This window comes from Lepidochelys olivacea (assembly GCF_965140295.1).
Source record: "Lepidochelys olivacea isolate rLepOli2 genome assembly, chromosome: 3".
Taxonomy (NCBI): Eukaryota; Metazoa; Chordata; order Testudines; family Cheloniidae; genus Lepidochelys; species Lepidochelys olivacea.
The window spans coordinates 45,848,128-45,992,306 of NC_140413.1; the positions used below are offsets into that span (position 1 = coordinate 45,848,128).

General features: G+C 42.2%; 3 protein-coding genes across 8 annotated transcripts; 1 reads left to right on the forward strand and 2 right to left on the reverse strand.

Annotated features, from left to right (window-relative positions):
* Nucleotides 1-11,348: 11,348 nt before the first annotated feature.
* On the reverse strand, nt 11,349-72,144 carry CILK1 (ciliogenesis associated kinase 1). Of its 5 annotated transcripts, none has more exons than XM_084623164.1 (15): nt 72,008-72,144; nt 67,982-68,031; nt 59,497-59,756; nt 54,713-54,767; nt 53,068-53,189; nt 50,693-50,772; nt 45,659-45,791; nt 44,301-44,472; nt 43,517-43,684; nt 41,258-41,572; nt 40,080-40,270; nt 35,983-36,134; nt 33,617-33,745; nt 17,503-17,616; nt 11,349-15,069 (listed from the first exon to the last, which is right to left on the reverse strand). In XM_084623164.1, the coding sequence occupies exons 3-15, from the start codon at nt 59,595-59,597 to the stop codon at nt 14,915-14,917; spliced, it is 1,887 nt and encodes a 628-aa protein (XP_084479290.1). In that variant the 5' UTR covers nt 59,598-59,756; nt 67,982-68,031; nt 72,008-72,144; the 3' UTR covers nt 11,349-14,914. The 5 variants fall into 5 exon arrangements, with proteins under 5 accessions (XP_084479290.1, XP_084479289.1, XP_084479291.1 ...); XM_084623163.1 differs by lacking the exon at nt 72,008-72,144 and adding an exon at nt 68,779-68,951; XM_084623165.1 differs by lacking the exon at nt 72,008-72,144 and adding an exon at nt 68,890-68,914.
* Nucleotides 72,145-72,190: 46 nt separating this feature from the next.
* On the forward strand, nt 72,191-111,228 carry FBXO9 (F-box protein 9). Of its 2 annotated transcripts, none has more exons than XM_084623173.1 (13): nt 72,191-72,354; nt 74,861-74,938; nt 77,397-77,546; nt 80,153-80,210; nt 96,585-96,684; nt 99,644-99,774; nt 103,665-103,779; nt 104,998-105,116; nt 105,418-105,508; nt 106,541-106,636; nt 107,714-107,807; nt 108,959-109,113; nt 110,639-111,228. In XM_084623173.1, exons 1-13 carry the CDS (start codon nt 72,352-72,354, stop codon nt 110,745-110,747), a joined length of 1,299 nt encoding a protein of 432 aa, XP_084479299.1. In that variant the 5' UTR covers nt 72,191-72,351; the 3' UTR covers nt 110,748-111,228. The 2 variants fall into 2 exon arrangements, with proteins under 2 accessions (XP_084479299.1, XP_084479300.1); XM_084623174.1 differs by lacking the exon at nt 72,191-72,354 and adding an exon at nt 72,722-72,741.
* Nucleotides 111,229-130,941: 19,713 nt separating this feature from the next.
* GCM1 (glial cells missing transcription factor 1) lies at nt 130,942-141,817 on the reverse strand (the record flags this gene model as incomplete). The annotated part of the gene is made up of 5 exons (XM_084624692.1): nt 130,942-131,694; nt 133,793-133,921; nt 135,257-135,369; nt 137,528-137,780; nt 141,734-141,817. 5 exons carry the CDS (start codon nt 141,815-141,817, stop codon nt 130,942-130,944), a joined length of 1,332 nt encoding a protein of 443 aa, XP_084480818.1.
* Between the last annotated feature and the right edge of the window lie 2,362 nt (nt 141,818-144,179).

The window sequence follows — 144,179 nt, forward strand, 5'->3', positions numbered from 1 at the left end:
GTTTTTAAAGTTGCTTAAGGGGTTACACAAATTTGTTTTTCCTAAAGTGAACTATGACACATGACCAAATGCGGAGTAATTAATAATCTTTATAAAAAAGGTTTTAACTTTCACATGCCCAGGCCTACAAGGCTGTGCAGTAGAGAACACAAACCTTTTCAAAGTGATGGATGCTAGCCCCTTAAAATACAAACAGCCTCACAGTTTGATCCAAGGCCCAATGAAGTCAGTGGAAAGAGTCACATTGACTTCAACAGATTTTGGATCAGGTGCCTAGCACTCATATAACAACAATGGGTACAAAATGGGCATCAAAGCACATCTGTTGTATAAAATTAAGTTATAGGCCTTATTTAGATTAGGGGGGGAAAGGTGCCTTTTTCCCAGCTGTTAACCTGATTGAAAGCTCTACTTACCACCAACACAGACACAGTATAACCCAGGGATTGGCAACCTTCAGCACACAGCCCATCAGGGTAATCCGCAGGTGGACCGTGAGACATTTCGCTTATATTGACCATCCTCAGGCATGGCCCTGGTTCACCGTTCCTGGTCAATGGGAACTGCAGAAAGCAGCGGTCAGCACACGCCCAGTATAACTATGAGCTTCTCTGAGGAAGCTCATAGTAAGAAGGTGATATGGAAGGGAGGGGTTCAGCTGTTGTGACCTGCACTGGATGTGCCATGTTTGTCTTTCTTCCACAGGACAGAAGCGACTTTGTGTGTACAAAGTGCAAGCTGGTCTCCATACTGGAAGAGAAGATCGAAGGTCTGGAGCACCAGATAACAATCCTGCGTTGCATACGAGAAACGGAGGATTTTCTGGACAAAAGTCAGGATATGCTTCTATGGGCACAAAACTCTAAAGATTTATAGCAGGTTGCACAGCGGAGCCAAGAGGCCAGTGAAGAAGCTTGGCAACATGTGACCTCCAGAAGAAGAAGGGGGAATGTCCGGGTTCCAGCAACGCGGACACCGGTAACTAACCGCTTTCATGTTCTCTCCACAGGTACCGTTGCGGAGAGTGGACCAGATGATATGTCTTGGGGGAGAAAGCAGAAGGAGACTCCGCTGGTTGGAAGGCATGAGATGCACTGTCCTGAGATGGGGGGTTCCACGACCACCACTCCCAAGAGAAGGAGGCGGGTGGTGGTGGTCGGGGACTCTCTACTCCGGGGGACTGAGTCATCTATCTGCTGCCCTGACCGGGAAAACTGAGAAGTGTGCTGCTTGCCGGGGGCTAAGATTCGCGATGTGACGGAGAGACTGCCAAGACTCATCAAGCCCTCGGATCGCTACCCCTTCCTGCTTCTCCACGTGGGCACCAATGATACTGCCAAGAATGACCTTGAGCGGATCACTGCAGACTACGTGGCTCTGGGAAGAAGGATAAAGGAGTTTGAGGCGCAAGTGGTGTTCTCGTCCATCCTCCCCGTGGAAGGGAAAGGCCTGGGTAGGGACCGTCGAATAGTGGAAGTCAACGAATGGCTACGCAGGTGGTGTCGGAGAGAAGGCTTTGGATTCTTTGACCATGGGATGGTGTTCCATGAAGGAGGAGTGCTGGGCAGAGACGGGCTCCACCTTACGAAGAGAGGGAAGAGCATCTTTGCGAGCAGGCTGGATAACCTAGTGAGGAGGGCTTTAAACTAGGTTCACGGGGGAAGGAGACCAAAGCCCTGAGGTAAGTGGGAAAGCGGGATACCGGGAGGAAGCACAGGCAGGAATTTCTGTGAGGGGAGGGCTCCTGCCTCATACTGAGAATGAGGGGCGATCAGCAGGTTATCTCAAGTGCTTATATACGAATGCACAAAGCCTTGGAAACAAGCAGGGAGAACTGGAGGTCCTGGTGATGTCAAGGAACTATGATGTGATTGGAATAGCAGAGACTTGGTGGGATAACTCACATGACTGGAGTACTGTCATGGATTGTTATAAACTGTTCAGGAAGGACAGGCAGGGCAGAAAAGGTGGGGGAGTAGCACTGTATGTAAGGGAGCAGTATGACTGCTCAGAGCTCCGGTACGAAACTGCAGAAAAACCTGAGTGTCTCTGGATTAAGTTTAGAAGAGTGAGCAACAGGAGTGATGTAGTGGTGGGAGTCTGCTATAGACCACCGGACCAGGGGATGAGGTGGATGAGGCTTTCTTCCGGCAGCTCGCGGAAGCTACTAGATCGCATGCCCTGGTTCTCATGGGTGACTTTAATTTTCCTGATATCTGCTGGGAGAGCAATACAGCGGTGCATAGACAATCCAGGAAGTTTTTGGAAAGAGTAGGGGACAATTTCCTGGTGCAAGTGCTAGAGGAGCCAACTAGGGGGGGAGCTTTTCTTGACCTGCTGCTCACAAACTGGGAAGAATTAGTAGGGGAAGCAAATGTGGATGGGAATCTGGGAGGCAGTGACCATGAGTTGGTTGAGTTCAGGATCCTGACACAGGGAAGAAAGGTAAGCAGCAGGATACGGACCCTGGACTTCAGGAAAGCAGACTTCGACTCCCTCAGGGAACGGATGGGTAGGATCCCCTGGGGGACTAACATGAAGGGGAAAAGAGTCCAGGAGAGCTGGCTGTATTTCAAGAAATCCCTGTTGAGGTTACAGGGACAAACCATCCCGATGTGTCGAAAGAATAGTAAATATGGCAGGCGACCAGCTTGGCTTAACGGTGAAATCCTAGCAGATCTTAAGCATAAAAAAGAAGCTTACAAGAAGTGGAACATTGGACATATGACCAGGGAAGAGTATAAAAATATTGCTCGGGCATGTAGGAATGAAATTAGGAGGGGCAAATCGCACCTGGAGCTGCAGCTAGCGAGAGATGTTAAGAGTAACAAGAAGGGTTTCTTCAGGTATGTTGGCAACAAGAAGAAAGCCAAGGAAAGTGTGGGCCCCTTAATGAATGAGGGAGGCAACCTAGTGACAGAGGATGTGGAAAAAGCTAATGTACTCAATGCTTTTTTTGCCTCTGTCTTCACGAACAAGGTCAGCTCCCAGACTGCTGCGCTGGGCATCACAACATGGGGAATAGATGACCAGCCCTCTGTGGAGAAAGAGGTGGTTAGGGACTATTTAGAAAAGCTGGACGTGCACAAGTCCATGGGGCCGGACGAGTTGCATCCGAGAGTGCTAAAGGAACTGGTGGCTGTGGTTGCAGAGCCATTGGCCATTATCTTTGAAAACTCGTGGCGAACGGGGGAAGTCCCAGATGACTGGAAAAAGGCTAATGTAGTGCCAATCTTTAAAAAAGGGAAGAAGGAGGATCCTGGGAACTATAGGCCAGTCAGCCTCACTTCAGTCCCTGGAAAAATCATGGAGCAGGTCCTCAAAGAATCAATCCTGAAGCACTTACATGAGAGGAAAGTGATCAGGAACAGTCAGCATGGATTCACCAAGGGAAGGTCATGCCTGACTAATCTAATCGCCTTCTATGATGAGATTACTGGTTCTGTGGATGAAGGGAAAGCAGTGGATGTATTGTATCTTGACTTTAGCAAAGCTTTTGACACGGTCTCCCACAGTATTCTTGTCAGCAAGTTAAGGAAGTATGGGCTGGATGAATGCACCATAAGGTGGGTAGAAAGTTGGCTAGATTGTCGGGCTCAACGGGTAGTGATCAATGGCTCCATGTCTAGTTGGCAGCCGGTGTCAAGTGGAGTGCCCCAGGGGTCGGTCCTGGGGCCGGTTTTGTTCAATATCTTCATAAATGATCTGGAGGATGGTGTGGATTGCACTCTCAGCAAATTTGCGGATCATACTAGACTGGGAGGAGTGGTAGATACGCTGGAGGGCAGGGACAGGATACAGAGGGAGCTAGACAAATTGGAGGATTGGGCCAAAAGAAATCTGATGAGGTTCAATAAGGATAAGTGCAGGGTCCTGCACTTAGGACGGAAGAACCCAATGCACAGCTACAGACTAGGGACCGAATGGGTAGGCAGCAGTTCTGCGGAAAAGGACCTAGGGGTGACAGTGGACGAGAAGCTGGATATGAGTCAGCAGTGTGCCCTTGTTGCCAAGAAGGCCAATGGCATTTTGGGATGTATAAGTAGGGGCATAGCAAGTAGATCGAGGGACGTGATCGTCCCCCTCTATTAGACATTGGTGAGGCCTCATCTGGAGTACTGTGTCCAGTTTTGGGCCCCACACTACAAGAAGGATGTGGATAAATTGGAGAGAGTCCAGCGAAGGGCAACAAAAATGATTAGGGGTCTGGAACACATGACTTATGAGGAGAGGCTGAGGGAACTGGGATTGTTTAGTCTGCGGAAGAGAAGAATGAGGGGGGATTTGATAGCTGCTTTCAACTACCTGAGAGGTAGTTCCAGAGAGGATGGTTCTAGACTATTCTCAGTGGTGGAAGAGGACAGGACAAGGAGTAATGGTCTCAAGTTGCAGTGGGGGAGGTTTAGGTTGGATATTAGGAAAAACTTTTTCACTAGGAGGGTGGTGAAACACTGGAATGCGTTGCCTAGGGAGGTGGTGGAATCTCCTTCCTTAGAAGTTTTTAAGGTCAGGCTTGACAAAGCCCTGGCTGGGATGATTTAATTGGGGATGGGTCCTGCTTTTGAGCAGGGGGTTGGACTAGATGACCTCCTGAGGTCCCTTCCAGCCCTGATATTTTATGATTCTATGATAACCTCTTAGCCTGAGTTTAGCAGGGTTTTGTATCTTCTTACGTTGATTGTAAGATGTGATGTCAGGACACTAACAGGGGTTAAGTGGGGTTTTCAACTGAGTTAGTCTAGCTGGTTTGAGTTAACTTGGTTGAAAAAAACCCAACCCCCACCCCCATAAACAAGGCCATAGATGGGGCAGCTCTTCCCTTTTCCTTCCCCCCCGGCCCACCCCCAGCCCTAACTGTTCAGTAGGAAGAGCAGCTAAATTGCAGAAGCGGAGAGGAACCTGAAGGGAAGGTAGAGGTGGGCAGGAAAGAGCCAGGTAAACAGTTCTGTACATCTCCCCTGTTGCCATCTATGGAGACCAGATAGCAAGTGTGAAAAATCAGGACTTTTTTTGGAGGGGGAGGAGGGTAATAATTGCATATATAAGACAAAGCCACTTTTTTTGGAGGGGGAGGAGGGTAATAATTGCATATATAAGACAAAGCCCCTAATATCAGGACATCTGGTCATGCTATTGCCATCACAGATTACAAGCAGCGAAAAAGAAAAAGAAGGTAGGTTAGGGGGAAGAGGCTTAGTTACTGCTTCTTGTATTCAAAAGCCCAAAATCAAAAGCATTTTGAGCTGTGCCCAACAAATGGCAGCACAACTAGGAGCCAGCAGAGCTAGAACTGCATGGGAGAATGGCCCACAGCAACAGCACAAAATAAAAGAGGCCTTCAGGTTAGAGATCAGCAGGGTTGGGGCAAGGATTTCTCATCTAGGATATCCAAAATACCTAATCAGTGTGATTTCTAAATGCCGTTCCCTGCTCAAGGGCACAAGAGTTCCAGACCACTGAAGCCACAGGGATTTGGGATTTTGTTTATGTGGGAGAAGGAACAAAGGCCATATGTGTTTGTGAGGGAGAGTGAACACCAGATGCTAGGACTACTCAGAGAAAGGGGTGGGGGAGAGAGATAGTGTACATATAAATGAATAAAGCTTAGATTCAACATTCTGTCCTCTGAGCCTGGAGTCACATAGCAATCTTGATTCTGCTTCTGCTCTTCCTAATGTCACTAGGAAGAAAGCACATAGGGAGTACCAAATATCAGACACTAACTCCAGAGAAGGGAGCCTTAAAATGCCTATCCTCTGACCTACAACAAAAGGAAACACTTCCAAGTAGCATTTCAGCATCATTCTTTGTAAGCTGGATACGCCTCTGACCTTCCACTCCTACCTGCCATTTTTCTGATTTTATTCTTTCCCTTTGTGATGCTATATGATTGACTATGGCTCTTTATATAACTGATATTACCTGTTGTATACAATTGTAACAAATCATGTACAAAGTATGTCGTAAGGTTATCAATGGAAAAGTTATGATTTGCTAAGTATGATTATCCTGTTTATATGCATGTATCATCTTTGTATCTAAAGTTATGAACATTGGCCATAGACTTGTATCTTATACATATGTTGTATTACTGGGTAACACCCACCAGATAAGATTTCCATCAAGGCCAGATAGCTGTATGTTAATTACCCATTAAGGGCACTTCGCTCTAACAATGGGCCACAGAGGAAACTCATCCCACCCAAAAAGAAAAGGAGGACTTGTGGCACCTTAGAGACTAACCAATTTATTAGAGCATAAGCTTTCGTGAGCTACAGCTCACTTCCTCAGATGCATATCGTGGAAACTGTTTCCACGATATGCATCTGAGGAAGTGAGCTGTAGCTCACGAAAGCTTATGCTCTAATAAATTGGTTAGTCTCTAAGGTGCCACAAGTCCTCCTTTTCTTTTTGCGAATACAGACTAACACGGCTGCTACTCTGAAACCTGTCATCCCACCCAGTAAGCTTTCCTGTGGATGCCTCAACAAGAATGGACAATGCAATGACTGCACCTGTGAATCAAAGCACATAAGGACATGTGATATGCTCATGTGACCCTGGACTCCATCTTGGGCCAGAAATTTTCCACAAACAAAGGCTGTGAGCTTTGAAACAGTAAATTTTCAGGCACACTGTGTAGGCCAAAAGAAACTGTCTCAAGTAAAAGTGTATTCCATTTTGCTAGCTTTAAATTAGTACAATAGACGTGGTGTATTGCCTTATCCCCTTTTAAAAGATTCTGTGAGCTTCTTATAAGCATAACAATGGCAAATGATATAAAAGACCACTGAGATACCTCCATTTTGCCTCTTTCCTGCCCTGATTCTCAGGTCTGTGGATTTACATCAAAAAGGAACATTTTGAACTATGGACTTTGGACCTTCCAATCTTTTGGAAGTTACCAGAGAGACTTTATAATCTGGAAGTCTATTTCATTACTGCTACAAACCTGATATAAGGACTTTGCAATGATTTGTATGTATATGATCTAGTAACCATTATTAACTCATTCTTTTATTTTATTATTAAACCTTAAGTTATTAAAGGATTGGCATCAGTGTGATTATTGGGTAAGATTGGGGTTATATATTGACCTGGCTAAGTGGCTGATCTCTTGAGATTAGAAGGAACTCTTTGATTAAATTAGGTTTCAGTACCCAGTCATCAGAGAGTCTAGTATCTGGGTAGTGAGCGAAGAGCTGGAATGCCTAAGGAAATTGTTTTTTGTCTTCTTAACGGGGTGCTTGAACAATTTGTATAGTGGGGGTGCTGAGAGCCACTGAATCAAAATGTAAACACTGTACATAATCGAAACTACTTCAAACCAGGGGGCAGGGGGGTGAGTGCAGCAGAACCCTCTCCCCCAACACTCCTAGTTCCAGCACTTATGCTTGTTAACCGGTGTGGTGAGACAGATGTTCACTTTTGTGACTGGTATAATCTAATGATAGAATAATCACCAGTTTAGGGTGAGTCTGCCCTATTTCTCAGCAGTTTGTCCTGAGTTTGGCACTCTCAGCTGTGACCCACTGAGGCACAGCAACCCCCCTCCAGGAATGCAGTTCTCAGGTGGATGGAAACAGCACATCCCAAGGAGGCTGCTACAGATTTAAATAAGGAACCCCAGTTGTACATAAGATTGCCAGCTGTTACGGCAGGTGGTCCCTATGCACATATGGCCAACAGCAGGACCATTCAGCACTGAGCAGAGCTCTATCCTGCAGTCTGTTCCCTGCTAGGTTGCTTTCTAGCTCAGGACACCAAACAGGCAGTTTCCCTTGTACAGGAGCCCACAGGGCCAGCTCCAGGCACCAGCTTTCCCAGGGTCAGTGTTATATCAGGATTTACAGAGCCAGAAGTAACAGCTGTTGGGCCTTTTCTTGAAATATGTAACAGCTGGAGATGTTCTCAGAGGTGGGGTGGGAGTCACACCCGTGATGCTCTGTGCCTTCTCTCCTCCCGTTGTCTCATAAAACAAGGATAAAACTACACTTGACACACCCCCAAAATAGTTCTTGCAGCCTCAAAGCTACAGGCGGAGCCTGATTTGCTTTTATATGGAGAAAGGTAGATCTTCCCCCCCCCCCCCAACTGCATTTAAACACCCCCTCTCCCCGACACGGAAAGTTGCATTAATCCAACTCCTATTAAAACGAAAGGGATTTGCAACACAACCCTTTTAAATCACTGCCCCCGGGCAGCTACTTCTGCCCCGGGGGGGCAAAAGGGGCAGCGACACTAAAGCGCCGCCGCGGGCCGGTAGGCCGTTCGGGCCCGTACCCCCTTACTCCCGAACCAAGCCCAGCCCCCACGCAAGCCACAGGGGGTTACACCTGAAAGCAGAACTAGCCCCGCCCGGGGTGGGGGCGAGGCGGCAAAACCCCGCCTGCGGCGCGCGCCCCAACGCAGCTCCCGCCCACCGACCCCGCCCCCCTCCCGCCTCGCGACACCAGTGGGCGGGGGCAAGCGGGGAGAACCGCCAGTAGAGAGGCTGGTAATTTGCAAATGCTGCAGAGGCTTTTGGGAGAGAAATACAGTGCAAAACATTTGGGGCTCTCTTTGGGGTAGGATCGCTTTCCACCAGTCCTGGTGCCTACTACACAGTAAAGTCCACTAGCTGTAGTCAATTGGTCCCATAGCGCCCCGCTTAGGTAGTCACCCTAAGGGTAAAATCATCGAATCGATGAAGCTTTATATAGCGCACTAGCCCCATGTAGCTTTGGATGTGAGGGCGATCTGGCTGCGACATCTGTCACCCCATTGATCGCCAGGGTTGATTCGGCTGATCTGGCTGGCTAGGCGGGTGTCCCCTTCCTCCCTCACCGCTCCATGTGCGTCCCTCCCGAAGCTGCGCGCTCGGTCGAAGAGGACGACCTCCCAGATAGAGGAGTACCGTTCTTCGGTCAAGGGTTTACGGTAGCTGCGCTCCCCTGCTAGAACCTCCAAACAAGCTCAAGGTCCATTTGTAGGAGAACGTAGGGTAGTCAAGCTTCCAAGACTCCAGACACATCCAAGTGAGGCGCTGCATGTGGCAGTCTGCCTTTCTTTTTCTAAAATCTGATTTTCAAATTGGAAAGCAATGCTGCTGCTGGGCCCGTGTTCAAACAAGGTTTTGCTCAGGATTGGCTTTTAGTTGTATCATGGTACTGCCGCTCTAGGTACCAAAAAAAGTTTTCTTATGGTGGTCTTACACAAATCACACAAAAAGCATGAGTAACAGAAACACAAATTTCAGAGTTCAGAGTAAAAGCCGTGTTAGTCTGTATTTGCAAAAAGAAAAGGCGTACTTGTGGCACCTTAGAGACTAACCAATTTATTTGAGCATAAGCTTTCGTGAGCTACAGCTCACTTCATCAGATGCATACTGTGGAAGTACAGAAGACTTTTTATACACACAAACCATGAAAAAATGGGTGATTATCACGACAAATTTTTTCATGGTTTGTGTGTATAAAAACGTCTTCTACACTTTCCACAGTATGCATCCGATGAAGTGAGCTGTAGCTCAGGAAACCTTATGCTCAAATAAATTGGTTAGTCTCTAAGGTGCCACAAGTACGCCTTTTCTTTTTGCAAATTCAGAATGGCAGCCATGTTAGTTTGTATCAGCAAAAAAGAACAAGGAGTCCTTGTGGCACCTTACAGACTAACCAATGTATTTGAGCATAAGCTTTCATCCGCTAAAACCCCCTTCATCGGATGCTTGCAGTGGAAAATACAGTAGGGAGATATATATAATATACATATACATAGACACACACACACACAACATGAAAAAATGGTTGTTGCCATACCAACTGAAACAAGAGTAATCAGTTAAGGTGGGCTATTAGCAGCAGCAGAAAAAAAAACTTTTGTAGTGATAATCAGGATGGCCCATTTCCAACAGTTGACAAGAAGGTGTGAGTAACAGTGAGGGGGGGGGGAAATAAGCATGGGGAAATAGTTTTACTTTGTGTAATGACCCATCCACCCCCAGTCTTTATTCAAGCCTAATTTAATGGTGTCCAGTTTGCAAATTAATTCCAATTCAGAAACAATACAGCACAGAGAAATATTGAAAGTCTGCTACATTTACCTTGTAGGTCTATAGATGGCTGTTTAAAATGTATATGAAGATAGGTGTTGTTAAAGATACATGGACAACTTTAGGTGTCATTTCCTGGCTTGAGTGTTTAATCAGGACACAGGAACATGCTGCTGCTGTATTTTTTTCCCCTCGATGGAACAGTAATAATCTCTATTAGTAAAATATTTCTAGGATGTTTTATTTCACTATACTGCAAAACAGGTTTTTGCATTATTAAAAATATTTTGCATTAGGCAATTTTAGATGTAAAAACATTAGAAACAAAAAAAAGGGGGGGGGGGACCATTCAGACAGCTCTAGGTGTCCTAAAAAATAACCAAACTTGCAGTAACAATGACCACCAGCAGCACTGAATACTCAACATTAATTGTGTGGATGAGCAACTCAAAACCAGAAAAGCCCTTTTTCCTCTCCCCCAGGAACAAGCCTTTCAACCTTTCTCACAATCTCTCTCAACTACATGGCTTTGGCAGCATACTTAGAAGGAAATTAGATTCAGGCTATGAACCAAAAGGGTGGAAGGAGGTGGGAAACAAGTTCCAGCACCCGGTGGCTCTTCGAGTATCCCCCATCAGCAGTCTCCTTTGCTTTTATAAGGCAGATCCAATTGGAGCATCTCCATTGACCACAGCTGTGGCAGCATGTCACAGGAAGAGAGGTGATCTCCTATAGGCAGGTCTCGGGTCATTTAGAGCTTTATAAGTCATGATGAACATCTTAGAAACTCTATCTAGGCAGGCACACTGGTACCTTATACTGCCAACAGTATACCTCACTGAATAACGGTTCTGCACCAGCTTCAGTCTTAGAATAGTTTTAAGGCAAAGTCTCACGCTACATGCTCAAGGAGGCCATGGGGTGGGAGAGCAAGCTCACCCCACACACAAGTCACAGCAGTGGCTCCAGAGCCCACTTCCATACTCTGGGCATTGCTGCTGGGTGATTGGGGTTGCAGAGACACTCAGGTTTGGCTCAGCCATCAAGCTCTAACTCTCCAACACCGTTAGTGGCCTTAATGGAGAGGATCTCAGTGTTTAACTGTAAGGGACAGAAGCTGACAAAATGTCACATATTTGGATGAAGATCATAACCCGGAACTTGCAGACAAAAAGATCTTTGTTAGAAGCAAAATTCAAAAGGGATTAAATGCAAGGGTTATTATTTAAAAATATAATTAACTATCCCTAGATATTAGCATCTGAATGAAAAACAACACTTAAGTCAACATCTCTTCAAGAGTAACTTTATTCTGGGCAGCAGGCTCTTTACACAGAAGGAATTAAACAGTTTAAACATCCACCCCCAATAACACACACACTGAAAAAAAAAAAACAAATAGAAAATCTTCTGGGTTTTCATTTCTTTCAATAAATATTTTTCTCCCCATCTTAGGGTAAGTACTTTCGCTAAAGCATTTTTAATGAATCTGTAAACAGTGTGGGGAGGGTTTCTGTACTAATTTCATTTTATTTCTCTGCACATAATTTAAGAAGAATCAAGATAATACAGATTAATATGTCAACCCAAGGTCTGACTCCTTCATATTAAGGTCATTATTACATATTACACATGAGTATGAGAAACTGTAAATGGTAAAATCATTCTAAAAATCAAAATCGTATACTTAGCATAAAAATGCTGCAGAACCTGCTAAGAGATAGGTAATATTTTGCATGTGATATGTTTTCTTACAAATATATTGCTTTTGGTCAGGTTTTCAATGCAATGTACATTCTCTACTTTTTCCCATCTAAACAGAACAAATCAAAGAAAACATTAAATAAAAATAAAAATAAAAATGATATAGCCCAACCCTGCAGTCCCTATTCAAGCAAAAACTCTCAATGAGCTCAGTGTGAGTTTGCCTGAGTAAAGACTGCAGGATTGTGCCCACGATACACTTGCTACTGAGTGAATCTATGCATTACATCTGTTTAATTTAAAACTTGAGTAGACAATTTTTGAATGTGAGCTGTTTAGGTTTGACAAATAAAGGCCCCCACATTTGCAAAGGGGTTTGAATGCAGATCCTTATTCCTGCACCGAATAACCTTATGACCCTTCTTGTGGATCCCTTTGCAGGACTAGCTATGATTCTGAACCCCTTACTCCAGCAAATTACTTGCTTGCCTGAGTAAGGGTTGCAGGATTGGGCTCTAAATACTCTATTCTGACAATGATAGGCACTACGACCATTTATGAGAATTAGGGGCATACGGTCACAGCAGAATAGACTATTTACAAACACCTAGCTAGATATTGTATAGGTCCAAACATCTCCCTTGTTAGTGTCAGTTCATTCATTATAAATAAATTAAAACGATCTCTAAATATAAATGAAGATTTTGATTTCCAGACAGGAAACAGTCAGTTCTTATTCTATATGTTTTAAAAAATGTAAATACACAATTTTTTCCCTTTCCACTTGGCAAACACTCCTCCCACCCCACCCCACCCCTTCCCCCAGTACATGCATCTAGTGCTGCATAATTCAAAATGGCTCTGTTTTACTTCCTTGTGTGTACACCAACATCACAGCTCTGTTAGCAAGTACCTATAGGTTTGAAAATGAGTGTTTGCTAGTTAACTGGTAACAAAGCCTGGGTGGTGAGGATTAGAGAGCCATGATGCGATTCTGTGAAGATCCTATGTACATATTAATTTTTAAATAATGCATAGACCATTTTGCTCCTTCATTGCATTGTGTGGAGAGCAGCATATGCTGCCCACCTGTTGTCACAGTGCATAGAACAAAGGCACTCGCCACTATCCATCCCGCTCTCTCCTACAGCTGAGCCAGCAGCTGCTCCTCTCTCTCTACATAAGCAAATCATATTTGGTGCTCTGCTGATTTCAGAACGGGACTGGCAGAGAAATTGCCCTAGGGCATATTCTCCACCCAAAATGAAGTGGTTTTTGTAGGGAAGTCCAGCAGAAATTAGTCCACAGAATTACTTTCCAATCCAGCTTCTGCCCTTTGGAAGGGGAGGCAGTGTGCAGATAGATTGGGGAAACTCAAGAGCAATGTAGCCACTAGGCTAGCTCAGGGGAAGAGGGTCTTGGAAAGAGTGCAAAGAAAGAGGCACTCTGCACGGATACGCTGGGGTTGGGCCCAGGCCTGCCTGTGAATTATCAGGCTCCATATGAATACAAGGCCATTCCCAAGCCTTTATCCTCGAGAGATCAGGGAGGGTTTTCTGTGTGGTGAAATACACAGATTATTTTCTTTCCTTTTTGCACATTTTTGCTAGAAAGGGGAGGTGGCCTTTTCCAGTGCACTTTGATAAGCTAAACATTTAGAATGGAGAGGGCAATCCCCACTCAGTTTTGTACCTGCCTATTTGGCTGCTTTTCTCTGTCAGTAACCCTTGTAACTTCTCTACCATGTTACTTTTTCCCCACTGCATAAGTCAAATCCTGGTCTCAATGAAATCAACTGAGATTTTTGCCATGGACATCACGGGGACCAGAATTTGATCCTAAATGCTTCCTATAACAAAATAGCCAATAAGACTATGTTTATGGAAACTGATCTATATTTAACAACATGGGAAGGTAAGCTAAATCAGCACTGTAACTGTTGATTGAAATTTACTTGTTTATGAAAACTGCATCTGATACACTAAGGGAATCAGGCTGGAAAACAAAGCCATAGAAATTACGTCAGCTGCATATATGGTTTCTTAAACTTCGCTGCTGGTGCATCACTAATACTATGTTAGTCTGCCTGTGAGCCAGCTTTGTCATATTCAATAGTGCCTCAAATATTTCTCCAGCTCCTACTTGCCCTACAAAAACATGGTCTGACTTTGCTCCGTGGAAGTCTTTAGGAATGTTATAATTGACTAATAGGAGCAGCCCCCTATGCAGCATGTTTTATTTTCACTCTGAAAGACGACAACAACAGTTAAGTCTGAAGCGGCACTTCAGGACAGATGAGCAAAATCCACAGAATACTTACTGAATGGAGACAGCATTAGAAACAGGCTGAATGTAGTCAAACTAGCAGCCTAATCCTGCTGGCCTCATTCAGACCAAACTCCCAGTGTAGTTAGCAGGGATTTGGCTTCGGGATTACAGGATCAGCCCCAGAACTGTAAAACTGACAGGCAGCAAAAACAGCATGAAGACAAATTTACGAACACCAGCCAAAGCTAAAAACCACCCTTCAATAAGCCTGTGATTGACTTAGGGCCCAATCCACCTGCCATTGACCTCAAGGAGAGCAAGTTCAGGCCCTTAGTCTTTCATGTTAAGTCAGCCCAAAGCAGGTGAAAGGCTGACAATCGCATCCAGCTCGCGCAGCATGGTGCTGAAATAAGGCTGGGTTAATCAGTTTGATTGACCGCCTTGCCTCATACGTCCCATTCAGAACATCAAACTCCACCACAAAACAATATTTGGCAAATGCCCCTTTTTCACAATTGTATCTCCTTTGCAATACTGCCTCAGTCTGCTACATTCTATTTACTTGTATAAAATATTTGGACCTGACAAAGGAAATATTAAATTTTTATCGAGTTCATTACAAAGTTTATCGTATAAAATGCCCAAAACCTCAAGCCATATATACAAAATGTATTGGTTTTAAGAAAATAATTGAACCTGATCATATAACAAAACAATTTTATACAAAAAGGTATAAGATTGAATTCAAATCAATACAAATAAAACTAAAAAAAAAAGTCTTGAAATGTCTTGCTCAAAGAAGATAAGGTTTCTTTCAAATCACAGGCTTACAAAGTCATGGCAAATGGTATAGCACTGGTCAACATTTCATGAGAAATGTGCAGTGCTTCAACAGAAAGTGCTTTCTGCAAGTCATCGGTGAGCTCCGTACTTTGAAGACCAGTCAGTGCGTCCATGGATTGGCTGAATTGGCGGTGGACGCGGCATTAATGCTGGTGTGCTTTTTGAAGGTGTATTAAATGATGGCCGCCCAATATGAGGTCTGACAGACTTCAGAGAAGCGATATCTACAAATGAGAAGAAGAAAAGCCATTAGATAAAGTTTCAGTGACTGTATGACAGGGTGCTGGGCTGAACCCCGGAGCCTGCCCTCTGTCTCTCCAGCCCCAATCCAGTTAAATTGGAGCTGGCTAGAGAAATGTATGCCTCATTGGCAAAGGGGAAAACAGTTTCCAGCCTAATTAGCCGTGGCTATATACAGGCCCCAGAGGGCGGGGAGATAGAGAGTGGAAGGACAGGAGTAACTCTTCCCTCCTGGCTGCAGAAACTGAGACGCTCTTAAGGCTGAAACCTGTAAGCTGTATGTGGTGAGAAGGTGGTGGGATAGCACCCTGTAAATAAACTGCACTGGTGAGCTAGAAGGTCTCTGAGTGGTTTTTGGAACACAGCAGAGGCAGGAACAAAGGAGGCCCTGCTAAACCCTGTTACAGACTGGTTCAGCTGGAGGAATTGCTCCTTTAAAAAAGCCACTGTATACTTTCTCTGTTAGATGCTGCAACTGTAGAGCCAAGTTGTATTTAAAGAAATAAAATAAAAAGATCAGGATACGTGAAATAATAATATGATGAGCCATATGCCAAGATCCCTCCTCAGACCAGATTCTCTACTGTGCCCAGTATCTGCTGGATGCAGCAAGAGATGGGGTGCAAAAGAACCAATTTGCAGCTTGCTGATTTTGGGGCCAGTTCTGTGCTTGGCCCCAGCATACTTTAAAGCAGCCTCAAGGCTGCACTAAAATATCCTCACTAGATAGGACCACAAAGGGCTACGTGCTAGCAGAGAATATCTGGAGCATAATAGCCCTTTGACTGGGGGCTGCAAGTGGGGGGTGGCACAGAAGTGGACTACTCGGGCTTTGTACCAGCAGTAGAATCCCCCCCAATGAGGGAATCCCAGGCTGAGGAGATGTGGTTATTCTCCAGCCCCTTTGAGTTGCCAAAAGGGGTACAGAAGGGATGGAGCAGAGTGTGAATCTGTGCTCCAGTGTTTACTCTGTCCTTACTCAAGCTGCAAATAAACTCTGTTTTTTTATAATGAATAGACAATTTAGTGTGGGGTTTTTGAGACTTGTGCTCCTAAATCACTAAGGTGCTTCTGAAAATCCCACTCTGATGAGGTGTTTACCCCATGCTGGCAGAGAAAGGGTTAGGAGCAGCCAATCTGGGCCTAGCAGTCCCACATTAAAAAAGCTGCAGAGCGTGTCAGCCTCTGCCTGGAGCTCAAGGAGTGAAGTCTGTCTCTCTAACAGGCTGAGAGACCTGCGGCACCTTGGACAGAGCAACTGCTGGGAGGGACTGAGGGAGCAAGAGGAGCTCCTGGCTGGCTACTGAAACTGGGTAGTTGCAGGCCCTGATGGACGGTGAAGAAGATGCTAGGGCTATGGAGAAGTGCCCCGGGGAGATACAGTGGTGAGTGTTGTGCACGGTGACACCCACCTTTGGTGGTAATAGCAGCTGTGCATTCTGGGATGGCTGTGTTGCGGAGTACAGGCTATACTTTTGTTTAATTGGTAAAACTGATGTTTTAGAACAGTTTAAAGAAGTCAGAATAGACTTAATCCTGCAACCCTTGTAACATGAGTAAGAGTTGCAAGATCAGGACCTATAGCTCTAATGACTCACTTCTTTACAATAAAGTCAAATATAAAAACTGAAGATTAATGCTGCAGACACTGTGTTGTCTAATATGCTGGTTAGCATATATCATAATATGCACTATCCTCACCATATATTAGTATACATTAAGCACAAATATTGTAACCGTGATACAGCCTAAACTGGCCTATTCCACAATCTTGTTCACCTATGCTAAGTATCCCATAACATTAGCTTGCATTAGCTGAAGTAAACTTTGGCTTAAGTAGATAGGAAAACTGTCAGTATCAGGACATATAATTGTTTCCTCACAGCCACAGAAAGGGAGTTACCCTCACAAACCTATTTATCCTGGTACAGACCTAGGAGGGGTCTTCACACTTCTTAGTACCTGGAAGGCATGCACCCAGAACAAAGATAAGGATGCATCCTGACCTGGAATGTGTGGGTTCAGAATAAAAGATAAAGGGGTACATCATGGTACCAGAAACAAGGTAAAAAAAGCTGATTAATTGACTCTAGTTTCAGGTGATATACGTAGTACCTTTTTATTGGCAAACAAGCAGGGTCTAAGAAGATGGCTTTTGGAATGTAATTTTGAGGAGCACACCTTCTGTGCAAGGTGAATGTAACACTGCTGCACAGGACTGCTCCTTGGAGACTGGTATCGTACAGAACCTCTCTCCTGTATCATATTAATAAACCTGACTGACATTGGTTATTTGGTCTCTTGAGTATATTTCATAATGAAATAAAGTGTGGTCAAGCACTTTTGACTAGACAGTTTATCAACAGACAGCATTATTGCCCAAACAAGCAAACAACCAAACTCAGAGTTATACTTACTAGAAGATGGATCTGCAACTGGTGCTAACTGAACCCTCTGCCCAGCAGAGCCTATTTCCTTCTTCAGAAATGAAGAGACATAACCACCCGTCAACCTGCTTGATCCTGAGTGCCCTGAAAGAATTTGTTAAGTGATCAGAAACACGAAGTCAGTGTGCAATGAAACACATACACACACACACCCTACTTTCCTGTAGCTCTTGTGAAGGTATTTCAAAAATGGTGTACTGGTGGGGCACACTGAAGACAGGACAAAATATTTACCTGGTGTAAGTCAGTCAATGGAGCTACGCTGATTCACACCAGCTGCGGATCTGGCCTGGTACGTACTTATCTGGAAGGCTGGCACCCTCACACTGCATGAAACACTAAGGCCTGGTCTGCACTTGGACATGAGGTTGAGACAACTACGGCTGAGTGCTGCAGCTATACCGATCTAACTGCCGGCATAGACACAGCTAGCTACCACTGCTTGGGGAGGTGGCGTTCCTATAGCAATAGAAAACCCTCCTCCTCTGTCACTGTAGGAAGTGTCTACACTATGGCACTTGTCATAAATATAAAGGGAAGGGTAAACCCCTTTGAAATCCCTCCTGGCCAGGGGAAAGCTCCTCTCACCTGTAAAGGGTTAAGAAGCTAAAGGTAACCTCGCTGGCACCTGACCAAAATGACCAATGAGGAGACAAGATACTTTTAAAAGCTGGGAGGAGGGAGAGAAACAAAGGGTCTGTGTCTGTCTGTAGTCGTCTTGGCCAGGGACAGAACAGGAATGGAGCCTTAGAACTTTTAGTAAGTAATCTAGCTAGGTATGCGTTAGATTATGATTTCTTTAAATGGCTGAGAAAAGAATTGTGCTGAATAGAATAACTATTTCTGTCTGTGTATCTTTTTTGTAACTTAAGGTTTTGCCTAGAGGGGTTCTCTATGTTTTTGAATCTAATTACCCTGTAAGATATCTACCATCCTGATTTTACAGGAGGAATTTCTTTATTTCTATTTACTTCTATTTTTTATTAAAAGTCTTCTTGTAAAACACTGAATGCTTTTTCATTGTTCTCAGATCCAAGGGTTTGGGTCTGTGGTCACCTATGCAAATTGGTGAGGCTTTTTATCCAACATTTCCCAGGAAAGGGGGGGTGCAAGTGTTGGGAGGATTGTTCATTATTCTTAAGATCCAAGGGTCTGGGTCTGTAGTCACCTAGGCAAATTGGTGAGGCTTTTTACCAAACCTTGTCCAGGAAGTGGGGTGCAAGGTTTTGGGAAGTATTTTGGGGGGAAGGACGCGTCCAAACAGCTCTTCCCCAGTAACCAGTATTAGTTTGGTGGTGGTAGCGGCCAGTCCAAGGTGTAATATTTTGTACCTTGGGGAAGTTTTGACCTAAGCTGGTAAAGATAAGCTTAGGAGGTTTTTCATGCAGGTCCCCACATCTGTACCCTAGAGTTCAGAGTGGGGGAGGAACCGTGACATGGTGGCACAGTGGTGGGATTAACCTGAAATCATTTTGAGATCCAGTTGAGATTTTTTGAACTAGAAATACAGATTTTAAAAAGGAATTTTTAGGAAGTCCAGGAAGCAGCTTTGAAACTGAAAGCAGCTTGGTTTCTCTCTGCTTTGTGGCCAAGCAGAGACAAAAGGGGATTATCTTGTGAATTGCAGGTTTTCTTTGCCTGGAGGCAGGGTACTTAACTCCTGCAGGGAAATTCACAGTCTTCCAACCCAGAGGTTTTTTTGTTTTTTTTTTCTTTTCTTCCTAAAAGTAAATAGGGGGTGTGTGCTCTACCCATTTGCCTGGAGACAAAAGTGGCAGGGTTTTTTTTAGGATTTTGATTTTTTTTTTGTTTTACAAGGAGCACAGGTTTGAAAAGAAATTTTTTTTTTCTTTGGGCTGGGTAAGCAGGTTTCCAAGTAGTTGGAGGTTTTTTGCTTTAATTTGGGCCCAGAGCAGAGACAAGGGAATTGTCTTTTTCTGTAGGCTGACAATCACTATCAGAGAATAGGTATTCTATTCCAGCACAGCAAAATTTTACAGCCAAGTTTTGTTTGTTTATTTCTAAACCTCGGTTGTAAAGTTAGTTAAAAACAGAGAGGTTAGAATGGCCAAATCCTCGGCTCGACTACAGCTGGAATTAGCCAAATTTCAGGCTGAGGAAAAACAAAGGGAACATGAAAGACAGATAGAACTCATGCGGCTGGAGAAGGAGGTACAGGAGGCTGCCCACAAGAGGGAAATGGAGGCAAGGAAGCATGTGGAGGAGATGGAGAGGATAAAGGCCCAGCAGAATATACCAACAAACCCTAGCAATCCTTCTCCAGGTACCACTTCCCATCCCAGAAAGTTCCCCACCTACAAGGCAGGTGATGATACTGAGGCCTTCTTAGAAAACTTCGAAAGGGCCTGCCTTGGGTACAACATCTCTACTGACCAATACATGGTAGAGCTGAAGCCGCAGCTCAGTGGACCCTTAGCTGAGGTGGCAGCTGAAATGCCTAAAGAACATATGAACAAGTATGAACTGTTTAAATCCAAGGCGAGAGTCAGAATGGGGATAACACCCGAGCGGTCTCGTCGGAGGTTCCGAGCCCTAAGGTGGAAACCAGACATGTCATTTACCCGACATGCCTACCACATTGTGAAACATTGGGATGCCTGGATATCAGGAGCAAGTGTTGAATCTCCAGTAAATTTGCCCTTCCTAATGCAAATGGAACAATTCTTAGAGGGAGCTCCTGAGGAAATAGAAAGATACATCCTAGATGGGAAACCCAAAACTGTAATCGAGGCAGGAGAGATTGGAGCCAGATGGGTGGAGGTGGCAGAGAAGAAGAAAACTGGTCGCAGTTGGAGCGGAGACCAGAAGGGACCACCCCAGACCACACCCTATTACCGGGGGCCGCCCAAAGCCCCACCTACCTCCCAAAGAACCCTCCAGACCCCTTATCGTCCCACCACCCCGTTCTCCAGCAACCCACCTCGCCCCGGTGACCCGTCAGCTGGACGATGTTTTAAATGTAACGAGCTGGGGCATGTAAAGGCCAACTGCCCCAAGAACCCCAACAGATTACAGTTCATTGCACCGGAATCACACCAGAGGTCCACAGGCCCAGATACCTCCCAGATACCCTTGGAGCGGAGGGAAACTGTGAGTGTGGGCGGGAAGAAGGTCACCGCGTGGAGGGACACCGGAGCACAAGTGTCAGCTATCCATGCTTCCTTAGTGGACCCCAATTTAATCAACCCAGAGATCCAAGTGACGATTCAACCCTTCAAGTCCAACTCTTTCAATTTGCCTACAGCCAAGTTGCCTGTCCAGTACAAGGGCTGGTCAGGAATGTGGACTTTTGCAGTCTATGATGATTATCCCATCCCCATGCTGTTGGGGGAAGACTTGGCCAATCACGTGAAGAAGGCCAAGAGGGTGGGAACGGTCACCCGCAGCCAGGCTAAACAAGCCGTGAGGCCTAGCTCTGTTCCGGAAACTTCTATCAGGGCCCGGTCAGAGGTGATGGACCCGGACCCCAGGCCAATGTCTGCAACAGCAGTAGTGGATCCAGTCCCAGAGACCCAGACGGAACCAGTCCCAGAACCGGAACCAGCCAAACAGCCAACACCAGACCCCGTGCCAGCACTGAATCCAGTACTTGCAACCTCAACACCAGAGGGCCCCACCGAACCTGAACTGGCAGCAGCCGATAACCCTACACAAGAGGCTCAGCCGGAGCCTGAATCCCAACATAGTGCACCAGCGGAGAGCGGTTCACAGTCAACAGAAACAGCTCCATCCCCTATATCGCTTCCAGAGGGACCAAGCCTATGTCCCCAATCCAATGAGGAACTGATGTCTCCAGCATCAAGGGAACAGTTCCAGACCGAACAGGAAGCAGATGAAAGCCTCCAGAGAGCTTGGACGGCGGCACGGAGCAACCCACCGCCTCTCAGCTCTTCTAATCGATCCAGGTTTGTTGTAGAAAGAGGACTTTTATACAAGGAAACTCTTTCTGGTGGACACCAGGAAGACTGGCATCCTCAGAGACAGTTGGTAGTTCCAACTAAATACCGGGCCAAGCTCTTGAGCTTAGCCCATGATCACCCTAGTGGCCATGCTGGGGTGAACAGGACCAAAGACCGTTTGGGGGGGTCATTCCACTGGGAGGGAATGGGCAAGGATGTTTCTACCTATGTCCAGTCTTGTGAGGTGTGCCAAAGAGTGGGAAAACCCCAAGACCAGGTCAAAGCTCCTCTCCAGCCACTCCCCATCATTGAAGTTCCATTTCAGCGAGTAGCTGTGGATATTCTGGGTCCTTTTCCGAAAAAGACACCCAGAGGAAAGCAGTACATACTGACTTTCATGGATTTTGCCACCCGATGGCCGGAAGCAGTAGCTCTAAGCAACACCAGGGCTAAAAGTGTGTGCCAGGCACTAGCAGACATTTTTGCCAGGGTAGGTTGGCCCTCCGACATCCTCACAGATGCAGGGACTAATTTCCTGGCAGGAACTATGAAAAACCTTTGGGAAGCTCATGGGGTAAATCACTTGGTTGCCACTCCTTACCATCATCAAACAAATGGCATGGTGGAGAAGTTTAATGGAACTTTGGGGGCCATGATACGTAAATTCGTAAATGAGCACTCCAATGATTGGGACCTAGTATTGCAGCAGTTGCTCTTTGCCTACAGAGCTGTACCACATCCCAGTTTAGGGTTTTCCCCATTTGAACTTGTATATGGCCGTGAGGTTAAGGGGCCATTGCAGTTGGTGAAGCAGCAATGGGAGGGATTTACACCTTCTCCAGGAACTAACATTCTGGACTTTGTGACCAACCTACAAAACACCCTCCGAACCTCTTTAGCCCTTGCTAGAGAAAACTTACAGGATGCTCAAAAAGAGCAAAAAGCCTGGTATGATAAACATGCCAGAGAGCGTTCCTTCAAAGTAGGAGACCAGGTCATGGTCTTAAAGGCGCTCCAGGCCTATAAAATGGAAGCATCGTGGGAAGGGCCATTCGTGGTCCAGGAGCGCCTGGGAGCTGTTAATTATCTCATAGCATTCCCCACCTCCAACCGAAAGCCTAAGGTGTATCATATTAATTCTCTAAAGCCCTTTTATTCCAGAGAATTAAAGGTTTGTCAGTTTACAGCCCAGGGAGGAGACGACGCTGAGTGGCCTGAAGGTGTCTATTACGAAGGGAAATGTGCTGGTGGTGTGGAAGAGGTGAACCTCTCCATGACCCTTGGGCGTATGCAGCGACAGCAGATCCAGGAGCTGTGCACTAGCTACGCGCCAACGTTCTCAGCCACCCCAGGACTGACTGAACGGGCATACCACTCCATTGACACAGGTAATGCTCACCCAATTAGGGTCCAACCTTACCGGGTGTCTCCTCAAGCTAAAACTGCTATAGAACGGGAGATCCAGGATATGTTACAGATGGGTGTAATCCGCCCCTCTGAAAGTGCATGGGCGTCTCCAGTGGTTCTAGTTCCCAAACCAGATGGGGAAATACGTTTTTGCGTGGACTACCGTAAGCTAAATGCTGTAACTCGCCCAGACAACTATCCCATGCCACGCACTGATGAACTATTAGAGAAACTGGGACGGGCCCAGTTCATCTCTACCTTGGACTTAACCAAGGGGTACTGGCAGGTACCGCTAGATGAATCTGCCAAGGAAAGGTCAGCCTTCATCACACATCTCGGGCTGTATGAATTTAATGTACTCCCTTTCGGGCTGCGAAATGCACCCGCCACTTTCCAAAGACTTGTAGATGGTCTCCTAGCGGGATTAGGAGAATATGCAGTCGCCTACCTTGACGATGTGGCCATATTTTCGGATTCCTGGGCAGACCACCTGGAACATCTACAAAAAGTCCTTGAGCGCATAAGGGAGGCAGGACTAACTGTTAAGGCTAAGAAGTGTCAAATAGGCCTAAACAGAGTGACTTACCTTGGACACCAGGTGGGTCAAGGAACTATCAGCCCCCTACAGGCCAAAGTGGATGCTATCCAAAAGTGGCCTGTCCCAAAGTCAAAGAAACGGGTTCAATCCTTCTTAGGCTTGGCCGGTTATTACAGACGATTTGTACCGCACTACAGCCAAATCGCTGCCCCACTGACAGACCTAACCAAAAAGAAACAGCCAAATGCTGTTCAGTGGACCGGAAAGTGTCAGAAGGCCTTTAACAAGCTTAAAGCGACACTCATGTCTGACCCTGTACTAAGGGCCCCAGACTTTGACAAACCGTTCCTAGTAACCACAGATGCATCCGAGCGTGGTGTGGGAGCAGTTTTAATGCAGAAAGGACCTGATCAAGAATTCCACCCTGTAGTGTTTCTCAGCAAAAAACTGTCTGAGAGGGAAAGCAACTGGTCAGTCACTGAAAAAGAATGTTATGCCATTGTCTACGCTCTGGAAAAGCTACGCCCATATGTTTGGGGACGGCGTTTCCACCTGCAAACCGACCATGCTGCACTAAAGTGGCTTCACACCGTCAAGGAAACTAACAAAAAACTTCTTCGGTGGAGTTTAGCTCTCCAAGATTTTGATTTCAACATCCAACACATCTCAGGAGCTTCTAACAAAGTGGCTGATGCACTCTCCCGTGAAAGTTTCCCAGAATCAACTGGTTAAAATCGTCCTTGAGATGTGGAAAATACTGTTAGTCTTTATGTACTTGGTAGTATATTTAGAGATGCATGTGTCTTATTAACTCTGTTTTTCCTAGAGCTCCAGGAAGAAATCCCAGCCAGTGTTTCACCCTAGCTGAGATTTGGGGGGCGTGTCATAAATATAAAGGGAAGGGTAAACCCCTTTGAAATCCCTCCTGGCCAGGGGAAAGCTCCTCTCACCTGTAAAGGGTTAAGAAGCTAAAGGTAACCTCGCTGGCACCTGACCAAAATGACCAATGAGGAGACAAGATACTTTTAAAAGCTGGGAGGAGGGAGAGAAACAAAGGGTCTGTGTCTGTCTGTAGTCGTCTTGGCCAGGGACAGAACAGGAATGGAGCCTTAGAACTTTTAGTAAGTAATCTAGCTAGGTATGCGTTAGATTATGATTTCTTTAAATGGCTGAGAAAAGAATTGTGCTGAATAGAATAACTATTTCTGTCTGTGTATCTTTTTTGTAACTTAAGGTTTTGCCTAGAGGGGTTCTCTATGTTTTTGAATCTAATTACCCTGTAAGATATCTACCATCCTGATTTTACAGGGGGAATTTCTTTATTTCTATTTACTTCTATTTTTTATTAAAAGTCTTCTTGTAAAACACTGAATGCTTTTTCATTGTTCTCAGATCCAAGGGTTTGGGTCTGTGGTCACCTATGCAAATTGGTGAGGCTTTTTATCCAACATTTCCCAGGAAAGGGGGGGTGCAAGTGTTGGGAGGATTGTTCATTATTCTTAAGATCCAAGGGTCTGGGTCTGTAGTCACCTAGGCAAATTGGTGAGGCTTTTTACCAAACCTTGTCCAGGAAGTGGGGTGCAAGGTTTTGGGAAGTATTTTGGGGGGAAGGACGCGTCCAAACAGCTCTTCCCCAGTAACCAGTATTAGTTTGGTGGTGGTAGCGGCCAGTCCAAGGTGTAATATTTTGTACCTTGGGGAAGTTTTGACCTAAGCTGGTAAAGATAAGCTTAGGAGGTTTTTCATGCAGGTCCCCACATCTGTACCCTAGAATTCAGAGTGGGGGAGGAACCGTGACAGCACTAGTACAGTACAGCACTATAGTTATGCTGCCGTAGTGTAGACATGGCCTCCCAGAGAAGAGAGACCCAGCTGAGGGGGCCCAATTCCTGCAGTCTTTCCTTTAGAGCTGAGCTTAAATGCGCTGAGCATCTACATTAGGGGCCTTCTATTACCTTGCAAGATTAGGCCCTTTGCTGCCCGGCAAAATTCTCATAGAAATCAGTGAGTTACACCAAATTAAGGGGAGCAGAAGCGTGTCCCAAAACAGAGTTGGGCAACAGATTTTTTTGGTTTGCTGTTTAAGAATAAAAACGATGTATGTTTCAACCTGAAATGGGTTTGATCATTTTTCAGCAAATCAAAGTTAAAAAAAAAAAAAAAATCTGTGTGTGAAATGTTACGGTAATATAATCACCAACTTTTTCAGGCATTCAGACACAAGCAGGCGGAGGATTTGTTGCAGTGACAGCTCCTGGATAAGCTTTGGCCTAGGGCACTCACCTCAGATGTGGGGCACCCGGCTTCAATTTCTCCTTCTGCTCGATGTGGAGAAAAAAAGATTTGAACCTGGTTCTCTCGCATTGCGGGAGAGTGCCCTTGCCAGTGGGCCATGGGATATTTTAGTGTGGTCCCTTTTCAGCCTCTCCTCTTGAAACTATTCCACTTTTTATAAATAGTAATTGGAGCAGGAACTTGAATGGTAGTGAGTGCCCTGTCTATCAAAGTGCAGAGTCATTCTCATTCTCTTTCCCTGGCCCACAGACTATCATTTAGAGTGGTAATTCACAGTAATTGTTTACATTTAAAAAAATATTAAGAACTCCCTCATTATTTACTACAAATAAAGTAACAGGGATTGAAAGGGAAAAAATAAAACCATGAAGAATTATTTTTAAGATTTTTTTTTTAAAAAGGGACACTGGATTTATTGCTTATTACAACAATCTATAACCCACTAACAGCTTCCCCACCTGCTTCTTTCACCTCTATGACTGGAGGGGTGTTAACAGGCCACTTCTCCTTGAATAGTCCCTTGAAATATGTGCCAGCTACTTATGCTAACAATCTCTTCCAGTTTGTATTTAGCAGCCATACTCTGAGGGCTTGTCTACACTTACCGCGCTGCAGCTGTGCCACTCTAGCACTTAGAATAAGCTACTTAGAGGGGTGGGAGGTTGGTATAATGTTTGGTGATGCCCAGAATGGGTCCAAGTCCGGCCCTCCGTACTTGCCTTGTAAGCAGATATATATTTTTTAAAATAATGTAAAAATGGACTGGAAACAGTAAGCGTTTAACAGTTTCCCTATATTGCACAATATCACTATCGTAAGAAAAACGTATTTAACTAAGCCTATGAACTTTAATAATACTCTTTTGAATACAGAAACAACCAAGCACTCTTGGATCAATAACCCTCAAAAGCAAATACTTTCTAAAATTAAAACAAAATGTAGCCCCTTCTTTTGTGATATTCTTCAGGAGGTAGCAAACACTTTTCGTCATCATTTGGTTCTTGAAATGAAGTCATCCAGGAGACTTGCAACATCCAGTTCAGAGGTAGAATTCTTATGACTGTGTAGAAATGCCAAGTGATTTAGACATTCTTGGCTCACTGCGTTCGCAAATAATTTTTCAGTCTGCGCAGGCAACTGAATGATCACTCAGCGGTGCAGGTTGGAGTTGGAATTGTGTAGAATAATTTCAGGAGAACAACATGTCAATCAAGCCTTCGTTTTGTTTCAGAAATTGCTTCACTTCGCTCACCGAATTAAGCTGGCAATTTCTCAATCTGCAAATATCACTTAACATTTCTAAATGAAGAGACAGCCTCTCCGTTTTAATGTTACTATGGAAAGCTTCACTTATTGGGACAACGTCCTGGTTTTAGCCATTTGCTGCATCACTTATATGCTCATCCAATTTTACTGCGAATGTAAAGCTTTCTGCTGAAAACCTCTGTTCAATGGCAACTTTGCAAGCATCAATGAGAACCTCTCCCGTTGGCATAGGTGGCATCTTCAGAAAGTGCTATAGTGCAGTCAGTGTAGACAAACCCTAACTGTTTCCCAGACTGAAGAAGAGCTCTGTGTAAGCTTGTCTCTCGCCACAAAAGATATTACCTCACCCACCTCTCTCTAACCACAAACTTAAAATCATGCTTCCCTCTGGATTTTTCTTTTTAGCTACAATTGAACAATAGCATCTAATGTACTGAAAGAAGATTAATGAGAAAATGTGTTTGATTACTTTATGTATTTGACATCACTTTGTATAGTCAGTTTAATCCATTCTTCTATACAGTCAGCTCTCCCCATTTGTGTGATTTGTTTATACAGAAAGAAAAGGAGTACTTGTGGCACCTTAGAGACTAACCAATTTATTTGAGCATAAGCTCACGAAAGCTTATGCGCAAATAAATTGGTTAGTCTCTAAGGTGCCACAAGTACTCCTTTTCTTTTTGCGAATACAGACTAACACGGCTGTTACTCTGAAACTTGTTTATACAGGTGAGTCACATCATAGCGCATTTAACTTACGCAAATTCAACTATACGTGCTCGGTAAAAAAAAAGAAAAACAAGATACCTGTAAATAGTGCAGGCGATTCCGCCCACCATTCCACTCAATGAGCATATGCCCTGGAGTGAGTGTGAGATGGGAGACATGAATCTGCTGTTCCCTCAGTCGGTCTCAGTTCCCGCGTGACGCTCATAGTGTGAGCATCTCGCCGTGCTGAGTGTGATTCTAGTGTTTAAAGATACTGTATGTATTTTTCGTACAACATGGCCCCTAAACGCAAGCCAACTACTTCGTCTGGTGCTCAACCGAAGAAACAGCGATCTGTTCCAATGCTGGAGGAAAAACTGGCTGTGTTGGACTTATTGAGAGACGGTAAGTCAGTCTCCAACGTGGAGCGTAAATATGGCCTCAATGAATCTAGCATCCATGCCCTCAAGATTCGAAAGAGAGAAATTCGTCAAGCCGTAGCATCAAGTGCTTCAATAACTGCTAAGGTGATGAACCAGGTGCGTGATAAGACTTTAGTGAAGACTGAAAAGGGATTAAACTTATGGCTGGAAGACATGAACCGTAAACATGTGCCTACTGATGGCAACACGTTGCAAGAAAAGGCTCTTAGCCTCTATGCGCTGTTCAAACCTTCTGCCGTAGGGGGACAGCCTTCTGATGAGAAAGAATTCAAAGCCAGCTAAGGTTGGCTTAACAGTTTTAGGAACTGCTTCAACCTCAAAAACATGAAGACTGTGTACTCATTATATACTGTATATTACTATATACATATTACTGTACAGGGTTGTATACACAAAACCATGTACAGTATACTGTACAGTAGACTTTATGGGCGATTTAAGGGATTTTCAAGGGTAATTTTGACTATACAGAATTTTTGCCTTACGCGCTGACTTTAGAATCTAACTCCCACGTAAGATGCGACTCCACTGTATGGCAACAGGGAGAGGGAAAAAAATTGGAAATAAGAAAATGATGATTTCACAAAAACTGGCTAGGGAACTCAGGGATTGGTGTAGTATGTGAAAAGATCTTAAACTGATTAGATTTCGAGCTGTCAGTCAAGCTAAACATTGGATAGATCAACTTGCCTTTGGTAGCCTAAGATCCAAAAAGTGGTTTGGAGTAACTGGGAGGCCATTACAAAAATTCTCACCCTGCCCCATTCGCAATTCTCTTAGCCCTGGTCTACACTAGGAGTTGAGATTGAATTTAGCAACATTAAATCGATTTAACCCTGCATCCGTCCACACAATGAAGCCCTTTTTTTCGACTTAAAGGGCTCTTAAAATCGATTTCCTTACTCCACCCCCGACAAGGGGATTAGCGCTGAAATTGGCCTTGCCAGGTCAAATTTGGGGTACTGTGGACAGTATTGGCCTCCGGGAGCTATCCCAGAGTGCTCCATTGTGACCGCTCTGGACAGCACTCAGATGCACTGGCCAGGTAGACAGGAAAAGGCCTGCGAACTTTTGAATTTCAATTTCCTGTTTGGCCAGCGTGGCAAGCTGCAGGTGACCATGCAGAGCTCATCAGCAGAGGTGACCATGATGGAGTCCCAGAATCGCAAAAGAGCTCCAGCATGGACTGAACAGGAGGTATGGGATCTGATTGCTGTATGGGGAGAGGAATCCGTGCTATCAGAACTCCGTTCCAGTTTTCGAAATGCCAAAACATTTGTCAAAATCTCCCAGGGCATGAAGGACAGAGGCCATAACAGGGACCCGAAGCAGTGCCATGTGAAACTTAATGAGCTGAGGCAGGCCTACCAGAAAACCAAAAAGGCAAACGGCCACTCCGGGTCAGAGCCTCAAACATGCTGCTTCTATGATGAGCTGCATGCCATTTTAGGGGGTTCAGCCACCACTACCCCAGCCATGTTGTTTGACTCCTTCAATGGACATGGGGGCAACACAGAAGCAGGTTTTGGGGACGAGGAAGATGATGATGATGATGAGGTTGTAGATAGCTCACAGCAAGCAAGCGGAGAAACTGGTTTTCCCGACAGCCAGGAACTGTTTCTCACCCTGGACCTGGAGCTAGTACCCCTCGAATCCACCCAAGGCTGCCTCCTGGACCCGCCAGGTGGAGAAGGGACCTCTGGTGAGTGTACCTTTTAAAATAGTATACATGGTTTAAAAGCAAGCATGCTTAATGATTAAGTTGCCCGGGCATTCGCGGCTCTCCTGGATGTACTCCAAAAGCCTTTGCAAAAGATTTCTGGGGAAGGCAGCCTTATTCCGTCCACCATGGTAGGACACTTTACCACTCTGGGCCAATAGTACGCACTTGGGAATCATTGTAGAACAAAGTATTGCAGTGTATGTTTGCTGGCGTTCAAACTACATCTGTTCTTTATCTCTCTGTGTTATCCTCCGGAGAGTGATATCATTCATGGTCACCTGGTTGAAATAGGGTGCTTTTCTTAAGGGGACATTCAGAGGTGCCGTTTCCTGCTGGGCTGTTTGCCTGTGGCTGAACAGAAATGTTCCCCGCTCTTAGCCACGGGGATCAGGGAGGGGCTAGCCATGCGGTGGAGGGGAGGGGGCGGAGGCAAAATGCGACCTTGGAACGAAAGCACATGTGCTATGTATGTAATGTTAACAGCAAGGTTTACCGTGAAAGAGTGTAGCCATTGTTCTAGAAAATGTGTCTTTTTAAATACCACTGTCCCTTTTTTCCCCCTCCACCAACTGCATATGTTTCAAGGATCACAGGATCTTCTCCTTCCCAGAGGCTAGTGAAGATTAGAAGGAGAAAAAAAATGCACTCGCGATGAAATGTTCTCTGAGCTCATGCTGTCCTCCCACACTGGCAGAGCACAGATGAATGCGTGGAGGCAGACAATGTCAGAGTGCAGGAAAGCACAAAATGACCGGGAGGAGAGGTGGCGGGCTGAAGAGAGTAAGTGGCAGGCTGAAGGGAGGGCTGAAGCTGAAAGGTGGTGGCAGTGTGATGAGAGGAGACAGGATTCAATGCTGAGGCTGCTGGAGGATCAAACTAATATGCTCCAGTGTATGGATGAGCTGCAGGAAAGGCAGCTGGAGCACAGACCGCCGCTACAGCCCCGCTGTAACCAACCACCCTCCTCCCCAAGTTCCATAGCCTCCTCACCCAGACGCCCAAGAATGCAGTGTGGGGGCCTCCGGCCACCCAGCCACTCCACCCCAGAGGATTGCCCAAGCAACAGAAGGCTGGCATTCAATAAGTTTTAAACTTTTAAAGTGCTGTGTGGCCTTGTCCTTCCCTCCTCCACCACCCCTCCTGGTGCTTCATTCCTCCACCACCCCTCCTGGGCTACCTGGGTAGCTATCCCCCTATTTGTGTGATGAATGAATAAAGAATGCATGAATGTGAAGCAACAATGACTTTATTCCCTCTGCAAGCGGTGATTGAAGGGAGGAGGGGAGGTTGGTTAGCTTACAGGGAAGTAGAGTGAACCAAGGGGCGGGGGGTTTCATCAAGGAGAAACAAATAGAACTGTCACACCATAGCCTGGTCAGCCATGAAACTGGTTTTCAAAGTTTCTCTGATGCGCAGCGCGCCCTCCTGTGCTCTTCTAACTGCCAGTGCCTGGCTGCGCGTAACCAGCAGCCAGGCGATTTGCCTCAACCTCCCACCCCACCATAAACGTCTCCCCCTTACTCTCACAGAGATTGTGGAGCGCACAGCAAGCAGTAATCACAGCAGGAATATTGGTTTAGCTGAGGTCTAACCGAGTCAGTAAACTGCGCCAGCGCACCTTTAAACGTCCAAATGCACATTCTACCACCATTCTGCACTTGCTCAGCCTGTAGTTGAACAGCTCCCGACTACTGTCCAGGCTGCCTGTGTTTGGCTTCATGAGCCCTGGCATTAAGAGGTAGGCTGGGTCCCCAAGGATAACTATAGGCATTTCAACATCCCCAATGGTTATTTTCTGGTCTGGGAATAAAGTCCCTTCCTGCAGCTTTTGAAACAGACCAGAGTTCCTGAAGATGCGAGCGTCATGTACCTTTTCCGGCCATCCCATGTTGATGTTGGTGAAACGTCCCTTGTGATCCACCAGTGCTTGCAGCACTATTGAAAAGTACCCCTTGCAGTTTATGTACTCGCTGGCTTGGTGCTCCGGTGCCAAAATAGGGATATGGGTTCCGTCTATGGCCCCACCACAGTTAGGGAATCCCATTGCAGCAAAGCCATCCACTATGACCTGCACATTTCCCAGGGTCACTACCCTTGATATCAGCAGATCTTTGATTGCTTTGGCTACTTGCATCACAGCAGCCCCCACAGTAGATTTGCCCACTCCAAATTGATTCCCGACTGATCGGTAGCTGTCTGGCATTGCAAGCTTCCACAGGGCTATTGCCACTCGCTTCTCAACTGCTCTTTTCTTGGTATTCATGCACTTCAGGGCAGGGGAAAGCAAGTCACAAAGTTCCATGAAAGTGCCCTTACGCATGCAAAAGTTTCGCAGCCACTGGGAATCGTCCCAGACATACAACACTATGCGGTCCCACCACTCTGTGCTTGTTTCCTGGGCCCAGAGTCGGCGTTCCACCGGATGAACCTGCCCCATTAGCACCATGATGCCCACATTGCCAAGGCCCGTGCTTTGAGAGAAGTCTGTGTCCATGTCCTCATCACTCTTGTCACCGCGCTGACGTCGCCTACTCGCCCAGTTTCGCTTTGCCAGGTTCTGGTGCTGCATATACTGCTGGATAATGCACGTGGTGTTTAATGTGCTCCTAATTGCCAAAGTGATCTGAGCGGGCTCCATGCTTGCCGTGGTATAGCTTCTGCACAGAAAAAAGGCGCAGAACAATTGTCTGCCATTGCTCTGACGGAAGGAGGGGCGACTGACGACATGGCTTACAGGGTTGGATTACAGGGAATTAAAATCAACAAAGGGGGTGACTTTAAATCAAGAAGAAACAAAAACAACCGTCACACAGAATGGCCCCCTCAAGGATTGAACTCAAAACCCTGGGTTTAGCAGGCCAATGCTCAACCCACTAAGCTATCCCTGCCTCTAGTATTTCAGGCACGATTGAATCTCCATTAAAGTTTTCAAGGTGCCCCTGACAGACCTCACCAAAACGATTGTTGGCCGTTGATTTCACGGAGGGAGGGAGTGGGGAGCAAATGAATACAAAACAAATCTGGTCTATTTCTTGTTTTGATCCACTCCATCTATCTTTTAGATCTTTGGCTGGCAGCAGATGGCGCAGGAGGACGGCAAGCCATCCTCATCTCCTGCCTGCTCACCATAAAATGGTATAATAGGACTGCCTGCAGAACTAAAAGAATGACGTGGTCAAGTCACTCCTAATTTAGTCCCAGCGCCCATGTCTGCCCAGGCGCTCCTGACCGACCTTACCAAGGCGGCCAGGAGCACCTCGGACACAATGACAATGGCACCGTCTGCTGCCACAAGGCAATGGGTTGCTGCTGCTGTGTAGCAATGCAGTACCGCGTCTGCCAGCACCCAGGAGACATACGGTGACAGTGAGCTGAGCGGGCTCCATGCTTACCCTGGTATGGCGTCTGCACAGGTAACTCAGGAAAAAAGGCGCGAAACGATTGTCTGCTGTTGCTTTCACAGAGGGAGAGAGGGCCTGATGACATGTACACAGAACCACCCACGACAATGGGTTTTGCCCCATCAGGCATTGGGATCTCAACCCAGAATTCCAATGGGCGGCAGAGACTGCGGGAAAGCTACCCACAGTGCAACACTCCTGAAGTCGACACTAGCACCGGTACTGTGGAAGCACTCTGCCGAGTTAATGCACTTAGAGCATTTTGTGTGGGGGGACACACAATTGACTATATAAAAACGATTTTTAAAAAACCGACTTCTATAAATTCAACCTAATTTCGTAGTGTAGACATACCCTTAGAATGTGTGAACACCGCTTCTTACCTGAATTCGTTCCATTAACCCCTCCTCCCACACCTGAAGCTTTTCCAGGCAAACTAGAAGTGGGCCATGGCTTAGACATAATAGAATCCTTGCTTGAACTGGAGACTATGCTATTCCTTGTGCTTATCCCTGTTGGGGAAAGAAAGAGATAATTAACCATTAAGAAATCCTTGTCATACACAATTATTATGCAGCTTTGCCCTTGTATCTAAATGGAGCAGGTGTTTGCCCCAGTGACCTTAGCCAAAAATCTCTCCATATTCTAGTATTCAGCATCTACTATACGTGGGATACTTCCTATCCTCTCACACCAGTTGCTTATCACTGGTGTTACATGGGCCCTGTTCCTGCAAAGATAACCACATGTTTAGGCCCTCGCTACTGTACTGAGTCCCACTGAAGTCAGTGAGAGTCCATTTCAGAATAAGGATCCAGATATTTACATACTTGTCCTAATCATACAAGGAGATCTAGAGTGCTTTGGTATCCTGGTGGGTGAACAATGCTACATAAATGTAAATTATTCTTATTAAATACAGCATTTTATGCTAATATCTGGTTACCATTTTAAGCACTCAAATTAGGAAAGGCAATTTAAGGTTTTCACAATACCCTATTCTACTTTGCTATCTGTGTAGTTTACACTGAAGTCAGTGAGAGTTGTGCGCCCCTTTAGGGTCTTTGGGACAGGGTCTGTTTGTGTATATATAATTTTATGTGGGGTGCCTAATGCACATTTGGGCACGATACAATAAATTCTACGCAATAAAAGGTTAGGGCTGATTGTGTTAAGATCTACATTTGGCATCATAACTAGTACTCCCAAAAATTCCATTAAAACACAGAGTTCAAAATTGTAACCTTTATCTTACAATTACACGCACATTTGTATTTAAGGGAAGAAAAAAATAATTAAGACCCAGTCTGCTACCATCAAAATTAGAGCTGCACAAAGTTTCAGCTTTTTTTTTTTTTTTTTTTAAAAAGAACACCGAAACAATTCACAAATTTGGCAAATAGTTTCAACCACAAAACCAAAGTTTTCTGAAACGTAGAAGTGATTTGTTTAGAATAAAAATGGAAATGACATGCCATGTCAAAAATAAAGTCCTACCAATTCAACATTCAAAACATTCCATTTCGACCCAAACAAGTTTTGTTGAGAAAAAACTGAATCAGTTGTGGTTTGAAACAAACTGAATTTTTTTCGTTTGGCCTCCAAACTGAAAAATCAATTACTCAGCTCAAAGCCTAATACAGTAGCTTTGCCCCCAACATTCTCATGGAGTCCCACTGACTACCGGGTACGCTGATCTTGCTACTTGTTGCACTGTGTTCTGCCAGAGATGCATAGCTGAAATCTTATAACTGTGGAATTCCACAGTGAAACTCAGTCAAAATAAATTCAGTAAAAACAGGGCATCATGAGCTGCTTATTTTCCTGCTGGATGCTTACAAACACACGCGTGAAGGGCCTAGAACCAGTGCTTAATTTGTACCAGGTCCTGCCAGGGCTGAGCCCTGGCATCTCTAGGCTTGGGAGTTCATAGCCTCAGCACCTCTGGGCTTGCTGCATCAGTTATGAATGTAACCAAAGTGCTTGAGCCCCAGCATCTCTTTCATTACAAAGTAAGCACTGTCTGGAACCTTGTGACACGAACGGACAAGAAAGGGCCCAGTCTTATAGTGACGCAAATAAGGACATCTCATTCCCAGTGAAGGCTATGCCTCAAGAGAATTGTGTGTGTGTGTATGCACCACACACTTGGATTCTGCCCCATTGCTGGTGCCAGCATACTGAGGATGAGCAGACTCACAGGCAGGTGACTCCTCTGCATAAGAGTAGGGTTTGATTCCACATATTGGGCTGCTTTAATACACTGCAGGGTGCACTTAGTTCCTCCCCTGGGCAGCAGGAAAGTTAATGCCAACCTGCTATCACCTAGCATTTACTGCTGCTAGTACTAGTATTATATATTCGCAAGGCATCTTGGGGGTATGCTCCTCCTCCCATGCAGAAGAACATAAGGCAGAGCCTGGCACATCAGCTGGGCACATTTCCTAGCATACTCTTGTGTGCTAAAGAGCTATTTTGCATGACTTCTTATGCTGCATGGGAGAGCTGCTCCTGACACCTTATCCCTTTCTAGCATACCAGTGGGCAGGATTTACCTCCGTTTCTGCCATGCTAGAACCTGCTCTCTTTGTTGTAAGCCTCTTTCCATTACCAAGGTATCCCCTTCCCACCCCAGTGTTCTCTGTTTTCTTTAAAGCAATAGCCCTTCCTCTGAGTCAAAGATAAGGCCCAAAGTATCCATTACCATTTCCCACACCATTGAAAGGTCAAGAAAATATTTCCTACTAACCAGGTAAATACCTAGAATGTTTCAAGTAATGCTGCTTGGCTGCAGAAACTCGCAAGGTGGGTGTGTCCTGCCGTGGAAAGGACGCATGGGAAGGGGCGCTGTTGCCAGAACCTAGATTGTCTGAGAGCTTCAGATCCAAAATGCTTTCAAACCTGTACCAAGAGAAATCACCATGCTTAGCCCCAAGCTCAAAGCTTACACTTCATCCACACGGAGTGTTCCTTTCACCTCAGCTCCACAAATTATTTGTTCAAAATGGGCTTGGTGCTGTACAGATAAAGGAAGACATTGCATAACATCAGCAAAGTGCCTAAGGGTATGTTTATGCTGCATTGTAAACAGGAGTCTGAGAGACCCAGGCTTGTGGACTCAGTGTTCCGAAGCCTGCACTTCAGTGTTCACGCTGCTTTGTAAACCTGGGCTTACACTAGCTGGACCTGGGGCTCACAGACATACTTACAAGTCTGTACTGCATTATGCAGACTTTCGGTCTGTGGCCTGAGATGCATCCGCACTGCAGAATGACAAGGCTTGGACGCAAGTCCTAGGGGTCTCAGATTGATCCTCCCCTTCCCCACAAGCAGAGTCCTAGGACCCAGGTCCTGAGTACTTGTTGATTCATGTCAGAATGATGTGTGCGCACGTACGTATGTATGGAAGGGGGCTTGGGCTCAAACATGAGTCAGAGCCCAGGCTTAGTGTACAGTGCAGACATACCTGTAATCAGTATAATTACGTCACTCAGGGGTGTGAAAAAGCCATACCCCTGAGCGAGTTAACTCCCCATGAAGACAGCGCTGTTGATAGAAGAAGCTCTTCTGTTAGTTTAGGACAGTGGTCCCCAAACTTTTTACTTCGTGCCCCCTTACCCCTGTCCGTGCCCCTGTCCCTGGAGCTGGGCTACAGCTCTGGGAAGTGGGGGATGCAGACAAGGTAAGGGGGCTGGGGCCACAGATGGGGGCAGGGGCTGGGCTGGGAGCAGAGCCTTGGCCAGCAGGCGCAGGGCCAGTGGTTAGGGGCTGGTGTCAGGAGTGGAGCTCGGTGACGCTCCCCCACCCGCCCCCTGTGGGGGCTGGCCCAGGCCTCAGCCATGCCCCCCTGAATATTCCTCTGCATTCCTGTCGGGGGGCATACCCCACAGTTTGAGGGCCTCTGGCATAGGAGTATCTTCACTTAAATGCTACAGCTGCATTGGTGCAGCTGTGCCAACGCAGTGCTTTAAATGTAGACGTGCCTTTAGAGAGCTTAAGTTTTTGCCATTGACCCTGACCCAAGGAAACTGGAAGCCTGATTCAGACATACACAATACCGCTCATAATATGTTACACACTAAGATGGATCAAACATGAAGTGGTAAAGATACATTTTGAGAGATTGGCATTGAAAGACTTATAGATTCATAGATACTAAGGTCAGAAGGGACCATTATGATCATCTAGTCCGACCTCCTGCACAATGCAGGCCACAGAATCTCACCCACCCACTCCTGCGAAAAACCTCTCACCTATGTCTGAGCTACTGAAGTCCTCAAATCATTATTTAAAGACTTCAAGGAGCGGGGAATCCTCCAGCAAGTGACCCGTGCCCCATGCTACAGAGGAAGGCGAAAAACCTCCAGGGCCTCTTCCAATCTGCCCTGGAGGAAAATTCCTTCCCGACCCCAAATATGGCGATCAGCTAAACCCTGAGCATATGGGCAAGATTCATCAGCCAGACACCCAGGAAAGAATTTTCTGTAGTAATTCAGACCCCACCCCATCTAATATCCCATCACAGGCCATTAGGCCTATTTACCATAAATATTTAATTACCAAAATCATGTTATCCCATCATACATCTCCTCCATAAACTTATCGAGTTTAATCTTAAAGCCAGATAGATCTTTTGCCCCCACTGCTTCCTTTGGAAGGTTATTCCAAAACTTCACTCCTCTGATGGTTAGAAACCTTCGTCTAATTTCTAGTCTAAATTTCCTGGTGGCCAGTTTATATCCATTTGTTCTTGTGTCCACATTGGTACTGAGCTTAAATAATTCCTCTCCCTCTCCGGTATTTATCCCTCTGATATATTTATAGAGAGCAATCATATCTCCCCTCAATCTTCTTTTAGTTAGGCTAAACAAGCCAAGCTCCTTGAATCTCCTTTCATAAGACAAGTTTTCCATTCCTCGGATCATCCTAGTAGCCCTTCTCTGTACCTGTTCCAGTTTGAATTCATCCTTCTTAAACATGGGAGACCAGAACTGCACACAGTATTCCAGACGAGGTCTCACCAGTGCCTTTTATAACGGTACTAAAACCTCCTTATCTCTACTGGAAATACCTCGCCTGATGCATCCTAAGACCGCATTAGCTTTTTTTTCACGGCCATATCACACTGGTGGCTCATAGTCATCCTATGATCAACCAATGCTCTAAGGTCCTTCTCCTCCTCCATTACTTCTAACTGATGCGTCCCCAGCTTATAACTAAAATTCTTGTTCTTAACCCCTAAATGCATAACCTTACACTTCTCAGTATTAAATTTCATCCTATTACTATTACTCCAGTTTACAAGGTCATCCAGATCCTCCTGTAGGATATCCTGGTCCTTCTCTAAATTGGCAATACCTCCCAGCTTTGTATCATCCGTAAACTTTATTAGCACACTCCCACTTTTTGTGCCAAGGTCAGTAATAAAAAGATTAAATAAGATTGGTCCCAAAACTGATCCCTGAGGAACTCCACTGGTAACCTCCCTCCAGCCTGACAGTTCACCTTTCAGTAGGACCTGCTGTCGTCTCCCTGTTAACCAATTCCTTATCCACCTTTCAATTTTCATATTGATCCCCATCTTTTCCAATTTAACGAATAATTCTCCATGTGGCACGGTATCAAACGCCTTACTGAAATCTAGGTAAATTAGATCCACTGCGTTTCCTTTGTCTAAAAAATCTGTTACTTTCTCAAAGAAGGAGATCAGGTTGGTTTGGCATGATCTTCCTTTTGTAAAACCATGTTGTATTTTGTCCCATTTACCATTGACTTCAATGTCCTTAACTACTTTCTCCTTCAAAATTTTTTCCAAGACCTTGCACACTACAGATGTTAAACTAACAGGCCTGTAGTTACCTGGATCACGTTTTTTCCCTTTCTTAAAAATAGGAACTATGTTAGCAATTCTCCAATCATACGGTACAACCCCTGAGTTTACAGATTCATTAAAAATTCTTGCTAATGGGCTTGCAATTTCATGTGCCAATTCCTTTAATATTCTTGGATGAAGATTATCTGGGCCCCCCGATTTAGTCCCATTAAGCTGTTTGAGTTTTGCTTCTACCTCAAATATGGTAATGTCTACCTGCATAGCCTCATTCCCATTTGTCATGCTACCATTATCCCTAAGATCCTCTTTAGTCTTATTAAAGACTGAGGCAAAGTATTTGTTTAGCTATTGGGTCATGCCTAGATTATCCTTGATCTCCACTCCATCCTCAGTGTTTAGCGGTTCCACTTCTTCTTTCTTTGTTTTCTTCTTATTTATATGACTATAGAACCTTTTACTATTGGTTTTAATTCCCTTTGCAAGGTCCAACTCTACTTGACTTTTAGCCTGTCTCACTTTATCCCTACATGTTCTGACCTCAATAAGGTAGCTTTCCTTGCTGATCCCTCCCTTCTTCCACTCCCTGTATGCTTTCTGCTTTTTCTTAATCACCTCTCTGAGATGCTTGCTCATCCAGCTTGGTCTACAACTCCTGCCTATTAATTTTTTCCCCTTTCTTGGAATGCAGGCTTCCGATAGCTTCTGCAGCTTTGATTTAAAGTAATCCCAGGCCTCCTCCTTCACAAGCTAAGCATGTTTGTCAGAGAAAATATCGAACAGAAGTGTGGGGCCCTAGTGCAAGAAATCAGAGAGGCTGTTCTAAGCATAAGGGACAGCATGGAAAAAATCAAAAAGTCAAGAACCAAGAGGGAGTACAAATGTAGAGAATCCGTTACCGGCACTATAGTTAGGCAGAGAGAGCACAGGGAGAAAGTGCTAAGGAGCAAGAGGAGATGTAGGGGGAAATAAAAGCAAATAAGTAGTTGGGATGGGGTGAGGAGACATCAACTTACCTACAAAGAGCTTCATCACTCTGTCGCCTCTTGTTTTTCATATCAGTTCTGGTGAGGGAAGAGCTAAAATCAAAGTCTTCCAAGTCATCCCACTCTTCAGAACCTTTCATTATTCTAGTAATGTGTCCCCATCTTCGCCTAGTCTTTGGTTTAAGTTCACCATTTGTGTTCTCTGTCCCAACCGGTATTTTCTGTTATTACGAAGAAGAAAACCAAAACATTTGTCATACAGAGCTATGGAATTATGAGGAGGGAAATCAGAACACAGTTTTTCCTTCACAAAGCAAGTGGTGATCTTGCTGTAGCAGCATAAATCCCCTCCAGCCCCACTAATATACCGAGGACCTGCTCTGTAACACACGTGTTCATACTAGCTTCTGCATCTCCTCCTGCCTTGATTGAGAGTCCTGCACTGACAGAAGAATGGAGCTCTTAAGTCTCTTTCAGCTCTAATTTCCATACGTCTTTCACTATAGAGCCTACAAAAAGTGATCAGCTTATGTTGAATTTTTAGCCCCAGACTCAACTTGTGGGTGCAAAACTGCATGTACGTTCATATGCCTGCACTTCAGTGCCTGTGCCTGCATTAAAATGTGTGCCAGCAAAACCTATTTGTCTTAACAGATTTTGCAGGTGAAAATTCTGACACTTGTGTCCTTGCAGCTGTTAAGGTGCATATGCATGTTTGCACTTCGTGCAATTTTGCATATGCACAAGGTGAAGGTCACGTATAAGTTCTGCTGAAGACTTGGCTCTTAGTGTCAATACTCGTGGGCCCAATTCTCTTCTAACTTGGGCCTGAGTCTCATTTACACCAAGACCACTTTACATCACACTGGCAGTGTAAAATGGCTTGAAGTGAGTAAGCTACAGTTACATCGTCTTTAAGGCCACTTTACAATGCCAGAACACCGTAAAGTGGTCTTGGAGTAAGAAAGAATTGGGCCCACCTATTTGTTTTACACCAAAAAACTCCACCCACTTCAGTGGAGCTGCTTTCAGTTTACACCAGCATGAGATGAGAGCCAAGCTAGTCTTTATTCCTATTTCTCTCCTTTTATTAAAAAGGTACAAAGACGGCACTGTTGGTTTAAGGTACCACAAAAAAAAAAATCCAATTAAGGAAAAATGCACAAAGTCATGAGCAAGTTTATCACTTATCCCAGACTCCTCCTCACCTGCTGAGGAATTTGACTACAAAGTGCTGGCAGATGCACCTGAGCAGGCTCGTCCTCTTTTAACTGGGTCACGTGGTCAGTCGCCAAGGAGTCTGCTTTATATGGATACGTGAGGTACTGGGAAGACTGGCTTTGCTGGAATGGTCTAGATGAGAGACGGACATGGGGTTTTGGAGGGGGTTGTGCAGGAGGAACAGGTTTAACACGGTGCAGTGCTGCTTTATCATGGAGTTCTTTCGGCTGCTTGCCCAGTTCTTGAATGCAGAGAGAGGTGCCCAGTGCATGCCCAACCAGGAAGTAGGGATACCGAAGTGCCTAAAATACAATAAACGCATCAGTATTCAACAGGGGAAGCCAGAGTCGCTGACTTAGCTTAGTCATATGGGACAGCTTCCATGTTACCTTCCCTCTTCCCTTTCCCACATGTTAGAGCAGGGGTAGGCAACGCGAGCTGATTTTCAGTGGCACTCTCACTGCCCGGGGCCTGGCCACCAGTCCGGGGGTGGGGGAGGTGGGGGGGCTCTGCATTTTAATTTAATTTTAAAAGAAGCTTCTTAAACATTTAAAAAACCTTATTTATTTTACATACAACAATAGTTTAGTTATATATTACAGACTTATAGAAACCTTCTAAAAACATTAAAACTTATTACTGGCATGCGAAACCTTACATTGGAGAGAATAAATGAAGACTCGGCACCCCACTTCTGAAAGGTTGCCGACCCCTGTGTTAGAGACTATCGAGACAGGACTCTGTACAACACATCCTACTGCTTCAGGTTAGAGTAAGTTCTAGTGACGGCTTAACTTCTATGCAAAAGCTTGTCTATGTAATGCAAGAGTAGTTAAAAAAAGGTTTCATACTAGCCTTTTTTGGTACAGTGGCAATATACTAATATTTAGTTTGTAGTGCAGTAGTGTGCAAAGGCCCAGGAAGGATCAGGCACTGCACAGTAAGTAAGAGAAATAACATCCTCCAGAACTGAAGACTTTTAAATGTGTAGCTGTAATCAACAAATAATTGTCACTTTGTGCTAGCAGATTTTTTTCAATCACATGCCCAACTTGTATTTGATTCTGGGAGATACCAGCATTCCGAATTCTTGAAATCTACGTCATGTAGCTATGACAGTCTTGATCTGCTTTACAGATAATTAAGTAGTTGCTGCTGGGGGTGCAATAGTCTTCTTCTCCCTAGCTTCTGCCAACTAGAACAGGCTTTCAACATCTCCCTTCCTCACAAATTCCCCACGGCATTACAATCTTGTCTCATTTGTTTTGCAAGAAGTGCCATTTGCTTGTAATTATTAATACTAAATCGTCTGAAAACAGTTTAGCTTGTCCTCCCGTTCAAGTTTCCCTCTCCCTCAATTTTACTTTGTAACTGCATTAGTTAAGTCTACAGATTTTTGAATGAAAGACTTTACGCAAAATAAGGGCCCAATCCTGCTCCCAATGAACTCCCTGGGAGCTTTGACCTAAGGTTGGGTCTATCCACCAAATGCTTGTTTCATTACATAGGGACCTATCGTGCACAGCATTGAATTCCCTTAACTGCCATTGAAGTTAATGGACTAACTCATTATCTGCAATATTGACTATTTAAAGCCCATCATTCAAACTGCTGAGCATCCTCACCTCCTTCTGATTTGCAAAAGAAAGCCCTTACTAAGATTAAATTAATAGATTATAAAGCCAGAAAAGAGCTTTGTGATCATCTAGTCAAGCCTCCTGAATAACACAGGCCATAGAATTTCCCTGAATTAATTTCTGTTTGAACTAGGGTATCTATCTTTTAGAAAGACATCTAATCTTGATTTAAAAATTGCCAGTGACTGAGAATCCACCACAACCCTTCGTAAATTGTCCCAGTGTTTAATTACTCTCATCGTAAAAAAAAAAAAAGGTACACCTTATTTCCAGCCTGAATTTCTCTAGCCACAATTTCCAGCCTTTGGACCTCGTTAGATATCTTGGTTTTCTAGACCAAAAGATCCTGTTAATACATTTCTGTGTCCTGTTTAGACTGATCAAGTCACCCCTTAACTTTCTCTTCGTTAAGCTAAACGGATTGAGCTCCTTAAGTCTTATCAGGCATGTTTTCTAAACCTTTAATCATTCTTGTGGCTCTTGTCTACATCCTCTCCAATTTATAGCCACAAGGGTAATTAATGACAGTCTGGAGCAAAGGTAGAGCGCAACTGAATATAACTAACTATCAGCTGCACAGAGACATAGTAAAGAAAAAGGAAAACAAACCTGACTAGCTGTTGGTCGCTTTTTGGGGTCCCATTGTAGCATGTCTCGCATGAGCTGAACTGCCTCACTGCCAGCATTAGGAATTAGAGTCTTTAGGTTGTTAGGTACACACTGGGGCCAGCGAAAATTCATGGTACCTGCAAGTTGGTAGCCTTCAGGCCAGTCGTTCTGAAAGAATCAGTATTCTGATCACTGAAAAACCCAACCATAAAGAGGTCTGATGTCTAAGTACCAATACTGTTCACTTTCAGTACCTCTCATCAACCATCTTAGAGTTCTTTACAGGTTTAATTAATTAACCTCAAAGCACTGCTGTGACAATTAAAAAACACAACAAAACAAAAACAGAAAAACCACACACCAGGAAACCTGCCAAACAGATCACACACCAAGTCAATGCCAGAAATGGGGGCAGAAGAGACTGTCCATCCCCCCGGTTTGTTCTGGCCACTGAACCAGAACAGACATGTGCCCCAACTGTAAATGAGCCTCTAATTCCATAGAAAGGGCCTGAGGACATTGGAAATTTCAAATAATTGTTATCTGATAAAATTCTTCCTTTCTGGACATGTCTTTTCTAACATCATAATTTTCAAGGGTATAATTTTTAACTGTTGACTTCCCAGATAATACAAGTTTTGTTATTTCACCTCTGAGATCAGTACTAGACTATGGCAACAACAAGTATGAAGAGGATAAAGAGACATTCTATCCTATATCCTAGGCATAGTATCATTGATGCACTAAGCAATACACATTGAAGACGTGGATCTCACTTAGCTACCTTTTTTGGTGTCCCCAGTACTTGGCAAATCTTGAATATAGTATCTATTTCACTGGCACCAGGGAAGAGAGGCCTTAACGTGTAAACCTCTGCCATTATACAGCCGACAGCCCAGATATCAATGGGAGAGCTATAGCTGGTGGATCTCAGAAGAACTTCAGGAGCCCTATACCTATAAAAACAGCAGTTTATAGCATTCACAAATCAAACAAGTACTGCATAACATCGTTACCTCAAGTGGGACAGCCCGTGATTTTTCATTCTCTGCCTCTCTGGAGACAGAAAGCATCCTTTAAAGGATTCCCAGCAACCCCCACACAATGCACAAGACGGTATCTCTTTTAGAGTCAGGGTTTGAAGTGAAACAATATTCCCAGAATGCCCCATCAGATACTCCCATTTTTGCTTAGACACTGCACATCATGAAGCACTTTAAGAGCTGAAGGCCCAAACCTGTGAGGTAATGCTCAGCACCCCTATTCCCACAAAGTCAATGAGAGTAGAGAGGGCCAAGCACTTGTGCATAGAGCCCCATTCTGCGAAAGTACAGATTTATTCTCAGCAACTGAAGTTGTGTGGCAATTTTCCTTGCACTTTCATTGCTTTTTTTAAAGTTGATTTTCAGTGAGAACATTTAAAAAAAAAAAAAAGTAGACTTAACACAAACTATGCTGAAGATTTAGGTCATCACTGACAAGGAAAAAGACCCAGTGTTCCCGCCTTTGGTCCTTTGTCTCAGATTGAAATAAATTTGGAAGTTCAGAGATGTGTTGGGCCAACTCCTCTTTACTGAGGCAAGATGTTCGGTTTTGCCTCAGCCACCCACATGGGCTGATGAAGAAAGCTGACAACAAAGTATGGATGCTTTTGATTTAAGATTAGAAGGATGAGTGGGAGTCATCTGTTAGTATTAGGTGCGCATATGGCACGAATCATTGATTAAACTTGATTCTTTTGTCTTCCTTTTCCCTGCTTGCGTTTACGCTGTTTCCCACCCCCATGCTATTTCTCAGTGCCCAACCAGAGCAGCACTACGAGTGCTGTAACAGTCTTTTCAGTAGCTCTATAGTGATTGTGGTGGCCCCGGACCACTGCTGGTTTTGGAGACTATTCTTCATATGCACAGTAAATTAAGTAATATCCATTCATTTCAACTATGCTACTGTCATTTGCCAGTACATCCATTGTCTTACACATTTTGAAGCCTTTTAGTTACGCTAAATAAATGTGATGCACTAGTTTTATGGACCAACAATGACATCATCCTTCACTTAAGTTAAAGTTTTGTCTTGTCTAGAAGTCATGCCTTTAGACATGTAATTTCATAAAATATAGACAAACATTAACATTGCATTTACCATCTTGTAGATACATAGTCTGTGTAAGGAGGCCTAGATCGGATTTCTCGGGCTAAGCCAAAGTCTGCTATTTTCACAAGTTCTGGTCCCATGCAAAGGAGGTTTTCAGGTTTCAAGTCTCTGTGAAAGAACCCTGCAATGCAAATTAAACATCAGTCTGCACTGCATTAACACCCATTTGTAGTCTTTATTTTTTCCTACTTAGATTCCTTCACTTCAGTTGCCACTATTGCAGGTCCAACAGCAGGTCAGAACAGTTTAAAATAATCTTAACCTTGCTAGTCTACATATTTTAGTCAGCCCATGAGGGTAAATACATAGAAGTTGAGATTTTCAAAGTAGTGTGGCCAACTCCCTGCCCATCTTCCTTTAATGTTAATGGAAGATGTGCAATTTTAATGTTAGTTTTATTTTGTTTTAATTTGAATAGGTGTGGCCTAAATAGCAAAATCTCCCCTTAGGTTAATTTAAGCAAAAAAAAAAAAAAAGAATGATTCTTTATATTTCTACAATTCCTTCCCCTAAGCATTTCTAAACGCTTTACAAAAGTTTGTCTTCCCAGCCATGGTAGAAAGGGACACTTGAGCTACAGTGGATACAAATAAGGCAGTTGCTAGAAAAGTGCTCAACATAAGGAGTCTTTCACTATGGAATTTGCTTCCCTTCTTGCTCTGCCAGAGCCTGGACTTCTTAAACTTCTGGGCATGCTGGAAAATCTGTCTTTTCGTGCAGGCATTAGGGGAGATGGGGGGGAGGTCATCTCAGAGATGGAGTGGCTGGAGGTTGAAGGAGGATTTAGGTAGGATTTTTGTGTTATGGTTGGATGGAATGGCTTAGGATACAGTCTATTCACTGGCAAACTTGAAGCTAGAACAACTGATTAAAGTTTACTATTGAAAATTTTGATTTGTGGGTTTTAAGTTTTGGAAGGTGCTTAGGGATCTGGATAAGCACCAAAGAAACGAAAAAAAAAAAAAAAAAGAAATCAATATACTGGTGTACTGTGATACAAAAACATCAAGTATGTGTGTGTGTTTTACAGTTGGTGAAAACGAGAGACAGAGTTTGTGACTCATTTGACAGAAGTACAAAGAGAGCCCAGGTCTCAGGACTTGCAGGCTTATGCCGTTAGCCACAAGACCATATTACCTCCGTTGTGGCAAAATCTTCCAACTCTTCCTTGTGGCTGTGATTCACAACATCTTGGTAGAAATCATTTACAATCCAGAGTGCAGGAGATCAGCGTAAAAATCTAGTGGTTTGTCTAAAACTGATCAGTTACATTTTGCACAGCAACAATATGCAGGACCGGGATGCATTCAGGATGTTTTGTTTGTGCTTTCTTTGCCAGGTTGTACCAGTGAGGACTTAGAGATTTGTCTACAGCTCATTTAACATGGTTTTAAAATATTTGATTTTCTGTTGTTGTGACAGATAGAGATTTCTTGTTCTCTTTGAGTATGTCTTAGACGCACTAATGTGAATTGAGGAGAATAAAGCCGTTAGCAGGAACACATTTTATAAAAGTAAAATCAGTGTTAAGTAATTTTCATAGATTCCAAGTCCATTGTGATCATCTAGTCTGTCCTCCTGTATAACACAGACCAGAGAACTTCTCCAAAGTAGTTCCTAGAGTATATCTAGCATTCCTAGAGATGGAGAAAAAAAATTGTTCTCTTGCCACGGAGGGCAGGACAAGAGGCAATAGGTTCAAACTACAACACAGCAGATTTAGATGAAATCTGAGGAAAAACTTCTTAACTGTAAGAACAGTTGGACAATAGAGTAAATTGCCCAGGGAAGTCATGGAAGCTCCTTCACTGAAGGTTTTCAAAAGAAATCTGGATATCCAGCAGTCTTGGATGATCTTGCATCTTGGCAGGGGTTTACAGTGGACGACCCTCAAGGTCCATTCTAATCTTATGGTTCTATGATCGTTTTAAATCAAGATTGGATATTTTTCTAAACTGGTCAGTGATGGAGCATCTATCCTTTGTAACTTGTTCCAATGGTTAATTATTCTCACCTTTAAAATTTATGCCTTATTTCCAGTCTGAATTTGTCTAGCTTCAACTTCCAGCCATTGCATTATGTTAGATGTTTCTCTGCTCAACTGAAGAGCCCATTATGAAATATTTTGTTCCTCCTACAGATAGGCTGTACTCACTTCATGCCTTAACCTTTTCTTGAGCTAAGTAGATTAAGCTCAGCACAATAAACCACGTTTTCTAATCCTTTAATCATTCTTGTGGCTCTTCTCCAAACCTTCTACAACTTATCAACACCCTTCTTGAATTGTGGACACCAGAACCGGATACAGTTTTCTAGCAGCAGTTACACCAGTGACCAGTACAGAGGTAAAATAACCCTTTACTTCTCCTTGAGATTCCCCTATTTATGCATGCCAGGCCTGCATTAGCGGTTTTGGTCATATCACACTGGGAGTTCATGTTCAGCTGATTATCCACTATGATCCCCAAATCTTTGTCAGAGTCACTTCTTCCCAGGATAGAATCCCCCATCCTGTAAGTATAGCCTACATTCTTTGTTCCTAAAAGGTGTAATATGGCTAATGTTAGGATATAGATATTCAGGCCTGTCTGCAAAGGCCTGTACTCTAAGAATTTAGGTGTATTCTTATCACTTGGCTAGTGATAGAGGTATAAAAGAAAGAATCAAAATCACTGTCTGCTGGTGTAAGGGCCTTCTCTTACTGTGACAGTCTGAGGCCCTGTTCTTAGGCTAAGGCCTTTGGCTAAGCAGCAGAGGCAGCCATAAGCTGGGAAGCGAACAGTCACATCCTCACATTCCAAACTAGTCACACTGAAATAAGGTGCTATTCGGCTGTTAGGAATACAATCCTGTCCTGATAGTTCCTATCACCTCCAGAGAAAGGGAAGTGCCTAGAAAATGTAAAAGGAAACTTAGTTTGATAGCATCCTGTCTGGCAAGAACTCACTTATCAATAGCTGGGATGTGAAATCCTCGCTTCTGTGTTGTCTTGTCATTGTAGTTCCCACTTTGCTATAGTTTGTCTGTATAATCTCTGGCTGGTTCTGTGATTGTTCCTGTCTGCTGTATAATTAATTTTGCTGGGTGTAAACTAATTAAGGTGGTGGGATATAATTGGTTACATAATCATGTTACAATATGTTAGGATTGGTTAGTTAAATTTCAGGAAAATGATTGGTTAAGGTATAGCTAAGCAGAACTCAAGTTTTACTATATAATCTGTAGTCAATGAGGAAGTGTGGGTGTGGGTGGGGGTGGGCATGTGGGTGTGTGAGATGGGAACAGGGAATGGGGGTAAGAAAATTGGAATCGTGTTTTGCTAAAGGGGGAGATGGGAACAGGGAATGGGGGTAAGAAAATTGGAATCATGTTTTGCTAAAGGGGGAAATGGGAACAGGGAATGGGAGTAAGGAAGTTGGAATCATGTTTGGCTAAGGGTAGGAATGGGAACAGGGACACAGGTGTAAGGCTCTGTGGTGTCAGAGCTGGGAAGGAGGATACTAAGGAAGGAAACTGGAATCATGCTTGCTGGAAGTTCACCCCAATAAACATCGAATTGTTTGCACCTTTGGACTTCGGGTATTGTTGCTCTCTGTTCATGCGAGAAGGACCAGGGAAGTAAGTGGGTGAAGGAATAAGCCCCCTAACAGCTAAACATTTATGTTTAGCCATATTAAAATGCATATTGTTTGCTTAAGACCAGTTTCAAAGCGATCTGGATCACTTGATAAATCAGTGACCATCCTCTTCATTATTTACCATTCTCCCAATTTTTGGGTCATCTGTAAACTTTATCAGTGATGATTTTATGTTTTCTTCCATGTCATTGATTACAAAAGTTAAACATCATAGGCACAAGAACTGATCCCTGCAGGATCTCACTGGGAACACTTCCATTGGATGAGGATTCCCCATTTACAATTACACTTAGCCAGTTTTTAATCCATTTACTGTGTGCCTTGTTAATTTTATACCATTCTAGTTTTTTAATCAAAATTTTGTGTGGTACCAAGTCAAATGCCTTACAGAACTCCAAGTATATTATATCAGCACTATTATTGTTAGCAATCAAACTTGTAATCTCATTAAAAAAATTAAAAAAAAAAAAAAGATAGATCCTTTCAAACTAACTCGCTATTTTCTATAAGCCATTTTGTCCCATTGGGACTGTGATCCTGTAAGTCCTTCACCCACAAATAGCTCCACTTATGGGTGTTCTGCCTGTGGAGGGTTTGCAGGATTGAAACCCACTGTTATCATTTTAATATACTTACAAGACAGTATTACAATGCATAGGGAACGTTAAGAGTAAACTCTAAAATTAAAAGAAATAATTGCTTGATTCAAAATTGGTTTTCTTAGGTAGATCTTATTAGTGCTGGCTGGCCAATGAAGTCCGTTCTTATTGTTATCCTAAGGCTATCAAAGCTATTAAATCACAGGGATATTTTACCATAAGTGTAATAATGTGTGGATACATTTCACACACATATATACACACACTACATAATTTAACAGTCATGAGAAATGCCAAGTTATAAACTCTGGAGGTGGAAACCCTCCTTTGTCCAGAGAACAGGTATAGCACAGATAGCACCAGTGCAAATCTTATCACACTGTTCCACCAAGATGCCTTAGCCCTCACCTGAAAACGACCGCCGAGAGAGGCAAAAAGATAATTTAGTCTCCATGCCCAATCTTTGGGGACTTTTCTGGGATGGTCAACAAGAATGCCCATTGGTGCCAGCTGTGCTGGTAGTTTTGTGATGTGGAATCCTATTCATTAAAGGAGCTGGAGAAGCTGCCAGGTTAGTTGAACATTACAGGCAACCAAGCAGATAAGTATTTGTGGTCACTGGCACTCTTGCCCAACTTGGAATTCGTGACCTGAAAGTGAACAGCCCGTCTCCTATTAATAGCCCCCATCACTCCATTTAACAGAGGAATTTTATTATTTATTTTAAAACTAACAGACACTATCTTGCTCCAGTTCAAAATATTTAGAGCCAAAATACAGCCTACCATGTTTATGGATAAATGCAAGCCCTTGCAGGATCTGATACATAATATTCCTAACTGTAGATTCAGGAAACAGTTTGTTTCTGTAGAGTGAAAAGTACAGAAAAGTTACTCGCTGTGTCACTGCATCAGTTTCTTATCATTTCTTCGGCACCTATAGGAAAAGGAACAGTTAGAACAGCTAGAAAAGCAATTGTAAGCAGTGTACTTTGCTTTTCAACAAGAACTGTGCAGTCTTTATGTTCACTGCCATATCCTGGGGTATTTAAGCTACATTTGATATGGAACGCTGCAAGTAAAAAAAAGCTAGTCAATAAATTGAACAACATGATGTAAGACTTAAAACAAAGAAGAATGCTTCAGGCACATCCCACAACACTGCAAGGATTCAGAGACAGCCCATCTCAGTAGAACACTTTTCACTGTTCTTTTCCCGATGAGCTCACTTCTGTCATATGTGAGATCAGACATTTTACTTTAAGCTTTACTTGGTATGGGGCTCCTCTTTATGGTCTTTTCTGGCTTCATGAAGGTAATCCTCCTTACTGCTGTTGATATCAGAGCAGTCCCCCTTGCAATTGTCTCTAAGAGGATCTGCCAGGGCAGCAGGTTTAGGAATAGCCCTTGCTATTGAGGAAAGGAAGATCTAGACCCATGGGCTAAGTGATAAGCACCTACAGCCCCACGGCATCTCAGTAGGCAGGGCAGTGGCCTTGAAGAGCTCAGTGACAGGATTCACTGGAAAGAGCCGACCACCAGTGAAACGAGAGGCCTGGACATTCTTTAACTCCCTGTGCTTGATCCCTCCCTTAAACTCATTCAGCCCATCCCATATTTTAAAAGTGAGGTCAGCAACTAGTCAGGACTTTCCTTTTAAACTGTAGTGGAATTGAGTTGAGTTTCTTCTCTCTCCCCGCCAATGTGTAAAAATTGAGTTTTAGCTTAGGTTTAAAGAAATCATTAGAGTTTAACAGGTTTATGTTTAAAATTCTTAATCATTTTGCAGGATTTCTACCATGAAATATTTTCTGCACTATAACATCCCTGAATGCACATGTGCAATTCAGTCTCATGCCCTTTTGTTTCCATGAGTATGTAGCATCCATGACCCTTGCTAAAAAATGTTTTGAGATACCATATAGGAATAATTTGTATTCGTGGTGGGGCAGGTCCCCATCCCAGTCAGGAAGAGGATAAAGAGCTCTTCGGAGCACAATCAGCCACAACCCAACACACCTGTAAGGCCTGCCAACCTTGGAGATGGGCAGGTTCCTAAAAGGGAGGATCCAAGCCCAGTGCAGGGTGGCAATTTGATGTAAGCTGAGCTAGACCACAGAGCACAGGTGGCTTATCAGCAAAGCTACTGAAGAGCCTCTGAAGAAGTAGAGCTGTCTTCTTTGCTCTGCTGTATTCTTTAGCACCTAGGGTGGTTGGGCTGGCCTATGGACACGCTGAAGGGGATCTGGGTTCCCAACCATCTGAGACTACTCACCTTTTGTCTCACGTAGAACAGCAGTGGACCATTTTGAAAGCAAGAGGATTATTTTGTTTCCCTGTTTCAATCGGATTGTTTTATGCCCCCAGAAGAGAGTGCTGTCTCTAAAACATACAGCTAGAGGACTACCCCCAAACCAGTTCTACAGATATGTCAGCATTCAGGAAAGGACATCAGAGAGAGGAGCCCCAAGAGGGTAGCCTATGACAGTATTGTAAAACAAGTACTCATTTTCTTGAAGTTCAGAACTTCATGCAATAAAGACCTAAGGTCTAAAACACATTTGTCCATCTGATTTAGTGCACCTGACCACACCTGTGCATGCATATTGGCCACATGTACAACCAAAATAACATTTTGGTTTCTAAATATCCATTTGTGTATGCACAAATGCCTAGTTTGTGTATGCAATCACAGTACCTGTACATTCAAAGAGACAAATATGTTCTAGACCTTTGTCTTCACTTTATGAAAGCCTGACCTATCAGCTGAACTCTAAGGGCTAGTCCACATGAGGGAGTTTTACACTGGTTTTGCTATACCAATGAAAATCCCTAGTACAGATGAGCTGCATCCATATGAAAAGGGGCTTATACTAATGTGACTTGCTTTGCTTTACACTGGTGCAATGTGAGCACACTGGGGGTTTGCATCAGATATAGTTACATTGATGCAAAAATCCCTGATGTAGCTAGTCACCAAAATAAAGCAAGGGCCACATTTTCTTCTGTAATATACAACTTTAAAATAAGATTGTGTTTGGAGGCTAAATATAACTGCAACCTTTAAAAGATATGGATGTCAAAGACCGCTAAGAAACGAACTCACTACCTTTATAGTTAAGTTTATATTAGGAATGGTGTTAATGATGTAACTTACATACCTTTCTTTCATCAATTGGTAAAGATTTTCCTTCATGTATTCAAACACAAAATAAAGATGATCATTTTCCCTGATAACTTCTTTCAGTTTTACTATATTGGCATGGTTTAATTTCTTCAAAGACTAGAAGCACAAAATACAAAAGAATGTAACACACTGTTATAAGGAAGTATTCCATTTCACTTACCTTGAAGCCCTTGTTGTACAAGCTAAACTTATATGCTGTTTAATAGTTTAAGCAGAAGGTAGCTTTAAAGACCAGATTTCCAAAGAAAGCAATTCACATATACATTTGCAAGTGGTCCGAGTTAGGTGTCCAGGCTGATTTGTGCCAACATATTAGCTTTTAATTGTGCTTAGCTTGCAGTTAGACACACCCAACTGGCTCACTGTTACACATCTGATGGGCTGCATCTTCTCACTGGAGGACCATCCACTCTACTTGTGCCTATTCTGCTAGAAGCAAGAGGAGATTTTGGCATGAACTCAGTCCAATTCACCTGTAGGTCTTTTCCCTCTAAAATTTCCCACCTTTTCAATAACCAGTGGTAGCAACAGCATAGACAAATCCTGCTTTAAGCAGGGTTAGAAGAGAAGTGATTAAAGTTTTCTACACTTGTGCTCCCACTGACACTACTGCTGTTGGAGCTGAACTAGTGGTAGCAACAGTGGGAAGTTAAGGAACACCTCACACTTATTGTTTGTGTCTCTGGTCTAATTATCCGGAAACAGGACTACCCTGCGTGGAAAGGAGCGTATGTACAGATGCGGTTGGTAATGAAGGCCATATATACATAAGCCTTAAAATCCATACTACAATGCTACTCCCAGCTCCTGTTAAGAGTTCTTGCAGTGCAGCCCTGCCATAGGAACAGCCAGAATTCAGATAGCTATCTGCTCCCTTGGGCTGCTGCTGACTGCAGGTATCCTGGCAGGAGCCCGCTCCACACCATCTACAATCTGGCACCAGCAGTCTACAATCAATAGTTTTTTACATGACTGCAAAACAGCATGTGATAGTGTTAAGGAAGAATGAGGAAACGGCAAAGCTACCATGAACATACTGTATATACTCGTTCATAACCAGAATATTTTTGGTAAAAAAGTGATGCATCAAAGAGCAGGGGTTGCTTATAAACGGGTCTACTCCAAAATTTGATGATTATTTTAAACTCTATGAAATCATTGAATATCTAATACATTGTAGTTTTGTTTACCTGGAGCATCTGGGAAGTCACTTCCTGCAGCTCCCATTGGCTGGGAACGGAGAACCATGGCGACAGGGAATTGAGGTGCTCCATGCCTGCAGACGCTCCAGGTAAACAAAACATCCTGACCCACCAGCATCTTACCCTGATGGGCTGGGAGCCAAAGTTTGCCAACCCCTGAAAAATAGGGTCGGCTTCTGAAAGGGTCATACAGTTTTTACTATTTTTACCTATCCATCTTGCAAGGTCGACTTATAAATGAACGGGTAACGAACGAGTATATATGGTACTCCACAGCTCTTACTGCAGGGACCGCTAATGATGCTCTTCGCAAGACAGCTGGAATGGGTCTGTTACCTAGAAACACCAGAAAGAACTGTTCAAATGTAAAAGGCCTTGTAAACGCTGGGTTGAAAAGTAACAATCCTTAACAAATACCTTAACCTCTCGAAGATTCATGCATTCCTCCCAAGAGTAGAACTTTCTCTTCATCCTGTGGAAGCGGGGGGATGGGGGGTGGGGAGAGGGGGAAGAAATATAGCAGTCAGTGCCATTATAGTCTGAGCTCCATAAGTCTCTGCACCTCAGTTTCTCCATCTGAGAAAGCACTTTACATCTCTAGATCAGTGGTTCCCAAACTTTAACAACCCATGAACCCCTTTCACTAAAATGTCAAGTCTCATGAACCCCCTCCTAAAAATGAATATTTCCAGGGATTTTCTCCTTTACCTGAGTATAAATTATAAAAACTCTAGATCAGTGGTTCTCAAAGCTGGTCCGCCGCTTGTTCAGGGAAAGCTCCTGGTGGGCCGGGCCGGTTTGTTTACCTGCCACATCCGCAGGTTCGGCCGATCGCGGCTCCCACTGGCCGCAGTTCGCTGCTCCAGGCCAATGGGGGCTGCGGGAAGGGCGGCCAGCACATCCCTCGTCCTGCGCCGCTTCCCGCAGCCCCCATTGACCTAGAGAGGCGAACCGTGGCCAGTGGGAGCCGCAATCGGCCGAACCTGTGGATGCGGCAGGTAAACAAACCGGCCTGGCCTGCCAGGGGCTTTCCCTGAACAAGCGGCGGACCGGCTTTCAGAACCACTGGTATAGATGAAGGGTGCTATATGGGAGTTAGGTATTCATCTACAGCCTCTCTGGTCACTCAGTAACAGACTTGAAGGTGGCAATTTTGCAACAGAAAAGCTTCAAAAACAGACTCCAACGAGAAACTGCTGAACTTGAATTAAGATGCAAACTAGATATCATTAACTTGGGTTTGAACAGAGACTGGGAGTGGCTGGGCATTAAACATGAGGAAATAGATTCAATATGTGAAGTATCCTCACACCTTCTTGTCAACTGTCTAAATGGGCCACCTTGATTATCACTACAAAAGTTTTTCTGATAATAGCTCATCTTAATTAATTAGCCTCTTACAGTTGGTACGGCTACTTCCACCTTTTCATGTTCTCTGTACGTATATAACTCTTCTTACTATACGTTCCATTCTATGCATCCGATGAAGTGGGCTGTAGCCCACGAAAGCTTATGCTCAAATAAATTTGTTAGTCTCTAAGGTGCCACAAGTACTCCTGTTCTTTATTAAAAAAAAAACAAAAACAACATACTTGTATAACTAGGTCTATTTTTGTTCCTTCTTTCCCTTGCTATTTCCTCCTTTTCTGCACCTTGATTTCTTCTTGTGCCTTCTATGCCTTTCCCTTCTTCTATTCCTCAATTCCTTCACTTTTCAGCATCCAGGTTTCCTCCACCCTTTTTAATTGCCCCCTCCCCTGAAAAGATTCTCTCCCCCACTAACTTCACCAACTGAGACCTGTTTTCCTGTCCACTTTGGCCTCTCTCCCCGACCTATTAAACAACATTCCTCTAACACAGCCAGTTTCATAGTGATGGGTCTCTCTTTACTTCCAACCTGTAATAGTATTTATCATGTTACAACTGTGTAAACATAGTGTGTTATGCACCACCTAAGTAAAGCATGCTCATTTCTTTAAAATGCAGTTAATTTCCATAGTAGATAGTGTGCGCGCACAAGAGCTTTGTCTCACCTCAATACAGAATCACTAACTGCTACTGCAAGCGTTTTTCAACTTGGAAATGACCTTGGTATTTTGATATTTTAAAAAAAATCATTCCAATTGGTTTTTGTTTTGTTTTGCAGTGACTGCACCATGCCTGAAGATGCCATGCTTTTGGCTATCACTTCTACGGCGCTGGTTTGTTCCACAGGATCTGTTTGGCATTATGATGAAACCTCAAAGGGAAGTGGTTGCTAGCAAGGTTTTGGATAGCAAAAAGCACACTGCACAAGTTGGACGTGGAAACCATGCTACAGCTGTGGTGGCTACAACAATGGTGGAAAACAGCCGTCCAACATTGCTTCTAACCCTTATTAACTAATCTAGGTTATACTGTAGTGAAGACAAGACAGCTGTAGTTTTAATCCGCATTAGCTGGTTGAGGTAAACCCCTAGGTAGAGCTACCATGTGTCTACACTAGAATGTAAAATGGGTTAGTTTAACGCATTTAAAAATACACCTTTCTTCCCCGAGTGAAAACACAGCATCAGCAGTCTTTAACATGGCTAGACAAGCACCGTGAAAACCTCCGGCTGTGTCTATGCTGCAACTCTTTTTTTTTTAAATTATTATTATTATTAAAGTAGTGGATTGGTCTTTTACAACAGAGGTTCTCAGCCTTTTTCTTTCAGAGCCCTCCGCCCCACATGCTATAAAAGCTGTAGGGCCCAGCAGGGGTGGGGGGTAGGGCCCTCGGGGCAGGGACCTTGAGCATAAGATGTAGTTTGACTTCTATTTTGGGGGTGGGGGGTGCAGGGGCCAGCAGGGCCTGAGCCAGCTACGCATGGTGGGGTCCACAGAGGGAGTACCACCTCCACCACCCTGATTCACCTCAGGAAGCCACCCAACCTGTCTGGGTTGGGGAGGCGCAACCAAAAATCATAACTCAAAAAAGGTGCGTGTGTGTGGGGGGGGGGCGGTGCATAGCACAAAAAGTTTGAAAACAGCGTAGGGTGCAGGGAGAGGTAGCTAGGGACTGTGTGCTGAGAGAGGTCCTGGCTCCTGGAGAGCTCTGACAGCCACAGAGCTAGGTCCCCACACCCAGGCGGCTCTTACCGGCTGCCTCAGCATGAGCAAAGGGGTCTGGGAGCTGAGGAGCAGCTTCAACCCTGGGCACCAGGAGACAAGAGAATGCTGCGACTGCCTGCTCCATAGCACCAGCCAGAGCAACAGCCACCCTGCACTCCCTGGATCTAGCTTCCCTCTTCTGACCTGGTGGGGGGGGGGCGAGGGGAAGCTGCCCAAGGGGCTGCCCTGCTGCAGTTTCGGGGGGCAACACTCTCCTTTCCCCCTCCCCCAACTCTGCCCAGGGACTCAGGGCTTCTGCCCCATGGGGAGCACCAGGGCTTAGGGCCCCAGATTCAGACCTGCTGCTCCCAGCTTCAGCCCCATGGGGGTCCCCGGGGATGCTGGAGCTGTGGCTCTAAGTTTTGGCCACAGGGCCCCATGGCCCTCTTGAAAGGGCTCAGGGACCCCCGGTTGAGAACCACTGTTCTACAAGCAACAAAACATCTGACCCAGAACCAGAAGCTTGCTCCGCACAAACTCTCAAAGTCAATAGGAGCTTTGTGAACATGGGGCCAAATTCTGCCCTCAGTTACCAGACTTACACCAGTGTGTCAATACGGAGTAACTCCTTTGTCAAAAAACAGTTACTTCACGGTTATACCAAGAATTTGGCGCAGTGAGTCTATATGATTGGATTGTTCTGCTATGGAAACAGTAAGAAATGTTTTCCAGATGAATTGTCTTGACACCCAAGCAGCAACAATAAGGGCTAATGTTCAGGACAGAATGTTTCCATCTGTTAGAGAGAAAACACACACACACCCCCCCCTCTTGAAACAGGAAACAAAGCATTTATGATATTGGGAGGTGGGTGTGGGGGGAGAGGGAGGGTTGAGGTAAATTCATTTGAGTCTTACCCTTTCAAGGGTTTGTGTACACCTGAGGGTTTGCCAATTCACCTGAGGAAACAAAGGTTTGGCTTACACTTAGAAGTTAGGTTGACTTAGCTACTTCGGTTGCGTGTATGAAAAATATACACCCGACTGACATAGCTATGACCAACCTAGCCCGCTAGTGTAGACACAGCTATGTCAAGGGCAAAATACATCTACTGGCCGTTGTTCAGGGAGGTGGTATTCCTACACTGAGGGCACAAACCCTACCATCTGTATAGGCTGTGTCAAAATTAAGGGATTATGCTGGTATAGTTACACCACCATAGTTATGCCATTATAGTCTCCGTAGCGTAGATATACTCTAACACATTAGTAAAGGCTAGTTTTGACTGGCACAAACATTTGGGGAGTGTCTACAAGTGCCATTTCACTCAACATAGATAATGTAATCTATTAGAAAACCATGTGTAGACATACTTTCAAATACCTGATTTAATCACAAGATTAAAGCTCTTTTTGCCTGCATCTATTCCCATGACAGATTTGCAGTAGTAACTCTGCTTTTCGCTAGCATGAATCTTTGCTCACGATCCTTGCAACGGCCATGAGAATAGCACAGCTGACCTGCTATGCTATTGTAGAGCGGTAGTGTAGATGCTTCCTATGGCAACGGAAGGGGGTTTTCCCCATCACTCTAGGTAATCCATCTCGCTGAGCAGTGGTAGCTAGACTGATGGAAGCATTCTTTCATCACCTTAGCTGCATCTACACCAAGGGTTACGTTGGCATAGCTCTGGCACTCACAGGTGTGGATTTTACACACTCATAAGCAACGCAGTTATGTCAATTTACATTTTAAGTATAGATCAGGGCTTAGACAGGTGGGCCATTTAAAAACTAACTAAGTGGTCTCTGAAGCTGTTAAGTGAGGCACTGGAAATTAAGTAGGCCTCTCAAACAATTTGAGTGAAATGTGAGGGCTGTGTATTACAATGGGACATAAGTAACAGACAAAGGTGACCTAATCAGTTCACTCCTCAGTACAATAACTGTCACTGGGTGATCAGACCATTCATTTTATGTCCCATATTTAGTGGCTGAGAATTAAGATGCAGAATTGTATATTCTCAGACCTTGTTACAAAACCAATTGTATATACACTGAACACATGATGTATATTAGTTGGATATATATCAGTGTAATACTATTACATCAAGGAATAAAGTGACTCACTTTTTAATGGCAATTAGCTCCCCAGAGTCAATGCTTCTCCCTAGGAGGACGGACCCATATGTCCCATCACCAAGCTGTTTGATAGTAGTGTATCTATTCATGATGTTGATCCTTTGGCTGCAAATTCATTTCAGTCCTTAGTACATGCTTCCCTGCTGCTGATGTGTTTCTCCTCTGAGCGTAACCAGTTCTTTCTGTGGCAGTACTCAGGACTGCACGAATAGCCACAAGAGTCATGTTTTCAAGGCTCAGCCTCTGGTCTGAAATACAGAACACAATCCAGTGGATCTGGATTATTTGCATTTTTCAAAGTTGTCTTGTTTACAGCTTCCTTTCTTCCCAAAGACATCCAGAAGCACAAACAGGCTTTTTTCCTGGTTGTCTAAAACAAAAGAGACAGATTGGGTCTGGCCTTAAAAAGGCATGTGCACACGGAGACCTCCCACTCCTTTACACCCTCCCTTCCCAGAAGCCTGCTGCAATTGCAGGGCCTGTAATTAGCATCAGACGTGATGGCAACCCCAATGGATAGCAATAAGCAACACTACAGTTACCAAAAGCACAGAATGAGTTCTCATGGTCTGGAAATAGCAGCCCCATCAAGGGAACTGAGCATCTCTAATTACGTGGCAGGGTACCTGTTTTAGTAAAATTAACTAGCAAATGGATCAGTAACTCACAGGTCATACTGCAGTCAGTGCAGAGCTCTGACAAACCACCTTTCCTAACTTTCCAAGATGTCCCTCAGTGCAAGGGGTAGAGTCATACATATCCTTTAAAGGGAAAAGATACTCAAGACAGACAAGACCACATTTACCTCAAGGTTTTTACCCCAGGGATAAGTTTGGCTTTAGGAATACTTTATATATCCAAATTACCTACCAGACCCATCACCCTGACACAGTGCAAATAAAATAATCATATAAAATAAAAATGCGTATTAGCTTTTCTAGTCCAACCCCTTCCAATGGCCCCTATGCTTAAATCAACTTACTTACAAAAAGGAACAAAACGTGACCTATACAATGTAAATTAGTCATACCCTTCGAATTAAGCTAAATAGTGGGAACAAGAATCACATCTGCAAGCTTGTCTGTGTTATGGTCAGTTCCATGCCTTCTTACTCCTCCATTATTTAGAACTTAATATCATCTCTGAGCAGAAGAGCAGCGGCTTTTGCCTTTGTAAACTGTGCGTATAGATGAATTACATGTCAACAGATTTGCTGCAGTAGCAATATGTCCATACATGCTCCCTGTGCTGACTTAACTAGGAAAACAGATGACCGCTTTAGTGATGGAGAGAGCTAAGCTGCAAATAAATCTCTTGCATCCTCCTTTCCCAACAAACAGGACAGGTTGCCCAATCGCTATCAATGTCACCAGTACATAAAGATATACTCTGCAACGATGCTGGCATCAACAGCAGTATGTTACAATAAGTTGGGATGGTCCAATTGAATTAGATGTTGGCAATTTTTTCCCTTTGTCTTAGCAGTTAAGCACTGCCATTGGGAATCTGTAAACCTAATGCACGGATGTGGGAAAGAAATCCGCTAATGTCAAAACAGCTTTTGTCAGTTTATGTATCATCTATGGAGGAGACAATCACTTTCCCTACCTAGAAGCCACTTATACTCCTTGATTCATCAGAATTTGCCTCAAAATCCACACTTTGATGAACAATTGTGCTGCATCAAAGCTTCTTAAACTTTTTTAAATCTTGAAATGGAAACCAAATGCAAACAATGCAGACGGGCTGCACAGCCGGAACCAATGTTTTTGAGAGGTGTGAACTGCCCATTCATCCCAATAGACTACTAACTGAAACCTGAAGATAGTAATTTAAATGTCAACAGGGTATTTCACTCTATAATTTGAGAAGAAATATCCAGTAAATATGTATAGCTCACAATCATAGCCTCCCTCAAAGGTCGGAAGTGTAAGATATATTTAAAACAGAATAAAAAGAGGGGCTACTGTACTGATTGTATTATTTATTTTTAGGTTTACATTAAATACTATAGGTTTGTCAGTAATTTAAATGAAGGTGCCATAGAATTCCCCGCAGGCATACCAGAATACTGCAGAATCAAGGGACATTGTCACAGAATTTAGGTCTGTTATGCCTGATGACTTGCCATGGAACATGCAAAACATGGTCCATAGCAGCAGCAGTTTATGGAGCTTTGGAGTACCACTTGCTTGTTGGCCACCTTATTGGGTAACTGGGTATTCCAATGTGAAAGCTTATGTGATTTAACCAAAGTCTGAGGAGTCAATGGCAGACCCAGGATTTTAACTCCGACTCCTTGCTCCCAGACCTGCGATCGGACCAGTAGATCTCTCAATATCAATAGGTCTTTCAATATCAAATTTAGACAACAAAGCAAGACTCCTTGTGTTTTTCTATCAATGAAACGGTGATAAATAATAATGGCACAAGAAAGGACTTTGTACAATTTTGAACTAAACACAGGTAAAATCTGGTAGACTTTGTAGAAGTACTCTCCTCATGAAAGGGTCATGATGTATTAGCATGATGCATTAGCCTACACAATAGAACAAATATTTAATAACAGGCTCTTCAATCTAGCAGACAAACATAACAGGATACGCTGGTTGGAAGCCGAAGCTAGACAATTGCAGACTGGAAATAAGGCATACATTTTTAACAGTGAGGGTAATTAACCACTGAAATAATTTTCCATGGGTTATGGTGGATCCTCCACCTCAGGAAAAAATTTTAAAGCAAGGCTGGATGTTTTTCTAAAAGATGTGCTCTAGGAATTATTTTGGGGAAGTTCTATGGCCGGTGTTATACAGGAGGTCAGACAGAGGATCACAATGATCCCTTCTGGCTTTGGAATCTCTGAATCTAAGGCTAGGTCTAGGTTACTGGTTCTACAGCAGCCTGTGCTGTCGCAGTGCTGTACCACAGATGCTTTCTACAGTAACAGAAGGGTTTTTTTCCACCTCTCAGAGCAGCAGTAGCTAGGTTGACAGATAATCTACTCTGGGGTTTAGGTCAGCTTAAATATGGAGCTCAGGAGTTTGAATTCTTCATATTCTGAGGGCTTGTCTCCACTTGAGGGTGGATCGATGCTGCAGCAATCGATCCACCGGGGGTCAATTTAGTGGATCTAGTGAAGACCCGCTAAAAAATCAACAGCCGATTGCTCTCCCATCGACTCAGATACTCCACTGGAACGAGAAGCAGAAGGTAAGTCAACAGAAGAGTTTCTTCCGTTGACCCAGCGTGGTGTAGACACTGCAATAAGTTGACCTAAGGTAGACTCCAGCTACGTTATTCACATAGCTGGAGTTGCAGAACTTACGTCTACGTGACCTCATAGTGCAGACCTGCCCTGTGTGACGTAGCTAGGTTGACCTAAAATTTAATTGTAGACCAGGCCTAAGAGCCTTGACGCAGCAGAAGTGAATACTCCCAGAGAAGGAGGATCATTCAGCAGAGATGATGCTTCCTCTCCTTTGTGCTCCTGCCTCATCTCTTCCTGGAGAGAAGGAAGAGGCTTTTGGGGCCTAAATCACCATCTGCCTCCCTTTGCTTTTGTTAGGCCTATGGTGTCGTTGACAGCATCCCTATATACCTCTTGCAATAACTTTCAGTTACATGCCTAATGTGCAGGATTAGATACAAATTTCAAACCATGAGACTAGAAAATTAAGTGAAAAATACATGTTAAAAAAAATCACACTGTTTTGCATGGAAGTTAATGAGGCTCCACATGGTCACAGACGTCCGCCCACATATTGCTCAATGCAGGATCAGGGCCTAGTTTTGGATGCCAGTTGAAGAGGTTTGGAACCTGAAGTCAACTGGAGTCCTAGGTTCTCTGAACCTTGGAAAATCTGGCTCTAGGTGTTTCAAGTTTGCTAAACAGGAATTTAAGTACCAAAATTAATGGATACGTTGAAACTTTTGGTCCAACTATTTGGACAAAGAGATACCCACAGAAGCAATGGTCAAGTGCACAAAGTCTGGGAAACAAGCAGGGAGAACTGGAGGTCCTGGCAAAGTCAGGGAATTATGATGCGATTGGAATAACAGAGACTTGGTGGGATAACTCGCATGACTGGAGTACTGTCATGGATGGGTATAAACTGTTCAGGAAGGACAGGGAGGGCAGAAAAGGTGGGGGAGTTGCACTGTATGTAAGGGAGCAGTATGACTGCTCAGAGCTCAAGTATGAAACTGCAGAAAAACCTGAGAGTCTCTGGATTAAGTTTAGAAGCGTGAGCAACAAGGGTAATGTCGTGGTGGGAGTCTGCTATAGACCACCGGACCAGGGGGATGAGGTGGATGAGGCTTTCTTCCGGCAACTCGCATAAGCTACTAAATCGCACTCCCTGGTTTTCATGGGCGACTTCAATCATCCTGATATCTGCTGGGAGAGCAATACAGGGGTGCACAGACAATCCAGGAAGTTTTTGGAAACTGTAGGGGACACTTTCCTGGTGCAAGTGCTGGAGGAACCAACTAGGGGTGGAGCTCTTCTTGACCTGCTGCTCACAAACTGGGAAGAATTAGTAGGGGAAGCAACAGTGGATGGGAACCTGGGAGGCAGTGACCATGAGATGGTCGACTTCAGGATCCTGACACAAGGAAGAAAGGAAAGCAGCAGAATACGGACCCTAGACTTCAGAAAGGCAGACTTTGACTCCCTCCGGGAACCAATGGGCAGGATCCCCTGGGAGAATAACATGAGGAGGAAAGGAGTCCAAGAGAGCTGGATGTATTTTAAAGACTCCTTATTGTGGTTACAGGGACAAACCATCCCGATGTGTAGAAAGAATAGTAAATATGGCAGGCGACCAGCTTGGCTTAACAGTGAAATCCTTGCTGATCTTAAACCCAAAAAAGAGGCTTACAAGAAGTGGAAGATTGGACAAATGACCAGGGATGAGTATATAAATACTGCTCGGGCATGTAGGAATGAAATCAGGAAGGCTAAATCACACCTGGAGCTGCAGCTAACAAGAGATGTTAAGAGTAACAAGAAGGGTTTCTTCAGGTATGTTGGCAACAAGAAGAAAGCCAAGGAAAGTGTGGGCCCCTTACTGACAGAGGATGTGGAAAAAGCTAATGTACTCAATGCTTTTTTTGCCTCCGTCTTCACGAACAAGGTCAGCTCCCAGACTACTGCACTGGGCAGCACAGCACGGGGAGGAGGTGACCAGCCATCTGTGAAGAAAGTAGTAGGTCGGGATTATTTAGAAAAACTGGACGAGTACAAGTCCATGGGGCCAGATGCGTTGCATCCGAGAGTGCTCAAGGAATTGGCGGATGTGATTGCAGAGCCGTTGGCCATTATCTTTGAAAATTCATGGCGATCAGGGGAAGTTCCAGAAGACTGGAAAAAGGCTAATGTAGTGCCAATCTTTAAAAAAGGGAAGAAGGAGGATTCTGGGAACTACAGGCCGGTCAGCCTCACCTCAGTCCCTGGAAAAATCATGGAGCAGGTCCTCAAGGAATTAATTCTGAAGCACTTAGAGGAGAGGAAAGTGATCAGGAACAGTCAGCATGGATTCACCAAGGGAAAGTCATGCCTGACTAATCTAATTGCCTTCTATGATGAGATAACTGGTTCTGTGGATGAAGGGAAAGCAGTGGACGTGTTATTCCTCGACTTTAGCAAAGCTTTTGACACGGTCTCCCACAGTATTCTTGTCAGCAAGTTAAGAAAGTATGGGCTGGATGGATGCACTACAAGGTGGGTAGAAAGTTGACTAGATTGTCGGGCTCAACGGGTAGCGATCAATGGCTCCATATCTAGTTGGCAGCCGGTATCTAGCAGAGTGCCCCAAGGTCGATCCTGGGGCCGGTTCTGTTCAATATCTTCATTAACGATCTGGAGGGCAGTGTGGATTGCACCCTCAGCAAGTTTGCGGATGACACTAAACTGGGAGGAGTGGTAGATACGTTGGAGGGTAGGGATAGGATACAGAGGGATCTAGACAAATTGGAGGATTGGGCCAAAAGAAATCGGATGAGGTTCAACAAGGACAAGTGCAGAGTCCTGCACTTAGGACGGAAGAATCCCATGCACCGCTACAGACTAGGGACCGAATGGCTAGGCAGCAGTTCTGCAGAGAAGGACCTAGGGGGTGACAGTGGACGAGAAGCTGGATTTGAGTCAACAGTGTGCCCTTGTTGCCAAGAAGGCCAATGGCATTTTGGGGTGTATAAGTAGGGGCATTGCCAGCAGATCGAGGGATGTGATCGTTCCCCTCTATTCGACATTGGTGAGGCCTCATCTGGAGTACTGTGTCCAGTTTTGGGCCCCACACTACAAGAAGGATGTGGAAAAATTGGAGAGAGCCCAGCGAAGGGCAACAAAAATGATTCGGGGTCTGGAACACATGACTTATGAGGAGAGGCTGAGGGAACTGGGATTGTTTAATCTACAGAAGAGAAGAATGAGGGGGGATTTGATAGCTGCTTTTAACTACCTGAAAGGTGGATCCAAAGAGGATGGATCTAGATTATTCTCAGTGATAGCAGATGACAGGACAAGGAGTAATGGTCTCAAGTTGCAGTGGGGGAGATTTAGGTTGGATATTAGGAAAAACTTTTTCACTAGGAGGGTGGTGAAACACTGGAATGCGTTACCTAGGGAGGTGGTGGAATCCCCTTCCTTAGAAGTTTTTAAGGTCAGGCTTGACAAAGCCCTGGCTGGGGTGATTTAGTTGGGATTGGTCCTGCTCTGGGCAGGGGGTTGGACTAGATGACCTCCAGAGGTCCCTTCCAACTCTGATATTCTATGATTCTAAGTTGAAAAAAGCTGCTGGTTTTGAGTTTTTAAACTTGATCATACCTACATTACTAATACCAGGTAGGCCTTTTCAACATGAAAATATTGAACCCATTTAAGGAAGTCAATTTCTAAGCTGATTTATCTCAACCAGTACAGTTTTCTTGTTAAAGAGGCCTTAGGGTTTTAAACTTTTTCCAGTAATCCTATTTCCTGTTCACCATTTATGCTCGGTTTTCACTTTATGGTTCTCTCAGTTTGGATCATGGAGACAGCCTAGCCCCAAATGCTACAGGATGCTCCATGCAGATGTAGTTCCTACTGACCTCAGTGTGACCTGGCAGTAGTAGCAGGAGCATCTGCCTGTGTAGTGCAGCCCTAGTCAGTTTCACTTTTGCTTACTTTCTGGCTGCCATGCCCTAGGTAAAAATTACAGGAAATTTTTTTGATGTTGAGAGTGGGGGGTTAGGGTTGGCTTGAAATTCTACAAAATAGTGGGGTTTTTTTGTTTTGTTTAAAAAAAAAAAGAGTAAGGATTTTCGGTTTTGTATCATTTTCCCCCCCTACATCAAAACAAACCATAAATTTTTGGCCTAAATCAAAAGTACAGAGTCCCTTAAAAACAAAATTATTGCACATCACCCTGAAAACAAGATGTTAATTACTATTTACAGGGCATTGTGAACTGAAATTCAGGCCAACAACTTTTTGTAAACTCAATAGAAATGATTCTACAACACTTTTAAAAATGTCATTGTGATAGTATTTAAGCAAATAAAATATTCCCCTCTAGTGTCTGAAAGACAAACATTACAGCACTGAGAATCTGAAAGTGAAACTGACTATAAAACAAATTGAAACTGACTTCATTAATTTTCATTGTCAATTTTAAAAATTCTTTCAACTGTGATAATCTAATTTGTTGTTAGTAATCTGCAAAGAAAGTGTTGGCTTAGAATATATTGTTTTAAGTTGACACGATTTAGTTCTGTATCTGTAAAGCATTTTGAAATATAATATGAAATATAATAAACTAGCTTGAAAGAATCTCTTAAGAATGAAAAGCTCCTATTGACAGTTTCATAAAAGTTTAAGTATGAGTCACATCCTCTAAAACTTCTGGCTACCAACAGTAGGTAAGCCACAATGCGAAAAACATCCTGCAACTGGTAGGCTCCTCACCCCTACCATCACCCCCACAAGAAGGACAAGGATTGATTCAGAGTGCCATCCTGCAAATGTGTACGCAGGTGAGTAATCCCACTGAAATCACAGACTTCAATGGCACTACTCATGTGTAAATTTACCCATATGCACAATGTTTGGAAGGTCAGGCTGTTAGAAAGAGTAGGGAAATTTTACAAACATGTATGATACCGAGCTGGATTCATGTGATGATGGTATGTATCAATGGATTTTTCTTTTCTGTTTAACAAAAGTTACTTCTAAATAAATAAATACAACACAACATCTAAAGCAAATGAGACACTGCTAATCCCTATGACGGAGTTTCAATTTTATTATTATTATTATTTTTTAAACCCTGCAAGGATGGAGGCAATAGCACAGTATTTATGAAATTCTGGCTCTCTGTAAAGAGATTTATCTGAAATCTGGTAACTAGCAACAGAGAGAGCTAGCAGCGTCCTAACTAACAGCACTTTCCATGAACACGCATGCCATTTATTAGTAAAAATAAAAACTATTTACCTTTGATGAATCCAGCCCATTGTATGGTAATCACTCCGTATTACACAGCTCTAGCAAAAGAATAATTAAACTCCATTATAAGAGTTTACTGTAATGCTGTCTATACAGAGATCAAATTTAACATTTGCCTTATGATTTGTGTACATGCAGTCTTAAACTATCATTTTCAAAGCAAAAATGAAAGACAATTCGTCATATTTGTAGGCCACACGGCATGTTCCCCATAGAATAATTTTCATATATGCTTACATAAATGAAGTCACATTAAACCAAAACACCATCTGAAAATCAAATAAAAGATGGTTGCTACTAAACAAGAAATTAGTATCTTGAAGTCCCTCCCATGCAGGCCTAGTGAGAAAACTTTCATGTACAGCTCTATTTTAAATGTCACAAGAAAAGGTCTAAAATCATGGTGTGGGGAGGAGGGTAGACAAATGACGTTAAAGAAACACAATGTGAACACCAATCCAAAGCAGCTGATATTCTCATTTTAAACCCAGCTATTAGAATCAGGGCAAGATCCACACAACAGTGGAAAGAAAAACACAGGGGATTAACTTGATTCTCGGGCGTCTCTAAATCTGTCATCATGTCTAGGGACATTTATGTTATAACCTACCAATACTGCTCCAAAAGACAATTTTTAATTGCTCGTAGAGCCCTTAAAGAGGATTTCTTGCAATTTGAAAGTAATAGAAAACCTGGTAAGAGGAGCAGTCAGACAGTTTGTACAACATGCTGTTTACATCTAGGAGAAAACTGCATTAGTAAATCACAACAAACACAGTACACACCCAGCTACCAGAAGCCATGCGGCAAGTCCATCTGAGGGAAGCCAGGGCTGATCTAGCTGCCAGAGGATCATTGCACTGAGGCCGAGAAGAAAAAAGGAGTTTTCCACTCACCAACCAGGAGAAAAACAAACAAAAGACAATGTGGCTACTAATCAGGGACAACCAGGAGCTTTCCCTGGTGAAAGCTACCCAGCAGCTCCCCTCTCTGGCCTTTCCTTTGCACAGTGCACTCGCTCCACAGCACTGTAGCCAAACAGCATGGGATTCATTTACTATATAGACAGGGTTAGGGTTTTTTTCCATTAAAAACAATCTCCATGTGAAAGAATCTAATAATTTTTAAGACAAATTTAAATATAAAAAAATAACAAGCTAATGCAAAAAAAAACCAAAAAACCATTAATAAATTGTTACCAAGCTCATATTGAGCCAGTAAGCATAAATAATTTATAATGATAAGCTAGGCCCTAATCCTACAGTGAGCTGTCCAGGATTCATCAACACAGAGCAACTGAGATCAAGGCCTGATCCTTCATTCCTTGTGCACCCAAAGCGCCCACTGACTTTAATATAGGGCTGAATTAAGAACTGGGACATGGAGGAGAATAATCAATTGGACACCAAGTACTTAAGCACCAACATCTTTGCCAGGAGAGGATGTCTTCTCTCTTTCTCTCCCCTCCTCCCTCACTCCATTTTATACTTTTTTTTAAAATGGGGGAAACTGAGGCACATAATGATTATTCCCCCACCCCCCAAACATACAAGACAGTATGTGAGTGGGGCTTGGAACTCAGGAATGCCACCTGCTCGGCCTTTCAATGTTACATAACAATATATTCTGTAGTGGAATACATACATTCAAAAAGTCTGACTTAATATAACTCAGTGACATGAAGTAATAGTTATTTCACAGTGGCTTTCTCAAACTGCCTTAATTTAAAAGTGTGATAAAACTTCCAGGAAAGTGGTTTAAATATTTGAGAAGTTAGATTTTATCCCAGACACAGATTTCAACATATTTGCGGCATTTAATTTTATTTTATTTAAAACAAAAAATGGTCAAATTCTGCCTGCAAATAAGCATGCATAATTCTTAGTGAAGCCAATAGGAGTAGTGTATGAATCATAGAATCATAGAATATCAGGGTTGGAAGGGACCCCTGAAGGTCATCTAGTCCAACCCCCTGCTTGAAGCAGGACCAATTCCCAGTTAAATCATCCCAGCCAGGGCTTTGTCAAGCCTGACCTTAAAAACCTCTAAGGAAGGAGATTCTACCACCTCCCTAGGTAATGCTTATTGAAGGGAAGAATCTGGCATTAAATCATTGTTGTAATGTCTCACAACTATGTATATAATTGTATACCCCAATTTTACAAAATTCTACTAGCCCATTCACTTGGTGTAATCTGTAAAAAGAATATAAGAATATAATTAATGTTTTCATATTTATTATTGAGAAGGACACAAGTATATTTTGTGTGTGGGATGATATATGTTCATGACAGTTCTGCAAAGCTGTTATCTGCTCCTCAGTTATCCAAAACTCTCAGCTGTCTAAAACAGTGTCATATCCCCTGAGGTCTATTTACACTTACTCTGAAAATTTCCACAGCTATTAGAAACCTCTGTTATCCAAATTTACTCATTTTGACATTTGGCTAATTGAGACACCACTACATTTATTATTTTTAAATAACAGGTGACCTGGAGAGTTTTGCTGAAATTTTTTTTAAAGTTCTCAAGAGAGAAAATCCATATAAAGCATGGCTATTACTAAATATACTTAGCACTAACAAAATTAGGCCTGGATTCTGCAATTTGTTCCACATGGATACATCCTGGTGCCCATATGGAGCCCCAGAGAAGTCAGTGGGGCTGTGTGCGGTTATAGGGGTCATCCTGCATGAAAAAAAGTTACATGATCAGAGCCTTAGAAATAAGCTTTAGGCTCTCAGTCATATTCCTACTGAGGACTTTGGAGTTTTGCTGTTGACTTAGAGGGAAGCAGGATAGGATTTTGAGTCAGAGCTAAAGACAAGGCTTCCTGTATTGCCAGCTAGAGTAATGATATAATTTGGGTTTCAAAGAACTTCCACTGTAAAAAGCAAACTTTGCCCTAAGATGCATTGGTGCAACAAAGGGCAAAATTTAGTCCTAGAACCCTGTATCCTATTTAAGTTTTGCAGTGGATTGCAATTTGAAGGATGATCAGGTTCTAAATTAATATTTTTACTTGCTCATAACTTTTGATAACATTTTCCTTTAAAGTGGAAACTTCTCAACCTTATTCCCAGACCACAAGTGAAATGGGTTTGGGAAGACATATATATGTGTGTATACAGTGTTTATGCTTGTGTGGTGAACAGATAGTCACTTCTACCTCCCTAAGATTCCCTATGCTACTTAAAGTAGAAGTTTACAAGTCTGCTTGGTCATGATCCTGCATCAGAAGCTATTAGAAAACAGGGACTTCTGCTCCTGTGCAGAAGAGGAGGAGAGGAGTTCACATGATACAGATGTCAGGGCTATCTGACACCAGTTTAGGAGTGGGATACTACACTGTTGAGTAGCATTGTCAGACAGCTGCCTATTTCACCCCAGAGATGGCTGCATGTCAGTGGTGGGTGAAGCGATCCATATACAATCATAAAGTTTGTTATATCCGTTGGATTCTACTGGTTGACATTGATGCTGTATTACTAAGGTATCATACTTTATTCTTTGGGCCACACTGAGTAATTCTACATATAGTCTTCAATAATGCCTGGGCCTGATCTTTGGGCAGGCAGACAATGCACCAGGCTAGGCCTAGCAGAAACACACTGTCATTACAACAGGGAGCAGCAAACAGCAGCGCCCGTCTTTAGCGCCCTACCATGCATCTGATGAAGTGAGCTGTAGCTCACGAAAGCTTATGCTCAAATAAATTGGTTAGTCTCTAAGGTGCCATAAGTCCTCCTTTTCTTTTTGCGGATACAGACTAACAGGGCTGCTACTCTGAAATCTACTTGCAGGGGTACGTACAACCCGCAAGAACTACAAGTCCCAGCAGCCACTGCTCCCATCTCTATTTGAATAGCCCATGAGAGACTAGACTTCCTAGCAGTCTGTGCTTCCTCTCCATTTGATTGGCCTGTTAAAAGCAATTTAATTCCCAGCATGCAATGCTTCTCCTCGAGCGGAGTGGCCCGAGGAGACTACATTGCCCAGGAGGAAACGCTCCACCTTGATCCAAGAGAGAAACCAGGCAGAACGGTGTATTGCATGCTGGGACTTGCAGTCCTCACGGCCGACGCCCCGCAGCGAAGCGGCCCGTGCGTCGGGAGGGCGACGCTCTGTCCTTTCTCTCAGTGCTCTTGAGGTCTGTCTGGGCCAGGGTCTCGGCTGCTCCCGGTCCTCCTGTCCTTTACTCTCCGGGAAGATGGCTGCCGTACGCAGGGCTCGCAGTTACTCCCGCTGCGTGGTGCGCTTCTCCGACCGAGAACTCTGCTAAGTCACCCTGCGGGGGGGAGACACGGACCGAACAGGGGGCAAGGACCCCCGGACAGCGCCGCCTGACCGACTGCAGCATGGTGAGCAGCGCCCGGCCCTGCCTGCTCCCTGGCGGCTGCTGCAGTGCGGGCCCTGGGGCGGGAGGGAGCTGGGGGCAGGGCACGGGCCCGAGGCGGCCGCTGTCATTGGCTGCCGGAGGGCAGGGGTCGTCCCTGGCAACCGTCAACGGTGGGTGTGCGGGTGTTTCGCGGTGGAAGCCCGGCCCCGCTCTCCGCCCCACTGGGGACCTTCCCAGCGCCGGTGTGAGCGGGCCCCTGCCTCCCCCTGGGGCCGTGACGCCGTGTGAGTCTCGGGGGCTAACGCTGCATTGGCCACGCCCCGCAGCTCCTGGCCCTTGTGGGGTGTGTCCTGTCGGACGAGCTCCCCGGGGACCAGGCGCACCCGGAGGGGGGAAATCCCAGTGCCAGGTACCGGGGGACGGTGGCGTCGTGGCATCACGTTGTGCCCAGGGCAGCAGTGTGGCGTCAGGCTGTTGCGCCTGCCACAAAGCAGCAGAGGAGGGGCCCTGCAAGCCCAGTTTGAAGCAGGACAGCCCCGCTCCTCCATACTCACAGCTGTCGGCTGAGTATTCCTTAGAATTATCCGTGGATGTGTATATGATGATATCAATAAAACGGTTTACAGAGACCATGAAGTCTCAGGGCTGTTTTGAAGAGCCGAGGACGCCAGGACTCTGCTTGGTGGAACTATTTGCTGCATAGGTCAAGCCTGCTGCATGGCTCTGTGCGAAGCAGTAGGGATCCGTCTGGGTCAGGGTCTCGGCTGCTCCCGGTCCTCCTGCCCCTCACTGTCAGGGAAGATGGCTGCACCTCCATGTGAATTTCTAAGACACCAATCATCAGATTATCTAGATGTGCCATTACTTTGTGCTGGTAGTAGCAATCAAAAGATCTTAAAACACTTTACCCCAGCAACTAAGCTTTTGTATCTCTGCAGAGCAGAGATTATTTCCATTTTACTGGAAACAGGCAAGGTTTTATAGTTTTATGGAGCTAAGAAGAACCCATGCACCAGGCTTTCAGTTCTGTGCTTTAACCTCACCTTTGGGTGGCTACAGTCTACACTAACTTGTGTATGTTTCCCATGTGCTCTTTAGCTGGGTACAGTAGAGATGCCCTTTGGCTGGATCTGATCTGAGGTCTAGTTGGTTTTGGCTGATGGCTAAGGAGTGAAAAATATTTGTGCATAACAGGTCTTATCTGTAAGGAAATATCCTGTGAAAAGTCCTTAATCTTCCCAGAGCTCTTTCTAAGCAGATATGAATTATAATGCTCATTGGATACATGGAGAAAGGTAAAAATATTAACCAGCAGAAATAATAGACAGGGCAAGGTCAAAGATTTTCCTGTCTCTAAATTCTGTGACATTATAGGTGGAGGGAAAAAAATCCTGCCTGTTCCGGTTTGAAGACTAATGATGTCATTTTTGCCTAAAGTCCGTGTAAACCTAAAGGTGGTATGTTAGCTATGAAAAGGTGTGAGGGGTGACTTTTGTTGTAGATTAGTTGAGCATGTTAACACTTACTGATTCAGGGAGGCTCACTTTGTATGGTTAATACAGGGTCTGTGAAGGTCTTCATTCAGATCTTGGCTACAATAAAACTTCAGTGGACTTTCCTCAGTAACTGGTAGTCTGCTGTATTATCTCAGGAATGCACTGTATAGTGCTGGTTTGCAGGACAGTGATAACTGAGCTCTGAAAGTGAACAAGCTTTTGGAATGTGGCATGTTCTTTGTAAGCAAACGGGAGTTAAAGTGACCCAGCTGTGTGTCTTTTGGTTTTTTGGTATTTTTTAGATTTTTGACCTGTACAGCCAGTAACAAATTGATTTACTAGTGCCATGTTTCTCCTTGTGGCTGTTTGTTTCAGTATTATAGGAAATGGAAGATTAATGTAAACTCTGTATGTCTTAGTTATTAGTAAAAAGAAAAGGAGTACTTGTGGCACCTTAGAGACTAACCAATTTATTTGAGCATAAGCTTTCGTGAGCTACAGCTCACTTCATCGGATGCATTTAGTACTCCTTTTCTCTTTAATATAGAAACTGCTTTTGTAACACACCTTTCAGCAACAAAAGTTTAAATAAGAAGTGGCTCCATTATATTGAACTCTTGATTTTTACCTGGGAGAAGGCAGTACAAGGTGCAGTCAATTGTCTAAAACATGTTTTTATAAGTGAAATTTCAATGTCCTCTTTTTATTGAGTTAGGTTGCCCTACAGTGTTTTCAATCCAAACATTGCAGCAGTGCACTGATGCATGTAAAACTGCAAATGCCATCTAGCTAGACTCTGCATTACCCAGTTTAAGTGAAATGCAAAATGCTTATTTCATTATCCATTTCAATAGCTTAGTGTAACAGGTAATGCCAATAAACATAAAAAGTAATTTAGCCAAATATTGATGTCAATAGTGACGTTTTGAGGGGGAACATGTTTTTTGTAACGAGTTTGTGCAGTTTGCACAGATCAGAATAGTAGATGTACATATACAGACTACATGTTCATGTCTAACTGTTCTCTATTAGGCAGAAGCTGAAGAAGATTGTCACTCTGATCTGATAAGAGCTGATGACAATGAAGGGCCTGGTGAAGCAAATCTTCAGGTATGGTTAAAGTTATGTTCTCATTTTGAAATTAAGTTCAGTTGGCATTTTCTTCCATAGTAGAATGCTGATATGGTGCAGGTTAAGCCATCCTATAAGTAAAAGCACATTCTGCAATATGATACTTTTTCCTATGGTACTGGTTTCCACATATTAATACAAAAAAACCTTAGAATTAAGGTTAAAATATACTTTCAAATATACACTTAAGGCACACTTCAATGAGGGAAGCATCATATGGTGACTTCACCATTGTTTTATACAACATTGCCCTCCCCATTAAAAACAAACAAAAAAAACCCCACGCATACCCCAAACTACAAATTCAGATTATAACCATGATTGTAATTAGGGTTGTCAAGCTATTAAAAAAAATTAATCGCACTGTTAAACAATAATAGAATACCATTCATTTAAATTTTTGGATGTTTTCTACATTTTCAAATATTTGATTTCTGTTATAATACAGAATACAGAGTATACAGTGCACACTTTATATTTTTGATTACAGATATTTGCACTGAAAAGTATTTTCAGTTCACTTAATATAAATACTGTAGTGCAGTCTCTATCATGAAAATTGAACTTACAAATGTACAAAACAATAACTGCGTTAAAAAATTAAAATGTAAAACTTTAGAGCCTACAGAGTCCACTCAGTCCCACTTCAGCCAATCGCTCAGACAAACAAGTTTGTTTACATTTATGGGAGATAATGCTGCCCTCTTCTTATTTACAATGTCACCTGAAATAGAGAACAGGCATTAGCATGGTACTGTTGTAACTGGCGTTGCAAGATATTTACATGCCAGGTATGCTAAACATTCATATGTCCCTTCATGCTTCAACCACCATTCGAGAGGATATGCATCCATGCTGCTGATGGATTCTGCTCAATAATGATCCAAAGCAGAATGGATTGATGTACGTTCATTTTCATCATTTGAGTCAGATGCCACCAGTAGAAGGTTTAATTTCCTTTTTGGTGGTTTGGGTTCTGTAGTTTCTGCATCTGAGTGTTGCTCTTTTAAGACTTCTGAAAGCATGTTCCACATCTCGTCCCTCTCACATTGTGGACGGTACCTCAGATTCTTAAACCTTGGTTAAAGTGCTGTAGCTATCTTAAAAATATCACACTGGTACCTTCTTTGCGTTTTGTCAGATCCGCAGTGACAGAGTTCGTAAATCAAACAACACGTGCTAGGTCATCATCCAAGATTGCTATAACATGAAATATATGGCAGAATGTGAGTAAAAACAGAGTGGAGGCGTACAGTTCTCCCTCAAGAAGCTCAGTCACAAATTTAATTAACGCACTATTTTTTAAAACCAACATCAGCATGGAAGCATGTCCTCCGGAATGGTGGCTGAAGCAGGAAGGGCCATATGAATGTTTAGCATATCTGCAACACCAGCTACAAAAGTGCCATGTGAACACCTGTTCTCACTTTCAGAAGAAAATAAGAAGCAGGCAGCATTACCTCTGGCAAATGTAAACAAACTTGTTTGTCTTTGTGATTGGCTGAACAAGAAGATGGACTGAGTAGACTGACTCTAAAATTTTACATTGTTTTGTTTTTGAGTGCATTATAGAACCAAAAAAAATATAAAAATCTACATTTGTAAGTTACACTTGCATGATAGAGATTGCAGTAAGTACTTATGAGGTGAACTGAAAAATACTATTCTCATTTTTACAGTGCAAATATTTTAATACTTTATATAAAGTGAGCACTGTACACTTTGTATTCTGAGTTGTAATAGAAATCTGTATATTTGAAAATGTAGAACATCCAAAAATATTTAATTTCAATTGGTATTTTATTTAACAGTGCAATTAATCGCGATTAACTCAAATTAACTGCAATTAAAAAAATTAATCGACAGCCCTAATTGTAATCAAAGCTAGTTTACAGTAATGTATTCACAAGTGTAATAAACCAGTTTTGCTATATAAAATTGAGATTAATTTAAAACATTGAGCTGACATTTTCTGAAGCCCTATATGAATGAGCAAATAAACTTATTCTAACATCTTCAGAAAGAAGACAGTGAGATGGTTTCTATGAATTTAGGCCAGAATTAGCTACATCATGATCACTTCTTGCAACAACCTAAATTTTCTTCTGCATACTGAATTGTCCAAACAGAAGTAATTGCATTGTTGGAACTAAATTGTCCATAAGCCATAGCATTTCCTTGTGTGATTTTTTTCTGGTAATTCCACCGTAAGTGAAGCTAAAGGAAATGCCAATTCTAATCTGCACCTGAGTTTGCTAAATGAAGTCCCTATATTTACCCTTATATAGCTAGTGTTGTATGTGTAAGGTATATTCAAAGTTCTTATTTGTAGATTGGACCTGTAGAGACTATGTAATCTCTTGTGCAGGAGATGTACTGTCTGCCCAGAAGATGCTAAATCAGAGCCTATTAGGAGTTAATGTTTCTGCATTTTTAGGCAGAGCTCCAGATGTTTCGAGCTCAGTGGATTTTTGAACTTGCCCCAGGCATGAGTTCTGGTGGTTTGGAAACTGTGCCACGTGCAAGAGGCCCTGGAGTAAAGGCTATAGATACCAAAGGAAAGCAGGAGCTAGCAAAAGAGGAGAAGGTAGGAAAGAGATCACTTATTTACTAATGGGCTGTCTTTAAGTTAGCATTCCATTAGCTTTTAACATTGAATGTTTAGTTTCTGGTTAAACCTGAAAAAGATCAGTTAGATAACTTCCTCTCTGTATGCTAGATTCACAAAGGGATGGTGTGGTCCCTAACTTTTAGGAGCCTAGAAGATTTGGGGTTCTCAAACTCTTGAGTTAGGTGTTCAAGTTCTCTATGCAATGCATAGGGGAGATAGGTACTTAAGGCTATGTAGAGTACAGGCACTACACATGTAGCCACTTTCTACAGTGAAGGGCAGGCTGCATCCAACTTGTCACTGTGGAGTGGAGCTATATGCTTCAGAGAAGGACTGTGGCAGAGGGCAGCTGTTGTAGCCTTTCAGTGCAGTAGGGAAAGCCTCTGGCAGTGGGACACTACACTACTAAAAATAGCATTTTAGATGTGGGAGGCACTGCTTGGGTTTATAGCGAGCCCTCATAGGGTACGTACCCATGGGGGAAGTGGGGGAGGTTCAGGTGTGTAGGGCATTCTCCTCACTTAAACTGTACTCTCAGTCTACAGTGCTGTTTATACTCATGCTAGCTGGGTGTGTGGTGTCTGTACTCTGCTGTAAGTGTAGTCATATGCAAAGAACGGGATTTCCAAAAGTCAACCTATTGAGTGAGGAGCTACCTTAGCTAAGAATTGGGAGATGCCAAGGACAGGGTATGTCCTAAGCCTCACTCCTTCCAAGGAGTAAAGGCTTAAGTCTGGGCTGCAGGAATGTGCTGCTTCCTGCTTGGGATTCTCTGCTGTGAACCCTCTCCTGCATGAGAGTGAGAGAATGACTCTGTAGTTTTGTGATTAAGGCTCTCACCTGGAAGGAGGGATACCCGGGTTTCAGTACCTAAGCTCCAATGACTAGTTATACAAAGTGCAACTGCTTCAACAGGAGAGACTGAGGGCATTTTCTTCCTTCAGCCTGAGGGGAGAATTGAACCAAGGCCTCCCATGTCCTGGGTGAAAGCTTTAACCACTAAAAGTTATAAGGTGAGCACTGCTGCTACCACCTCCTCTCTGGCTAGGATTTTGAATGGGCCCTGGTCTGATAGGTGAATTCCAAGTTCAGCCTACTGGATTGGGCCTTGCAGAGGAACTCCTATCTTCCCATGCTTTGTGGATTTTAGGTGTCCATATGCTTAGTAAGACAGCAGTATGCATGCACAGAGGCAGAAACTTAGGCACCCAGAGGACTTGTTCTACAAAAATGTAGGGGCAGTTTAGTCACTTACAAGGTTAGGTGGTAGCTGAGCAGGGCCACTGGTGCCAAAATGTTGAAGTTGGGCACTTAAGTCCATTTGTGAATTTAGCCCTGTGTTCCTTACTTTTTGCCACCTTTCCTCAAAACCCTATCCCCTTTTTCTCCTCCTTCTCATGCCTGGCTTTGTCTCCTTCACCAAATATATGTACTGTGAAGTGATAGTGGCCTACCTCCTTTAACAGTGGGTGTTATGTATGTGTTCCAGTTGAATGAAGTCAGAGGTAAAATGACATGAAGTTTGTTGATCATATCATCTTGTAATGAATATGTACAAACGCTAAGAAAGCTAAAGAGTTTCTAAACTAGGTCAATCACTAGTGTGTTCTGGTTAAGTTCAACTGGAATTTCCTTTTTCTTTAACTGGGAGAGAAAATAAGAGCCCTCCTGCCTTCCTTTCCCTGCCTCTCCTGACTTCTTCCACACATTTCCCTTTTTGCTCTGGCTATTCACCGAGTTTGTGAAAGTTCTTTCCAAGCATAGTATAGCCGTATGGCTCCCACAATACTCTTGACTTCTTGGATCACTTAGTACTCTTTTGCAGTTCCCACTGTTTTTTATTGTTGCAGACTGGATTTGCAATTGATGTGCTTTTGCTCCTGTAGGTCAGCTCCGTGGATTTGAATATTGAATATCAGCCATGCTTTCTGCCTCACTTCCTGAGCATTGCTTTCACAAGTGCTTTGCACTCCAGAATTGCCCTGTACTTTTTTTTGTTTTTAAGAACAAAACTGAGTTAGAGCCAAAGTGTCTCTAGGCAAAAGTGTGATACTTTAAAACAAGTTAATGAAGATCCTCCCCTGCCAATTTTGGTGACATGGACAAATTATCAATCCTTCTTTGCAAAGCAATAAAAGTTTAGAAAGCTTGTCCATTCCTGAGATAAGCTTCCATTCAAATGGTAAGTTAAATATGGCACAGTTACTCCTTTTTAAAACAAAAAGGAATTATTAGTTTAGAAACCTATGAAAATGGGTTTATAATGTGAGTACTATATCAACCATAGCTATAGTGGTGCTAGAAGTTACGTAATTCCTTATTTATAAGGGCGTAATGCCTTGATTTAATTAAAACTGTTGTAAGCAAGATTTAGGATCAGACTTGGTGTTGGCTCAGAAATTCAGTTATTGTTGTTAGAACCTGAATGTCACTTCCATGTTGTTATATGCAATTGTGCTTTTACTATTTTCCTTACCACCTCATAGTATAGAGTTGTCAACTTGGATGTAAATTCTGATAACTGGATTTGCTTGGGTGCTTGTAACAATTTTTTTAAATGTTCTGTGTAATTTATTATACAGGCAAGAGAATTGTTCCTGAAGGCTGTGGAACAAGAACAAAATGGGGCTCTTTATGAAGGTAACATGCAATTCTGAGATTACAAATCTAGTGCTTAGAAAACTACTATATGGTTGATCAGGAGCCATTTTTTATTAGTTGCTAGTAAAATAGTGAGAGCTGTGTGCTCCTAATTAATAGCTGGAGAATTATAAGTAGCAATTTGAGAACTGGAGTCCTTGAGTCACTCAAGCACTCCCAAGACTAAATTAACCTAAGAAAGAACAGACAGTAATGCTAAAGAAGCTCATTACTATAGTTAAGATTAAGCAAAATTATGAATGCAAGCAGACTAAAAACAACACTGAGTCTCTCCCTGTCTTTTGGCAAGGAAATGTTTTGCCATCTTTAGCAGTATCCATACAAGTTTCAATAGACAGAAAATTTGTCTAGAGCAATTTTTCCAGGGCCCTGTACAGCTTCTTTAACAGGAAAACTCATAATAATTATTTTCTTTGCTATGCAGTTACACCTTCAGTTTAACCATAAACTAGCTTCTGTATTTTTAAAACTGATGTCACATTTAACATGTTCACAGCTTTCTAGTAGATGCCTTCTTAGTGTTAAATGGTTGACACTTAAACCTGGTAATCTTTAATTTGTCAGGTTTGCCCCCAAAATTGAAAATTCCCATGTAACGAAAGATTAAAGGAATTAGGCAACCTTTAGACAGCCTTCCATCCTGTTCCTGCCTCTATTGGCACAGTTCTGGAAATGGAAGTTCAGAATAGTTGGAGGGAAAGAGCTGTACCTGAGTCCCAATTAAATAAAGTACTCAATCATGTGCCTATCTTTAAACACACGGATATTCCCACTGTAGTCAGTGGAATACGCATATCTAAAGGTAAGCACCTGATTAAGTACCTTGCTCAACTAGGGTGTCAGAACTTGAGTCAGGGTTCCCTACATTATGGGTCACAACTTCTGAGATTATGTAATGGCTTGGGGCAAAGGGACCTCACAGGTGGTGAGACAGTAAAACTTTGCAAAAAAGTTATTTAGTACGCTTAAAGGATAAACCCTTAGGGCTTGTACACACGAACACTTACTTTGGTATAACTTAAGTTGTTCAGGGGAGTGGAAAAGCCACCCCCATGAGCGATGTATGTTACACAGACGTAAGCACTGGCATGGACAGCGCTATGTCAGCAGGAAAAGTTCTCCCACTGAATTATGGCTACCGCTGCTTGGGGAGATGAAGTAGTTATGCTGATGAGTGAGAGCTTTCTCCCATTGGCGTAAAGCATCTGCACTAGCAGCATTGCAGCTACACCAGTACAACTGTGCTGCTGTAGCAATTCTAGTGTAGACTAGTCCTTAGTGATGTCCTTTTAAGGCCACAATATTACTGTAATCTGAGAACTCCAATTTGCAATTTAGTCTAGTGCAGGATGAGTGATTAGGAGACTGCTCAAACCTCTGTTCCCAACAGTATTATAATTATATATTTTGTGTGCCTGAATTTACTCAAAAAAAAAAAAAAGTACAGGTCCTATTAAACTTCTTGCATTCTGCTGCATCTAAGCTGTGCATGCAGACAGTCTGTCAGCTGTAATTGCTGAGGCCTAAGGACACTAAACCTTACTTTACTGTTGCATCTGTCATTCAGTCTGTAGAGATAAGTTCTGCCTAACAAGCAAATTAAAGATAGTTTCATGAAGGACAGTGACAGTTGTTCTAATCATAGAACTGGAAGGGACCTCAAGAGGTCATCTAGTCCAGTCTCCTGCACTCATGGCAGGACTAAGTATTATCTGACCATTCCTGACAGGTCTTTGTCTTACCTGCTCTTAAATATCTTCTATGATGGAGATGCCACAACCTCTGTAGGCAATTTATTCCAGCGCTTAACCACCCCAACAGTTATGAAGGTTTTCCTAATGTCCAACCTAAACCTCCCTGGCTGCAATTTAAGCCCATTGCTGCTTGTCCTAATGATTGCTAAGAATAAGGTGACCAGATGTCCCAATTTTATAGGGACAGTCCAGATTTTTGGGTCTCATATAGGCTCCAATTACCTCCCACCCCCGTCCCAATTTTTCACATTTGCTGTCTGGTCACCTTAGCTAAGAGCAGCGCAGGGAAGAAAAAAAAAACAAAAAAAACCCCCAAAACTGCATTATGTTGACCCAGCATCTTTGAAGTCTTCACACTTTGAGACAGAACATCAGGACACAAAGTACACTAATTCATAACTACAGCACACACTGTCCTGAAGTTGTCTCAGAACATGAAGCCTTCAAAATTGTTCCAGCATTTAAAATCAAATAACTCATTGAAAGATAAACGTGAGGCCTTGACAGAAGTCAGCAAGTGTTGATTTAAACTAAGTGTCACACACGTCCCCTTTGGCGTGAGGCGCATATTATTGCGGAAAGTTACATTTCCCTGTGCAACAGCCATGGCTTCATAAGCTATAGGGCTTACAGTGACTACCACATTGAAAAGTGTATGTTGTTAATATAATTGCACTGTATGGGTGATGTGGCTAACTAACCTGAGCAGTTGCTTTCAGAGCTTAGGAAAATTGACTAAAGAACTCAGTTTGAGGATTTAATCACTATCTGGTACTGCACAGCTTTCAGTCTTTGCCGTACTGGTATGTTTGACTGTTCTGTTGGAGACTTCCTTTCTTGAAAAGCTGTACCAAGAAGCAGTCAAAGCTTTCCACATTCAAGGAGAATGGTTTGTTGTAAACTCTACAACTACTGTCATGGTGATGACAGGTGAGAACAGCAGTCTGATCAGAGAGCTCCAACCCATTGCAACTAATGCCAGGATGTCCCCTTCTACACTGAACTGTTGCTACTAATAGCACCTGTAAAGCCATACCTGGACCTTCAGGAAGCGTTGCAAACATAATCAAAAGCTGTCCAGTGAATTGACTCTTTGAATTGTTCTGATGACAGGTTCCTTTTACTGGTAACTCTCATTTAAGTGAGGTGACTCATGAGGTAGAGTTTTGGTTTTCTGTACAATAAAACATGTGCTCCACCTTTCATTATGTTTGGCTACTTAGACTGAGTGTTTTGGGGCAGGGATTATCTTTAATCTCAATTATCAGTAATCTGTTTTTGCGGGTACCAGATATGAAGTTATTGAAGATGACCGCATACGAATCTTCAGTCACCTAAATGAGCTGAACTCTTCTCTGGGAGCAGAATATGACTGTTCTTTCCCTGCATGAGAAGGTAGAAGTATTCATTAACACTTATAAATAGGCCTTCTGGACACACAGAAGAAACTTGTGAACCTGAAACTTGAAGCCTGGTTTCAGACTTAGAAGGAACTGAGGAGCTGGTCAGGAACGATCAAATTCAGTCAGAATCTGAGTGAACCTCAGGCCCAGCAATGGCACGACTAGCCTGGTACCCAACAGAGGGTAAAGAGGTGGACCATCAACCCCTTTATTCACAAGACTGTTTTATCAGTGCTGAATGTGCCATTGCAGGATAGTCTGACAGACCTGAGACTGGTTCCTGCACCTAACTGAAGAGGAATTTAGCACATTGATAGACTATCTGCTTTAGCTGCAGAAACCTTGAAAGCTTTCAGTCTTGTAGCTCTGAGCGAGGTTTCTCTGTGGTGATCAAAAATAGTGGCTATCACCTGTGGATAGATAACATCGTTTAACCTTGTGGAATCTCACCTCTGAAAGACAAGCTCATGAGTTCTTAAGAGGTGAGTATAAGATGCCTTGTTACTCTTCAGAACTTGAGAGTTAGCAGTTGCAGTTGATTATTGTAACAATTTCTTCTGCATAACAAGATGGGGGGGGGGGGAGAATGGGAATAGTGAAACAATTTAACATGGAGGATGATGCCTAGTGTTGAAAGTTCTGAGAACCCTGCATTAGAGAATTTACACTAGTGTAAGTGACTCAAGATAACTGCAGGGGGCCAGATTGCTCAGAAGCTTGGTAATAAGAATTGGAGCCATTTGTAGTGTCAGTAACAACATCTTTTAGATATCATCTGGTAACACAGACCATTAAACAGTTGCCAAATATCCAGGTCACATCTGTCACAGTAGAGCTTTAATGATCTGTAAGTAGGAGACTCTTTACAAGTTAGTTTTGCACATTAGCAAATTAAAACCATGGTTGAGAAGTTTTAAAGTGTACTTCTATTTTGACAATTGAAATTGATTTTTGATTAGGCACTGTAGAATATTTTACCAGATGCTTAGAAAAGAGGCTTCACTACAGCACACTAAAACCTTAACTAGTTGTGGTACTGATTAAAGTACATTGATTACTTAGGTTCTGACAGTTCTAGCTATACAAGGGATCAAGAAGTTTGAACTTGAGTGGATCACTTAGAACAGCATACCATAACCAGTCAATGGAAGACTTGCTGGTAGACTGGAGAGCTGGTGTTGGTTCACTTTGTAGTTTGTTTTTTTACTATATTACTTTTCCCAGTAAGCAGCTGCTTTGTGGTTGCCACAAACATGTTATGATTGATAATGGGAGAAGAGGTCTGTGCTATTATGACTAGGAGAAGTATTCATGAGACACACCAAGTGACCCAGGCCATGTAAAAGGTTTCAGAACCCCTGCTCTAGGAATCTAGGTAAAGCGTGAGCTACACTGGAAGACAAACCTGTGACCATGCTACATTTGCTGTGGATAAAAAGCTGTGTAGGCTATCAATTCAGTACCTCTTAATCCTATTTTCTTAATTTAAAAAAAATTCATGCTTTCCTCTGTAACTAATCAGTGACTTATGTAGGAATGAAGCCTCGCCCTAAGATAGCTTCAACTGACAGAAGATGCAGCAACCTGTCTGCCTAGCAGGCAGTGCTCTGCTGTCTCCACTCACACCCTATTGAATTGAGTCCAGTTAAAGATCTGAGTACTAATTTTCAAGACTCAGTCAATGGATACATGTTGATAATCAAATCAGAGGAGTTACTGTATTACACTAAGAAAGGGAAATTTTGGACAGTGCATTCTTTAGTTTTTGTAAGGCAGGATGATTAAGAAAAGCATTTATGTGCTAACTGGGGAGGAGGTCCTGAAATGGGGCTTGTATGGGGTGTGACATTGCCCTTGAAATGTTAAGAGTCGACTGCAGCTCTCACCAAAATGCGTTTCAGATGTACTGAGGAGTTACTGTTTCATGGTGGTCTAAGGTTGGTACACAAATGAAACCACAAAATAGTTGATTAGAGTCAACTATAAATCTACTAAGTTTTCGTACTTTCCAACTTAGCCTGAGTTGGTATGTCCAAGTTTTCCTCTGCATTCCTTCAGTAAAAATCTACTAGGGCTTGACATTCCTATTTGAATAAGACATATTTAAAACAGTGATTATTAGGTTGTTGCAAGAACATGATTCTAATACTAGACAGTAGCAGGGCTTTACGGCAGGTTCCCAGCAAGCTTCCTCTAGTATAAATAGGTTGTAATAGTTGTCTTTATTTTGACCCAACTTCATACTTTCCAGACTGAGTAATAAATTCAAATAACAGAAGAGAATGAGTTTATACTAATAAACATGAACAAGCAAATAATAAACATGAACAAGCAAAGGTTAGAAAAAAAATGGTCATCTAATACAGCACTTGATTTACCTGACCTCAAGTTTCATAGGTTATAGTTCTATTCCTGGTTGCTGTAACTTTAGCTCCTATGTTCAGGGAGAGTAATGCTCCAGTAACTTATCCTTCTTGCTATTTAACATAGGAATGATTACCCAGATGCTTCAATCAGGATATGATCCCCAGCTGAGGTGTTCAAATACCATACCATAAAACCTTAACACAGCACAACTATATCTGGGTACTGCATGAACAAAGGAAGAGACGCACAGGTCAGAACCCTATTGATTTTGGTGAAGAGTGGAAAATGAGTATGTTTTCAATTTTCAGCAAAATCAGTAGGGTTCTATTTAGAGGGGGCTGGCCAGGGGAGGGGAGGAAATGGGAGGAAGCAAAAGGCCCACTAACCCTATACTTGAGACCATTGCCTCACCCCTGTATCCAAGTGTCATGGGGTACACCACTCACCCCTGGTCCAGTGCTGCCTCCTAGATGCTCTGCGGATTAACTCTAGAGGTAGATACGCTCTTCCACAATTTGCATGCTGTCACAGGCATCACTATCTTTCTCTCAGGTCAGCAACTCCTCTCACTCCAGGACCCATAGCATCCTTTTTGTGACTCAGCCCTCTGGTTAGGTCACTCATTATTCCCCCTTCTGGGGTTCAGTCCATCAACAGTCCTAGGCAGTCTTCCCATTCACTGCCCCGGTACCACTATCTCAGTGGCTGGTAAGGGAACACAGGTCCACCCTCTACTCTGGGTTCCAGTCTAGGGACCCTCAGCTGAGCAGTTCTGGGCTTCCTCTCTTTGCCCTCAGTGCTCTTTTCCTGGACTGGTTCCCCTTCTCTCCCTGGGTGTACCAGCTCCAAGAACACTCTTCCCAGGGAGTGACTGCTGCCTTTCCCTACAGCCCCCAAACACTCCTAACTCTTCCCAGAGATTGATTGCCCTTTTTCAGCCCCAGCCTGTACCCTGCTACTTGACTTTATAGGCTCTCCCCATCTTTTCCTGCACAGGTGAGCATCTCTAATGAGCTGCCTCCAGCCTAAAGCGCCCCTGTTTGCAGCCTAATTAACTGATTGGGCCCACCTGATCTAATTCTGCTCTTGCAGGGCTAGTGGAAATCAGGCTTTTCTGATTTTCACCAGAATCAAGAGAGTTCTGACCAGTAGTGCCTAGAACATTCCCTGAAATTCTGGAATTGATTTGATGCAGTTTTAAAATTACCGCTTACATCAGGGGTTCTCAAACTGGGGATCAGGACCCCTCAAGGGGTCATGAGGTTATTACATGGGGGTCGTGAGCTGTCAACCTCCACCCCAAACCCCACTTTGCCTCCAGCATTTATAATGGTGTTAATTAAAAAAGTGTTTTTAATATATAAGGGGGGGGGTCGCATTCAGAGGCTTTCTGTGTGAAAGGGGTCACCAATACAAAAGTATGAGAACCCCTGGCTTACATACATACAAACAGAGAAATGCTTTTGATGTGTGTGTAGGACCTTGCTTTGCTCAGGCAATAAGTTTTAAAGGTACATGGATGAGGTTTTATTAACAATATTTCCCTAGCCCTCTGTGATCTTACAGGTCAAGGCTGATCTGTACCACTATTGTTTATTCCATGTGTCCTGCCCACTTTAGAGAGAGATTCTGGATCATCATAAGCATGTATAAAGGAAAAAGATCTCCAATTGGATGGTGCCTGTGTAACTTCCTACTGAAAGTATGTAAAGGAAATCTTTGCTGGGAACTCCAGGAGCCTCTCCATCAGAGATAATAGAGAAGGCTCCTGCTTCATTGTTAGGGGTTGTGTTGCTAGCAGGCACCAGAGGTCTCAGAGTTATTTCGTGAGTGGTATAAGAGTTTTACATCAAGTAGTGTTTTTTAAAAGGCCATTGCCATACTTTACGCTAAGAAGATCCTTTGGTCAGCTAATCTTGTTGGAAGAGTATTGCATTTTCCCCCTAAAGCAGTCAAAAGTCCAACTATTTTAATAGGGCTAGCTGTTTTTCTTTTGACTCCAGCTCCTTGGCCAACTGCTTAATGGAACCATGTCAAAATGACAAGCTTCATCTCAGCTGTAGTTTAGTGGGTTATATGCCAACCAAATAGGGTAAAGTTAATTCATGCAGAGGTAACAAACCTCAGTTCTGCATAGTAGTGTCACATGGAGTTCTTGTAACAGCCAGGTTTATGTTCGTTCCAGTAAGATGAGATATTACCATACTACTAATGTAGTTTGGGAACTGTGGCATTGAGGGCTCAGCCTGAATCAGGGTGAGAAGCAAGGATGGCAACTAGGCAACCCGCTACTTTAATTATAGAAGTAGTGTTTCTTTGAAGTACTATAGCATTTTAAGAAGTTGAACAACATAACCCTTCTCTAGTTCAGGTATTAATATCAGCAACTACTGTCTAATGGCACTTTAAAGGCAAGAGTTCATGAGGCAGCTGTACAATCTAGTTAAAGTCCTGAACTGGCTGACATCTGAACTGGACTCTGTTATAAAGGCCTCTGCCACTGTGTCCTTTTGGCTTTTCCCAATCAAACTCCCATCTTTCCAAACCTTTCTGTTGCCTCCATTAAAAATAGGCTAATCAGTGTAAGTGATAGGAGACTCAGTCCAATATAACTTCTTAGCTTTCTCTGGCCAGATGCCAATACCCACTGAAGAGAAGACAACCTTCTAGTAAAAGTCCAGGGGAAAAAAAATAAGCCTAATTCAAAAGTCTAAGACAGTGGTTCCCAAACTTGTTCCGCCGCTTGTGCAGGGAAAGCCCCTGGTGGGCCGGGCCGGTTTGTTTACTTGCCGCGTAAAGGAATAAGGCATACCAGCTTGTGAGATTCAACTCAGGGTCACTGCTTTGCTTAACACACAGCACATATATAGTGAACACAAGAATAAGTTTATCAGAGAAAAGCAATTCAAGTGATATAAAGAGAATAGTGGAAACAAATGGTTACATATAAAACAATCAAAACACGCTTTCTAGAGCTCAAACTTAACAAGGCATTTTTCTATCTCCTACAAGATAGTTTACCCCAAGTCCTTTCCCCCCATATTTTCAACGAGTTTGACTGAGATCCCTTCTCATAAGATCAAGCTTGCCAGCAGCTTGTCTTCACAGATTGAAGGAATGAGGAGGTACCTCCATACCCCTTATTATACCCCCAAAAGTTCATTGTTCTTTGTTGGAAACAGCTCTCCATTGCTGGTTCACTTCTTCCTGTAAAATTTTCTCTTCGAAGATTTCACAATCCTTCATGAACATTTGGCTCAGATTGTAAATGGATGTCCCTTGTGAACCATACAATATTTAATTTATATTTAAACAGATAAATAAACATTACTTGCCTGAAAGAAAACCTGCTTTTTACCTATCTGGTGAACAATCTCTAGTTATAGACCTTAAAAATGTAATTTTCAGTATTACACACACACACACCCCAACCAACCTCTTCTACAGCATCTGTACATATGGTTTGCAATGCTACTGATCAGTGTGACACAGGCTTTCACTAGAGATCTTATGACATTCTTTTGGTGAACTCATGGATACTTGTACCCTGTGCCCTCTGGCAGTTGGCATCCAGAAGTTCTTAGGTCACAGCTGCATCTACAGTGGGGATTAGGTCAACCTAACTATATTGCACAGGGTGTGAAATTTTTCACAGTCCTAAAAGATGTAGCTAGATTGACCTAAGTTTTAGATGTAGACAGGCCTCAATCACAGAATTTTGCCCAGAATCTTCAGTTCCCACAGTTAGGAGGTTTGAGCACGTGCACACACGCGTGCACGCACACACAAAAGTCTCAGGCTTATGTTACAGGTATTGGACTGCAAAATTATTTTTTGCTACAGGCAGCAGACAGTTCTGGATTTTGAAACTTCTCCAAATTTAAACTTAGGTCCTTACCGTTGTACAAAACATTGAGCCAATCAAGGCGGTCTTCAGAGGCACATGCAACGTTTGTCTTGAACTTTTCTGAACAGACAATGATCTTTTCACAAACGTTGAAGTTATTGGCACTGTTAGTGCACATAATCCAATGATTAGGTTTCAGTTTTCCAGTATTCAGGTGCTGTTATACTGTCAAAGGGCACTTCACATGTCATGTAGAAGTCAAAATCATGTTTGAACTCTTTTGCTAGGCAAGGAAAAATGCACAGAATATTTTTATAGTTGCTAAAATTGCATGACATCTGTGCCTGGACAGATGATTGGCAAAAAGAGATTATTTTCCATAGAGTCCATTGGCTACGTTGTGGATATGGTTGCCTTCAGTTTGCTTTGAAATTCTGATGCAAAAGCCAGCTTTGCAGATGAAAGAAGTTGCCATTTAAATCCCATTGACTTGAGGTCCACTTCTTTTAAGGCATTATCTACATCAGAAGTAACTTGTAAATCACAGTTAAGCAGTGTATCAATGCAGTGTATCATGGTGCATTTGTCTCCATTTCCCAGCGAGCTCTATTGATTCCTCCCCTCCCCCCCGCAAAATAAACAAAGACAAGGTAAATTGCAGCACAGATCTCACTAGTTTCCAGCGTCTTTGACCATCCGGCATAGTTTCATTGTTTTCTTTGAGGTAATTGTATCATCATCTTTATTGAGAAAGTCTGTCATGCAGTCCCAATGCATATGAATTAATTTTGCAGCCTTGAGCCAGAAAAACCAGCATAATGACACAAATGAGGGGCACCTGCAAACCCATTGGGCTCATGCTTGCTGTCATTTTTCAATATCGCTGGAAAACATTCCATGAATATGTTGAGTATGCGGAATGTGTAAGCTTTGATTGCATGATTAATGGGTACATGCAAAAGATGCCTGTGACAGAATGAGAATGTCCTGAACAGAGTTTATGGGATTAAGATAAACTTTACTGAATTAAGTTAAACCTTATTGAATTATGGGTAATATCTTCAGGGTAGATTATATTAAAAATGCAATTGTGTATGGGTGTTTTGGTATAGTATATTCCTTTAGAAGGGAGGGGGATGCTAATGTACTTCCTCCATTATCAGCCCTTTGAAGCCACTCCTTAGAAGAGGTGCACATATACTAGTTCAAACTGGATTGTGCAAGGACCAACAGACAAGGGATTTTTGGATAAATAGCCTAATTTTAAACTGATTTATGGTCTTCATAATCCAGCAAAAACACACAGGATCTCTGGTCTCTGGAGGACACCAGTCCTTAGGGAAGAATTGAAAGGACCAACTGGTCTCAATTACTCTTGTTAACTATCTCTGAAGAGAGAGCAGGCAGGTCTGTTTAGGCAAACTGTCTTTGCTGGGGATAATACAGTGAAGGCAGGGAATTGTTCATCCTGGACATACTCCTGTCAGAAGGGAGTGACATAGGGGTCTCCACCCACTAGAAGTGATGGCCAGGAGAGTTGGAAGCCTGAGAGTGGATGCCTTTGCTGGACTACTGAGGGGGAAAACAGGTGTAGTCACCCAGAACTGAGACAATGAGTAATACATGGAATGTGCAGCGTATACGGATACATTTCTTTCATGTCCTTTACTAAGTGTTGCATGTATATCACAGAGTCACTGTTGATTAACACTGTTTTCCCACATTTGGCTGTACTCTTGCAACATCTTGGATCCAAATTCAAACGATCCTCACTGAAGAAAAACAGAGGCTTTCAGTAGAATAGTATTAATGATTTATTCCTATCAGTGTAGAATAACGATGTTCATTGCTGGCTGTCCAGAAAACTCTGGGGTTTCATCAGTTACTAAAGAGAATTTCTCACCCCTCAAAAGATCCTTCATTGCAAGCTTGGGGCTGAGAGAAAACTTCAGGCAGGTATTTTTTTTTTCCAGCTACGGAAGTTCTGGGCAAGTGCAGGCTTGTGAAGCAGAACTAATAAAAAGCTCAAACCACAGACATCATTCAGTGGAATCACGTTAAAATACAATGCCTGTACCAGATTGTGTGGGAAATCTGCAGTTTCTTCCTTTTTTTATCTTCTTTTGTGAAATCTTGGAGTCATCGTGAATAGTTCTCTGAAGATGTCCACGTAGTGTGCAGCAGCAGTCAAAAAAGCGAACAGGATGTTAGGAATCATTACAAAAGGGATAGAGAATAAGATGGACAAGATCTTATTGCCCCTATATAAATCCATGATACGCCCACATCTTGAATACTGCATACAGATGTGGTCCCTCATCTCAAAAAGGATATACTGGCATTAGAAAAGGTTCAGAGAAGGGCAACTAAAATGATTAGGGGTTTGGAACGGGTCCCATATGAGGAGAGATTAAAGAGGCTAGGACTTTTCAGCTTGGAAAAGAGGAGACTAAGGGGGGATATGATAGAGGTATAGAAAATCCTGAGTAGTGTGGAGAAAGTGAATAAGGAAAAGTTATTTACTTGTTCCCACAATATAAAAACTAGGGGCCACCAAATGAAATTAATGGGTAGCAGGTTTAAAACAAATAAAAGGAAGTTCTTCACACAGCGCAGTCAACCTGTGGAACTCCTTCCCTGAGGAGGTTGTGAAGGCTAGGACTATAACAGAGTTTAAAAGAGAACTGGATAAATCCATGGAGGTTAAGTCCATTAATGGCTATTAGCCAGGATGGGTGAGGAATGGTGTCCCTAGTCTCTGTTTGTCAGAGGGTGGAGATGGGTGACGGGATGGATCACTTGATCATTACCTGTTAGGTTCATTCCCTCTGGGGCACCTGGCATTGGCCACTGTCGGTAGAAAGGATACTAGGCTGGATGGACCTTTGGTCTGACCCAGTATGGCCGTTCTTATGTTCTCATTCTTCCAAACAGGCTTCTGTTGAAGCATGGCTTGACTTTCATTCAGTTTCATATGAGACGATGTTCAAATGTTCAACAATATGATCTGCCTTTCCAGAGATTTCTGTTTTACAAACTTTGCAGTGCAAAAATTCCTCTTCTTTTCCAGACTTTCATTTTGAATCTGAGGTCAGGGTATACAGTGCAGTATTCCTCTAGGGTTTTTCTTTTGATTCATTACTGACATAAAATGACAAACCTTCCCTCTGTTAGTGAACTGGTGCAGTTGAGCCCTTATCATAAATGTAATTGCTTTCGTGCACTTCCTGAACTTTGACTCCAATACACTGTGTTAATCAGTCATATCTGCAACTCTAGCACTGTTTGGCAGCTGCTGTAGCACTTTGCCACACAAGCTTCTACTCTTCCCACCTGAATAATCCTGGCCTGGCCACATGGCCAGCCTCACCAGGAAGGTGTCCTGGTCCTCCCAGGATCATGATGGATGAGGATGAACCTCCTGCCATTAGGAAGGCCACCTCACTGCTAAACAGCTCCAGTCTGGGGGCTGCCCCCACATACATTCAGCTGGTGAATGAGGGAATGGGGCCATGACAGTGCGACCTTAGAACCAGTGACACCTGATGTCTGGAGGCACAAGGTACAGGGAAGGCTGCAGGCATGGTAAGGCAGAGCAGAGATCCCCAGCCAGGACTGTGAGGAGGAAGAGGACAAGCTCCTTGGAGAGGCCACTCTGCTGTTAGCTCCTGAATGGGGATGGTCCCCACGCTCCCTGCTAATGAGGGAAAGAGTGGGGTGGTGATACGGAGGTGCAAGGTGCAGGGAAGGCTGCACTCATGCCAGCTGTTACCAATGGATATTTTTTCTATCGATTTCAGTATGTCAGCTGAAAATAACATTTACCAACATATATCTAAATTGAATCCTGTCAAGCCTAGCTATAATAAAGTAAAGGGTCTCCCTCACTCTCATTTTTGATGAAAGAGGGTTGACTTGGCTTAGGCATCTACGTCCAGAAGAGGGGTCATAGCTGTGAATCCGCAGCAGAGATAGGCACCTCCCTCTGGCCCAGAGTTAGGCGTCTAACTACTGGCTATCTTACGAGTTGTCAGCTCAGCTTGCTGCCTTTTGTGAATCCCTTATGTACCTAACTCTCGCCATGTATTGTATAGGGAGCCTGGGTATCTGTGTAACACACACACCTCCTGGGTGTGGTGCTCTGGCCCAACTAGTAGAACCGAGGCCATTTAGAGAGAAATTAATGAGTCTGCTACAGTCTTAACTTAAGGGCCATGTGGCTTTTAACTCATGCAGTAGAGGCTCATGCATTTAGCTCCAGAGGTTCCAGGTTCGAGCCTGCCCCCCAACAACCAAAGTCTGTTAGTGTTACACCTAGGGTAAAGATCACACTGGGCAGCAGGGCACCTAAAAGTTAGATTTGCAATGCTCAGCATTGCCACACTGTCCCTCTATGGATATAGTGCACAGGGTAATCAAGACTAGGTCTGCTCTAAAGCATGTTCTTGCAATCTCTCCATCGACTTCAGAGAAGTTCTGATCTTTGGGATATCCTCCTGGGTTGTTTTAGTAGCAATGTTTTCCTTCCCTTCTCCTGCATGCCAGGCTTTCCTTCTCTGGCTTTCACCTTCTCAAGCCCCAGAGAGAAGTGGAGCTATATAAATCCTGGTCCTTTACTCAAGAAATGTTAAAATAGAAACAAGTGGAATATACATGTGCTAAACTTAACTGGTCAGTCACTTTTGGCTTGGTGCATTCCATCTCTCACACTGTAAGCAGTCACTAACACAAGAAGAGAGCTTTGTCTTCAACGTCTGTTAACATTTTTCCTTCTGCCTCTCCATTCCCTTATTTCTCCCTTCATCCCTCCCAGACCTAGTCTCCCTGCTCTCTCTTTCCATCTGTCCATTTTTACCCAGGGCATGGAAATTTTCTCAGACACCCAGTAGGTAAAAGACTAAACCTCTAGGTAAAGAGAAATACAAAATATAGAGGCCTTGGGCCCAGCTCCACATAGGTACTTAGGCACCTAAACCTCAGATTTAGGAGCCACTGTGATCCACTGAATCCTTGCAGGCACCTAAATGTTAACTTTAAAAGTTCCCTAGACACCTAAGTTTCTGACTCTGGGCATGCACACTGCTGCCTCAGACTAGGTGTCTAGACACTTACCTCACTTACCTGAACCCCACTTACCTCACTACCTGAGCCCCAATGTGACAAAGTGGGGGAAGATAGGCAGAGTAGCACCTGTTTTAGCCATGAGGCCTGATCTGCTAGGTATGCTCAGAGGCCACCTATGCAATTGAGTCCCATTCAAAATCAGGGGAGTGGGATGTGAAAGAGAGAGAATAACTTTATAGCCTGGTGCTAGAGCACCCACCAGGGAGGTGGGAAACCCATGTTCCAGTCCCCCTGCTCCAGTGACGTTTATTTATTTAAAATGGAACAACTTCAATGGTGGCGATTGAAGGATCTCAACATCAGAATATCCCATATCTCATTGCTTTGAGTGCTCTTCTGAGAGGTAGGAGACTCCTTTTCAAATCCTCTCTCCCCCTCAAGTAGAGTGGGGAATTGAACTGGTCTCCAACATTCCAGAGGAGTGCTGTAACCACTGGGCTAAAAGTTATAAGGTGTGCAGCAGCACCTCCTCCTTCAGCCATTTTGTGTGGAGTAAGGCAGACACCTAACTTGTTCTCACAAGAAATAAGCCATCTGATTCCAAGAGAAGGGTTCCCAGGTGTGGATCACAAGCAGAGATAGGCACCTCCCTGCTGCCTGAGCTTAGGTACCTATCTCTGTGAGAGGAGCAGGGTGGGGCTTAGGACCCACCTCTCTCATTGGCTAATTTAGGGGTCTCCCTGCTACCATGCTGGCTTGCAACACCTAAGTCCCTTTAGAGTTGGTCCTTACTCCCTAAGGGCAATACCCACTTGAAAAATAAACCTGCTTTCTCTCTCTCTCCCCATGCCCCGTTAATAGAAGAGATGCAGATTCTAATATTCCTACTAGGGTGCTTTTCCCAACTCATATTCAGGGAAACTCAATTTGGTTATGAGCCTTTGGTTAGAAAATATCTGAAATTAGAAGTATCCTCTCTGGATGCTAGAAACAGATGGAGAATTCTCTGTTCCCCATCTCATTGCAGAGCCTTATGGCTGCTTGCAAAGATTTTGGGATGGTCTCTGCTCCTCTCTATTTCTTTCAGCTTTTTTCTGCCTCTGCACGTTTAAAAGAGAGATCCCTCCCAGTGACTAGCTCCAGTGCCTGCCTTCACTGCTGTTGCTTTGCCACTGAGCCACAAAGTGAAATTGACCTGATCCTTGTCTATGTCACTGATACCTACAGGGTTCTGAATAGGAGCCGTTTTCACTCTGCTGTAGCTTGATAAAGTTATGAGCATCTGAAAGCATCTGATACTGGAGTCCTCTATCTGCACACTTCGAGTGCACTGCTATCATCCTTTCACACAGTTCATATTTGGCAAAGTTCTTCGCAACCATAAAGACAGAAACTTTATGGACCTTGGAACAGAGTTGTTAGGTGCCCAACACCTTTGGGAAAAAAATCAGGCCTTTATCAAATTTAAGTGTATAAAACACCCTTACCTATCAAGCCTTAAGTGGCATGCCCATAGAAGATATTGAATTAAAATTAATTATGTAGAAGCTGATGGTATGTGTCTGGGAAAGCTTTCTCCACAAAAGGGGCAAGTGGATTTTCAAGCCCTGATAAGTGTGTCAAATAGGTCCTATCTTCCCTGCTAATATTACCATTTTTATTCTAATTGGTTTAGGTTAAACTTGATAGTAAAGAAACAACTGGGAGGGATGGGATTAGTGTCCAATCTGGCACCCTGATGAGCAACTTTGCCATTTAGAAAAAAACAATTTTTTTAAAAGTGTAATGACACAGAGCCTTCCTGGCCTTAGTTACAGTACAGTTACAGCTAAAGTCATTTCTCGGGAGAAGCTCAATTTTGATCACTAGAGTAGGCATTAAATGTGTTCCAAGTTGTAAATATTACCTCTGTTTTCAGCCATCAAGTTTTATCGTCTAGCCATGCAACTTGTACCTGATATAGAGTTTAAGATCACCTATACGTGGTCTCCGGAAGGTGATGGTGTTGGAAAGAGCTAGTAAGTATGCCAAGTTTACCACTGAGCAGCACAGGAATGCACAAATTTACACATTTTGTTTTTAATCCAAATACATTCATTAAGGTGCCACCTATCTGTTTGTAATATAGTCACCTTATGTTTGAGAAGCATCTTTTTGTTTAACTTCAATTTAATTAGTAGCATGCATTATGGAAAGTTATATAGAGCCTGGGAAGACATTTTGTACCAAACAATACAATGAGATGCAGTTCTTAATTTGTTTGGAGCCAGTTCAAATTTAAATTGAGGGATTAAAATAATTTAGCAGAAAATAGTTAGTGGGTGATTTAAAAATACAGAAGCCACCATATTACTTTTTACCCTGAGATTCAGATCCATAAGCTATACAGGCAGGATCATTTTTAGGCTAGTAAGAGCTGACATATTGATTCTTGAAAGTTACACTGTAGTATCAAGAGATTCTGCACTTGTAGGCTTGTACATATATAGCAGTTAGACTTATTTTCCTCTTAGGGTAATAGCCAAGTATAGGACTATCTGGGTATTTAAGTGAACCCCCATTAACATCACATCAGTGAGGTAAGAAAAATACTAGATTATAGAGTAGAGTTTTATAAAGTTCTTTTATATTCCTAGTATTTTCCCTCCCCTTTGAGAGACTCCCCTTTAGTCAGTTCAGTGTATTGATAAGTACATGAACTTCCATGTGGTCTTTCAAATGATTGTTTTTTTTTCTTATTGCCCCTTCCCAACTCCAAGTGATACCACAGCTGGAGCCAACTTTCTTATCCTGCCCCCTTATTTGTTTTTTAAAGTAACATCTGCAGAGTGTATGCCTTTCTAGAAATATTTGTTAGCAATATTAGTGCTTCTGCTCTCTAAACTAAAAAGTTCTCTATGCCACATCAGCAAAAAAGTATAACAAGCTACTCTAACAATGTTCTGTAGTAGTTGTCATCTCTTCCAGTAATACAAGTAAGTAATGAACGCTGTTTGATCAATTAGCACTCCCTTTCTCCATACCATCTTAGGCCTAGAAGGCCAAAACAGAGTTCTATCTTCTCTTTACAGTATTTTAAAGATCCTTTTCTAGCTCTTTCAGCTGGAGTTGGAGTTTTTTTTAATTCCATCACTTCTCTTATTAAACCCAATTAAACTAAACATGCAAAAGAGAAATATAAGTAAGCTTCTGGAAGTTCTACACAAACTGTGTGTTCTCACAGAGAGCTTGTTAGTCTTAAGGGCAATCAAAAATAATATATGCAGCGCTTCATGAGTAAGGTTAGGTAGAGTCATGTGGTTTGAGTGGGTATTTACACACCTGTGTAGAATGGTTGCACCTGTTGTAGAGAACTCAGATTTAATCTTTATGTTGTAGTAATGTCATTTTATAACATATTAAATTATGTTCATTAGCCCTTCAGCATAGGGAGTAATCCATGACGGTACTTAGGCTCCTAAGTCTTGTTTTTAGGCACCACTACAATCCACAGAACTCCCATAGTACCGTAGAGGCACCTGAACTCACTCCGTGCCTAAGTTTTTGTCTCTGAGCATGCACTCTGATTTACAAACTGAGGAAATAGTTGTTCAGCCACCTGAGTGGCATGTGGGGCCTGATCTAGTGAGCATGCTCAGAGGGTGCCTACTGGATTGGACCCCTCAGGTTGCGGGGGGCATGTAGGAGGACCTCCATTGTAACTTTTAGCCCAGTGATTAGGCACTCATCCAGGATGTGGGAGATTCCTGGTTCAAGTACCCCCTCCTCCTGAGGGTGAGAAGGGATTGGAGCAGCAATCTGCTACCTCTCAGGTGAGTTGCCTAATCACTGGGCTATGGGGTATTTTGATGCCCCTCCCTCACCCCCCTCAATCATTGAAGTTATTCCACATTAATTGAATAATATTAATTGGGCCAGAGAGAGTTAGAATGACATTCTAGTCTGTTAGAGAGACAAAGTGGGTGAGATAATATCTTTTATTAGACAAATTTTCATTGGTGAAAAAGACAAGCTTTCAAGCTTAAGGTACTTGCTTCTCCCTATTGCTTCTATAGAAGCCCAGGTGCCTCACTCAGGCTTTGTGGATCAGTGTTGGTCCTGTGATTTTCTAGGCACCTAAAAGTTAGGTGTCATAAGTTAGATGCTCAGTGTCATAGTGCCAAAGTCCCTTTCTGGATCTTGGCCATAGTGTCTTTGTTGCCATCTTTTTCACTACTTCATAAAACTAATTTCCCAAATAATGCCAAATAACAGGATTTGTCCAAACCACTTCTTCTAAAAGATCAATATGTTGATGAGGAAAGCCACAAAGGGACACGATCAGTTTTAAAAAGTGACTCTTCCCCCCACCCCACCCCCAAAAAAAGAAAATACTTACAATAATTACTATAATGAGCTCTATAAAAATATAATTTACTTTTCACTGGTAATGCTGCTCTTTTATTTCTTATGTGCTGTTCATCTTAGATGACAAAAATAAATTAATTGCTTTAAATATTTTGCTGTTTATAGACTAGTACAGTTCTTCAGTGATTGTGTTGCAAGTACGGCAGGTGAATGTAAAAATCCAAACAGCGAAACTGCTTGGTTTGGGATTAAAAGAAAAATAACTACAGAAATATTTTGATTAATATACTCTCTTAAAAAGACATCCTTGTTTTAACAAAACCTAAATAAATCTGATTAGGCCTCTAATTTTTTTTCTTGGCAAATTAGATTATCATCATGTGATAAGAAATCTTAATGACTATAGAATCATAGAATCATAGAATATCAGGGTTGGAAGGGACCTCAGGAGGTCATCTAGTTATAATAATGAACAGTCATCTAATAGCATACTTTGATCTTAAGAAACACAGTAATTACAAAGTACAAATCAGAAACCATATTAAATGTGAAGAAAAGGTTAGTGTGAATACTAGATGTTGGCATGTTTTGTTCCAGTCTCAGGTTTTGTTTTATTTTTCTTTACTTTAGCATTGAGGATGGTGATGATGATGGCAAGATGGCTGATCTTTTGTCCTACTTTCAGCAGCAGCTCGCTCTTCAGGAATCCTCAGTCAAACTTTGTCAGCCTGATCTTGATGTCAGTCAGACTCATATCTCAGGTGTGAGATTAATTATGTCATAACTTTGTAAGGAAGGAATTCTTAGAGGTAAATTTTTGAGCTCATCTTTAATAAAATGTCTTTTCTTATTATTCTAAGATATAAATTTAAAGAACTTTCTTGTGAATGACTCAAGGTATCTATTTGTTCATTATTATAACCAGATGTATAACAGTCTCATCTACTGTTTTAACAGCTCTTTCTTCATACATATTCTGGTCTGTTCTGTAGGCTACTCCATGCAGGCAGACTCATGCAGGCTTGCAGGATCAGATCTTCACTTTGAAATTCACTTAGCTTGTTCCCTGGGAAGAATGTTCACATGCTACTTGTCTTCCTTACCTCTAACAGTTATGTTCCGTATGTTGGGATTGGGAGAGGGAATAGGCTGACATGTTGATTTATTTTTGAATATAATATGGAAGGACTGTCTTAAGCTGCAATCCTGAAAAGACATAAGCAGGTGTTCAGTCCTACATACTGTGAGTAGTCCTATTGACTTCATTGGGATCCAGTGCATAAAAGTAAGTACATGTATTAGTCTTTGCAGGAGTGGGTCCTAAATATTGCTTTTTTAACATTTATTATTGTGCCTCTGGCATATTTTTTTAAAAGCTGCCATATACCTTTCCTTAACAGTGAATTTGTGTTTAAAATGAACAGTTTCACTTTTTCTGGTAAACATGAGTCAGCTACAATTATGTGAATGAAAGTGATTTGTTTTATGGGAAGTAGATATTTTTATTCGCTGATGGAGAGTATCAGTGAAAGCAAACATTTTCACAATTGTTATTATAAATGAATCCATTCACACACAGATTAAAAAACTTTGGCCATGCTATTTTAAAATGGCCAGTGGTTTTTGGGTGCCTCCATTTTGGGGCACCCAGCTTGACACCTCAGGAGGGGTCTGATTTTCAGTGGGTAGGTGCTCAATACTTTCATAAAATCAGATCCCTATGAAGCATCTCATTCTGGCTCCCCAAAATCACTCGTCAGCTTTCGAAAATCTTAGCCTCACTTCTTTTCTCCTAAGGAAGCAAAATAGAGTAAATTTATGGAACTTCAGCAGAACTTTGGCACTATTTCTGTTGTCTTCTGTGGTTAACTCAGACCGTTTAGAAAGACCATTTTTCTTGATTTTTTTTTTTTTTTTTTTTTTTTGTCAAATGAATTTGGAAGTTTGCACTTTGTATACCATATTATCATGAGATCCCTGCCTGAGTGGGGGAAAGACTCAAGCCCTCCTCTCCTGTTGGTATTTCTACCTCAGTCTCCATGCTATTCCTGCATTTTACTATTCTGCTGCGCTGCGCTGCTCTGCTCGTAGTAGAGTTGAAAGTAACTAAAATCTTTAGTTCAGGATCTCTGTTTGCAAGATGCTGTAAACGCATAAGACGCTGCCCTGAACTAACACTACTTCCTTACTTTTACAACACTGAAATGCCAGCGAAGAGTGCGTTAGCTGTATTTCTATTATTTTTTCCATAACTGGTGTCTGGCATGCAGAAAGAAATTAGAATGTGAGTGAGACCCAGAGAATGAGAGAATACTAGATTAATCAAGGATGGCAGTAGCATACAGATATATTTGTGTTTGTTTTTGTTTTTTGGAGTGATGATTAGTTCTTGGTGCAAGACAGCAGGGGAAGATCAGACTTCTACTATTTAACGTAAATGCTAGATTTTTATTTCCCATCAAGAGTATAGGTGACTTTTTTTTTTTTTTTAGCAAATAAGATATTTATGATCTGGACAGCATTCCTCAGCAGAAGTCTAAAAAAGCTTTAGTTTAATATTGTACATTTTCTCAACAGTAGACCCATCATTTGAAATAATAGCTTTCTACAGTAGGTGAAGATGTTCATTGTGATAGGGGCAAGCAGCAAGAATTCTATAACAAAATGCAAAACCAGCATTAATGCAATGTTATGGCTGTAAAATTCTGAATAGAGAGAAGTCTGGAAAGTCAAAAGTTAAGGTACCATGCTCACTTGACCATGTTGCATAGTCTACATAAAGCATATATTTAACATAATCAGCAACATGTTAAAGAAAACAGGAATAAAAAAATTACTACGTATTTACAACAAGGCTGCATTAACATAGCTGTTGGAAGATATGTACATTTCCAATCTTTTTTAATTGACTTGTGCGATCTTAAGTTTTTGCATTAGATTTCCTAGATCTTGCTAAACTAGAAAAGAATAGAAGTATCCAGTTTCACATGCTTTGGCTGACTGATGACTATCAAATGATAACCATTGGTGTTGTTCAAGTTCATAGGCACCAGTTTGTCAAAGGCTCAAGATTTTTAAGCTTCTTTAAGATCTTAACTGTGTAAGCAGCATATTACATTCTAAGGAGTTATAGCTAATGCACCTTATAAGCACTTAAGTTGCCAAAGATGGACTGGAGCCTGTTTATGTACTGTATTGCTATGCATGTATATCTATAGCATGCATGTGTGTACAGCTATCAATGGTATAGGAGCAGTATAGTTGTTAGCATATCTGTTTTTTTTAATTGCATATGCTTCAAATGGTATTTTGAAAGTATCTGCTACTAAATTAAAGAAAAGTTTTCAAAATGGAGCAAAGGCATGACTCCTCAGTTAGGAATAATTCCATGTTGTATTTTAACTTCCAAAGTTCAGATGTTTGTATCAGATGAACCAATAATCTGGTGTCATAAAAATGTGGTTTTTTTCTCCCTATCCATCTCACTACTCAAATAGCTAAATGCTGTTTGCCCAGATTTTCCAGAATTTTTTTTTCCAGGGCTGAGACCAAATATCAAAAAACTTCAATTCAAAAGAGAATTTTTTTCCAAAAAAGCAATTAACATATAAAAACAGTTATAATTCAGTGGAAACAGTTTTGTAGCCTTAACTAGAGCATCTGTCACTGGTGAATGGTACACTTCTCTACCTATTTGTATTTAAGTATCTCAGAGCAGTTTAGACTGAATAAATCTCACATTTGCCTTTTGTGAAATAGGTGTAAAGGTTATTTAAGAATCATTCAACCCCGGCAGTAGAAAGCAGCAACTGCTTAATAGTGTACAGAAACACTCTAAACAGTAACAGTTAAATAGTAAAGAAGATTATATCCAGCTAAAAAGGCAGACAAAATTTAGGGAGGTGGAATGCAAGTAGATGGAATTCTGGCTAAAACCCCAGGATTTTCTTACTCTACCTTTACTCTTACGAGAATTTTCCTAGTATCTCACTTATCGGTAACTTTGGTCAGGATCTTGATGTATTTATTTTTAATGTCATTGGAAAGGGTCCTCACCAGTACCATGCCATTTGACACCTGGGTCCTATTGGCTCAGTACTGACAGAGGGAGAAGTGATACAGTATTGATTCACCAGCACTACTTCCTGCAGGTTATACATGTTCCTAGTGGTGTCCCATCCAAGTACTGAATTGCCTGAACCTGCTTAGCTTTTGAGGTCAGAGTGCATCACAGCTTGGCTTCCACGCAAGATGTAAAATGTTGTTTAAGAAATAAAATGTTGCTTTACATGTGTGATGTGCACAAAGAACTCTCTATATTAAAGTCTCTGGAGAAATAATTGTCATAAAATCAATGATATACCTGTTGTACTCTGAAAAGAGATGTAGATGTGTAGTCTTTAAGACCACATCTAAAAAATATTTTGTTACCATGTTATGTCTTTACATTTGTATATTATGTGAAGTTTTTTTTATAGTGTATCATGTATTTTTATGTAAGATTTTTGGTTGACTGTTCCCAATCAAACTTGTTCTCTAATTTCCTGTGAAGAACAAGATTTTGGTAGCTATCAAAAATAGGATCAGGGAAATAATTTCTTTGATTATTGTCATGTTACCATGTGATCACTTAATTATTTTCTGTTCACAGTGCTGCCTATGGAAGTGCTAATGTACATTTTTCGATGGGTGGTTTCCAGTGATCTGGACCTAAGGTCATTAGAGCAGCTATCTCTGGTCTGTAGAGGATTTTACATTTGTGCCAGGTATAATTGAAACTTTATCCATAGAATGAGATATTCACCTTATGTTCTTTTGGGTGGAGAACAAGGAGCTTTTCTTAATCTTAGTCTTTAAACTGGTTACAAGTATAAGATTATAGGTGTATTTATTTATTTATTTTTATTGTTTTTATATATATATATATATATATAATTTATTTAGGTAGAAAAAGTCATGTGGAAATTTAAAAATTCCTGGTGGCACTTATCTTAATAAAATTGTCATTTTTCTTGAGAATACAGTTTAAATTTACCTTAGCAACATGAGCAGAGACTGTATATTGCTGTATAAACAGTTAAAATTGCCAAAAAATACAATTTTGTGTGTAAAAATGCTGCCTAGTGGATGAGTGCTGTACTGGGACTAGGATCCCTAGGTTCTATTCCTGCCTCTGCCATTGGCCTGTTGGTGACCTTGACCCAGTCTTTTTGCTTCCCTGTGCCTCACTTTCCCCATCTGTAAAATGGGAATAATGATATTGACTTCCTTTGTGAAGTGCTTTGAGATCTGCTGATAAAAAAGCACTACAAAAGAGGTTGGTGGTATTAGTATTGCTATATAAAGACGGATAGTGAATCCACAGAGGAAAGCTGCCTGTGTTAAGAATATGTTTTTGCTTTTAGGCTGTTAAATCTATATATTGGGCTAAATCTTGCTCTCCTTATTCATGAGTAGTCCCTTGTTAAACTCCTGATAATACTAATCAGGTGCTCGAATACACCAATGATTGTGGTGTAAATGTCTGGATAGATAGAAGCTATTAGTCTAATTTAAGCTAATATGTTTTGGTAATATTTGAATGATGTTTATAAGCAAGGAGTAGCTTTTCTCGCAAAAGAGAGGACGTATTGTGAAATGGAGTTGAGGAGTCCTAAAATAATAATCGCGTGACTTTGTTCACCATGTAGACATCACAGAGCAATGCCAGGTTGCCACAGAGAGAAAGTTCTTTGCTGTATTGTCACTGCATCATATGTTGTACTTCGTGATGAGAAAATGGCTTTCTAGCTCCTCAATGATTCCAAGTTCTGTGTGGCTTAATAGTTCAGTAATTGAGCAGTCTAAGAAAAGTGCCTTTAACTCTATCCAGTTCCCATCTACCACTACATTGTTAAAAGTTCCCCACTTGTCTTTTGTGCCTTGATATTGGAGTTCAGCAAGGTACTGTAAAGCTGTGGCTTTTGCTTTTATATCTTCACTAGGGATCCTGAAATCTGGCATCAAGCCTGTTTGAGGGTTTGGGGCAGAAGCTGTAATAAACTTGTTCCTTATACCTCCTGGAGAGAAATGTTTCTGGAAAGGCCCCGTGTTCGATTTGATGGTAAGGAATATTTTTTGGAAACAGATGTCTTCATTGTTACATATGATTTTGCCAGAAAAAAGTTGCATAATCTTTTATTTCTGTCTAATTATATAGTGCCACAAATATTAGGCCTTCTCTGAATTCAGTTTGGTTTTGAATATGCAGTCATCTTTAAAAGAAACTTCTTCCTCCTCTTTAGGTAATAAAAATGTAGCTGAAAACCTATAGAGCCATAATTTTTAATCTTGTATGTTTATGCACTTTTAAAAGATGCTTACATTTTTAGGTACTTATTTTCTTATTTGCTTCATTTCTGTAGGTGTGTATATCAGCAAGACAACATACATACGTCAAGGAGAGCAGTCTCTTGATGGTTTCTATAGGGCATGGCACCAAGTGGAATATTACAGGTAGAACTGTAGTAAACTGAGTGAGGGAAGTATTTCCCCCCTCTCTCCAAGTACTGTTCATTCAAATACAGATCTCAATACTGCAAACACTTAATAGTTCAGTTGAGCTCAGGGGAACTACTTAGTGTGTAAAGTTACTTGGGTGTAAGTATTTCCAGGATCAAGGCCATAAGGAATACAGTTAGATCTGGTCAATAGAGGTAGGTTTAGAAACTAATATTCCTCCTCAGTTGCACCTTTTGCTCTTGTCAATAAAACTGGAACTTTAAAGATGCCACAGATTTCTCCCTCTCCCCAAATCATTCCTTCCTTTGTGTCCATCAAAGTAGTGCTCAGAAAGAAAAAATGAGATTAAATAAAAATTGCCTTTAAATTTACTCATAACCAAGAAAGTAGATTTAAAGGCTGGTTTTTAAAATGTGCTTTTGAACTCTTTCAAATTACTCATTCACTGCCTTTCTTAGCCTTTCCATTCCATTATTCATATAACTAATTGTTCTACTCTGCTGTCCCCTCCTGAGTCTAAAATGAGCTACAGGATACCTGTCAATCTCATGATCGTTCATATGATCTGGAAAGTATCAGCCTGTCTTTCTAGATTTGATATCTGATCTTAGCATCTACTTACGGTAGAGAAGCACTATCAAACAGACATCTTCAGATTAATGAGAGTTAAGAGCTAATTACATTTATCTCAGTGAATACTGGGTAGGAAGAATGTTCCCAAAGTTTATATAAGGTTCATCTTGACTTCTGGCCAGTAGCTCCTTTCCTGTATTCCTCATCTAAACAAAAATTCTTAACTTCTGTGCTCTTGCAAAAGTCTGCATAGTTTGGTCATGTGGTCTCCCAAACCAGGTCTTCTGGTTGCGTTTGAGCTGTTTCTATGTTTTTGAAAACGTGAAAATCTGTTTTTAAATGCTTGGAATTAACACCTGTAATGCTACACCTTTATGTGAAGGGCTCCCATGGGAAAACATAGAACGTCTACTACTTTTTCCAGGTTTTTATTGTATAATTGTATTTTTGCAGATACATGAGATTCTTCCCAGATGGTCAAGTAATGATGCTAACAACTCCTGAGGATCCTCAATCTATTGTTCCTCGTTTACGGACTAAAAATGCAAGGTATGTTGAAACTGCACATTTGTCTGCATCTCTCCGTTTTTTACCCTGCAGAAAAAGGACGCTTTTCGTAGAATCATAGAACTGGAAGGAACCTCGAAAGATCATCTAGTCCAGTCCCCTGCATTCAAGGCAGGACTTTGTAGACCATCCCTGACAGGTGTTTGTCCAACCTGCTCTTAAAAATCTCCAATGATGGAGATTCCACAACCTTCCTAGGCAATTTATTCCAGTGCTTAACCATGTTTTCACTCATGTTAGCCTCTAAATTTAGGATTAGTAAAAAGATCTAAAGAAACATCATTTATTGTTTCTATTGTGCCACAGATATTCATAGTTCTTTACAGGGAAATACAAGACTGAGTCCATGCTTCAAGGGACCTTACAATTTAAGACCCTGATTCTGGAATCAGACATCTGATTGTAAGATCAAGACCTTGGACAATGTCTGGACAAACTCAGAGTGAATAGATATAAGAAACATGCACTGTTGGTCATGTAATTTCAGGATTTTTTTTTCTTCTTCTTCTTCTTCCCCAAGAAAGGCAAGGAAGTAGGAAAAGAGGGCAAACAGTGAAAGGCTGTCTGAACAGAAGTGAACGTTTAGGAAGGAGTTGAAGGAATCAAGGAAATATATTAGTTTCTCTGGGTCAAGGAGGATGTTTCCTCCTTGAAATGTTCCCAGGAACTTGTTAATTATTGTGGAAACGTGTTTGCATTTCCAAAAAAAAATTCAGTTTTGAGCAATTGCATAAGAATTTGAAAGTGAAAATAACTAGAAATTGGGTAAAAAAACTGACTAGCTGGTCTACTCTGTCCTACCTAAGAGAAATACTAAAAAACAATTTTATGAACAACATTATAATTCATCACCAATAACAGGCCTGATGCTTTACAAAACACAGAAATATTCCATGGTCCAAAAGCTCACATCCTTAAAATGGACACGCAAGTCAGTAAAGGAAGGAAAAATAGATCTTACAACTATTGTCAGTCTTAATGCTTAGGTGTTTTTGTAACGTAGATAAAAACTAGTATCCTTAACAGTACATACTTGACACCATCCCTTTAATTTTCCAGAACTGATGCAATCTTGCTTGGCCATTATCGCCTCTCCCAGGATACGGACAATCAAACCAAAGTATTTGCTGTATTAATGAAGAAGAAGGAAGAGGTAGGTACCAAAATAAAATACAGAGAAATAAGAGAACAAGATGGTAAGGAGAGTGGGATTTTTTTCTTAAGGCTTCCCACAATTGTGTCTTTAAAGAGCATATGGAGATGTGACTGTACCAAAAACTCGCTAATCAACTTGGTGCATGAAGTGATGTCAGATAAATTACCACACATTAGAGCACTTGTAAAATATAACAACTTACTTGTCTCCTTCCAAAAATATATTACTTTCTGAAGCAAGAAAGCAGTCTCTCTGCATCAACATATCGTGCCAGATCTATTTGTTTGCTGTAAGATAACTTTGTTCGCTCTTAGACACCATTTTCTCCCCCAACAAGCCCTCTTCTGCCAACTGTTCCCCAAGCTTGATTGCTACACAAGGCCTGTTAATTTATAACAGCCTTGCTAAATTTAAAAAGAGATGTATATCCCTAGCTCAAAAGATGGTGGCATGAGAATTAAGCCAGAGGAAGAAGAAAAAAGGTGGGAGGAGCAGCAAAGACCTTTTTATGACATCACCTTTCATCTGTGTGAAACTTATTTCTGCAGCATTAGATAAATGAATCTAAATAATGAATACCTGGTCAAGAATTTAACTGGGAATAACTTGCAACAACAGATGTTGCACAAAAAAAGAAACACCTATAGTAAGTAGCGTCAGAGTAATTACAAGGGTTGTGGTGTTGTACATCTAAGTAACTTAGTCTCAGTTTTTCTCAAACCCTATATTGAGTTTGAGAAATTTTATTTTCCATGAAAGCCTGCTCCATATGTATCTTGGTATAAGTTAAACAATTTTTCAAGTAATATTACTACTTAATTCTAGTGTTTCCTATAAATGAGACATAGTGTAGGATGTGTATTAAATAAGGAAGTGGTAAAAGGTGTTAAGAGTTCTGAGGCTTAAACAAATGACTTGAAAATAAAATAATTATGGTCTTGGTTTGGCATTTTATTATCACTCTTTCCTTCTAAGAACTTAAAGGATCACTACTTTTTGGCAATGTAAATAGAAGTATCCTATGTATGAAGGCATGGAGTTTTTGCTGTTTCAGGATCTGTACTCAACACTTATTTAAAATGTTATGGTAAACCATGGTAGTGCTGTATGTTCTTTGTGTGTCACTAAACTTTATGTTCATTGTACAGAAACCAGTTGACTACCACAAATACAGGTATTTCCGCCGTGTTTCTGTACAAGAAACAGAGCACAGTTTTCATGTAGGACTACAGCTGTGTTCCAGTGGCCGCCAGAGATTCAACAAGCTTGTTTGGATACATCATTCTTGTAACATAACTTACAAGTAAGTTAATAAACTGAGAACAAGAGCAAGGAAAGATGTTTGCTTGTAATAAGGCAAGAAGTGATTTATCCAATGATAAAATGTGCTAAGTTTTGTGGTTTAAACAAATGACTTTAAAATAAAATAATTACGGTCTTGGTTTTGCATTTTGTTAGCATTCTAAGAACTTACAGGATCACTATTTTTTGGCAATGTGTCAAGTATGGGAAAATATCCTAACATGAAGGCATGGAGTTTTTGCAGTTTAGTAAGATTTGTGAATAGTATTTGATCTACTGTACTCGGCGATCGTAAGCAGCAATATTTTTGTTCCTAGTAAAGAGGTTTTGGAAAACCTCTGCTCTCTGGAGCTACTCCTTTTCTTTGGGCTTGTGAATCTTTAAAAGCAGGGTATGCTGCAAAGAGCCTCTGCAAGGATACTCTCCAACCCCCTGTGTGCTGTGGAGTAATGTGCCCAACTGCTATGTCTGGCTGTGAGAGATATGGGCAGATGGCCAGTGGTATACCCACTAACACAGACTTTCGAGTTGTGGGGGCACAGTGGGCTCTGGTCACTACTCTTGCCTATTGACTACAGTAGCAGTAGCCATAGCGTGGCTACCCAGATGTTCCTGATGCTGAATGATGCCCCCCAACTCTTTCCATACTTCCCCATGTATAGGTTTTCTGCTCAGGTTTTGTGTAGGGACCAGTTCTTAGTGCGGTGAGCCTGCAGTTGATCTTGAATGAGCAGAATGATTGTCTCCATGGTGTATGTGTGGGGGGGAATTCCACTTCAGGGAAGTTAAGTAGTTGATATTTTCAACCTGATTTATCCTTAAAGATAGTAACTCTTACACTGTGACGTGTTTTCTTGGAGTTGTTCACTTGTTGGACAGCACAGTGGCTAAACACTATTTAGCTCCCAATTAAACCCTCCAAACAGGGCTTACATGGTGCATAGCCCTTATACCTAACTTCCGCCAAAAGGCAAATTTCATATTGGTGCAGAACAACAGTGTTGCACAAATCAATCTGTATAGGTCAGGAGGCTAGCCTCATGTGCTAGAGAACATAACTGGGAATCTAAGCCTATGAGCATTAAATAGGCTAATAAGATATTTACTGTAGTATAGATTAATGATTCTCACTGAAGCATGCAAAGATGGTATTTTTACTTCAAACATTCCTAGCTCTGGCTTCTTTACTAGTGCAATATCCTCCTCCTTGTATTCCAAATTCTGAATCCTATAACAGGAGTAGAAAGTATAATTCAGTGTGGAGTGCCATTGCTTATCGTGATAATTTTATTAATAATACAAGCACATACTGGATAAACAGGAGATAGCCAAAATACAAGTCCTACTTTCAACATGAAGTGGCATTATATATACAAGGTTAGCTTGTGTGTCTGTGGCTTTGTGCACACTTCGCATTATGAAAATACTGGATTACTCCTAATCACTCGCCTGAATACAGGATTGAAGGATTTAAATGGCAGTTTATATTTGATGAACGTAACTCACTTTTGTAACATTCTTTGTAGATCTACTGGTGAGACTGCAGTCTCTGCTTTTGACATTGACAAGATGTACACCCCTTTGTTCTTTGCACGAGTGAAGAGTTTTACTGCATTTTCAGAAAAGCCTCTGTAAGAAACATCTCTCCTGTTGCAACTCTTGCATGGATAAAAGATTAGAGCAAATGAGCACTTAAGTTATAAATCTGTATATATTTGAAACTTATTTTAAAGTTTGGGAATCTTTTTTGGAAGAATATATACTGGTAATATGTTCTATTTGATTTAGGGTGGCTGGGTTTTTGTTGTTTTGAAATCAAGCTTATGAATTGTTTTAAACACATTTATGTTGTGAAAAGACTTTGATAACATGAAAAGTTTTTACATGTCATTTTTCATACAGATTTATGAACCATTCTCTCTAAAATGCGAGTCTTCATCTGCCTATGCACCTTAATGATATCTCAGTCCAGGAAGAATTATAATAGAAAAACACTTACTGTACATGTGACTTAGTGTGTGCGTGCTCTGGTGAAGGCTCAAAATGTGAAATAAGTTGTCCTACATCTGTTTAAAACTGTGTGTGACTTGAGAAAATAAATTTCTTTTAAAGTAAATGTATTTTGTTTGCCTTTAAGAAATGACAAATTAAGTGCAAAGAAACCTGAAAAAGTGTGAAGTTCAACCATAAAATTCAGCCAAACCATGGTGATACTGCACCATAATTGTTATCTGATCTTTATACCAGCCCATTAGAGCCTACTATCTCAGGGTGGCAGACCACTGTCAGGATCTGTAAGCCAGCCACAAGGGGAAAATGGCTGGCTTTCTCCTCTGTGGTCTAGGGAAGGGCTCCTCTAGTGCATGGTTCTGCTGGGGTGGTGTCATAGTGCAGATGTCACTAGTGTGCTGAATTTGAGTACGCACTGTACAGATTTAATTTTGCAAATGAGAACAGGGCTCCCTCAAACATGTTTGTATTTTGTTGTTAATTCTTCATCTAGCTCTGCTACAGAAACTGTAAATTCAGTGGGCATTTGTCATTCTTATTAAGTTAATTTCTGGGGCTGCTACAGATTTTCAGATACCATGTGTACCTGAAATATGTTCCTTGGATTTTTCATGCAGGTACTGTATGCGGCTTTTCCTGCATATATAACTTGGGGGGTTGATGCAGATATTGTATGCTGCTTATGATAAATACGTACTTTGCGTTCTCAAACAACTAAAGCTTCTAAATGTTTTTGTTCTGCTAGATGCATATAAGATTTCTTTTCTTAAAAGTAATTCTTTATAAGTTTACCTTATGAACAACTCATTTTAAAATACTGACTGACTACGAATTAAAGAGGATGCAAGTACAAAAAAAGCTGTTGAAAGAACTTTACTTCTTCCATAATTTGTAAAGTGTACCCTTGCATGGAGCTACACAGTTAAAATACATCAATAAATTAGCATTTTGCAACCAATTAATTGCTATTTCTTAATGTACCCATAAGTCACTAACTTTTTTTCACATAGTAAAACATTCTGCATTCAGTAAGGCGACTACAATACACTATGTTCAGTCAGGAGGACATTGTGTTACACTATGATTGAGAGAAGTAAAAATATCAGTTGCTTTAAAATCTCAGTTTTTGGTCTTCAAGATAATGAAGTTCTGTCCAGTACATAAACTAGGAGTGCCTGTTATGAAGTTATCCATTGTAGGGGTTATGGTTAAAGCTCTGATTTTTTGATTAACTGGTCCGCAAATACTATCTGTACATAAAGAAATATCAGTTTGACTTGTATGAAAAAGGTTAAAGATGATACCAACAGTTTATTTAGGTGATATTCAATAGTTCTTGATTTGGAAGCTTAGTGATACTTCAAGCTTGATACACATATGCTCTGTGTAATAACGTATGTAACCTAACCCTATTTGAGTCTTATAGCCTGTACAATAAAAGCAATCTGAGGCTTACAGTCTGAGGCTTTAAAAACCCTGTATCTGACATTTACCTGCTGCTTCTGGTCTTTTGTTTGTTAGATTTCTAGTATACATACATTTCTGAGGCTTAAGTCTGGGGGTAATTTCAAGGCTGGCACATGTCCTGTTGCACTGTAACCACAGCCTGGTGTAGTTTCAGAATCTAATCACTAGTGCAACTTTACAGCAGAGGTTCTCATTTTTTCCATACTAAGGAAACCCCAGGACCCTTCTCTCCATCTAGCTGGGAAATGGAGTGTACTGCCTCCGCTACACCCCATTTAGTAATATGGGAAGGTCAAGGTGGTTTGCCAGCAACAAAGGCTACTAATATTTGTTCACATGCTAGAATTTAAAGTATATATGTGACTCAAGCAAAGATACTGACTGTTTGGTCCTGTATTTTTAATAATCAATAATGTTATTGACTGTCTACAGATTTCTGACATCCCATGGTGTGGTCTCCAGCTATTAAGGCAATATGCTCTTACATCTAGTATTTCAAAACAGTTGGCCCTCAAGGCTTCATGTGTTAAATAAGCAGTTAGGGACAATAGTAAATGTAGTCCACATGCTAAAGGGACATGTGGTTTTCAAGTTTACTTATACATCAGTAGCATCCAGACAGGGGCCATCCCCCAGTGGGCTTTCCAGCTGAATTTAGTCAAGATGTGATAAGTGGGTGTAACAAACAGAGGGACGACAGTTATAACAATGATAATGAACATATTGTTGCATGTGCCTATGAATATATCATTATGGGTTGGATCAGTGACACCCACATTCAATATCTTAAAGGAAATCTATGCTTTTCAGCGTTTAGTCCACAAAAAGATTCTCCTCAAGAAAGGAACAAGAACCTGGATTTTTATAGTGCCTGGAAGCTTATACTTAATGCTTTACCACAGGGGGCAAAGACTGAATCTCAACTGGTTAACCTGATAGGTAAACTCAAACATGTTAGAGAAAGTTCTCTGGTTGTCCACAGTTTGCTGCATAGTGCTTTTTCCCCCCTATTTCTGACAGATCTAATAGAGAATAAAATGAATTAGTGGTCCCACTCTGTTATACAGTCAGCATACTTTGTATCCATTAGAGCAGTATTTCTCAAACTGTGGTTTGCAGACCCCTGGGGGTCCATGAGGGTACTCCAGGGGGTCTGTGGGCCCTGCTGATCAGCTCCTCCATTCTTCCTCAACTACTCTTCCCAGCACCTCCTGCACAGCAGGGAACAGCTGTTCAGCAGCATGCAGGAGGCGCTGGGCAGGAGGGGAAGGAGCAGAGGGAGGGATGGAAAGAGGCAGCGAAGAGGGGGGGGCAGGGGTAGAGCAGGGACAGGAAGAGGTGGGGTGGGGACAGGACTGGGGCTGAGTGTGGGGCGTGTAGGTCCATGAAAAATTTTAAATCAAAATGGGTGTCCTCGGCTTGCTAATGTTTGTGAACCACTGCTTTAGAGTGTAGAGATAGTGTGTTCTAATGGCTAGAGCACAGGACTCCACTTTAGGGCCCAAATCCATAAAAGCGTTTGGGTGCCTAATCCCCAGATTTTTAGGCACCACTGCACTTCATTGTAGAGTCATTCATGATGGCTCAATTAATATTTAATTTAAGTGGAACAATGTTGATAGGAGAGATTGAAGAAACCCACGGTAGAATAGTTCATAGTCCAGTGGTTAGAGCCTTCGCCTGAGAGGTGGCAGATCCCTGTTGAAAGGATAATTTCTCCTTATCAGGTGGAAGGGGGGCTTGAACTGAGTCTCCCACATCCCAGGTGAGTGCACTAACCACTGGGCATCCTGCATCAGCCTGTCCCTAGCTGTTGTAGATATGGCTAGCCTACTAGTTCAGGCCCTACACACAATTTAGGCAGTGAAGTGTCCATCTTCCCCCACTTCATGGATCACTAGTTCAGACTTAGGTACCTCTCTTCATGTCAGAAGTGGGAGTTAGGCACATCCTTTTTGTGCACATTTCCCTGTGGCTGCCTTGGGCAGCTCCCACTTTGCACACTGGCTTTGTGGCTTGCATTCTTAGGTCCCTACCTCAGGCTTTGTGTATTGCAGTGGTGTCCGTGTGTTTTTTCTAGGTACCTAGCTGGCATTGCAATGCTCTGCATCACAACACCTAAGGCCTTTTATGGATTCAGGCCTAGGTACTTCTAAATTCTTAGCTCTGCCACTTACTGTTGGGAAGTAATGTGATATGAATTAGGTCAGTGCGGAGTTCTTCTGAAGATCCCATCCTTTTGTCTCAGTTTCTCCATTTGTAAAATATGCAGTGTTACCCTGCTTCAGTGGATGGTGCAAGGGTTAATTAGTTAACATATGAGTAGTGCTTTGTGAAATGTTAAGCATTGAGTAGTAGTGCTAAGTGTTACTTCCTGTACATAAAAAATTACACTTACTGCAAAAGCTAATTCAACTATTATGTACCAATCAAATTTATCACATTAAAAGGCAAAAGCTTTCTGAAACTGGATGCACCATAGATCCTGTATTGAGTCAACAAAAAAATCAATATGAAAACATTTTAAAGGGAGCATTATCAAGTCTACTTTGGCCCACTTTCAAATTTTAAAAGCAAGCAACAGAATAGCAATAGAAATGGATACATAATTTTTAAAAAGTTTCAGTGGAATCAGTTTTGATAAAAAACAAAAAAAACCCACCAAAAAATATTCCCCTGCAATGTATGTAAGTACAACATTTGCAACAGCTCACCAGTGCAAGAGGACATGAAAATGATTAAACTGACTAAACAAAAGTAAAACTGACTAGACTATTTATTTTCATTGCCCAAGTGGAGAAAAAATGCAAAAACCCTAAAAACTAGTGAGCAGTAAGATTTTTGAAATTAGGTCTACTTTAATAAGGTTAATAATGCGTGTAATTAAATGTGAATTTTAACTTGATAGTACTTTCCAGGTTCCATTTAATTCTGAATGGCAGCTTTGCTGCCTCGGGATAAATCTGGCTGCTTTTCAAGGCAAAATAACCTCTTACACAAGAATTGACCTAAAAGAAAGAGAGCAGTTAATGCTATGCTGTAAACTTTTATCTTGTTGGGAATTTAGCCATGGGGCTGTTATGTAGCCCCTAATTGAGCCTTTAAAATCAATTCAAAATTGCTAGTCCATCCTGAGGAATAGCAATTCTGTTGCTTCAGCTGGGACAGAAAAGCTGGAAGCTACCATTAAATGGAGTCTTTGGACATGAATACATGTTGCTGGTTTTGTACGATTTAGCTCAAGATAGTTTTAGATGTCTAAGTTGTTTGAAATTCCTTTAGGAACCCTTTACCCTAACCCATACACAGTCAGAAAAGGTCTAAATGTGTTCTTTAAAAGGGACACTGTCAAAAGGGTAACCAGCTATATTTCAAGGAAATAAAGGACAAAGCTTAGTTTTAAGGAACACTATTACACAGTGTTTATAGCAAAAATCACAAATTGAAAGATAACTGCATTTGAAAACATACTTTTCACCTATTCACATGTATCAAGCCTTAAAAGATATAGGTCATGGGACATTGTGTATTTGAAAAGAAGGGCGATTTTGTGATTAAGTTGCTAGACTGGGAATCTGGAGGCAGCTCTGCCATAGACTTTTTGGGTGACTTTGGGAACACCATTTAATCTTCCTGCCTCACTATTCCATTGTCAAATGAAGATGATAATACTTCTCTACCACACAGAGGTGTTCTGCAACTCAATTAATGCATGGGAAGTACCCAGATACAGGAGCGAGGGGGACCTAGATGGAAAATAAGAAGGACAGTCACCCTACTATCTAGTTAAATACAACCTAATAGAAATGTTTCCATCCATATATTGTTTAAACTAAACACCCCCCTAGATTGTTTACAGCCCAAACATTACATACTGAGGACCTGAGAGCGAGACTGTTTTCCTTGATATTTGATTGGCCAAGCTGAGAGAAGTGCAGAAAGTGAACAGCCAGCCAGTGACTGATAGAAAGTTTACATTTATTTATTTTTAATAATGACGTTATTGGCAAAGAAATTTGTTTACAATACACAACTTGTAAATTGGCATTGTCCTGTTTTAATCATCTGCTGCAATCCAGCAGTGGACACTGCCCTCTCTGCTGTTTTCTGACCTGAGCCATTGCAAACGGTTTTGCTGCCACTAGGTGGCACCCCAAACTTTGAAATTCTGTTTTGTAGGGTACTTGATAAGTCTAGATATACATTTGTTCATGCCCCCTCCTTTGAAAATAATTGACTGTTCCACTAATAGTGATATCACAGAGCAAGTTATGGCTTAGTGTCTGATCTAACCCTAGGCAAGTGCCAAGTGTCCAGATGGAGAGCAAAATGCATTGCTAGGGTACTCATGGTGTTGCAACCCCCTCAGCCCAAAACTACCCCTTCCCTACTTATCATTCCTCCTTAGTGGAATGGAATAAATATAAAATGCTGCAACTCCCTGCAGCTGCCAAAATTCTCCCTCTTCTAACTATATTAATAGTGAGAGCTCCCAGCCCAGACATCTGGTTGTCAAGCCCTTCCCCCGAAAGTCCGCTAAGCCAGTTACAGAAATCACGAAGGTCTCCACACTTTACTTTGCATATGGTGCAACAAAATTTTGGGTCAGTCCAACACAGTCTTAATGCACAATTCTCCCTTTGCATTAGTATAAAGTAAGAGAAACTGCCACTGAAGGCAGTGGGGTTACACCATTGTCAAACTGTGTGAGAGAGAGGCAAATCGGGTCCAATATGCACAGTTAGGCAGAGATACTAGAGCTGCTGAGAAACCAGAATACAAAGGAGCAAATAAACAGAAATCCCTAATTGCAAAAAACAGCAAACATTTTTTAAAAGTTAAAGGATGAGGTTGGGGGTGGCGGGGCACTAGGCCACCAACAGTCTCTACATTAGACTTTTTCAGACACACAATTCCCACTTTTTCACCAGTGGTAGAACATGGGTAAAAGCCCAGAGTAGGCTTAATAGGTGTAAGGATTAGTATATAATGTTGTTGTAGCCGTGTTGGTCCCAGGCTATTATATTAATAGCAAGAGCTCCCAGCCCACACACTTGGACGTCAAGTCCTTCCCCCAGAAATCAACCTGCTAACACTTTCAAAAGATAAGTCTGGGAGCTTAAATTCATAATTTTGCTAAAAACTAAAAATCATGGCCTGAATAGAGACACTGGATTTATGGCTTATTACAACAACCTGTCACCCACTAACTCCCCTGCTCAGTGCCTCCTCCCATCCCCTGCTCCCTTTCCCCCCTATGACTGGAGGGGTGTAGAGGGCCTCTTCACCTTGAATGTTCCCTTAAAATATGTGTTAACTACTTATGCTAATCAATCTCTTCCACCTTGTATTTAGCTGTGACACTCTGAGTAGGTTTCCCATACAGAACAAGAGCTCTGTGTAGCTCAAACACTTGTCTCTCTCACCAACAGAAGTTAGTCCAATAAGAGCTATTACCTCACACATCGTGTCTCTCTTAAGGATTAGTACACATTGCTGGGGCAATTAGCTATCAGGCTGATTGTTCCTTAAAGCTTTTCCATTTTCTTAATTTAGTTATAAGATTCTCCCATAAAAAGCTCAGATGACTGCCCCCACAATCCATGAACACCCAAGGCAGATTTACCATCTGTCCCACTATCTTCACAGCCGTCCCAGTCCTCAGAGGCCTGTCTCACTCTGAATCATAGAAATGTGGGGCTAAAAAGGACCTTGAGAGGTCATCTAGGCCAGCCACCACCACTGGGGTAGGACCAAGTATACCTAGACCATATCTGGCAGGTGTTTGGCTAACCTGTTCTTAGAACCTCCAATGATGGAGATTCCACAACTCAGTTGGAAATCTATTCCAGTGCTTCCTATTTTCAATGAATATGGAAAACAGGTGATCACCGTCCTCATGATAATAATCCTTCCCATATCTGAAGACTATTTTCAGGTTTCCCCCCTCATTCTTCTTTTTCCAAGTTTTTTTAAGCCTTTCCTTCTGGGTCAGGTATTCTAAACCCTTTATCATTTTTGTAGATCTCCTCTGTACTCTCTCCAATTCAATCACATCATTCTCAAAATATGGCACCCAGAACTGGACTCAGTATTCCAGCATCTGCTATGCCTAGCCTGTAGGTCAAATTAATTAAAAGATCCTGAATTTATTTTGGGCAATACAGCATTAGCACTATACAATGTCAATGCATGAAAACATAAACATTATGAATATTGGTGGGTTGGATTTACATCCCCTTCAACCTCTAAATTTAATATTGTACAGGTGGGAGGGTCCAATATCCCAAACCTGTTGTTAGTTGCTCCTATTAGTAACTGAGAGTGTCTAAACAGGTACAGGTCTGCTGGAGAGTTAAAGTTAAGAGCATTAAGTTAAAGATATATTGCATTTCCCAGCAAAAACTGTCAGAACTGACTAGAAAACAAAAATTGTTTTGTAAAAAAAAAAAAAAAAGAGCTTTCAAGATTTTATTTTGATCCACAATAGAATGAATATTACACCTTTTGACGTAGCCCAGAATAGTCATTTGGCTGATGGTTATAGCACTCAGGCAGAGCAGGACTTCAATGTGGGTCTCCCATATCCTAGGTGAGTTTTCTGACTACTGAGCTATTGGCTATTCCGGGGTGGTCGGTGGGTCGGTCAGTCAGTCGGTCTCTCCCCGTAGCTCCCCTCTTTCCCTCTCTTCCAGAAATTCTACTCTGGACTTGAGAAACCTTCCCCACAAAATTGTCATCAAAACCAATACGTTTCCTTGAAAAGCGTCAGTTTCAATGAACTGGCATTATGAGATGAATAAAACCATTTCATTGAAAAATTCCTGCCCAGCTCTACTGGTAATAACAGAGGGAAGGTTGTTCTTTTAACTGTTTGTATGATATGAATAAAAAGTTGCCAAAAAGTGAAGTTCAATCTGAAGTTAGTTCCCTTCTGTAGTGTGGCCTTTTAAAGATAGATTAAAAAAATCTTGAAGAACCTGAAAAACTACAGAAAATATGAAGACAAGATGAATGTTTGTCTGGGTATGTAACTATAGAGGGAGGTTTTGAATCAGGTTTTACTTCTTTGTTTTCAAGGGGCTCTAATTAAGAGGTCTTTTATGGTAGCAAGATCATACACTGGACAGTAAATGTATATGATTACCACACTTCACTAGTGTAAAATTTCATCTTAAGGGCACTGTTTATGCTAATCAGTTTGTGATCTTTGAGCTTTGGAAACCAACACTTCTGATTATTTTACACTAAGAATGTGTCCTGCTCTGCTGCCCCATGAGGCCTTGAAGATCTCTTTGCGTTAGACAAATATAAATGAATTAAACTTCACAGCACCCAGAAGTGGGAAGAAAGTATTATCAGTCCCGTTTTACTGACAAGAAACCAGAGGCACATGCTGGGATTTTCAGAAGAGCTTAAGGAAGTTAGGTGCCAAACCCCCTTAGCTTCCATGGGGATTTGTGCTCCTACATTACTTGGGCACTTTGCAAAATTCTACCCACAGAAAGGCTAAGTGACTTTCTAAGGAGCCTGTTTCTCGACTAGGCTTCAAGTTCAAGGGTACTGGTATTTTGCAGTTATATGGTTGCCAGAATGTTGTCACAAAACTGAGATATTGTCCCAGGATTCTGAAAATATTTCCCTCTGAGTGTTCTCTAGAAATCTCCATTCACCTCTCAGTGCAAGAGAAGACTAGTTGGCACATAGCATAAGCACAATCATTAAGGAATGGGAGACTGTTTTGAGGAAAAACTACAAAAATGTATGACTTGTCTGAAGGACGACTGAATATTGAGACCAGTCTAGAGTCCACCCTGACATGGTCCTCTCTTAAGTTGCCTTGCTAATGCAAGTGAAATGTCATCAAATTGCGCTTGCCACCAGATTGGTTGTTATTTGCGGATATTTCTTTTTTATTTCATAACAATGTTTTACATCAGCGAACTAGGAGTTTGCATAAGTTGTTATGGGAAAGTTAACCTTTGCGTGACTGAGGTTGAGAAAAGTAGGTCACTTGGTGCAACCATGCTAGGGATGTTACATTCAGTTTTGGGCACTGTATTCCCAGAAAGATTACCACAAACAGGAAAGTAGTTAGAGGACAATAGCAAAATGTCCAGGGGGCTGGAAGAAATGAGTTATAATATGCATTCACTTACAAGAAACACTGGAGTTAAGATCACTGCTGCTCAATACTGCCTATTCCTCCCCACCTCCTTCTGGAAGGAACAACTTCAAACCCCCAAATGTTAGGAAACCATAGAGTTCCAGAACACTAGAAGAAAGCTAATGTTGTGCCAATATTTAAAAAGGGTAAACAGGCTGACCTGGGTAATTATAGACCTGTCAGTTTAACATTGATCCCATGCAAGATAATGGAGCAACTGATACAGGACTAGATTAATAAAGAATTAAAAGACGGTAATGTAATTAATGCTAATCTGCATGGCTTTATGGAAAATGGATCTTGTCAAACTAACTTGATATCTTTTTTGCTGAGAGTACAAGTTTGGTTGATAAAGGGCATCGTGTTGACATAATATACTTAGATTTCTGTTAGGCATTTGACTTTGAACCACATGACATTTTGATTAAAAACCTAGAAAGATATAAAATTAACATAGCGCACATTAAAGGGATTGAAAGCTGGCTGATAGGTCTCAAATGTAACTGTAAATGGGGACTCATCATTGACCCCAAGGGGGTCCTGCAGAGACCAGTTCATAGCCCTACATTGTTTAACATTTTTAGCAATGACCTGGAAGAAAACATAAAATCATCACTGATAAAGTGTGCAGGTGATACAAAAACTGGGGGAGGGATAAATAAGGAAGTGGACAGGTCCCTGATGCAGAGCGGCCTGGATCACTCGGTGCAAACAATCAATATGCATTTTAATAGGGGTAACTAAACATACATCTAGGAACAGAGAAAATTGGCTATACTTACAGGCTGGAGGGACTCTATCCCAAGAAACAGTGAGGCTGAAAAAAATTTGGGGGTCATGGTGGATAATCAGCTAAACATGAGTTCCTGGTGCAACAGGGATGGGGTGTACCAGGCCTTTCTGGCTCCCTGATAGAGGCCGCATTGTTCTACCACATTCCACCTCTGGAAGCAGTAAGGTAGGAGCAAAAGAGCAGTAAAGTTGGATTTTCTAGGCCTGCCGAGAGAGGCCTCACTAGAGCAACCATTTTAGGAGCTAGAGTGACCTGGTCCTCTCAGGGCCAGAAGGGCTAGCAACAGCCAATCAGAGCCCAGCAGGCTCAAATAAAAGTAGCTGCAGGAGCTTAGCAGGTCAGTTCCTACTTGGGATTAGAGGAATGAAGAAGGGTGCTCCTTTCTAGCCTGGCACTAGAGAAGAACTAGAGGCCCCTAAGCCAGGACTACAAATAAGGGCCTTGGTAGGAAGGAACCCAGGGAAATTGCAGTGATGGATGGGACTAAGCAGTATATGGCTACTGTGTGTGGGGTCCCTGGGTTGGAACCTGACATAGTATGTGGGTCTGGGTTTCCCCCACAGGTAAAGTGGTATGAACCCCCAAAAGGGGACAGGGTTTATCTGGGAGCCTGAACAAAGTGCTGAATTTTAAGGGCCCAGAGCTGGGGCTGAAGATGTTAGCAATGTAAAATAGCACATTTAGTTATTGTGCTTTTTGGTACCCCCCGATGGAGTTCATTCGGCCTTGGTGACGTTGCTGGAGGGTCAAGCCACTGAAGACCTACCAAGGTCAGCCTTCAGGGGGGCACCAGGGCTGAGAAAAGGACTACAATACTGCACCTCATTGCTTGGAGGTGTTACTGTGGCCAAAAGCACTAATTCAATTCTTGGATTCGTAAAAGGGGTTATGTTATCTCTGTAGTTGGAACAGGTATGGTTGCTGTTGGAATATTGTGTCCAGTTCTAGTGTCCAAAGTTCAAGAAGGATGTTGATAAATTGGAGAGGGTTCAGAGAAGAGCCAAGAGAATGATTGATTAAAGGATTAGAAAACTTGGCTTAGTGATCATCTTCTCTTTGAGTCTGTAATCAAGCCACCCTTTAATCTGTAAGTGCATACATGGGGAACAATGAGTGAAGACTCCTTTATTAAATCTAGCAGAGAATGGTATAACGGGATCCAGTGACTAGAAATTTGAAACTAGATTAATTCAGACTGTAAATAAGGTGAACATTTTTAACAGTGAATGTAATTAACCACTGGAACAATTTAGCAAGAGTTGTGGTGGATTCTTCATCACAGACCATTTTAAAACCAAGATTGTTCAGAAAAATATCCAATCTCCTTTAGGAATTATTTGAGGGGGAGTTCTATAGTCTGTTAGACAGGTGGTCAGACTAGATGATCACAATGTTCCCTTCTGGCCTTGGGATCTAGGAACATCTTCCCACAAAGCTCCAGAAAGAATGTTAGTGTGACAGGAAAGGCCAGATTACACACTAGAAAAAGCTCTGGTAAGGTGCTGCTTCACATACAACCCAATCTTCACTCTGATCGTGTGGAAATGGCAATAGAAATATTCTCCACTCCCAAAAGACTGATACAAGATGCTGGCATTCCGCCTGGGAGAGAGCAGGGTTAGGGTTAAGGTTGGGTTGTGTGTGAAACAACACTTAACTGGGCAGACTTGGTTTTGGATTTTTATTTGTAGCACTAACATTTTTGGGGGAGAGGGAGACCTTAACTCAGCCTCACCTGGTTTTCTAACATTTAGGGGTTTGAAGTCCTATGTATCAGAAAGTTTCAAGAAGACTGTTGTGTGGCAGCAACTTTAACACTACCTGGATTAAGGCTTTCTATGTGTGCTCAGTATGTTTAGCTGAAGGCTGTTTTATGACCCAGGACCCCTCTGTTAAAGTAGCAACAAGCCTACTGTTAATTAAAATGCTTTAAAATCAAAACAAAAAAGCAGAACTTAGCTCACATCAGCTGGGCAAGTCTCTGGCTTTCCTGCCTTTTCCAAGGGTGTGTTGCCTTTCCTGTGTCCTAATCCACACAGCCAGGCTGCTAAGGAGCAGCTTTCTGACAGCTAATTAAGCTTCTTAAAAATTAGCTTCAGCTAAGTTTTACTTTTTGTTGATTTACTTCTCTCTACAATTTTAGATGTAGCCCCTAGAGGTGTGTGGGAGATATTTATTATTATTATTTTTTTAATATCATACTTCAGTTAGCTGTTTCAGCATGCTCTGCTGGGGCTTGCAAACCCCACACCAGCAGGGAACCAATGTGCATCCCCTGTGCATGGCCCACACTTCTCTGCAGATCTTTGCAACTTGACCTGGCTCCTGCATTCAAGTGCTGAATACCTTGAATGATGTTAGCTGAACAAACGGACTCTGCAGAGAGAGGGAGAGAGTCGTCATTTGGACCCACAAAATATTCCCCCAGTCTGGGACAAGCAGGTCAGTTCTGCTGCTCTTTGTCTCCTCACCTCCCTGCTGACATCAGCTCCTGAAGGGAGGGGCCTGGACTTTCCATTCCTCCAGAGACATCTCCTGCCAGACAGGACACAGGAGGGGGTGCTGAGGTGACAGAGGCACTTCAGTGGTGAAGTGTAGAGGTATCAGCAGCACCTACTTTGGGGAAAATGAGGCAGGTCAGAATGAGGTGGGAGGCCGTGCTGAAGTGTACATAGCTGGGGATGTGTAACAGAATGATAGGGCCAGCACCTTCGCTGCTGTAAATTGGCATAACTCCATTGACTTGCTTTTTTTTTATACCCATTTAAAAGAGGCCCTGATTATTCATCCCAGGTTTCACACAATATGTGCCCATACACTCTCTCACTGTCTTTCTAGCCTTCATCTACACCTGCCATTGAAGACTTACCCATACCTAGTCTCAGAGTTCAGTGATCCCCCCCCCCCAAACCAATCTCTCCCTGTCTCCTGCCTCTTCTCTACAGAGTGTCCTCCAGCCTTCTTCTCAGCCAACAGCCATCAGGTGCTGCTGTCAGACGTCCTGAGGCAATGGGTGTGTAATGACCATTGCAGTCAGTGCTGCTTCTGCTGATCTCAGCTGGGGAGTTTTTACCTCCCAGGGAACTAGGCTCCTCCTTTCACAGAAGATAGTTACTGGGATTCTAGCATCACATGGTTCCTTGGCCTAGAGTTCTCCCACACCCTTCCCCTGACCTTAATGTGTCTGGGGTTTGGGCAATGGGGATAGGATAAATATATAGGCTTTTAAAATAATTTTAATAGACATTTGTTAATTCACAGCTGTTCACACATAGCAGCTGTTTTCTTAATGTGCCTGGGGAGTACCTGAATAAGCATATGACTGCAGGAGTCAACAAAGCTGCCTCTGTCTCCACAAATACCAGGGGTGATGTTGCAGAGTTGGTGAGAGAAACACTTAATCATTTCTTAATGGCATGCACATTTACAGTATTTGTTGTAGAGTCACACAAGATCAGCAGTTCACTGGATGGTGTTTCTGGCCTCAACCACCACTTCAGGGTTGACATGGTACTGTTCTTCATGTATGCGGAATCTGAGGAACCTACTCTTCAGTGCAAATGTATTGCAAACTTCCAGGACCTAGGGGGATTGGCTTTTCTAACATTTTTAGTCAAAATAAAAAGTTAGGGCAGTGAGTAGAAATTCCTAGTGGTACAGATAACTTTATTTATCACTAGTTGTCTTCAGAGAAACAAGTACATTGGGCAAGCCTCAGCTACACCAGACTTTAAAATGTTGTTTATGATACAATTACCAAGTAATACACATAGTGGTGAGTTTGGTTTATAATGTAACTGGTTCTGAGCAATGAAAACCAGGCTCACCTAAAACAAACCCTTCAAACTCTTTAATACAGTACAATCACTTTTTTCCCCTCAGTAATAAATGAAGCAATGAAACCCCCATTCCTTTATATTCAGTGAGGAAAATGCAATTTAGGACACTTACTGACTTGATCTATCACTTGCAGTAACTGTGGAGTATTGATGTTACACAATGGTTATGGAAGAGTTGCCAATATTCATCATATCACACATAGTTCTACAAAGAGTTGCCACAGGCAAAGGCACCTGTACTGTCATGAGGCAAAGGGGTCTGCTTGTGTCTTTCTGACCAATCAACTATTTGAATGAGTAGATTTGATAATTCAATGTCTCTTTCTGCAAGAAGATCCATTGTATTTGGGGTCTGCAGCAGTTCTTGAAATTCTGTAGAATTAATCAGCTGCTTAAGTGCTTTGCTGATTCAGGGCTAGAGTGCTCAGCACCTTGCAAGATCAGGCTCTTAACCACTGAGAATGCTCTTAGGTGATGCAATAAAAGCCCATCTCTACTTTGCTTCAAATGATTATTATACTTACAGACATTCCAGTCCTTTCCACTTAAACACTATGCAACCTTCCCCTCCACATTCTAGTCACCATCCTCCCACCCAAGAAGAACTAGCTGGTATTCCTTTTGGAGCCAGTCACTTTCACTTCCGAAACACGCCACGTGGGTCACTTTAAACTTTGCTTACAGTCGTAAGTGAAATACATTTGATGGTCCTATCCTGATCCCCTGTGCACAATTACCTAAAAGACAAACCACCATGTGAACTGATGGTTAGCACAATTTGCAGGCAGAATGGAAATAGCCAGGCTCTCAAAGGCTATGATGAGTAAAATGCTTTGATCAAGCTACATGGTAGAGCAGTGGTTCTCAAACTTCATTGCACTGCGACCCCCTTCTGACAACAAAAATTACTAGATGACCCCAGGGGGAAAGGGAGAGCCTGAGGCCCCCACCCCAGCTTGAAGCCCCCAGGCTTTTGCTTGAGCCCCAAGCCCTAGCAAATCTAACAACTCACAGTTTGAGAACCGCTGTGACAGAGTACACCTGGTGCTGTTAGACTCCCTTTCATCAGCAGCAAATTGATACATTTTGTTTCTTTCCAAAAATTTCAGAAATGGGACCAAATTTTAAAAGCAGCCTATAACTTATCCCTAGAATCAACTGCAGTTTGCAGCCTCAGTGGCCATTCCACAGGGCAATATTTCTAAATCCAATCACCTGATTGCATCCAGCTGCATGAGCAATTGTTTTCAGGTGCAAAGTAGATATCAGGTTAAGGATGGTCCAGTTGTTAGAGCATTAGCTTAGGATGTGGGAGTAACATCCCGCTTTTGCCACAGACTTCCTGTGTGACGTTGGGTAAGTCACTTAGGCCTGGATCCATGAAGGGACTTAGGTGCCCAAACTCCAGATTTAGGCACCCAAGTCCCAGTTTTAGGCTTGAATAGGAGCCACAAACCCCCCTGCTCAGCTGCTGCCTAGCTCTGTATGAGCCTAAACTCACTTGGAGCCTAAATTTTGGCTGTAAAAGTCCCTTAGGTGCCTACATATCTGCCTCTGGGCATGCTCTTTGCTGCCTTACTCTAGGCATCTGGATGCCTATCTCACACCTAAGGCCCAGTAGGATCTTCAAACCTGCCTATCATGTTTCATGGCCTGATCTGGTAGGTGTGTTCGTTGGGCCAGGGAGAGAGCGTGAGAATGACTCTGTAGCCTGATGGTTAGGGCACTATCTGAGAGCATGGAGAGCCAGGGTCCAGTGCCCCTGCTCCAATGACTATTTAATAATGTATCCAGCTTTCACAGGAAAGACTGAAGGAGCACCACATCAGCATATCCCCTAGCTTAGTGATTAGCTGAGTGCTGAGAGGTGTGGGAGATGCCTGTTCAAATCCTTTCCACGCAGCAGGTGGGAGGAGAATTGAACCTGGGTCTCCTACCTATAGGGTGAGTGCTCTAACCCTGGGGCTAAAAGTTATAAGGCAAATGGTAACATAGGCAAGAGGTTTCTGTTTAAAGACTGCAAGCGGAGACAGGTGCCTCCTTGCAGCCCAGACTTAGGCACCTAGCTCTGTGAGACAGGTGGGGTTTAAAATGCACCCCTCTGGTTAGCAGCTCCCATTGGGTATTTTAGACAGCTCTCTGCCTAGCATGCTGGCTTTTGTGAATTGTCTCTCTCCCCCTAAGCATTGTACAGGTAGACTAGGCACCTAACTCAGGCTCTGTGGAGTCCAGTGATTTTTCAAGGGGCCTAAAAGTTAGGTGTCACAGTGCTCAGTGTTCCAATGCCAAGCGGGGCTGATTCTAGGGGTGGATGCCCTGGGTACCAACTTCCACAGAGTGCCCAGCTGCTTTGCCACTCTGCCTTTCTTTTTCTTTTTCTTTTTTGGTTCTGCTCCAGTCTGATTGGCTGGATGTGTAATTTTTTCCCCCTCAGCTGACTGGCAAAATGGCAATGGCCGCGCCTGATGCCAAAGTCCCTTTGTGGATCTAGGCTTTAGTCTCTCTGTGCCTCAGTTTCCTGTGTAAATAATGGGGATAACGGTACTTTTACCTCACAGAGGTATCCTGAGGATAAATATATTAAAGATTGTGAGGCACTCCTACTATGATAGTAGGGGTCATGTAAGTATCTACGATAGATCGATCCCTCTAACAAATTGGTCCCTAGGGTCTCATCTTTAAATGCTGCATAAGATTAAAAAGTTGTGAAAGATTTGTGCATCTAGAAGATACTCACAGTCTGACTGTATGCAACACGTGGCACACTGTGTTGTGGCAGTAGAGATGGTGTCTGTAATATCCTTAGAACAGCCCCTGTATAGTCCTGACCAGAACTTGCTTTGGAGCAATCAAAGAAGAGACTGCATCCAAAGAATCCATTCTATGTTTTATACTGAGTCCAATGCATTCTTGGATAAGACTAAGGGATTTCAGCACAGAGAGAGCATTCTTGCAACATAATCATGTTTATTAAAGCTTAAATAGCAGTTCTGTAGCTCAATGCTTTGATCCTAAGAGTACCCAGTAAGCTGGAACCCAGCATTGTCCCTGAAAAACACCCATGTCCCTAACCTCTTTGTATTTCTGTTGCCTGTATTTACTAACAATGTAGCTATCCCTTTCATCTTTAAAACAATTTTCTGTAAAAAACAGTAAGTTGCAGAGGGCTTGTGCTGTGATGTTCCCTGGTGAATGCAATCCAAGCAGGTGTCCTCATCGTGCCTCTATTTCTATTGTCAGACCAACTTTAACATTTAGTATATTTTGTTCTAGTTGCAGGACAAAAAAATAAATTTTGCTCCCATTTTCACTACTGGATCCCTACAAGTGTGGGAAAATTTAAATTTACTTGCAACCAACTCTGAGGCTGTTGGCCAAGGAAGTAGAAACAAGGAAATATGTGTTTCTTTTTACAATATATGTCCCTATTAAATGGTGCTTTACAAGGCTCACCTATGGGACTCATATTTCCATACTATGAGCCAAGTAATTGCAAAGTTGGCAGCGTAGTGTTCCCAGGTACTGATCATTCTGAAAGTGGTGTGACTGCCAACCTAGGAGTATGGAAAGGCTGAGTGAATGGCTTGGGACTGGGAGCTTGCAGATCTGAGCAGACTTTGTGTGACTTTAGGAGAATCACTTAACCACTCTGTGCCTCAGTTTCCTGATCTGTAAAATGGGGTTAATAATACTTCCCTTCAGGCGTCTTCTGAAATCCAAGTCTTTAATATTGTGATGCATTTGAAAACATCAGATGGAAGGCACTGTATCAATACCAAGTATTAGCTATAGCAACAAGAGTAGTACTAACGACTAAGCAAATTTAGAGGATGTGGCAAAGAACACAGGAACTGCAATACAGCATCAGACCAGTGGTTCTTTTAGCACAGTATTCTGACTCTGGCAAGGACTGGCACTAGAAGCTTTTGAAGAAGATTCCCAGTAGAAACAGTTAAAGAATAACCAGCTCAAGAGAAAGCTCCTTTCTCATCCTCATCAATTAGTTGTTGGGTTATGTCCTGAAGCAGGAGGGTTTATAACCCTTCTTAAATATTTTTTATCTTATTGAATATAAATGTGGCTATTGTCATTAATGAAACTTAGCATAGAAATCTTCAGATAGACTTGATGAATAATAAAAATAAAATGTACCAAATTATATGTTGGGGTGATAATGGTTGACAGACTAAGCAGGGAGGTTGCTGAATTAGCCAACACCTAAAAAGATGACTACCACACTGGGATATATATTAGATTTATACAACATACCTGGCCATGAAAGCTGCTGCAGACCCTTATATTTCACAAACCGCAATATACATTTTGAAACATTCTATAAATATACTTTATCCTGCTCTTGTAAATGTCACTAAACTCCACCCTTACTGCTGATGGTATCATTTCCATAGCAACTAAAGTACTTCAAAGTAGAAAAGGCAGAGAGAATCTAATGAAAGGAAACATGCAAACAAAAGACAAATGATTAGACTGAACCTGTTTGAGAGACACCAAGTATTTCATTGTGTGGAATACTATAACATGTTCACTACCACTTATTTTGTAATATTCTAGACCCAAGCTAGTACCAATAAAAACTTTATAGCATCTTACATCATAACATATTGTCAGGGCATTGCTTGGAAGACTAGAGAGTAGAGATGTTCTCAAAGTACACAGTTTGGATCTGGATCCCAAAGCCCAAGGGTCTGTGGATCCAGGGTTTTGGTTCAGCCCATTATATTAACAGGAGCCAGCAGGAAATGTGGATCTAGATCTGAACTTCCTCAGAGTATCTGGGTCCAGAGCAGTCTCTTCTAGTGATCACTGCTAAATTCCAGCTTAGTACAATGCTTTGAAATACTGTACACTTTGCTGTGGAATGGAGAACAATGAAACAGAATCCAAAGAGCAACAGAGATTATATAACTGCTGAAAAGATACATGCTCCAAAGGAAGTTTAAAGAAATCTGCCAAAATTTTCAAAGTTGGTCACCTAAAGGTAGGCAGCAAAATCCATATTTAGGCACTTACATACTTGACTTGATTTTTCATGAGTGCTGCTCACTGATAGCTCCCATTAAAATCAAGTTTGCATAATTTAAATGTGGGGTAGAATAAGGGACATATGTAGTCAAGGACTGTTGCAACCTTAAACTAAAAGTAGGGCACGTTTTGCAAAAGAAATATGGCTAATGTTAAGAACAATTCAAGGGTGACAGAAGAGATCAGTGAGGCTCTATGAATGGACATGTCCACAAACAGGGAGTAGATTATCCCCTACATCATTCCCTGGGGTGTAACTTAACTGGGATGGATTATGGCTCCCCTTCCCTTCTGCACAAGGGAGAGGAGAGGCCTGCAGGGAGGTGCAGGGTGGCTGTGCTCCCTGAGCCTGCTTATCTACCCCCCCCTCCACAGTTTTGTACGCCTATGTAGAGTGAGGGGTAGAGGGCTGCCCAATCAGAAAGGCTGCATTTTACATTCACGTTACACAGAGCAGAGAATCAGGCCCACGTTTACAGGTGCAGGGAAGAGGGGAAATGATAAACATGATCATCGTAAAGGACAGAGACTAAAAACCAGTTCATTGTTGCAGTAATCCAGATTGGTATATTTTCTTTCTTCTTCAAAGTCCCATTCGTTTCCTTTTGTGAGTGGCAAAGGCTGTTGATGGTGATGTGCAGAGTTCATAATGAGGTAGGGATCCTCCGAAGAGAGATGGTAGAAAGAGGAAGGGATGTAGCTGCTGTTGTAATTCACATGCAATTTCCCTTCATAAAAATCATCTCCAGACAGGCCTGTGTTAGGCCTGGCAGGATGGTAGCCAGCCTTTGTTGTAGGTGGTATATTGGGAACATGTTGGATACTGGAGTCCATACAGTTTTGTGAAGAAACGATTTCACAATGCAGATCAGCCAAAGATAAAGCAGAACCATTGCAACACTTGTCAGTACATGGATTCCTTTCAAGGGCAGTGTTCTTATTCCAGGGTTGTGGCTCTCCATAATCAGCGTACATATTGCACACAGATGGTCCAGACAGGTCTCCGCTACCATGCTCCCTGCTGCCAATTTCTTTGCACTTCTCGTAGTATTTGTTAGATCCTGTGTCCTGAGAGTGTTCTGTTAGGTAAGGGGATCTTCCAAACCCATAGTTTTTGGCAAGAGACAAACAATTATTTATTATTTGCTCTTGAGGGTTTTTGTCTATTAAATGTCCATTAAAACTACAGGGAGATATGTAATTTTCCTGATTGGAAAGAAGTAAAGGCAAAGCTTCTTGACTTTGCATCTCACCTGTCAGGGACTTAAGAAAGAAAAATAAAATGTAATAATTAACTCAACAAAAACAAACAAAAAAGAAAAAGAAACCCTTATAACTAACCCAGAACAATTAATTCTCTTAATGCAAACAATAAAACAGATCCAGTCAGAGTACCAAAGGTATCTGAGTTTATGTCTTCTCTCCTTGCGTTATGTTAATGTTGTGGATTGTAATGGTGAATCTTAGTAAGCTGGGGCCCCAAATGATAAACAGGAAAGGAAAGTCATAGTTCAGAGAAAGAAGAAGGCTGGCCCTGGTGTTTGGATGCTAGTCTGGGACTTTTAAGACTTTGGTTCTCTTCTCTGACACATACTTCCTGTGTAACCTTGGACAAGTCACATAATCACTCTGCCCTGTCTGTAAAATGGAGATAATAGTAGAGGGATCGGCAACCTTTAGCACACAGCCCGCCAGGGTAAGCCCCTTGGTGGGCCGGGCCGGTTTGTTTACCTGCCACATCCGCAGGTTTGGCTGATCGCAGCTCCCACTGGCCGTGGTTCGCCATTCCAGGCCAATGGGCGCTGCGGGAAGCAGCATGGGCTGAGGGATGTGCTGGCCACCGCTTCCTGCAGGTAAACAAACCAGCCTGACCTGCCAGGGGGCTTACCCTGGTGGGCTGTGTGCTAAAGGTTGCCGATCCCTGTAATAGTACTATATGGGGGTTGTGAAAATAAATACGTTAAAGGTGGAGTGTTCAGATGCTATGCTGATGGGGGCCAGATAAGTATGACAGATAGTTCAGCCTCCAAAGTCCTTCCAAAGACTTACTAGAAAATGTACCTAGAATCAAATACTAGAGTGTATTGAAATAATACTAATTAATGAAATTGTTAATGAAATTGCTGTTTTAATACATTTACTATCACAGAGGCTAATTTACTTATTTCTATGGAGCTTTGCTGCAGTTGGATATGATGGTTTTTTTAAATGGTTGTTACATTTTAAGTTGATTTTTTTCCACCCCAGTAAATATGATTCTTCACACATTTGTAAAAGTATTTCCCCTAATTTTTAGCTGACATTTTTATTTCTTTAAAATTCAGAGCTTCACAAATGTCAGTTTCCTTCAGTGAAGGTGCAGCACACTGGAAGTATTCTGCTAAGCAGAGTTTCTGGGTGTTTTGCAATCTCTTTAAATACTCTAATTATTGGATTATAATTTTACAAGGTTTAATTCCTTGCAGAACACCTTCTTTTGGTGTATATTTAATTATTAGTGCTTACAGGCCTCTGTTCTTTGTCATTTTACTTTTGCATCCTTTTAATTATTGCAACTTTATGACTTGATGGACCCAGCCGCAGGGAAACTCCCTTCACGTATTCTGGAACTATCTGCATGAAGAAATTCCCCTGACTGTACATTCTTTAGGGCCCAGCCCTGCCTTAGTTAAAGACCCGCTGATACCATATGGAAAAGTTTGAAAACATTCTACTGAAAATTATTCTATTTCTAGATCATATATTTTCTATAGTTCTCCTTCCAGGCATGTTATAATAAGACCTATTCTTTCAGCAAGTGGGGAATGTCTTGGCAGTACAACTCCTATTTGGAGTAGCATGGGCAGATAGATGGAGGTGGTGGTGGTGGAAGGGGACCTGGAGCTACTGCACAGTCTGCACATGGATAATCCTATGCCTCTAGTGGATCCTTGATAGCTACAAATCATGGGGATTTGCAGGTTATTTTGGTAAAACCCAGCTCATTCTGCAGGGTTAGAGTCCCCTAGGGTAACCAGGCAGCAAGTGTGAAAAATCAGGACAGAGGGCGGGGGTAATAGGAGCCTATATAAGAAAAAGACCCCAAAATCAGGACTGTCCCTATAAAATCGGGACATCTGGTCACCCTAGAGTCCCCACAACACAACAGTCTGGGGAGAGTTCTGAGGGGAAAGCTGAAACGACAGATGTCTCCTGTCCTGTGGGCTTTTCTAAGGGAGGGGAGAATCTGGCCATAGTTTTTATTCAGTGGTACGCGTGCCAAGGTTGCTGACTCCCACACCCAAGATCCAGGTAACCTGAGCAGCATGGCACATAGGACAAGCGACTGTTGAGCCCTCTGTATATTAATAATAAAAGTTACCTCAGCCTCCCGGCATCTTTTTAGTCTTGGAGAGGTGGGAGAAACAGCTGTATGTGCTTTCTGTGTTGATCTTCTTGCTTCTGCTTCTAGTTTTGTTTCTGGCCTTGGGTGATCATGGGCCCCCTTAGACTTTAGAAAGGAATGGGTTAAGTTCAAGTTAAAAACAGAGCCCATGCAATAACTTTAAGCGTTCAGCACTTACGGTACATATTTAAAATCCACGTAGGTGCTGCGTGGCCCAGTGGGTTAGACCCTTTCACCTCACATGGTGTATTCAACTCAGCAAAATGGAATAGGATGGTCTGCTGATGGTGTGAGTAGCCAGTTCCATTAGTTCTTTAATGAACACACACATATCTTTCAAAACTAAGACTATATATATGGTATGATCAATCAGAAAATTTATTTCCACCTCTATTTCTTTGAGAATTAACTTGATATAAGCATGTTTGTAAATACAATATGTTAGTTATTAAAACAAAATATGTTTGGCCAGGTCCCCAGCAGGTGCAAAGACCTGGAGGAGAGGAAGGATAGTCTAGAACTTAGCCTTGGACTTAAGAGACATGTGTTCAGTTCCCTGTTCTGCCCCAGATTTCCTCTGTGACCTTAGGCAAGTCACTTAACTTCTCTGTGCCTCAGTTCCCCATCTGTAAAATGTGGATAATAGCACTACCTTGCCACACAGCGTAGTGTTGTCAGAACAAATATGTTTACCATAGTATATGAGCACTTCACAATGTTTATGGGAGTATAAATACTTACAAAAAAACAAAACAACCCCCCTTGCAAATTTCCCAAAGGGTCGTAGTAAAGCTTTACAAAAAATCTGTTTACACCAGTCAAGATCTGGCCGATTATCTAACTGTTTGAGCAATTTGTACTAAATGCTAAAAAAATATAGTGTGTATATGATGGGCTACCACAGACAAATGCTTAGGTCTGACTCCTTACTGCTCTAAGAAATCCTTATTTCTGGATGGTGCATTCTGGGAAGGATGTAACATCAAAACAGCATGTCTGAAGCTGTAAGGGTCAGGGCTTAGTCTAGACTCTAAAGTATAGGACTGTGTCTGCACCGCAGCTGGGAGAGCATCTCCCTGCTTGCATAGACACACGCTAGCTCTGCTCTAGCTAGCATGCTAAAAATAGCAGTGTGGATGTTAAGTACAAGCCTGCCTGACACCCCTCTCCCCCCCACCCGGGTGCCCATGCCGCCACCTGTGTCACAACATCTACACTGTTATTTTTAGCACGCTAGCTCAAGCAGATCTAGTCCATACCTGTCTACCCAGGCTGGGAAGCACACACCCAGGTGCAGTGTAGACTTGCTCTCATGGTTTATGGTGCATTACAAAGTAATGATAATATAAGATTCCTATTAGGTAGGACAAATAAATGTCTTTAGTTAGTCTGATTCAATACCTGTTTAAGTTGATCTGGATAAAACTGTTTTACACCAACCTGAAAAAATATGAATGGCCCTTCATGCCTCCAGAAGTTGGTGACAGGGTACCCACCATGGCCTCGACAGGAAATAAGCTTTAAAGGTCCACTGCAGTTTGGACAGCATTTCCCTGCAACAAGGGTAGGAGGATACATTGGCATCTGTGCAGGGGATCTAGCACTCAGATGAATCCAGTCGGTGAGAATGGTTCATTTGCAGTGGATTGTTACCTTATGGTGCTTGTATGCTCAGAAGATGCATTGAGTAGAACTGTGCAAAAAACCCTTTCATACATATAGAAAACCAAACACTGGCAAAGAATGACCTTTCTCCTGTTTTATAGTTCAAGGTGACCTGCAAAGGATATTTTTAAAAACTGTACTTTTTTGCACCTAGGTTGGTTTTTCATTAAAGTATTAAAAAAGGGCTGAAAGACTGGGCAATGAAGGTTTTGGTCTTCTGATTGTTTTTCAACTTAGAAGTAAACCTGGTTAAAAATTTCCTGATAGAACAGTTTTCCACTGGAAAATGCTGATTCAATACAATAAACATTTTGCCAGACTGCAAACAAGTTCATCAAAAGATTCAATGAAAAATTATCCTAAGAACATCAGAACGGCCACACTGGGTCAGATCAATGGTCCATCTAGCCCAGTATCCTGTCTTCCAACAGTGGCCAACGCAGGTACTTCAGAGGGAATGAACAGAACATGCAATTATCAAGTGATCCGTTGCCTGTCATCTACTCCCAGCTTCTGGCAAACAGAGCTAGGGACATTTAGAGCATGGGGTGGCATCCCTGACCATCCTGGCTAACACCCACTGATAGACCTATCCTCCATGAACTTATCTAGTTCTTTTTTTGGTACCCTGTTATAGTTTGGCCTTCACAACATCCCCTGACAATGAGTTCCACAGGTTGACTGTGCATTCAAGTGCCTTGTTTCAGCTTTATCATTTCAACTAATATAATATATTTTGAGTGATAAAGTTGAAACAAAGTACTTCAACCTTAATCAAAACAAAAAGTTTTGATCAGGTCATTTAGATAGTTCTGTAACCAATTATTCTGGCAATCCTGTTTTGTGGGAAATTTAGAAATGTTGACTTTTCATTGTGATTTGGGATGAAAGGAAATTTTGAAATGCCAGAATTTCCTGAGGAATGGAAATGCCAAATTTCAACCAGCTCTATTTAGTGGTATCAGGAATTTCAAGTCTGATCTTTTCTGGTTTGGCTGGGGGACCTATGTGAGAGCTCAGGGATGTTTATAATGGGCTCTAGCGCTTCAACTAGATTTGGCCGAATTTGATTTTTTTTTTAAATAAATTTCAATGGATAATATAGATGTTTATTTTTAAGCACTTTAAATTATTTTTAATAGATTTAAATTTTCACAGTTGTGCAAAATTATCAGGGGAATAACATCACATGTAAAAATTTGCTAAGTAAATATCCTTAAACCAAACTCTAATAAGTTCTCAACCAGCATTTTTCTTTCTTTGCCTATCTGTAAGTTTTGATTATTATTGAAGCATTTTTTTGGTAAATTAATACATGCACTGTGATATCATTTACTGACCAATAAAATTTAATACTTTCAAGCCTAACTTTAACTGAAGTCTTTAACAAAATCTTCCTTTATCCAAAACGTTCATTAGTCACTGTTAACGAAACCAAACAATCAAAAAGAATTTTAACAAGTCTAGCTAAAAATCTCTTCCCTTCTGAATTACTCAACTTTTGATCTCTCAGCTTTTGTGTTGTCCCCTTTTCAGTAATTTTCCAGTCATCATAGAGTCTTCCAACATAGACGGGCTGAATTTCTAATACAGATAACAAGTAAAAAAACTACATCATAAAAAATCAACTCATTTTTTTCCTTTGGAGGTCACCTTTAAGTAAAAATATTTTCCAATGGAAGTGAGAGGTTCCTGTGCAGATTAATGTACTAGGAACTCATCTGTGCCAAGCTGGATATCAAGCCTTTGCTAAAGCAAAATAGAGACAGTACATGCTGACTTTTAAGACTAGCCAGGCTACAAAAGAAAGTTTTGAGAAGCCAAATCAGTAAAAACAAAAAGGAATCAATACTCATTAGTATTCTTCTGAAACATGCAAGTTGTATTTAATAATAGGGAATACTGTTGCAATGGCAGTGGGAAAGACTGGATGATGCAATTAGTCTTTTCCATCTCTAATTTCTATGATATTATAATAAATTATTAACAAGGGTATTAATAAGAGAACCAGGGCAGGCGTTGCCATTTGCACACGGTCATACTTACTTTGCTGTTTTTGCCTGGCTTTATCACATATGGCTGGTCTCAGATATATCTTCCTCCCATCTGCGGCTGAGCAGTCATTGTTGCAGACCACTACCCCAAGGCAGGATTTTTTTAAGATGCGAGAGTTGTGGTTATTGGTGTTTCTCATCGCCCAGCTACTCAGGTGCCTCTGAGCATTTTTATCATCCGAGCTATAGATATGCTTTACATAGGAATCTGGCCATTCCTGAAACCAATCTGTTTGTTTCACATCCTGTTAAGAACCCAAAGAATGCCACATTTTAGCCAAGGAAAGAAAGTAGTTTCTCAATTTGAGGACAATAGGCTAGATCCTTGTCACTCTGGCATTGTGTAGCAGGCCTAAATCCAGACTAGCCAGTAACAGGAGGATTCCTTCAGTATAGGCTTGGGGGATGGCTGGGGAAAGGGACCATGGCTGCAGTTTCACTTTGCTCTAATGATCTGACCAGCTGCCAGAACAGCCCTTTGGCCTTCAGGCTGCTCTAACTCATTCCAGGGCCCAGCCAGGTGCAGAGCAGCCTCAGGAGTGGAAGGCAAGGTACCTACTTTAAGCCACCTACTTTAAATGAAATACCCTACACAACTGTCAAACTTAGCAATTATTAGCAGGTTAATTTCTTGTATGCTCCATGGCCTACTTCACCATTACTATTATTAAAGATGGGCCTGTGTTGCAAAGTTTGGAGTCGGAGCCAAGCATTTGGTTTGGTTTAGCCTGGACTTTCCGTAGAGAGAGGATGAGCACTGAAGCATATCCAGACTGCTTCAAAGCTTCCTGGGTCTCCAGATCCAGCATTTTGTTCAGGTCAATTGCTAATTCTCAGACCAGATTTCTATCCTAACTTAAACCTCTTCCCCCTCCATCATCCCCAATACAGCATTTCAGTCAGACCTTATTTTTCTATTAGAGGTGGAGTCAAAAATCTATATTGTAAACAACAAATATAAAACTAAACAAACAAAATGACATTTTAGCAAGGAGCCAGCCAGACATCAAGACAATGGCTACAGTTAGTACAAGAAGAAAATGTAAATAGGTTATAAAGAACCAAACACTCTGATGCCTTAATGCGAAATAGATTGGTGACAACATGAACTAGTCTCAGCAAAGCACTGTTTGCTTTCATTACGCTCAAGAAAAAAAAAGAAAGGAGAAAAGGTCAAAAGAGACAGAGATCCATGAAAGCAGTACGGAAGCACCTTGCTAATTTGCACTGGCTGGGAGATCTATTGTGAGAGACTAGCATCAGGGAGATTTCTTTGCCACCCCTGTGAAAAACTACACAAGTTTGACAAGTTCTGTTCCTTTGAAAAATCTTGATTCTAGAGCTGGCCAGAAATTTTCTGACAAATCTGAGTTTAATCAGAAAGTACCAGCTCAGCAGAGCGAAAAGTTTCACTGAATCTATTACAGATTTGATCAAACTTTACTCAAAACCCAGTTTCCTGGATGGCTGCTGGGGAGCCCATGTTCTGGGGCAGCCCCACCATGCAGACTGCCCTGTGCTGGGGATTGCAGGGTTTCCAGGCTCCCATTCCACAGAGACCCTGGCAGCTCCAGAAGCCCCAAGCACAAAAGCCCAGGAGCCCGGAGCCTAGCACCCCCAGCTGGAGCTCTCAGGGCTGCTATGCTCTCCTCTCTGCAGCAGCACTGCCCATCTCTCTGCTGTGGAGCAGGAAGCATAGAACTCTGCAAGCCTGAGCTCCAGCTTGGGCTCTAGGACAGCCCATTCAAGGCAGGCTTCAAGGTGCCCTGTCTCTAGAGACAGCTCAGCTAGCAGATTCAGAGCCTGGAAGCCCGGTGAACCCCACTCAAAGTAAATTAATCTACTCCTGTTTCAAAGCCGCGTAGGTCAAAGCTCACTATAGAACTTTTAGTGTGCAGTAGCAGAGTTCACATGGACACTTAGTGTGCAGCAGGTTGATGTGGGGTAGATTTATACCCCAGCTTTTCGTGAACTATATATTTGTGTAGACAAGCTCTCAGGTCTTCCAGGCTGCCTGTTTCGGAACTGGGTACCTGGAAGTCCTGTGTTGGGCTTTCAGTGTCCATGGCTGCTGCTGGGCAGCTCTTCTGTGCAGACAGCTTCACACTGGAGGGCTCAAGGTTTCCAAATTCCCAAGCCAGCTGGTTCCCTGGACTACCAGACACCTGAGTAGGTAGCCAGGGTGCCAGCTGGCCCAGAAATCTGGAAACCCTGGGGTCCCCGACAGTCTACATGGTGGTGCTGCCCTGGACCAGCGGACCCTGGGAGCCCAGACAGCTGCTGAATAAAAGTGATATTCTTATGCTAGCTGTGCTAACTGTGAAACTGACAAGAATGTCAATTTCACATATTTAATTTTGGAAATATTATGGTTTGGTGCTTCCAAAATGAAAATTTTCAGGCTTTGTGGGTGCACAAAGAATTTGGTATAATTGTTTTTAATTCAGTTTAGAACAAAAATAAATTCCAAAATACTGAAATTTTTTGGAAACTGAAAATCCTGAGTTATGGCCAGTTCTACTCAGTTCACACATGCTCAGCAGAGACTTGTTAGAGTTTGGCAGCTAAATGCTCTGAAGATTTAATCTGCACTGCACATGCTCCAGCCCAGGAATCCAATGGCTGATAAAAATTCTCCCTGCACTCGCTGCTTCCAGCTGCTGTGACTCCAGGCTTGGGAAATGAGAACTGGGAGACCATTTCTTCTATGCTCTCTATGCTCCATCTGCTGGCGCCTAGGCAGTGCGGAGCTGGAATCTGCCTGACTTGAATGCAGATGGGAGAAGAGATGGAATGACGGGAGGAAGGCCACTGGCGGCAGTAGATTTGGACAAGAAGCCTTTAGGGTGGAAGGGGGACTGAGACAAGGAGCCTGGGTGGGGAGGGTGATTGTGAGTGGGAGCCAAGGTGGGGAGACAGATTGGATGAGGAGTTGGGGTTGGGTGGGTGAGGGACTGAGCTGGCTTGGTAAGGAGCCTGGGACAAGGGGCCTAGCAGATATCGGGATGAGAAGCTCAGGAAGGGAGATTGAGACTTGACACTGATGTAATGGAAGATTGGGACTCTAAAGGGGAGCATGAAGAAGAAAACTGGGACTGGGATAAAGAGCTTGGGAGTCACCATGCATCTGCTGTCAACAAATATCTCTTATACCTCCAGCCAAAGTGTGTGTCTAATGCCCTACTAGTAACTGGTCTACATACAGAAGACAACCAGCTAGTGGTCCTCTGTTAGCTCAAGCTGCAGAGGCTTGGATCGAAATGTTCCAACAATGCTGAAGACCCATGTTGGTGCCAAGATGTTGCCACTTATTGGAGTTTCACTTTTTTCTGTTTGCTTTTTTAAAAAACCTAGGAAACTACACACATACAAAACTATATTAAAAGAACTTTAAGGCTGCAAAGGTTCTGGGTTCCTAACTTGAACCTGGGCTCTGATTTGCAGAAGTGTTGAGAACTCACATCTGCAACTGAAAGCAGTGGCAGCTGTGCTTTTTGAACCAATAAAATGCTATATAATGCAAAGTACTCTGAAAAAAATCAAGTCTTAGGTATCTCAAATTGGGAACCCAAAGTTACTGGACACTTTTGACCTTAAACTCTGTGCCTCAGGTACCATCTCAGCACGTTTGAATGATATGCAATAAATAAGACATTCAAGAGAGAGGATAAAATAAAATATTGAATAGCTGCTTCATCCAACCAGTGAACTAGAAAGTTAGTGAAACTAGAGGTTTCAGAGTAGCAGCCGTGTTCATCTGTATTTGCAAAAAGAAAAGGAGTACTTGTGGCACCTTAGAGATTAACCAATTTATTTGAGCATAAAATCTCCGCACTGTGTTTTCCACTGAATGCATCTGATGAAGTGAGCTGTAGCTCACGAAAGCTTATGCTCAGATAAATTGGTTAGTCTCTAAGGTGCCACAAGTCCTCCTTTTCTTTTAGTGAAACTAGAGTATCACTATTTCTTATAACACATAGACAGCTCTTTCAGGTGTATAATTCAAGGATAAATGTATGAATGCTTAAATGTTTTACTGAATAATTTTCTAGCTGTTCAACAAAATGTCTCATTTTACCATACACCCTGGATACCGGGGAAGTGGCAAACAAGGAAAGATGATAAAATATGAATGTTTCAGAAGGTATTCCATGATTGGCTGAACTTCTAAAATACCTTCTAAAACAAATACACGTACCTGAGGCAGTTTGATGTCATTGATATCCCAGCTTTGAGAAGTGGAGTCCTCCTGGTCCATAATGTCATCTGCAGCTTTCAGCATTTCTGAATTCCTTCCCAAACTTAGCAAGCAAATCTCCACTGCCTGCTTTTGAAGTTGACTAGCTGTCACCACTCTCAGGCAGTTTACAATGAGGAAGCTGTTTCCTGAAGCTAAACGATAGAGAGGCTGCCCATTAAAGATAAAAATCAGTGTTCTTCTGCCAGAAAAACTTGTTCCATTAAAAGTTTTGCAAGCAGACAAAGCAATGGAAAATATAGCTTAGAGATAGAATGTGATCTTATGGAGGCATCATTAACTGAAAGCACACCATGAGTTTATTGACGGTTTGGTTTTGCTCATTCTCCTTTCAGACCAAATGTATGTTCACGTAACTCCACTCCCAGACCTCTTTGTAAGTGAGATCAGAATCAGGCCCTATATTGTCAGAGCCAAAATAACTGAGAAGCACAGCACTTGCAAAGGCCTCTTTATTCTTGTTGGTTACACAATAGGATTTTCTCCTGCTGTACATTACGAAGGTGAGGAGCAATAGGTGACTCTGTCATGTTATTTGAATTGATATGGTTCTCGGCCACTTCACAAAATTGCACACATCTCTGAGAGCCCATCAGTTACAATAATGGATGGAACTGGGCAGGCTTCATGCATTTTCCTATCTCAACTAGCAGACAAACCGAAGAAAGTTTGGTGTGTTAGTTAAAAATGATTGTGGGCATCCCATACAGTCACATGTAGTTCCTTATGCTTTCCAGTCATAATTTCATAAGCATAAGCATAGCACCACAACAGCAATGTGCACATGAATAAAAAAGTTCTTTTTTCTTGGGTGAAATCATTATTATTTCTGAGAGAGAAGATAAATCTGAAAAGTATCAGCTGGATCCTCAGCTGGTGGAAACTGTCATAGCTTCATTATCTTCAATGGAGTTACTTTGATTTACACCAGCTAAGGATCAGATGCAGCATGCTGAGTGGTGAAATATATAGCATAATAATGTGTTAGGCAGTTTGTCCAGAAACTGGAATAGGGAACTGGGAGCCATTATTTTATTATTATTGGCTATGCAAGTGACTAGATCTTGGAGAGGTGCCTCAGTTTACCCATCTAAGAGATTCGTTTGATAATACCTCACAGGAGTGTTATGAGGCTTGGTGAACATTTGTAAAGCATGTTGAGATCCATGGATGAAAGGTGCCATAAGCAGTATATTCAAAGTATTACTCCCCAATAAGTAAATCAGAACATATCAATGGTAAAACAATAGGGAATTGCAGAGTACTGTGATCAGATATTCAGAGCAAAATACATGCAAAAAGACACTAAACATGACACATGGGATTTAACATTAATTGCTTAGCAATTTGAATTGGCAGTTTAATTCTTAATAGGCAACTAAGTCATTTTTGCTCCAGAAAAGATGTTATCAGAATGAGCTGGAAAAATTATTCCGGGAAAAGCTGCTTTACTACATAGAACATACAAAAGGTTATAGAAAACATCAGGTCTTCATATACTCTCATATTATACCACAAGGGCTAGTATAGTCACCGCTGCAGACAGGGACAGTAACATTAGAACAGACAGTGTAAAATGTGAGTTGCATTGGAAAGCTGTGTTGAATTTATGAAACAAATTACCCTTGAATATTAAATGACCTGTTATATAATTCAGAAAGACAGTCCAAATCTTTTTTCAATTACTTTTCAAAATGAACTGGCTTGAAAATTGATTTTTAATTCCTTTCTTCATTAGAATTAATCATTAACAATTTGTAGTGGAGCATTTTCCTTTTATATTGGTTTGCCAAAGAAAAAAGCATAAATTAAATATTACTTTAAAATTCAGTGAATGACAAACGATGGCTGATTAATACAGAAAAAAAAGACAGTTGCAGAGAATCATGTTTGTACAGTTAGGTGTTGGTATAGACTGAAATACTGCAAAACTTCTAGTAATTGAATTGCATGGTGGCTTTCAAATTATTTTGATTGCTATTTGTTTATCTTCTTATATCAACTTTACAAAAATCTAAATTTTACTCTATATTAAATAATTCCCACCCCCCCTTTTTTTTTTTTAAAAAAAAAAAGCAATCCTCTTAACCAGCCACCAGCTAGGACTTCAATGGCATATCTTACCTCCTTAACTTCTTATGTGGATAAAACTGATGTAGTGTCATCTGAATGAAGAGCTTTTTTGAGGGCAGAGCACTCAGGCTTCAATCACTTCCTAAGTCTCAGTAGCTGTACTCTATTCCATGATCAGATACTATATGCTAATGTGCGCTGGCTGCTATCCAATCAAAACTTAGATGTTCACAGTCAGCGACAGGTAAGAAAACTTGTAAAGAGTCCTATATATTGACTCATTTACAGCATTAGTAGGATGGGAGGTTGGAGT

Excerpts from the sequence above, each read along its gene's own strand:
- CILK1 (XM_084623164.1), bottom strand. The coding sequence starts at position 59,597 with ATGAATAGATACACTACTATCAAACAGCTTGGTGATGGGACATATGGG. Across the intron at positions 41,573-43,516 it reads AGCGACCAACAGCTAGTCAG|GCACTTCGGTATCCCTACTT; the intron begins GTTTGTTTTCCT and ends ATTGTATTTTAG. Across the intron at positions 36,135-40,079 it reads AGTGATGAAGCTCTTTGTAG|GTTTGAAAGCATTTTGGATC; the intron begins GTAAGTTGATGT and ends CTCTTGGTACAG.
- FBXO9 (XM_084623173.1), top strand. Across the intron at positions 80,211-96,584 it reads AAATGGGGCTCTTTATGAAG|CCATCAAGTTTTATCGTCTA; the intron begins GTAACATGCAAT and ends CTCTGTTTTCAG. Across the intron at positions 106,637-107,713 it reads TTACGGACTAAAAATGCAAG|AACTGATGCAATCTTGCTTG; the intron begins GTATGTTGAAAC and ends TTAATTTTCCAG.